The sequence below is a fragment of the Rhinichthys klamathensis genome, unplaced genomic scaffold (genome assembly GCF_029890125.1).
Source record: "Rhinichthys klamathensis goyatoka isolate OS25496 unplaced genomic scaffold, OSU_Roscu_1.1 h1tg000972l_1, whole genome shotgun sequence".
NCBI classification, from domain to species: Eukaryota; Metazoa; Chordata; class Actinopteri; order Cypriniformes; family Leuciscidae; genus Rhinichthys; species Rhinichthys klamathensis.
The window spans coordinates 22,159-166,337 of NW_026607284.1; the positions used below are offsets into that span (position 1 = coordinate 22,159).

At 38.0% G+C, this 144,179-nt stretch overlaps 3 protein-coding genes across 5 annotated transcripts; 1 reads left to right on the top strand and 2 right to left on the bottom strand.

The window, feature by feature from the left end:
- Positions 1–73,387: 73,387 nt before the first annotated feature.
- Positions 73,388–84,752, top strand: tbx1 (T-box transcription factor 1). Of its 3 annotated transcripts, none has more exons than XM_056244386.1 (8): positions 73,388–74,146; positions 75,363–75,753; positions 78,286–78,387; positions 78,604–78,775; positions 79,749–79,904; positions 81,108–81,175; positions 82,146–82,246; positions 83,712–84,752. In XM_056244386.1, the coding sequence occupies exons 1-8, from the start codon at positions 73,960–73,962 to the stop codon at positions 84,092–84,094; spliced, it is 1,560 nt and encodes a 519-aa protein (XP_056100361.1). In that variant the 5' UTR covers positions 73,388–73,959; the 3' UTR covers positions 84,095–84,752. The 3 variants fall into 3 exon arrangements, with proteins under 3 accessions (XP_056100361.1, XP_056100362.1, XP_056100363.1); XM_056244387.1 differs by having other exon boundaries at positions 73,389–74,146; positions 75,414–75,753; XM_056244388.1 differs by lacking the exon at positions 73,388–74,146 and having other exon boundaries at positions 74,750–75,753.
- A 4,893-nt stretch (positions 84,753–89,645) lies between these two features.
- gnb1l (guanine nucleotide binding protein (G protein), beta polypeptide 1-like) lies at positions 89,646–118,399 on the bottom strand. The gene is made up of 7 exons (XM_056244389.1): positions 118,309–118,399; positions 108,523–108,655; positions 108,311–108,439; positions 107,483–107,645; positions 104,209–104,301; positions 97,996–98,205; positions 89,646–90,567 (listed from the first exon to the last, which is right to left on the bottom strand). Exons 2-7 carry the CDS (start codon positions 108,639–108,641, stop codon positions 90,301–90,303), a joined length of 981 nt encoding a protein of 326 aa, XP_056100364.1. The 5' UTR covers positions 108,642–108,655; positions 118,309–118,399; the 3' UTR covers positions 89,646–90,300.
- An 18,335-nt stretch (positions 118,400–136,734) lies between these two features.
- LOC130078739 (thioredoxin reductase 2, mitochondrial-like) lies at positions 136,735–143,385 on the bottom strand (the record flags this gene model as incomplete). Its single annotated transcript, XM_056244390.1, has 7 exons — positions 136,735–138,105; positions 138,299–138,396; positions 139,056–139,127; positions 139,722–139,814; positions 140,695–140,790; positions 142,724–142,902; positions 143,323–143,385. Coding segments are annotated over 7 exons (725 nt in total), but the record flags the coding sequence as incomplete, so codon positions are not given.
- Positions 143,386–144,179: the final 794 nt, after the last annotated feature.

The following is a 144,179-nucleotide window of genomic DNA, read 5'->3' on the forward strand; positions in this document are numbered from 1 at the left end:
GACCTAATTTATGCAGCCTAACTGCATTTAACTGATTTAAATAATAATTGATTAGTCAAAATAGATAGTAATTTTAGTCTAGATTGGTCCCACAATGAAATGTTGGCTGAGTAGAGAAAAGGTTATCCTACAGAAATATAAAAAGAAATATAAAGCTTTCGTTTTAAGAGTGTAAAGTTATGTACAGAAATTAAAACTTGAGAATTTCCAAATGAAAACAGGACTCCTAGCAGTTTATTTCTTCAGAAGTATATGAGCTAGACATTTAAAAAACACACACAAACACTCACAGAAAAAGCAGTGAATGCAATGGCACAGAGCCAGCCACACAGGAATGCACTCTCTCTCTCTCTCTCTCTCTCTCTCTCTCTCTCTCTCTCTCTCTCTCTCTCTCTCTCTCTCTCTCTCTCTCTCTCTCTCATATATATATATATATATACATATATATATATACATACACATCAGGGGCATGCTTTCTTTTTGAGGATGCCCGTCTTCCTGAAACTCCCCCAGGTGTTGACTGACAGGTTGTAGGTGTGATTGAGATCATTTGTTCGTGTTGTTTTTCTGAATGACAGAGGAGTTGGCCGACGGGACAGCATAGCACTTAACTCCAGTCTGTTGGCAGTTGCAGGAAGCAAACATACCCAAACACACACACCCAAGACATGGAACTCACCTGAGGCATACTGTGAAATATTTTCAGGCCTTATGCATGGTTGTCTCGGGTAATATGCAAATGCAAAAATCTATGAATGCATAACCGATCTGCATGTGTGTGTCAGTGCCTGATAAGGTTGTTGAGGGGATAGTTTCAATGGTAATTAGCCAAAAGCGAACTGACTGGCAGGTCTTCAGTAAAAACCATGCAACTCATATGATGTTTATAACCAACTTTAGAAAAAGTTAGCCTATAGTGAGTTGCATTGACAGTTGTGAATTGTTGGCAAAGAACATTCAACTAGGGCATTCCATAGTAAACACACACTGTTTACTTGCAAAGAAGCACGATGAATTATTTAATCAACTGAACTGATACACTGCCACATCATAATCTTTAAATAAAGAAGTTTCAGATCTTAAAACGTGTTCCTCGGTCTAAAAAGAGTATTTGTTGAAACTGAAAAAAGGGGGTCGTTCTTCCACACTTCCACAATTTTATGATGTTATTCAGATACATCACAAAAACGCATGTTCATAAATCTGACCTGCATGCCCATTCACTATGAGATCATAGGGAGAAACCAAGATGATACTAGTACGAAAACTTTTGACTTGACGGCAAGAAGCTTCTTCTAGATAGGAATCACATATTTAAACGAAAACAAAAAACACAAATCTGACCAACACATAAAGAGGCGAACCACACTCCTTTTGTTTGTACATAATGTTCAGACTGATCTGATGTTGTCGATGACACAATAAAATACATCAAAATTATGGTGCAATAAACATTTGTACAGAAAAATGTGTCTCGTCATATAGGCATCTTAAAGTCATATGCATTTTATAGGACAAAGCATCCCATGGGTAACATTTATGATCCTGTCTAGCTGCATTGTTTTGGATAAAGTTCCTCATGTCAGTGATTACCAAGAATAGATACTCCGTAAGAAAATTCTTCCATCACCAATTATACTGTTACCTCATATGACTTTTTTGAGGGCGTGGCAAGATTGTTCTATTCTAGCCACAAAACTGCAATTGAATAAAGCCAAGAGCAACAGGTAGTTTTACTACTCATGGTGGAAAATTGGCATCAAGAGTTGTTTTTGAGCCTAATTTTACTACTGCACAGCGACTTATTTGATATAGTGATCGTAGACACGCTATGATGAAACACAGCTCACGTCTTTTGAAGTTCTGCGGTCTGTAAAACTGCTCTGTGGAAAACAGCAACATGAAAAAATAAACCAACTGCAAATCATTCAAGGGAGATATCTCGGACAATTGGTCTGTGTTTAAGAAGAGAGAAGCGTACAAGGACATGTGTGCCAGTCGGCCTTGTTCTTTTTGGGACGTTTCCACATGGATGTAATGTAAAACCTATGGGACAGGCCGAAAGACCAGGGCTGCCCCGAACTATAGAAACATCCCACCGCACATGTTGTCAAAGCATGAGGAATTTGTTACAAATGTTGTTCAGCTGCAGCTCGTTGGTTTTTCCAGAACAATGTGGAAATTGAAAGGGAGGAAAAGAGAAGAGAAAAGAGAAATGAGGAATCATCAGTTATCTCCAGCAGACTCTTTGATCGCCTTTATAATTTCAGACAACCTCAGCTCCCGCTCGCAAGTTCCCACAGCAAACTCAACCGCCCTTACCTACATTTATCAAATTTGTGGTTTTGGCATCTAGTCAAAATGTTCTAGCAAATCTACTTCAAAATTTAAAAGTAATCTATAGAATAAGAAACCTGAAAGCAAATCATCATACTAGTTCTTAAATGTTATTAATATTGGATGCTGATAGTCTAATAGTTAATTGCTTCCACTTTGAATGTATTATGTTTTTTATGCAAAACTTATCTACAAAATGATATCCAAATATTAACTCTTTTCCTGCCATTGACGGCATTTTCCGGCTTTCCGTGTTTTCACTGTTATATGGTAGGCTATAGTGCATCTTCTGAAAAAGTACAGAATATAGTGATCAAAACACATGCGAAGAAGAAGCAGAAACAAGCAAAAGCATATGTAAGCAGATGCATATGTAAAATAAAGCGATCATCAACATTAAACAGCATATAAATCAAAATTGCCTAACGTTACTGAATGAAATGTCGACCCAGGACGAGTTATAGGACTGTGAAGCTTTGGGGGTGTTGATGGACTCGATCTACTTTTGATCATCATTCTGAATATGATCCAGACGTGGCTTTTGTCAAAAACGTGATTTTCTCAGCTTTTTGCGCAAAATACTGCTTTTTTTTAAGAAACTTATGAAACTGACTTTTTTTTTTTTTTAATAGAGGGTCTGCTTTTTCTTTTGATATATATTTCATGTTCAGATATTCATACAAAAAATATTCTGAGGGCCATGAAACTTTTGTGAAAATGGTCAAAAATGTCAGCAGGCAACTTTAAAAAAAGGTGGCGGGGAAAGAGTTAATATACGAATATTGCTTCAGTTAATTTACAGATACTGAATCAAATAATAAACTTGATTTTTACCAGCAAAACTCACTGCCATGGTGTTGTGGGTGGTTACCAAGGTTTGGTTTGTAAGATGTAAGAAGTACTTTTAGCCAGTTTCTATGCAGTTGCTATGGTGTTCTGAGGGCGCCCATTTTAATGTGGTTGCTTACTGGCCCAAGTCAAAATAATCTACCCAAATGTATAGTCTAGATATGGGACTAGAAAAGTCTGATTGCTTTAAAAAGAAACAACATGCCTCTTCTCAACGAGTTACACTGTACCTAATTTGAGGTATCATTCATATCCAGAGCAATAAACGCTGCAGGGTGAGTACATGCTGAATAACAAGATGATGTTTAGGAGGAGAGTTCACAAATATGTGATTGGCTGTGGGTCAGTGGAGGAGATCAGAACTGATCATTATCAGTTTTTGAAATTGATCAGTTTTGCCTCACCATTTGAAAGATATCAGTTACTTCTCACTGATTAAGGTTTCACTAATTCCAACAGCAGAAAGAGATGAAGCCTGACAAAGCCTGCTGGGCAAAGCGGCTTCCACCATCCATCAGCTGTGTCAGCTCTCCCACAGCGGCAGAGCAGAGGCTAAGAGGATGGAATAAATCACACTTTTACCCACAAGCACTGCCACTCAGAGGGACAGTGATTTATTCTTGAAATGTATCTGAGGAATGAGAAACAACTTTTGTAAGTTTACAAAATGTCAATTTAATCCTTAAATATTATTTGAGTTTTAAATTATTAACTTAAAAAATACTTAAGTTTTATTTTAAGTTTATTTTAACTTAAGTTTTATTAAGTTAATATAACATTTAGCATAAATCGAAATAAATAACATTGACCATTTCATTTTATCTCACCTCAACTCAGAACAGGAAGCCAGTGAAGAGAGGCCAATATTGGTGTAATATGTTCTCACTTGCACATTCCTATTAGCAGATGAACAGCAGTATTCTGTACCATCTGCAAACGTGTTAGGGAGGCTTGGCTAATACATATGTTTTGTACATGAAGGCCATTGCAGTAGTCAAGGTGGGTCAAGAAAAAACATATAATCCTTTCAAAATCATTAAAAGAGAGAAAAGATTTTGACTTTGGCTAATTGCCTTTTTATTTAATTACTGAATTAAAGTCACTATCCATAACAACAACAAGGGTTTTTTTTTTTTTTTTTTTTTTTACAGTGGGCTTCACATATGGTTTTATAGCACCCAGATCCAGATAAGGGGACCCAAGGGCACCGCCGGGTCCAAATACCACGACTTCTGTTTTCCCTTCATTGAAGGCCATCCAGGCTTTAATATCCTCAAGACAGTCCAACTATGGTGCTAGGGAGTTTGCATCTTTCCTTTCTTTTCAAAGGCAGGTAGAGTTGTGTATCTTCTACATAACAATGAAACCAGATGCCATACTTCCTAAAAATTGACCCTAAGGGAAGCATGTATAAGACGAACAGGATAGGCCCAAGAATGGAGCCCTGAGGGATTCCACATGAGAGAGATTCCGAGGAGGACACAAAATCCCCAAGGCCGGACAGAAAAAAATCTGTCAGACTGATAAGATCTGAACCACTCCAATGCAGTACCTTTAATGCCAATACAATGCTCCGAACGAGAAATTAAGATATTATGGTCTACAATGTCAAATGCAGCCGTAAGATCTAGGAGCATGAGAACAGCAGAATCACCAGTCAGTGGCTAGTAACAGGTCATTAAAAAATATGTCACAAATCATAAACTGAATCACAAACTGAAATGATCAAGATTTATATATTCATAAATCGTATTGTCTATTAACTATCTGATGAAATATAATAATTATTATTGGAAAAAATTATATGTCATTCAAATAAAGGTGAAGTACTCAATTTGACTTTAGGAATATGAACATTTAAAATTGTAAAAACATGGTTCATTAAAAGACATTTAAATGATAAAGCAAGAGTATTTTCTTTGAAAACATTAACTTAATTTTAATACTTTGAAAAAGGCAGTAATTACATTTAAATTAATATAGTTTAAGCTATGTATTTAAATTCTTATAATATTGTATTATAAATTCAAATAACTTCAAGGGGCATTAATCAATGCAAAACTCATATAAAAGGAAGTGCTAAAGTATTATGCACCAACAAAATACTGTATGATGTGAACTTTGGAATACCAAGTAGCCCAAAATGTGCCAGAAAAGTAAAGACAAAACAACGGCAACAAATCAAATCTAAACCTCAATTTTTAAAAATGCGCATGGTCAAAATACGAATACGTACTGTCTGGAAATCTGCAACAATAAAGTGTGCATGACTTATATTTAAATGAACTAAACCAGCGTCCAGCATGTCAACCCAAACTGATACATATCAGTCAATCCCTCTGACCTGTCCTGTGTGTTGGAGCGACGTTGCATTACATATCAAATGTTCTGCAAACATGGACTGAACTAAAGAAAAATAAAAACTCTGCTGACTTCACTCTTAACTCATAGATTATATTCCCCCGACTGCACCCTGGAGAGCCAGTCTCCTTGCGGAAGAGCTGCGATGTGTAATGTGTTTTAATTGGCATGCAAGGGAAATTCTGATGGGGCTTCTTGAACTGCAGCTATTGGATGACCTACATACTGTTCAACAATTTCACAAACGTGCTTCAGCAGTGATAAGGATCAGCTTACTTTACCAAAAGGTGTCACAAGAAAAAGGCAGAGCTCCTTTCTGTCAGGGTACAGGCCCTTTTTAAAGCAATTAGCAGACAATAGACTGACAGCAGCCAAAAAATATCACTGAACAGTAACAGTCTTTTGATGTGTGTATGTACTTGTGTGAGTGCTGTAATATGATACAGTATATTCAAGACCTACCTAAGCCTAACAAGTTTTTTTTTTTTTTCCTGAACAAAATGAGTGTGTTTGTCCATGCAATCACAAGTATATTATGGTGGTTGGCAGTTTTTGCTATGCATTTGCTAGTGTTTTTTGGTTGTTTTCGTATTAGTAAAAAAAAAACAAATGAGTACAACCTCAAGTGATATTGTAGACCCTAAATATAGTCCTCCAATGCAAACCCCCCATTTTATCACCCGCTGGGCAAAAAAATCGAACCCCAAAAGCTTAAAAAAGTAAAAGCACATCTCTCTTCAACAAGTCAGACATTTTAAATGCACAAACAATGCAAGATAAGTTATGTTCCAAAGTTTAATACTTAGGGTAAAGTGTTTGTTCGCATCCTTAGCAAGAATAAAAAGTCCAGAAACATAACAAAACAAAAAGTGTTGCCTGATTTCTGCATGGAATCTATGTAGCTCCGCCTCTATGCCGTGCAATAGTAGCCCCTCTAAAATAACCAGATTTCTGTCCAAACACACTCTGTCACTAATGTTTCCTGGCCCACAAATTAATGGCTATGTAAGTGTTTCACTGAGATGACTGCCTGAGGCTGAAATGAAACCTCACTTTGATATTCTGTGTCTCTGTTGACCAATGTTACTGTTGGGGCCTCCAGAGGAGGTGTGTAAGACCACCTCCGTGTTATCGAAAAGAGCTTGGTTTTTACTTGCCCGCCTCCTGCGAACGCTTTCCCTGTGTACCGCGTGCCAAGATTCTAGATCGTATGAACACTCTGAAGAATTAACAAGCAGTCTTTCCAGATCTTTATCACAAAGAAAATGACCTTCCATGCCCACAATCTTCCTGTATGCCAAAATAAAAGCCTTATTAACAACAACAACACAAAACGAAGCATTATCTTGACTTATCTTGACTGTTGTGAGACCAAATTCACATAGGCACTAAAAAAGTTGGTTTGCAGGGATAATATTACATACATTTTCCTGCTTGAATCTGTGGCAGAACGGTAACGTAAAGCTCTTTCCAGCTCAGCTAACGTGGTATTAACAGCTCATTTAGCTTCTGATGGGCTCCATGTGCAAAAACGCTTCGCCACAAGAGCGAGAGTCAGATCACATGGATTTTTCAAGCCTTTCCTCATCGCTCCAACCAGAACAAACGCAGAGAACCAGCAGGAAAACAAATAGCTTGTCCTGGTATGAGAGAGTGTTTGTGTGTATTGCTCTCTTTGGAATCAAAAGAGTAAGCGGAGAGATGGAAGGCCCATGTCAGGCTGCTATGGGGTTTTTGCTGTATTTATTTGCTCTTATTGGGGCATTACATCTTCTCCAACAGGAAGTCACTGGTCTGCACTATGGTGGTGCTTTGAAACGGAGACGACTGGGGGTTGGAAAATTTCACCACAAATTTGTGAAAGAGTTATGCAACACAGTCTCTATCGTTATATGACAGCATTATTGGAGAATGTTTTTGGTGCTGTTTAGGGTGTGTGTATAGATTATAAAATTCTAAATGAGTAGAATGATTTCTAAAGGATCATGAAAACTGAAGTAAATAAATAATAATTATATATATAGGCTATATATATATACACACATACACATACACACTACACATATACATAAATATATATAATATTATTAATTATTCCAAATTATATATATACTTATTCCAAACCTATATATATATAAATATATATGTGTGTGTGTATGTATGTACTAATGAACCTTGTGTTACCAATTACATAATATACAAAAGTATATAGACCTATATATATATATATATATATATATATGTGTATGTATGTATGTATGTATATATATATATATAGGTCTACTATATACTTTTGTATATTATGTAATTGGTAACACAAGGTTCATTAGTTAAAATTAGTTAATGTATAAACTAACATGAACTAACAATGAGCAATACATTTGTTACAGTATTTATTAATCTTTGTTAATGTTAGTTAATACAAATACAGCTGTTCATTGTTTGTTCATGTTAGTTCACAGTGCATTAACTAATGTTAACAAATACAAGCTTTGATTTTAATAACTTATTAGTAAATATTTGAATTAATATTAACTAAGATTAATAAATGCTGAAGAAGTATTGTTAATTCTTAGTTCATGTTAACTAAAGTTAACATCTTTAACTTTCAGGATCTTATTGTAAAGTGTTACCATGTAATTTCATAAATCAATCAATTTGCACCCTATATATTTTTTCCTATATGGGTCGCTGGCAGTCGGTTAAAAGATAACAGTAAAGACTGTTGGTTATACAGCTCCCATACATTCTTAATTTTTTTTTTTTTAAACAGGACAAACTAGATTTAGCAAGAGGCCTTGACTCAAAATGGGGAGGAGTTTTGTCAAGTGTCATACACCTGAACTAATCTATACACAAACACACAGACGCGCTCCCTCGCCTGCATGGAAAGAGAGATGTCAGCATGCCTTTCACATCAGAGCGACGTGTATAATGGTGCTCTGTGGAAATCGGAATGACAGCAGAAAGAGTGGGAGAGTCGTTTATGGGAAGCCCCCCACTGTCCCTGCTTTCATCATGGAGTGCAGTTGTTGGTTTTTCTGTCTTGGCTCAGCATGATCTGGCAGAGGGGGAAGTTCATGGAGAAAGAGACTGCAGGGTAGAAGAGAGAGTTTCATTGCCTGAGGGAGCCACAGGTCTGCCAGCAGCAATCCGAAAGGCATACTTGCTCATGAGGGCCAGATATATCCAGATCTTTATTACGTTTTACGGCTTTAGCCTGTGCACTGACTCTGACAGAATGACTTATTGCATCATCTTAAAGAAACCCTCCAATCACATGCTTTCTTCATCCATTTGTTCCAGCAAAACACATCTGCATCCACTAAATATCTACAGAAATATTAGATGATTCACAGATACACAACATAAACTTAATACATGCATTTCTTCTTTACTTCAGTTGTAAATATAAACCGAGTTAAAGGTCTTACCCCTGGTTTCACAGACAAGGCTTAAGCTAGTGACTAAAATGCATGTTTGCGCTGTTTTAACTGAAAGCAACTTGCACTGAGATATCTTAAAATATGTCAGTGCCATTTTTTGTCTCACAGTACAATGCACACCAGTAATGTTTTTTTCTAAGGCATGTTTTAAAAGCTACTTATATGTCCTAATTGAACTAAGGCTTAATCCTGGCTTAATCTAAACCCTGTCTGTGAAACTAGGCCTATATGTTTAAATTATGTCGTTTTGTCAGCTACTGGAAAAGTCCCATCCCAAAACCTTTTTAAAAAAAAGTATTTTTAAAGGTACATTATGTTTTCCGTAAAAAAAAAAAGTTCAGTAAAAGAGATTTGTAAGATTTTTTGAAAGAAATTAATACTTTTATTCAGCAGGGATGCATCAAACGTGACAGTGAAGACTTATCTTTTCTTTTTCTATTTATTTTTTCTAATTACATTTTTTTATTCTATTTCAAATAAATGCTGAAATAGAAAATGCTGAAATAGCTTTCTATTATAAAAAAAAAGAATCTTAAAACAAATTATCAGTTTCCACAAAAATATTAAGCTTTAAGCAGCACAACTGTTCTCAACATTGATAATATGAATTTTATCAGAAATTTCCTACTTCCTTACTTCTAACTTGTTCATGTCCAATTTCCGACAAGGAAACTCGTATTTACGATAATTCCGATAGCACGTGAAGGCAGCATAAAAAACAACATTCCTTCTTATGTTAATTCATGTTTATTTGATGCTATAAATAACTAGAAGGAAGAGATGATCGGTTCACGAGCAGCTTTAACTGAGGCGCTACAGCGATCTGTCAGACACATTAAAGAGCCACAAAATGAAATTTATTGTTTAAATTTCTTTAAAAAAATGACCAAATTTGAAAGGTGAGACTGTTTCATATCAAAAGTAACCTGGTCTGTCCTGTCTGTCAGCGCATTGTCAGTGTCCTCTCTGCTCCGCGATGTATTTTTCACTGCGAGAGAACATGGTGTGGCGTGAGAGCTGCGTGGCTGAGAACATGGTGTGGCGTGAGAGCGGCGTGGCTTATCGGACATAGCAACACTAAAGGGGGCGGGTCTTTGCAAACGGTCAATTATAAACTACTGAACAAACAGAAGTCTTTAAGGTGCAGGCCTATAGATTGACTTCACAGAAAAAAAGTGATGAATTTAGAAAGAAATATACAATTTAGACCCTTTACACTTTAGACCCTTTAGACCCTTTGGAAGTTACCTCTCTAATGTGTACTAAAGTTCTATAGTGTCAGTATAGTGTCACGGTGTGTACTTCACAGTTGTAACTGCCAAAACCAGATTCAGCCTCAAACAATGGGCAAGCATTCTTCCCAGTGCTAATCTACACATGCAAATTTTAAATATCTTACAAATATGACAAGAATTGCATACATCAATGTTTGTCAATGCGGGCTGTCAAGATTGCAACAATCTAGACGCATGTACCATCAGCATTTTCTTCCAGATAAACTACGGAGACCAAACTCAATGCATAGGTGTGGTTAGTGTCTGCTAAAAAAAAAAAAAAAAAAAAAACCTACTGACATGCCTGAGTTGCAAAAATCAACTCATTCATCAGTGCATGAGCTATTCTAGTCTTATATTTAATGTCAGATTTCAGTTGTACATTCTCAGGGTGTGTGGTAGGCGAGAGTGGGGGCTGACAGACCGGACATGTAAAAGTGAGTGTCACGCTACACAATGTGTATGTGTGTGTTTGTGTTTTTTCAGATGTAGTCGGGCGAATTCAGACCCAACCGCAGACTTTGGCAGCATGCCCTATCTGAGCCTAGTAAACGCCAAAAGAAGATACCTGCAATTTGTCATCCATATAAAATAACAGCGCCGAGCGGTGGAGTCATTCTAGAAGGCGCGCCTGCGTTACTCTGGGGATAATATTCAGCTTGGCATCCGTGCCCTTTCTGCTCTTTTTTTTACGATTACAATCTTTTTTTTTTCTCTTGCTTTATATTTTTACAACAGTTGGCAAGCCACGGTAACATGTTTAAGACTGAAGAATCTGTTCTGACTGCAGTGCTTTTGTATTCCGCTTCCAGAGGAGGAGAGAGGCCAGAGGGCAATGCATTAATTCTTTCTCTGACAAGATTTTCGGAAGAATGCCAAGGTTAGGTTTCTTACATGATGTGTAAGGCTTCTGCCCATCCACATTTGGGCCAGCCAAATTACATGCTAGCTGTTAGAGATTTCACCCTGTCATTTACCATCAAAAGCTACAAGCCAATCTGGCACGAGCAGGAATTGAATCTCCCACTTTATGGCCCACAATATAGGGTTTGCAACGAACATTGTAATAAAATGCACTCTTAAATTCTTCTGTTGTACGAGGCCTCTGGGGGAAAAAAACTGAATGACAGTATCAAGGATTTACTTTATAGTTTACTCATAATGTTTTATTTGTATGTATGTATATATGTATGTATATTCAAATATATTGTATAATTTATATATTCAACCCTAAATTTGGGACGTTTTGTAAAATGCAATAAAGAATCTGTGATTTGTTAATTCTCTTTAACCATTTTAACAGACAAAAGTACACAGAAAAGTCTTCACTGACCAACTTAACCCTTGTGTTCTGTTCGAATTCTGTGTACTCCCCTTATGGACCGGGTCAAATTGACCCTAATTGGATTCAATACAATTCCTCAAAAATCACACTATGAAAAACGACAAAGATTTAGATACAAACTGTAAACTTTTAATATCAACATTTGTCAAACATTACAAAAACATTATATCTGAAAATATGATTTATGAAAATGTTTTTAAAACATTTTTTAAAACAGTTTTGGTTTGACAAAATTGGAAAATAAACAGTTTACTGATTTTTTTTGCATATATATTTTTTTCCCTTTTTTTCTTTCTTTTTTTTTACATTTTATGCTTTGAACATCGTAACTGAACAAAAAAATTTGCTGTATAATGAAAATTTTTCATTTTCCTAAGTTAACTTTCCCTAGTTTCCTAAGACCTATTTTCCTAGTTTCATTATTCACTCACTGGGAAGTGAGAAACCAAACATAACAAAATCATACATCAAATAAATGTTTTTTATTTATTTTTTGGCTCTGTAAAGCTGCCTTTGAAAATCCTACATAAAAGTTTTGGTTAAAAGCTAGGTATTTTAGATATTTTGAATATTGAAATGAGAGCTTATTTTACTATCTGTGTCTGACAAAGATTTTCATCTGTAATTTGCAAATAATTCTGAACACTGTAATTTTAGCTTTTTCAAGTGTGTTTGGTTAGGGTTACAGCACTTTTAGATGCACTTGCACGTTAGAACTGGAGTTGAAGTGCCCTTACATACAGAAAATAAATGTTTTTATTTTGTGTCTGTACAGTTGCTTTTGAATGGCTGTCTATGAGGGTCAAATTGACCCGCGAACATCACAAACGTAACAGTAATTTTGTTTGTATATGTCAAAACACAGTTTGATGTGCATGTTTGCATTGTGCATTGTCTCCAGCATGTTGAAACTTTGCATGCATGTTCATCATGATAAATGAGAAAAAGTCACAAAATATCAAGAAAAAAAACAAAGGTTAACCAGTATTTCCAACAACTTGAAAATCGAAACCGGTCAAATTGACCCGCAACATAACAAGTGTATTTTATAAATATAATTTATTTTTATTTTTTTGCAACACACTCCAAAAAAGATGGGACAGGGGCATGTTTACCACTGTGTCACACCCCCTTTCCTTTTAATTACACTTCTTAAATGTTTGGAAATTGAGGATATTAACTGTTGAAGTTTTGCAAAGTATTTACAAAATACAACTAATTTGGCCAGTGAAAACATTGGACATTTTATCTTTGTACTTTTCTCAGTTAAATAAATGTTCAAATTAATAATTAATAAATCGAATTTTACAAAATGTCCCAATGTTTCTGGATTTGGGGTTGTAAAATGTTTTATGATAATGTTTTTATATTTTAATTATTTACATTTTCATTATTCAATAAAACATGTTTTTCTTTTTTTACATTACTTTATTACATTTTTTATTATATACACAGTATATAAAAATATATGTGATATGCACAGCATGGGATGGTTGTGCTGTGCATGCGTGTTAGCTCTGGTTAGTTAACTTTGTGGAATTAACTAGCACTCTCCGTTCCTTTCATTAATGTCATTAGAGTCTGGATTGTTCAAACCCGTTTATAAGAATGAGAGTTGTTTTGCTTTACATTCATGTTGCTCAGAATAGATGGGCACAGTTAATCTTGTGTTTTGCGTACAAGTGTGCTCAGGTGTAGCACCTTTGAAAGTAAATTCCAGCTGGATTTCAAGCGTCTGCTGGGCCAAAGGTGACAAATCTTGGTACAGTGTACTCAGCTAATCTTTAGATCTAGAGTCATCGATCTTTTTCACACATGACAAATACGACAGAATGCGAGCACATTCCTGTCTAAGCAAGGCCTTAGATCCTACTACAAATTATAGCAAGCATTTAAGAGACTGATCAAACAAATATGGTACTGGTGTGTTTGTATATCTATTGTAAAGACACAAACATAAGTGGATGAGTAATCCCCACTACAAAGGTGAGTGCACACCAGTATATTGTCAGTAGACAGAATATGGAGTCATTTATCATTTAGCTCTCTTTTATCCAGCACAACTACAGGAATTAAAGGATGAAGCAGTTTACAGTGTAGCTGGAGTTTAAGGAAGTTTTCACACTTGTGTCCTCTTTGAAAGAACCAAACTCAGATGCCTTTAAATAAACCAAAAAGAGAACCAAGATTACATTATGTTCACATCATGTCTTAAAATTGAATATTAAATATTTAAATTGATCAGCGAACATAAACAGAAGCTCAACCGTACTTGCTTGACGCACGAGAACAAACCTCATTGGTTCTTGCGGAAGCTCAAACGTGCTGCGTAACATGAGAATGAACCTCATTGGTTCTTGCTGAAGCTCAAACGTGCTGCGTAACATGAGAATGAGCCTCATTGGTTCTTGCTGAAGCTCAAACGTGCTGCGTAACATGAGAATGAACCTCATTGGTTCTTGCTGAAGCTCAAACGTGCTGCGTAACATGAGAATGAGCCTCATTGGTTCTTGCTGAAGCTCAAACGTGCTGCGTAACATGAGAATGAACCTCATTGGTTCTTGCTGAAGCTCAAACGTGCTGCGTAACATGAGAATGAGCCTCATTGGTTCTCGCACGTCAAGTGAACATGCTTGAGCTTCTGTTTACACAACTGATGTGTGAGTTGATGAATATTTATATGTGAATAAAAGACTAAATTCAATCTGTTCATCATATAGCCTAGGGCCCTATTTTAACGATCTGAAATGCAAGTTTCAAAGCGCAAAGCGCAAGTAACTGTGTGGGCGGATCCCGGCGCTGTTGATATTTTCCCGGCGAGATATATGCCTCTTGCGCCAGGCGCAAATCTAAAAGGGGTTGGTCTGAAGTAGCTTTATTATTCATAGGTGTGGTTTGGGCGTAACGTGAAATAAACCAATCAGAGCGTCATCTCACATTCACTTTAAGAGCAGGCACGCTTGTTCTAAAGCGGATTCCTATTATAACGGCGGATTTGCCAGGCGCGCGCCAGGAGCGGTTCACAGCAGAGGAGAGCAACGTTCTCGTCAGGGCCGTAAAACACAGAGAAGTGACATTCGGGGAGGGAGAAACCCACCCAAATTAACTTCTGTTAAACAGGCGTATGATAATTTGGGTAAATGTGTAAGCTACATGTATGCTTTTATAATAAATTGTCTATCTATCTATCTATCTAACTATCGTAATAATGTATGATTTGCAAAAATGAAAACTGCTGCTTAGATGAGAGAATCAAAGTGTATGCGCGTTGTGCACACGCTACATTGATTATGGCCAAGCATGCGCGCTTAAAATAGCATAATGAACAACACGCCACTGACTTTAGACTAGGTTTTTTCTGGTCAGTGGCGCAATTGTTTTATAGAACAGCAAAATAGCATGAGGGAAAGTTTGCGCCGGAACACGCCTCCTCTTTGCGCTGAACCGCCCCAGGGAGCGCAAGTGTATTTCTTAGTTAACCGGCGTGTGTCTGTGGAGGGAAAAGTCCGCTCTGCGCGGGTGCAAAATAGGAATGATACATGCGTCAGTGTACAAAGTAATTTGTGCCGGGTGCAAGATAGGGCCCTTAAAGTGATTGTGTCTCTTTAGAAAATTTGGACTAAACCGCTCAATTCACATGGATTAGCTTTACGATCTCTTTATGAACTTTTTGAAGCATCAAAGTGTCAGTTGCGTAATAAATAATTATCACAATAATGGTAAAATACTACAGTGTGAATGGAAAGTGGACTGAGACCCAGTTATAGATATTAGTATTATTACTATAAGTAGTAGTAGTAGAAGAAGAACTAGAAGAAGAAATCACAAACCACTGCATCTGAAATCAAATACTTCCCTACTCTAGTATGCGGAAAAAACAATACTCCTAAAGAGTAGCATGTCTGAATTAGGGATGGGCATTTTTCAAAAATATTGCATTCGAATATTCGGGCTCATAAAAATCGAATATTCGAATATTCGTTTATTTAAATGACGTTTAACGAAAAAGACGTTATTTTTTAAGTTTAATTTTTTTTTCACGTTTTTGTCACCACTTCTGAACAAGCTTACAATTAGGCAATATACACAACAAGCTTACAATATATGTTAAAGTTTTCTTTTAGTTGAAAACATTAAACAGTAGGCCTATGTGTAAGCAAAAAATATTAAAAACAAAAGCATTAATAAAAGCATGCTTAAGCAGCGCGAACGGGAAAAAAACGCCTAATAAAGCAGATTGCGCCGGATATCGTACAGAACGTACACACACACACACACGAGTTAGCATATGATTATCGTGTTTATATTGTTTCACGTTTTTATTGAGAAAAACAATATCCACATGCAGGGGCGCCGCCAGCAATTTATGCTCGAGGGAGAAAAGGCGCTTCGCTGACAGACGCTTCAGAGACACAAAGATAACGGTGTTCTAAGTTTCTAACAGCACTTTGCGTTTTCTGTTCTTAAACCTGTCTCCCTCAACGAAACTTAAAGGAAGTATATGTCTCAAAATCATTTTGCTATAAGATAAGTTATCATTTCGGATCACGCGGGGTCCAGCTGCGCTTACCCAAAGTCATTTTAGGCAGTCTGGCTTAGGGGTGCGCCGATCCGATATTCGGTATCGGTATTAGTCCGATACTGGCCAAAATCACTGGATCGGATATTGTATGAATCGCGGGAGTATATTCCGATCCGATACGACCACGGACCTAGTCCTAAACTGTCAAACAAATGCTTAACAACACCTGAGAGACATGCCGTAAAGAGAGATGAGCAACATGCGTCACGCTGCAGCTGCACGCAGGGTCGCCAGATTTTCACAACAAAACCCGCCCAATTGCATTTTAAAAAGTAGCCAATCGCGTTTCGGGGTGTGAGAGGGAGCGCGGACTTGGCAACACTGGCGTCACATGAACAGTAGCTAGAACGAGTAAGGTGAGACCTGTCAGCAATTATCATGTCAGCTGTGTGGAGTTATTTTAAAAAAGTGTGCATTTTGTTTTGTGAGTCTCCGCAACGGCGATAGATTGGAGGGCGTCCGAGTGAAGATTGTGCGCGCGCCACAAGAGAACACTGTATCCGTGCAACTGATAGCAGCGGCAACGAGCGCTCAGCTTGATTTAAAAAAACAAACACATTTTAGCGCTAGGTCTAACTATGTTAATTAATGCTCTGTTAAATGGAGATGTTTTATTTATTTGTATTACATCTGTGCCTCATAATGTTTCAAAAGTGGTGGGGGGCAATATCGATCCTGAGAAAAAGTGGCTGGGACATGTCGCACCCTCAAATTACACCTATGATCCCCAGATGTTACATGTGAAAAACTTTAGAGCTTGGACTGTCTACCCAAAATGTTTTTCCCCTTTATTAGGTGTAATGGCCTAGTAGAGTTTAATTTGTGAGTGGCTTATTGTACTATTCTGTTCTATTGTACATTTTATAATGGAGATACCATTATTTTTATGGTAGGTTATACTTATTTAAGTTATGACTAGAGTTTTGTGTTACATCCAGTATTTGGCCCTGGAATTATATATTTTTTTTATTTGCACAGTTGGACTTTAAATTTAATTAATTGAATGGTGCTGAATAATTAAAAATGCTGCTACAAGTTCTGTTTAAAAATTATTTTAATAAAAATTAAGCAGCAGTAGATGTTGTGGGCTACGTATTTCTTCCTTTAGGGGAGTAGAACATTTATTGCACTATTTGAGCATGATGCTTTTTAGATGGCTAGGTTAATCACAGTGCATCCTCCTGACAAACGTGTTATTAACAGCTTAATTAAGAGGGAGAAAAATATGGTATGGTATTGTATCAGTATCGGTATCGGCAGATACTCAAGTTTGTGGTATCGGTATCGGTATCGGACATGAAAAAGTGGTATCGAGCCACCCCTAGTCTGGCTTACCTGCAGTCGTGAATGTCTGCAGTGATGGACAGCTGTCTTTCCTCATTCGACTGTTTGGATTTCATGTGATTTCTCATTGTGTTGATATTATAACTCAGATTAATTAATTAATTCGATCAAAAGTAATTCCATTTAGTGATCATTTTCAAGTAATTCCAAACTTCGCGAGGCAGACGACAACATTATGTGATCAAATACACACAACTTGTTAACACACTCCACAGCGCCACCCAGTGCATTTAATTATAACTGCGAGTTAGTGCTTGGGATTTATCATGGATTCACTGCATTTACGGCCAGCAAAGCAATGTAGTAAAATTCGAATAGTATTTTATTTTTCGAATAATAATTACAGATCGAATATTCGAAAATTCGAATATTCGTGCACATCCCTAGTCTGAATACATAGTATTCAAAAAACAGTTGGCGAAATGTACCCAGATGACCAACTACTTCCACTGCGATTCTGAATTCTATGCATTTGATGGACACTTTACAATCCCATGAGGCCACAGGAGAGGATTCATGAAGCGATGCAGCTGACGATGGTTGGTCACGTGACAGTAACAACATGCTGGATGTAGTACATCCGAATTTCATTCATACTACGCATATGGAACATACTTTTTTAAACAGTTGCAAAGAAAATTCAAATGTAGTACTTATTCAGACAGTATAAGATTTGGGACGCAGCAAACTTATTGAGATGGTCTTATGCCGGGTTCAGACTATCAGCACGATTTTGGCATGATCCGCTTGACAGAGGGTGTCGTGGTGATTCGTAATGTAAGGGGATGCAAGAATCAATCGTTTCATCTTGTATAGTGTGTCATAGTTGGACAACAACTGACGCTGCAGCTGCGCCACTTCACAATGTCACGACAGAAAGACTGGTATGCTTATTTTTTTCCAGTCATTCACAACAGGTTCCATCACATCTGTGATGTAAACACCAATAGGATCACAGAAGTGCCCCGTACACCGCTTTCAAATATGGCAAAACGAGAGAGAGACGATGGTACTGGTGCTGCTAGGTGGAATTATGCCAGGTTCGGGGAGCTATGGCAACAATACTCCTGCCTTTAAAGGGATACTCCACTTTTTTTGGAAATAGGCTCATTTTACAACTCCCCCAGAGTTAAACTGTTGAGTTTTACCGTTTTTGAATCCATTCAACCGATGTCCAGTTCTGGCGGTACCACTTTTAGCATAGCTTAGCATACATCATTGAAGTGGACAAGACCATTAGTATTTCTCAAAAAAAAATGATCAAAGAGTTTCGATATTTTTCCTATTTAAAAATTGACTCTTCTGTAGTTACATCGTGCACTAAGAACGACGGAAAATGTAAAGTTGTGATTTTCTAGGCTGATATGGCTAGGAACTATACTCTCATTCCTGCGTAGTAAACAAGAAACTTTACTGCCGTACCATGATATGACGCAATGATATGACGCAGCGCCTGAAAATAGTCCCCAGCTCGGTAACTTCCAACGTGACCGGGACTAAGTGCCTGCGCTTGCTGCACTCATGGTACGGCAGTAAAGTTTCTTGATTACTACGCAGGAATGAGAGTATAGTTTCTAGCCATATCAGCCTAGAAAATCGCAACTTTACATTTTCCGTCGGTCTTAGTGCACGATGTAACTACAGAAGAGTCAAGTTTTAAATAGGAAAAATATCGAAACTCTTTGGTCATTTTTTTTTTTGAAATGCTAATGGTCTTGTCCACTTCAATGATGTATGCTAAGCTATCCTAAAAGTGGTACCGCCAGAACCGGAGATCGGCTGAATGGATTCAAAAACGGTAAAACTCAACAGTTTACCTCTGGTGGAGTTGTAAAATGAGCCTATTTCCAAAAAAAAGTGGAGTATCCCTTTAAGATGTTTTCTTGAGTAACTACCATGACAGAGTGAAAAAAAGATAAATGGTGACGAATGATAGCGGAGGCGCTTCATCAACCCAGTGAGTATTGGAATTAGCATTAAGCTAACACGCCACTTCGGTAGTTTGTTTGTGCTCTTGTTTCCGGAAGTCAGTTGCTTGTTCCGCCATCTCGTTATAAACGGCAAGCAATAATTGGTCAGGAATGTTTCTTGTCCATGACATCACAAGAATATAGGAGTCAAAATCACGACAGTGACTATCATAACAGACAAAATTATTGTGCAGTCTAAACCCAACTTTACTTTGGTTTACTGCATGGGCGTAGGTTTGGTCTCAGCTTTGGTGGGGACAAACCCCCCCCCCCCCCCCCCCCCCAGGAATTATTTTGTTGTAAGATAAGTAACAGTGCTTTAATGGCGATGTCCTTTGTCATTTCAGACTGCTGGCAATACAGAATATCACATAAGTGAATCTACTTCATCTCATTATATTGTATCCTGACCCCGATACACCATCCTGTATACTGTCAATAAAGAGCTAATATAACTGTATAATCTCAAAAATACACTCTCAAACAATAAAAACCTGAGACTGTGTAATGCTGAACAACCAAACATTTTATTTAACATAAATTATTATGTACATTAGTATTTACACTAACAAAAAATACTGTCACAAGGAAGTACTTTCAGAACTTGTGGAGCAAAACAAATCTAAATAAATAAATATAATAACCTTTTTCTATTATAAACACTTTTTACCCTCCAGTACCTCTAACAAATACTCATACTCACACTCACGTTAATACCTGGGTGATACACATGTGTGATACACACATGTCATAGCATTCAACACATCATGTTTATATTTCAAAGCAATTTAAATATGAAGGGGACATGGTTTTGTGGATTAACAAATCCATTATTATTATTATCCATTATTACAGTATTCTATTAATACTAAAATTGTATCTTCTATTCTATATCAAATTCTATTGATATATTCTATTCTTAAAAAAAAGTACATTAGATTAAACTGGGAAGGGTCATAAAACTTGCATATTGTTATCCTAGGTTTACTGCTTCTATTGTTCTCAATTGTAAGTCGCTTTGGATAAAAAGTGTCTGCTAAATTAATGTAAATCTGTTGTGGTTTGATGCTGTCTTCCCTGCATACAAAATGGTTAATTAATTTTGTAGTCTATCCTGGCTAGCAAGTTTAACCCTCCTACCAGATATTGTTATTTGGATATTATCAATCAAATAATGATTCATTATATTTGAATAACCAACAGTGTTAACTTTTGCCTTTTTTAACATTGCCAACATGTTTTTCCAGCACATGTGTCTAGCAAGTAACTTAGGCTACACTCACAAATACATTACATAAACAGAATGTAGAAACGAAAAATGTCTCAGATGATCCACTGTTTATGACTGCAAGATTCTAAGTTAAGGTAGGCTTATTAACATTCAGTGACTTGCTAACGTAGCATTCTATCATGATAGCGCGACTTCTATGAGTCTATCCGTGCTGCACACCCCTAATTAATGCTCCTAACCTTGAAAGATTGCAGAAGCTAGGTTTAACTGTAACAATATCCTGGGTAACCAGGATCACCAGTTAATTCTATTTTCCACAGTAGAATCTGCATTTGAAAGCTTGGTCAGTCACTATTTGTGTGGCTAGTTATTTGTGCCTATTATACTCTGCTTTATGAAAAAGCTTCGTATGTCCCTTTTCTTATTCTTGGGTGACATAGCTGGTCTACAAAATACAAAAAGGGACAAAAAAACGGAATATTAAAATGCTTTACTCTGGCCTTTGTATATGGCAGGCAGAGAGCCCTGGTAACTTACCGTCGGCGTCGTCACGCGCACACACACGCACACACCACCCGCTCGCTGCCAGTGAGTGCAAGCATAAAAAGTAGTCCCGGCCCGCGCGTGTAGCCTGCCTGTCAGATACCCCGCCGCCAATCAAATTACAGCGTATCTTGTACTGTCGTCGTCCTGGCCGTTGGAATCGATCCAAATAGCAGCGCAAAGATCCAAATGCAGCGCATATATCAAAATAGCAGTTCAAAGGAGCTTGCTAAATATTGGTGGGGACAAATTTGTCATCTCAAAATATTGATTGGGACTAGTACCTAGCGTCCCCCCCTAAACCTACGCCCTTGGTTTACTGGAGTGTTCACATTAATTCATGTATGACTGTGAGCTCAGTGGTCGGTTGCAGGTTCGCACTCGTTTCACTCTGGGATTAACAAACCGATATCTAAAAAATCTAAAACTCCCACGCTGCCACCATTCCATTAGCTTATCTGCTGGGGACGCCAACGTTGTCTAATTTTTGTCTTTACATTAAGGCTGAAAATTACACTGACTTTTAACTCCCACTTTTCAAGAGAACCTGAGTCACAACCTGAAGAATTCAAAAGAATCCATTTGTCAAACACGAAGATGTGCAAACTATGAGACACACAAAAAATCAAGATAAACCGGAAGATAGAGTTAATACAATGCAGACAGGATGCATGTTAAAAGGTAACTGGTCATGAAATCAGGTTGTGTAGTGTGTTATTAGCGGCAGTACAGAAAGCAGCGTGATTGGCAGGGCCCTCTGTGAGTCGTGAGGAGCACAGCTGTAGACAGACACAGAGGGGCCGTAGCGTCAGATATGGAGGGGAGAGGGGGCAAACGCTGTTGAGCCGTGGGCCAGCGATTCGCTTTGCTGGGCCTCTGTGGGCTTTAATAAACACATCTACTGCCTGCAGAGCAAGAGCGAAGACAGAGAGAGAGAGAAAGAGCGAAGGAAAGGACAATGAATTCCTGACATTCGGGACTCTGCTAACACAGGATGACCGAAATTCCCAAAAGGAATTATTAACCGAAAAATAAAATTATGCCATTATTTACCCACCCTCCTGTTGTTCAAAAACTGTAAGACTTTCTTTCTTATCTATAACACAAAATTTCTGTGTGTTTTTCGGATTCGTCTGATTTGTGAACAAGTCATTCATGTGGAATGTTCATGTTGAATGTTTTCAAACTTGTGTTCACTTTAAAAGTGAACCAAAAAAGTCAAAATTGTCCATTAAAATGTAATAATACATTTGTTATTTGTAATAATATGTAATATAATACGTTCAAAAATCACTACTTCTCTTTTCAGAGACCAATGACTTAAATTTCAGTCTTTTCATCATCAGAAAACTTGAAATATATCACAGGAGTCAAATGAATTACTTTTATGATGCTTTTGTGTTCTATTTGAAGCTTGAAAGCTTTAGTCCTCATTCATTGTTATTGCATGGAAAACCATTACACTCTTACGAATTTACCAATTTTCATTTCTGTGACCGCAATTTTAACTCTTAAAAACCTGTAAGTTGGTTAAAGTTTGTTCACATATAAACATATTTGAGTAATATTAGCATTATTTCAGTTACTAAATATGTTTTAGTACTGTAAATTTAAAGGTCAATCTGTTAAGCTTAAAATATTGCTACTGTATTTTTTTACGGTAAAGTTCTGGCAACTACAGCTGCCATTTTTCCGCCTGTAAATTTTACAGAATCTTAGTGTATCCCTAAGGGTTGTGTGCATTCCTTTTGTAATCAACATACTCAGACTCTTCATCATGGCTGTTCCCATATAGCCAGACACTGGTATGAAAAGCTTTGAGACAAACATAATAAAGTTAATCTCTCATATTCTGACTTCCTCCAAACTACTACCATGTGGACACCAGCACTCAAACACATCAAAGTTCAAATTCAATTTGCAACCTTTTAATTACAGGGGTTTGCTTTCGTCTTAATCTTACACTGATCCTCATATCATCTCCTCCCCGCACCCGTCGGCCCATCGTGACACGCACAATGCACGAGGCAGTGCTTAATGCTCACATTAGAGGAATAGAAAGACGACCCAATAAAGCAGGCTTAGGTGAACGGGCCTGACCGATATTAGATCTGACTCAGACACTGCAGCGCACATGTGCACCCGCCACCCTCAAAGGCCCATAATCCTCCTTGCTTCTCAGGTGTTGTCTGTTTAGACAGCTTTGAGAGCACAAAGACACGTAAAACCCCCGGGCAGAAAAAAAGATTCGACCATGCATCGCATCTGAAATGAACAATCTTGATAATGGAAACCACTTAAGAGGAGAGAGTGGGAGAGAGAGAGGAAATGTGTGATACTATAGAGAGGTGCCCAGCTGTACGAGTCTCTGCCAGGGCGTGTGGTTTTGCGGTGAGGTTTGTGTGCCGTGAGATTTAGCTGTACCGTTTCTTCAAAGACGGATGGGGGTGTTGGCTTGTTTTACACTTCCATCCATGGGGCGAACAGCCAACTGGTTTTTGAGGATAAGCCGTGTCTTTGTCCACAAACGACCTTTAACATGTCCAAACAGTGCGGGACAGACAGTCTAAAGCCAGTATTTTTGTATCATAAAAGAAGTATAGCCATGTTTGTGTTTTACCAGGAGACCGAGCAGTGTGTCGCTCTGGAAAACAGTGAATCATCTGATTTTTGTAATACACCTACTTGAACTGAAATGGAACTGTAAAATATGTTTATGGATTTCAGAGTTTGGTCTCTTTCTCTTCTATTTCCATCTTCTTCTCACCATTTCTCTCTCTCGGATTCATATGCAAGTAGCTATACTGTCATGGTAAAAAAAAAGACGAGAAGAGAGAAGCTTTACGCCGCAATAATGTAATGTAATATAATTAGTGCTGGGCAACTATTGCTGGGCAACTATGCACTGGGCATCCAAAATAAAAGTTTACATTATATATGTGTGTGTGTGCTGTGTAATTATTTTGTATATATAAATACACACATATGCATGTATTTATTTAAGAAACAATTGCATGTAAATACTGTATATATACTTATAATTTATATTATATATACATATTTTATATATAAATAACTCATTTTTCATGAGCTGAACTCAAAGATCTAAGACTTTTTCAAAAGGCCTATTTCTCTCAAATATTTTTCACAAATCTGTCTAAATCTGTGTTAGTGAGCACTTCTCCTTTGCCGAGATAATCCATCCACCTCACAGGTGTGGCATATCAAGATGCTGATTAGACAGCATGATTATTGCACAGGTGTGCCTTAGGCTGGCCACAATAAAAGGCCACTCTAAAATGTGCAGTTTTATCACACAGCACAATGCCACAGATCTCGCATGTTTTGAGGGAGTGTGCAATTGGCATGCTGACTGCAGGAATGTCCACCAGAGCTGTTGCCCGTGAATTGAATGTTCATTTCTCTACCATAAGCCGTCTCCAAAGGCGTTTCAGAGAATTTGGCAGTACATCCAACCGGCCTCACAACCGCAGACCACGTGTAACCACACCAGCCCAGGACCTCCACATCCAGCATCTTCACCTCCAAGATTGTCTGAAACCAGCCACCCGGACAGCTGCTGCATCAATCGGTTTGCATAACCATAACAAACTGTCAGAAACCGTCTCAGGGAAGCTCATCTGCATGCTCGTCGTCCTCATCGGGGTATCGACCCGACTGCAGTTCGTCGTCGTAACTGACTTAAATGGGCAAATGCTCACATTTGGCATCTGGCACTTTGGAGAGGTGTTCTCTTCACGGATGAATCTCGGTTTTCACTGTACGTTTTTTGTCATGTGGGTGAGCGGTTTGCTGATGTCAACGTTGTGGATCGAGTGGCCTATGGTGGCGGTGGGGTTATGGTATGGGCAGGCGTATGGACAACGAACACAGACCTGTGCATTTTATCGATGCCATTTTGAATGCACAGAGATACCGTGACGAGATCCTGAGGCTAAGGGTGGGCGCTATACCGGTATGAACGTGACAACCGGTATTATGTTGTACCTTGATATGGATTTTGCGATACCGAGAATACCGTTAGATATTCATAAATTCAAATTTTGCAGTTATATTGTTTTGTTCAATTTGGTACTCTTTACAACTTTTAACACTACTAATGTAATGACGATACAAAAAATTGAGGCTGAACAGAACGTTTAACCTTTTCCTCTATTGTGTCCAACTCGCGTGATGCACAGGCATTAATAATCAAACACAGAGAGCATGGTAACAGCCAGCCACGCGGCTGGCTGTTAGTTGTAGTTTTTTTGGCTTGCTCTGGTCTGATCGCTGATCGATTGCTACTGTCTGCCTCGCTGCCTGCTGTGTGTTTGTTTGCTTCGAGGCTGTAAGCTCCGCCTGAGCCTCGTATTTCTTTATGTTTTGAGCCATCATTTACTATCTAGTTGTTTATACTACTAAATACAGCTTACCCAACATCTCAGATTAACCTTACATCTCTAGCTTCCGTTATTGTTAACACAGCACGCTAGTAACTCGCTAACGTTAGCCTGCTAACGCGCCACCCGTGCGCTCATTTATATATTTATTTTCTCTCGCGCGCCCGCACCTTTGAGTTCATAAAGTCCAGGTAAGTAAGAAATCAGTTAACAAACACGGTGAGTAATGTCTTCTTGTCCTGTTATTGTCACCTGTGACACATGTCATATGTTTAGTATAGCCTTCTCCGATGGCAATATAGGATTTATATGTGATAAATGCAAGGAGACAGTCAGGCTGACGGAGAAGATTTCAGAACTAGAGACACGCATCCAAACTTTAATTGAGGATGGTAAGAATGCTAGAGCTTTAGATAGTGTTTTGGATGCGCCTAGCATAGTGAACTCTTTACATGATTCGGTTCCGGCTGAAGTAGAGCCCGTGCAGCAGGGCAGATGGGTGACCGTGAGAGATCACCGCTCTAGTCGCGGATCAAAGAACCACTCTTCCGTTCCGATTCCCATAACAAATCGATTTGCCCCACTCAGTGAAACACCCACTGAGAATTCTGTTGATTGTGCCCTGGTAATTGGTGATTCGATCACACGGAACGTGAAAATAGAGACACCAGCCACCATAGTCACATGTTTGCCGGGAGCCAGAGCGCCTGACATCAAAGCAAATTTAAAAGTGCTGGCTAATGCTAATCGTAAATTCTCTAAGATCATTATTCATGTCGGCACTAATGATGTTCGACTCCGCCAGTCGGAGATCACCAAAATTAATATTAAAGAGGTGTGTGAACTCGCAAGTACGATGTCAGGCACTGTAATTTGCTCTGGCCCCCTTCCTGTACGCAGGAGTGATGAGATAGTTTTAATAGCCGATTGGCCCTTACTGAATGGTTGGCTGTCGAAGTGGTGTCCGCTGAATAATATAAAATTCATAGACAATTGGAAAAGTTTTTGGGGCAAGCCTGATCTGTTGAAAAGAGATGGTATCCATCCCTCCTGGGCTGGTGCTGCTCTTCTCTCTAGTAATTTGGCTCATAGTCTTAGAGATAAAACATGACAATCTGGGGCTCAGGTCAGGAAGCAGACAGACTGGCTAAACCGACCGTCTGCTAGCGGCCTCACGTCACCAAGGTCAGATAAATCCCATCACATAGAGCCTCTTTCACCTAGATATCATCATATAGAGACTGTGTCTGTTCCCCGAATTTGGAAATCCAAAAAACGTCAGGTTAAAAATTTAATTGATGTTCAACAAATAAAAAACAGATATAATACAGATGAGCAAATGATAAAGCTTGGGTTGCTGAATATTCGATCCCTTACTTCAAAATCTCTCATAGTTAATTATATGATTTCAGATTATAATCTTGATATGCTGTGTTTGACAGAAACCTGGCTAAAACCAAACGATTACATTATTTTAAATGAGTCAACCCCACAAGATTACAGTTATAAAAATGAACCTCGTCTGAAAGGCAAAGGGAGGGGTGTTGCAGTAATTTATAGTAATATTTTCAAAACCACTAAGAAATGTAGCTTTAAATATACTTCTTTTGAAGTATTGGTGCTTAATGTAAAAATATATAGTGTAAACGATAAATCACATTTGAGAATTATGCTGGCTACTGTATACAGGCCACCAGGGCACCATAAAGATTTTATCAAAGAATTTGCGGACTTTCTATCAGATTTAGTATTGGCTGCAGATAAAGTACTAATTGTTGGTGATTTTAATATACATGTAGATAATGAAAAAGATGCTTTGGGATTGGCATTTAAAGACATTGTAAACTCAATTGGAGTTAGACAACACGTGTCAGGACCTACTCATTGTCGTAATCATACTCTAGATCTAATATTATCACATGGAATAGATATTGATGCCGTTGAAATTCTGCAGCAGAGCGATGACATCTCAGATCATTATCTAGTCTCATGTAAATTACATTTAGCCAAGGCTGCAAAGCCGACTCCGTGTTATAAATACGTTAGACCTATAACTTCTGCCACTAAAGATTGCTTTATCAATAATCTTCCTAATCAGTTTCATCATCTCAGCATCCCGGATAGCTTAGAAGAACTTGATATTGCAACAGAAACGTTTAACTCTCTCTTTTCCAGCACTTTAGACGCAGTTGCTCCGTTGCGCTTAAAGAAGATTAAAGAAAATAGTCCAATGCCGTGGTACAGCGAGCACACTCAGGCCCTTAAGAGAGCAGCCAGAAAAATGGAGCGCAACTGGAAGAAAACTAAACTAGAGGTATTTCGGATTTCGTGGAAAGAGAGCTCGATTGCTTACAGAGAGGCTTTAAAAGCTGCTAGATCTGCTTATTTTTCAAACCTATTAGAAGAAAATAAACATAATCCTAGGTATTTATTTGAAACAGTGGCTAAACTAACGAAAAAGAAAGCTTCAAGCTCAGAAGTGTCAAAGCAACACAGCAGTGATGACTTTATGAACTTCTTCACTTATAAGATTGATAATATCAGGGACAAAATTATAACTATGCAACCGTCTACCACAGTATCGCATCAGGAAGTGCATTGTAGTCTCACTGAGGAAAAATTTGATTTATTTGTTGCTATAGGAGAGGAAGAATTCTGCAAACTCGTTAATTCATCTAAATCGACAACTTGTATGTTAGATCCTATACCGACTAAGCTACTGAAAGAGATGTTTCCAGAGGTCATATATCCTCTTCTTAATATCATTAATTCATCTTTGTCTCTAGGATACGTACCAAAAACCTTTAAACTGGCTATGATAAAACCGCTTGTTAAAAAACCACAACTTGATCCTACAGAATTAGTCAATTACAGGCCGATCTCGAATCTGCCTTTTCTGTCAAAGATATTAGAAAAAGCAGTATCTTCACAACTATGTTCCTTTCTAGAAAGAAATGATATCTGCGAGGATTTTCAGTCCGGATTTAGACCGTACCATAGCACTGAGACAGCTCTCATTAGAGTCACAAATGATTTGCTCTTATCATCCGATCGTGGTTTTATCTCTCTATTAGTGTTACTCGATCTTAGTGCTGCATTTGACACCATTGACCACAACATTCTTTTAAATAGACTAGAAAACTATGTTGGCATTAGTGGAATTGCATTAGCATGGTTTAAATCATACTTAACTGACCGTTATCAGTTTGTAGCAGTAAATGAAGAGATGTCTTATCGATCACAAGTTCAGTATGGCGTACCACAAGGCTCAGTACTAGGACCGCTGCTGTTCACTCTGTACATGCTACCATTAGGAGATATCATTAGGAAACATGGAGTTAGCTTTCACTGTTATGCCGATGATACTCAGCTGTATATTTCTTCAAAACCCAACGAAACTTACCAATTCACAAAATGAACGGAATGCATAGCTAATATAAAAAATTGGATGACTAGTAATTTCCTACTACTAAATTCTGAAAAGACAGAGATTCTAATTATTGGACAAAAAACTTCCACACGTAACAACCCAGAATACTGTCTAACACTTAATGGCTGCTCTGTCAAGTCTTCGTCGTCGGTTAGGAACCTGGGTGTGCTATTTGATACCAACCTTTCTTTTGAAAGCCACGTGTCTAGTATCTGTAAAACTGCATTTTTCCATCTTAAAAATATATCTAAAATACGCCATATGCTCTCATTGGGAAATGCGGAACAATTAGTCCATGCGTTCATGACCTCAAGGCTAGATTATTGTAATGCTCTACTGGGTGGTTGCCCTGCACGCTTAATAAACAAACTACAGCTAGTTCAAAACGCCGCAGCTCGAGTTCTTACCAGAACCAGGAAATATGACCATATTAGCCCGGTTCTGTCAACACTGCATTGGCTCCCTATTAAACATCGTATAAATTTTAAAATATTGTTGATTACCTACAAAGCACTAAATGGTTTAGCTCCGCAGTACTTGAGCGAGCTCTTAACGCATTATAGTCCTTCACGTCTATTGCGATCTCAAAATTCCAGCCAGTTGATAATACCTAGAATATCTAAATCGACTGCAGGCGGTAGATCCTTTTCCTATTTATCACCAAAACTTTGGAACAGTCTTCCTACCATTGTCCGGGAAGCAGACACACTCTGTCAATTCAAAGCTAGACTAAAAACACATCTCTTTGACCTAGCATACACATAATACATTATAGACTTCTATAAATTCAATGTTAGGCTGCATAGATTAGGTCAGCCGGAACTGGGAACACTTCCCTTAAATCTTGATGTACTCGCTACATCATAAGAAGAATGGCATCTATGCTAATATTAGTGTCTTTGTTTATCCCGAGGTTTTCCCACAGCCTGCCGGATCCAGGCCGTGTCCAGATCTGACGAGGGAGCTTTGCCTGGACCCGATGACAATGCAGTGCTGAAGTATCCACTATCCTCTCCCTATGGAGGATCCCTTTCCCACTCTACAGATAAAGCGTTGTGAATTCCGGCTCGCGTACCCCGAAGTGATAAAATAAAACAAAATTCTGTATCAAAATTTTTAGGCAAGAAAAGTAGTTTGTTTAGGCTGGGTTGTATGAATTACAAACCTGCGCACATATTTTAAAAAGCACATAACTATAGAATTCTGAATGAGCATGTGAACGCCGTCTGCGTTAATCACAGGTTCGCGTTTAAAGTCTGATCATTTCGACGGAGGTGAATCAATCAAAGTTAACTTTAGCTGGAAGTAACATTATTCAAGAACCGCTATAACGCCAAAACAATCTGTTACCTTAAATGATATGTTTATCTCTGTAAAGCTGCTTTGAAACAATCCATTGTTAAAAGCGCTATATAAATGAAGATGACTTGACTTGACAGCAGTGTTTCCCACACATAGACTAATTCGTGGCGGTGCGCCACAGAATCAACACCGGCCGCCACATAATGCGTTTCGTTATTCTTTTTTTTTTTTTACGCTATTTAAAACACGCAGTGTATTCGTTCTCTGTCACTGTAACAGAGTGTCACTCCGTCTCTGTCACTCACTCGTCTCTTGCACAAACACACGCACACACACCGTCTGTCTATGAGGCGCCAGACTGGACAAAAGCGAAGCGAACTCCGCGAGCGAATGCGAGAGGGACCGCGTGTGTCCGAGCATTAGTAAATTGATACATAGTAATATATAATTACTATATAAGAGGTATGGAAGTTCGATAAATGGACAACAATATAAATAAAAACAACAATTAAATTCTCACCACTGAATTAGCAGGATGTAACCTACTTCTCTCTTTTGGTCAGTATACAAAAACTTCTAGGATCCTTAACATAATGTTGTCTTCAATTAGGCCTAAGTGTCAAACCTCTCTGAAATCACACTATTTCATATTTATTGATTATAGCATATTCAATAAACCAAACTCCAGTGTTACTAATCTTACGAATTATTAACGAAGGAATTATTTTGACCCCCGCACAATAAAAAGTGGAAAGAGATAACAAGTGAATTCAGGCCTACCTCATGTTGCACATTTGCACATTTTGAGAAAAACAATGGGACAATAAAAAATATTTTTCAGGTATATGTCCAATTAAATGCCTCACCTTTTTCTAGTTATAAGGGTTAAAATACATATTTGTATTGGCCTGTAATTTAACTAAGGTGTACTAAAATGTGATTCCAATTTTTTTTCTCATTTCGCAATATAATATCGATATCGTCCAGACAGTGAAAAATATCGTGATATGAATTTTTGCTCATATCGTCCACCCCTACCTGAGGCCCATTGTTGTGCCATTCATCCACAACCATCACCTCATGTTGCAGCATGATAATGCACGGCCCCATGTTGCAAGGATCTGTACACAATTACTGGAAGCTGAAAACATCACAGTTCTTGCATGGCCAGCATACTCACCGAACATGTCACCCATTGAGCATGTTTGGGATGCTCTGGACCGGCGTATACAACAGCGTTTTACAGGTCCTGCCAATATCCAGCAACTTCGCACAGCCATTGAAGAGGAGTGGACCACAGTCACACATATTATATAACCACAAACTTTCATTAATCGATTTGACAGCCCTACTTTTTATGTTTACTGTATATTTTTACATTGCTAAGGTGATCAGAGTCGTTTCTTAGAGCATATGTGATCGCTGGGGTGTTCTGGGTTAGGTTGGTGGTTCAAGTTTAACAAAAAGTCGGTTCAGCAAATGGTGCCGGACAAGTTGCATGCCAAATTTTAATACCAAAGGAAAATCCCTAGTGTTAATGGATGAAAGAGATACAGAGGCACTCACACATAATGATAATCTCTTTCTATTTATGTTTCTTTCATTCCCTCATTCATTCTGTCTCTCTGTCTGTCTGTGAGAAATGCTAGGGTTTTACATCAGCAAATTGTAATGGGCTTTGGAAGAATGTGCTGGTAATGTGATACTGCAATTAGAGAGTATTGTCTTTGCATAAATTTCAGAACAGGAGGGAGGGGAAGCTCCCCCAGGATAAGTGAGAAAAAGGCTGTCTTTGAGAGGCAGCCAGACCAGCCTCCATCCCTGGGGAAGAGTTTCGGAGAGACACACTGTAACCTACACACATTTGCTCAGAATTTAACCCTGCCTCTAAAGGGTACCACAAGTGCCGGCCCGGAACTGATAAACATATAGAAACATACACACACACACACACACACATACTATATGTGGCCCACCACAAAAATGGGACCACCTACCAGAGAGGAGCTGCCAATATCAGTTTACAATGAACTTCATGTAGACAGAACTCTCATACATGTGACACACACACACACATTCCAGGGTGTGTGGAGGAAACGCACATGCACTCACGCCGCAAGTAAACACCTGAGGAGCACACAGCATATCTGTGGGCTGTCTCCAGGAAACAAGATTTTAATTGTCTCAGTCTTTTATTGGGCCGTGCAAGTCCGAACAGGAACTTTCTTTCCCATTCATAAGAAAAGGATGAAATTTTCTTCCTTAACGTTTTCTTTCTATATCGAAGGGACAGAACACATGCTTTGAGAAAACAAGAAATGTTTGTATCATACGTAAGTGAAGTGTGTACATTTTTATGTACATTTTTTAATGTAAACAAAAGTCATTTGTATGTTGTTTTAGCTAAAAATGAGTACTGAGTACAAAAATGAAGTAATGTTGCTCTAAGGTGCTTTGCTGCTTTCAAAACTTTATTCTATTTGTTTACACACAGCAACATTGGCTCAACCAATCTGCTCAGAGTTTGGGGCGGGGCTATCTGTTTGTTCTGACCAATAACAGATGCACTGTTTAAGGAAAAAATCTAAATCTGCGAAAACTTGAGGCAACCAGCTCAACTTATGGAACAAATGTTATATCAACTTAAATTAAAGTTCATTAAACATAAGCTCTATAAACTCAAAAATATTGACTTTTTATTTGTGTAAGTTCAATAAGCTTACATTTTAGATTAAACTGAAGATAAAAATGTCAAAAAAGTGAAAAAAGCTTCTGTAAAGCTGCTATGAAACAATCTATATTGTATAAAGCGCTACATACAAGGCGACTTGACTGTAAAAAATATTTTTTCAAAATTTTAAATGCACCAAGATCATTGAATTACATTTTCCAAGAAAATATTATTTCAGTCTTTCTACTTCAGAATTTCATGTTTAATTCAATGTGTTACTTGCCATTTCTAGATTTCTCAGTGAAAAAATTGCAAAATATTATTTTAGTCTGTGTATCAGTTTGTTGAGCAAACTAAAAAGGTTATATAGAGTTATTTCTAGTATATGTCAAAATAGGTTGTTTATACTTACTAAAATGGAAGAAACTTCACCGAAGTGAACACTAATCACTGTAATGGTGACATGAAACATTCTTGAAACTTTTACAAAAATACTTGGTCACTATGATAGAGCAAAAACATCTAATAATTTTGAATAACAAATTTTTTTTCTTCAAAAGTCTCCAAAATGCTTTGACCAAAAACAAAATATTCAAGTGCATTATCAATGTTCAAACTGACCAGGCTCAGCATCCTTTTAGTTGGACTCTCACCACCAAACTGATTCTCTATTGTAAAATCTTGCCGTTTAATATTTATTTGGCTAAAAATAGACATTATTTAATGTAATGTAAACTTTTTCTACAACAAATAGCCCAATCAACCTTTAAAACAGTTTCACAAAACTTTTAAATAAAGGTTTCAGTTTGCTGTGCCATATGCTGCCTACACACTTCACTTTTGTCTTGTCTTCGCATCCACGAGGGAAGTGAAGCGTTTGATTTAGAGTCAATCGTTTTGCTGTAAAAACATGGAAGATTCATAGGGTATTAGCTAGCCGTTCGCTAAACGGTAAAATTAAGTTCTATGGCCCCGTCGTAAATCAATTGTTTGCTCTCCATTTTCCCTCGTTCTCTCTCCACACACACACACACACACAAACACAAATGTATATACACATCATAACAAAAAGCCACATGCACACGCTCTCCAATCCGCACACGCACGTTTTTGCTTTGTTGTTTTAAATGATCAATAATTTATGGCATTGTGTAGTGTGAGCTGACAAGGGCAAGCCATACACTAAACACTGCAGTCAGAGAGAATCCCAGCCTCATAAATCACAGCTGCTGGACCCCTCTGAATTTCACACACACACACACACACACACACACACACACACAAATACACATTAACTTATAGCTTGTACCATATCACTTACCATCTAAGTAGTAGTTGGTCTCACTAAACACCAACTAAACTTTTTTCTTTTTTTCTTGTCCTAGCATATGTAAAACTAATTTTACGACAGCACAAATCTCAAACGGTCTGATCCAGTACACTTTAAACAAACAAAATGTAATTATTAAACCACCAAACGGTTTTGAGGGGAGGTGTTATTACTTTTTTTTCTAAGTGCTCTGGCATATGGTTTTCACCTGCCGTTTGATAAAAGAAAACAAGCACAAAAATTTGATTTATTTTTTTTCAAATACTTTTATTCAGCTTTTGTTTTTTTTCAAATACTTTTATTCAGCAAGCATGCATTAAAATGTTAGCACAAAACTATTAAGCAGCAAAACTGTTTTCAACATTGATAATACGAAATCTTGAGTATCAAATAAGTATATTAGAATGATTTCAGAAGGGTGTAATGGCTGCTGAAAATGTAGTTCTGCCATCACAGTAATGAATCAATAAATGACATTAAAATAGAAAGTTATTTTAAATATCTATAATATTTTACAGTATTACTATTTTACTGCATTTTTGATCAAATAAATGCAGCCTTGGTGAGAATAAGAGTCTACTTTCAAAAAACAAATTTAAAAATCTTACTGCCTCCAAACTTCTGAAACGTGTAAATACTTGATGGAAACTTTTCACTTGGACTGACCTATAAAACATCCTAGCAACTACCTAGAACACGCTGTACTACCTAGAACACGCTGCATTGCAACATTTTAAGAATTACTCAGAACACCTTAGCAATCACATAGCAACGCCCTAGCAACCGATCATAACACTCCAAATTGTGGCAGCAACTGACATGCCATTTGTTCAGAAAACCTAATTGTTCAGAAAATCTCATTTCTGAGAGCCCATGCCATGAAGTGTTCAATGTCCTAATGATGTCCCCAGAACAGAGGGATCGTGGGATAGGCCCAACAGACTGAAGGTGGGTTTGATGCCAAATGCTTCATCAGTGACTAATGAAACAGCCACAGTCGGACTAATGATCACTCAGGGAAAGTAAATAGATGGATCCACATCTCTAACTCCTAATTACGGCGTTTTCCTGTGGAGCCCTCAACGGACAAAAGCATCATCAATCCACAAGCTTCATCCAGGAAACCTCAGTATAAACTGTCATTAGCCAAGCAGTCATTTCATAATGTTGAATATAATTCATTATTTAAAGTAAAAGTTCATCCAATAATGACTTTTCTGTCATTATTTACTCACACTCATGTTGTTCTGTTTTTTTTTTTTTTTTTTTTGAACTTTGAAGAATATCAAATTTTGCCCTAATTCGAATAAAGCTGAAATAGAATAAAATATAAACACTGTATGAAACACTTAATTCAAAAACGTAAATGAAAATTAGAAATGTTGCCTTGATAATTAACTGAAATAAAATTAGTTAAAATGCTGTAATTACTAAAACTAAAGCTGAAATAAAAAAATAAAGCTAAACAGAAATATAAAAAAAAACTAATAAAAATGACAGAATCACATTACATAATTACTAAAAATGTTAAATGTATTGACATATATGAATAAAACTATAATACAAAAATAACACTCCTTGGCATATTCAGTTCTTCTGAGTCACTATTTTAATAGTCCACTTTAGACATTGCATTGCATGGCAACTAGCTCATTCATTTGCAACTACATGTCAACTAACTAATTAGAGTAGGCCTATTAGTAGACTGTTAGGGTTAGAGGTTAGGGTTAGTAGAATAAGTTGCCATGTACTTGAAAAGTTACTTACATAGTCCAGTCTGTTGAGGGACCATCAAAATGGCCTCTGCAGGTCTTGATGCCCAATTCTGATTTGTTGCTTACCGTCCGTTTACACGTTCTTTAAATGGTGACCCATATCCGAGTCATGTGTTTACACTTGACTGAAACATTGCGCATGTTTACAGGGGTCTTCTTGCTCAGATGGACGAACGCGCAGCGAGATCTCAGGACAGGTGGGAACATACAACACGATCTCATAAAAGTGAGTATCTATAGCACACATTTTATTTCTCATGCCATTTATACGGCAAAAATAGTTTTTGCTTGCATATATGATACGCACTGTAAACGTGCGTATTAAACGCCATAAAGTGCGTATCATGCACGCAGAAACTATTTTTGGCGTAAATGGCACGTGAAAAAAAAATGGTGCAATAAACGCACTTTCATGAGATCGTGGCGGGCTTGAACGAGGAGCAGTGGGTCCGAAATTTTAGAATGAGCAAGCCAACCTTTGATATGCTGTCAACGTGTGTCCACATTCCTCTCTTAGACGACACAATGTTTCGTCGGGCCATCCGTCCATCCGCAGATGCGCGTCGGGGTTTCTCTCGTCATTAAACCGCGGAGACGCAGCCTAATGCCTCGGAAAATCCGATCTGCCTGTTTACATGACAGTCGCATTGGCACATATCCGATTTACATCTGATTTATTTCCACATATGAACGAGGCCTGAAACCGATCTCGAAATATCCGAATGCATACGTTTTTTTCCTGTTTACACTGTCATAGAACACATCCGATCTGTGTCGCATACGAGTAAAAAATCGGAATTGGGTCACATTTCACTGACAGTGTAAACGAGGCCTAAGACATCAAAAGGGGCTTGAGCACCTGCCCTTTTTATTCCTGGAGAGAAAGTGCCCTTTTTTCTGGGTTGCTTTTTTTTATTTTTGAAAAATATATATTCCTGTTTGCGCACAGCTTCCCAGTCAAACAAATATATTTATTGAATAGTGTATCTAAATATCATGTCAGGAGTTCTGAAGCGCCGATCAGAGTAAACGCGTCTGCTCTAGTGAGCTCGCGCTGCGCTGCAGTTTGGACTTTGAGCCGAGCGGGATAAACAGGCGCGTGCGGTTCAAATGAGTTTCGTTCCGCTTTTGGCACATAAACATTATCGAACTCGATATTGATATCGAGTATTGACTCGATATGGACGATATTGACTCGAACTTGATATCGTTTTATCGAGAAAAATTATATATTGCGATAATGAATGAGCATCAATTTAAGACGTGGCTAAATGTCATTTATGACCTTGTATGGAAAATCCGGACGTTTTTATGACTTTTTATGGCCTAAAATTCTTATTAAAGTTAATGACTTACATGCATCAAGAGTCTTTCCCCCTGAAATTTAGAAATCTAAAATGGTGAATTTAGAAGAAATCTACAGATGGAGGATAGTAGGTTTAAAACAAACGCCATCTAAATGTGGATTTTGAAGGTTTTATTTGATGATGATGAAGTCCTCCCTCAAATGTGAAACTTATGCCGCGTTCCAGGCAACCTGTAACCCGTGTTTTTCCAACCTTATACCCGTGAAAGTGCACTGGAACGGCAGTCAAACCCGTGACTTCCCACCGTGAACTCGTACTAGATCGATGTACTCCCAGTTACGAGTTCTGACGTCACATAGCCCGCAAAACCATACAAAACAACAATGGCAGCCCCTACGGATGCAGTGTTTCTGCAGGCGGTACACAGTGAGAATACACTTTAGGACAATATAACGTTGCAGTCAAATTAATAATAATATAATAATAATGATAACAATACACACAAGATTATGTATTACAATGTTATGTGTCTGAAACAATAAGTATGTATATACACACACGATTATGTATTACAATGTTATGTGTCTGAAAAAATAAGTATGTATATTGCGCTCAGGTAGTTTGGCGTGACTGGCCTGGAATGCTACAAAGTCGTGAGTCGTGGTTTGAAGTCGTGATTTACGTGCTCAAAAACCTGCCTGGAACGCAGCATAATGCCGCGTTCCAGGCAACCTGTAACCCGTGTTTTTCCAACCTTATACCCGTGAAAGTGCACTGGAACGGCAGTCAAACCCGTGACTTCCCACCCGTGAACTCGTACTAGATCGATGTACTCCCAGTTACGAGTTCTGACGTCACATAGCCCGCGGAACCATACAAAACAACAATGGCAGCCCCCCCCACACCACACCACACCACACCACACACACACACACAGACACACACACACGGTGAGAATACACTTTAGGCCAATATAACGTTTCAGTCAAATTAATAATTATATAATAATGATAAAAAATACACACACGATTATGTATTACAATTTTAAGTGTCTCTGAAACAATAAGTATATATTGCGCACAGGTAGTTTGGCGTGACTGGATGGAACGCTACAAAGTCGTGAGTCGTGGTTTGAAGTCGTGATTTACCTGCTCAAAAACCTGCCTGGAACGCAGCATAAGTCCATGTCACCATCAGGTGTATCAAATATATACTTGATTGAAACTAGTAGGCCTAGCATAGAAAACATGCGCATTGTGGCATGGTTTCCTTTGCTGCTCTATGAATACTAAGGAGCCCATGGTTTCTGTGTGAACTGATTATTTTGTAGACAGCTTTTGAAAATGAAACAATTGCGTGAGTTTGAGGAAGATAAAATTAATACATTTAAAAAGTCAGAGTTGTTTTAATATATACTTTGTTTTTAAAAAAAAACGTAATTATGAGAAGTGCCCTTTTTTTCACTTGAGCCCCTGCCCCTCAAAATGTCTGTGCACGTCCCTGTTAAGCACACAGTCTACTAATACTCCAAGTAAGGGTTAATGCCCGACGAGGTGTCCATTGTCAGGTATTAATGGACGACGTGCCTCCACCGAAGTCCATTAATACCTAGACAATGGACACCTCGAAGGGCATTAACCCGCTTATACCATGGTCACTTGCCAAATAACACATTTTTAAAACATTAGTTTATATTTTAATTAGTTTTACAATCGAAAACTAAAGTTTTTACAAACAATAACTTGGTTTCCCTGGTTACACCTGACGGGTAATTTAGCAACCGGAGATATTTATAGTCCGCTCAGCTTGTAGATGAATAAACGGATACTTTGACTGCCTGTTGCTATGGTTACTCACAGCTGATGTAGCCAGCGCATTTATTTATTAATTTCGAATGGTAAACAGTCAGTTTCACCAGAACTCCTTTACTAGGTGTCTTCTATCACTTGGACACCCTGCAGCCAATCAGAATCGAGTATTCACCCAGACTATGGTATAATGAGAGTAAGTTGACATGTAGTTGCAAAGTTACTTGTAGTTAGAAGAAGTCTAAAGTGGACTATTGAAATAAAGTGTTACCCTTTTCAAACAATCTGCTAAAACCCAGTTCAAAAACCAGTTTGAATGATTCATTCATGAATCAGACTAATCTCCATTGCTCACAGGAGGGGACAATTAACAGTGAATAACAACTTTCCATTTGTCCGTCTCACGTTAAGTCAAGTTATCATGCAGCTTCAGAAGTATGGACCACTTTTATGATGTGTTTGCAACCTTTTTGAATCTTGACAGCTCCAGTCCCCATTCACTGTAAATTGTCTTAGAAAAAAAGAAAAATCAATAGATTCTTCCACATTTTCCATGTTGTGTTGCAAGGATGAATAAGTCATACAGCTTTGGAAAGACATGAGTGTTTAAAATTCGAAATAACTAAGATTATAACATCAACATACTTTTATGTGTTTCAGCAAATGTGTATATGTAGGGCGAGTGAAAGTGAGCCTCTGTAATCCCTGCTGCTATGCATGTAAAGGCTGGAGAATGTGTTTATGGAGGTGATGGAGTTGCACTGTGCCGTCATTGGTGGTAGAGCACAAACACACACATGCACACACATAAACACAGGATCTGCTTTCATAAAAGCCCTGTAATCCCACTTCTACGAACGCCTGAGAAAGTCAGGCAGCTGCCACCAATAAGTAAACGTCTAAAAAAATGTATTAGTGAATGAGTATGTGCATGTGCGTGTTTGTGTGCAGACAGCTGTCTGGAAAGACGCTGCACACCTGCAGTTTGTGTGGTTCCTCATTCCCCATGTCTTTCTCAAAATGAGTGATTTTACCAAATCCTTCATTCACCCCCCTCTCAAAAAAGGGCCCTGTCTACCTGCACAGGTCTGCGTGTATTGTTAGCTTGTCTCAGACTAGTGCACGGCACTTTGATGCACTTCAGGCAGCTGGAGGAACATGTCTGGACCGACACCTGTACACTCAACCAACCTGGACCTACTGTGTTTGCAGTGAGTGTGATTAGTCCTCACCCAGTAACCTACAAAGAGCCTATAATTGTCTATTGCTTTTTAAGGGTCTCTTAAAGCAATTTATAAGTTACACGCAAAGAAAACAATTTACTTTAAAGCTGCTCTAAGTGATGTCACGCGTTTTTTAGGCCAAAACATTTTTTGTCACATACAGCAAACATCTCCTCACTATCCGCTAGCTGCCTGTCCCCTGAACACACTGTCAAAAAACGTGGTCTCTGCAGACACCCCAAGCTCCACAAACGGCAACAAAAACAAACTGGGCTAACCCGCACCACGAAACATAACAAACTGTTCCAGCCAATAACCGACAAGAAGGATTTGGGGGTGGGGTTTGGGGGGGTTAGTGCGCGGATGAGGAGGAGGGAGGGTCTAGCTAGCCTCCGTTTTGTTTGACAATACTTTAAACGTCAACAAGAAGTGACGTCATCCGACATCGCTTAGAGCACCTTTAAGTACTTGTCCTGAATGAAGAACTGTTACCCAGGGGGCTTGAAACATGAATGTTTCTAGACACAAGTTTGACTTCATGCAGTCCCCAAATGCAATTCATTATCCAAATGCAAAATAAATTGTCTAATATTTTTCTTAAAATGAAAGACATACACAGAGACACAAAGAAACATATATTAACAGGTCTTGACATTAACGGTATTGCTCACTAGTAGGGCTGTCACTTTACGTTCGAAAATCGATTGCACAATCGATCGGACCAACCAACACAAGTATCGAAAACGAAAATAGGGAATCGATTTTAACGGCCTTTTTTTTTTCTTTTTTTTACCAAAAATGTGTTTTAGGTGGACAGACCAACACAGCACACAGAACATGTAGGATGGCGGAAAATAACAATGTCTTTTCTGTTAACCAAATGCTTTTTAATATTCGCTATTACTTCAATGCAAGTGAACAAGCGCGCCGCTATTTGTTGCGTAGTGACGTGTGTGTTCAAGTAAGCCAGAAATGCACAGATTCTGCTCAATACGCTGTATTTAATATGAGGACTCACGAGTTGCGTATTTGCGCAGATTTGGCTTACACGAACTTCCACAGCAAAGAAAGTGAGTAAACATAGAAATACGCCAGATTGGCTCGTGATTTGACAGCGTTACCCGCCAAAGTTAATTTTTACCCGCATTTGGTGGGTTGGAGGGTGTTAATTTCAATCCCTGAATGTTGCGCTCCTGTTTGTCATTGTGCACGAAACTTCACGCCAATAAATCATCAGAAATATTGCTGACTTGTGCGTCTCAAGCGCCCTCTTTACACTCGTCCTAATGCCTGTTAGTTGTCCGTGGATTTGCCTATATTTAGTGTTGAAAATGGAAACGTCTTTAGACATGGAAAATCGATTTTACAATCGATTCAATGAACACTTATGTCTCAAAAATCGAACAGGATTTTTTCACAAAAGTGACAGCCCTACTCACCAGCCACTGTGGCTAGTGGTTTTCCAAAATTAGCCACTCAGCATTTTCACTGGCCACAATTTTGACATTGATACCATGGGGGAAAACTGCCATATAGATCTTTTTAATAGGCTATTATCTCATAATTTAGCAGCAGGTATATGCTGTCACTTTAAGACCTGACACACAGATCCATTATAAAGTTACACATGCATTTTCTTTCTAAATTTTTACATTCACTTAAAACATAACTGACTGTGTTTACGTGAATACTCGCCAAGACCGGCATATTGACATTATTTTATGTGTATTTGAATGTTTAAGCACAATAAGCAGCAAAAAATAACTCAATTTAGTACTGATAGGCGGCTTTATGTGAGCATGCTTTGGGTGTGAGCAAAAAATCTGCGGGAATGAGTAAAATTATGTGCAATCCAATGCCGAACAGCAAGCCCTGTAACACCAACAATATTCATCCGGTGCAAAAGAAACGAGCAAGTAAGTGGGGTAGGCGGGTTTGTGTGTCAACTAGCTGTCGGAGTACTTTTAAAAGACTACTATCAAAAAATGTATAGGCTATGTTATATCTAAAATTCAACCCGCCAAAGTGGCTAGTAGGAGTGACTGTATTACACCCCACTGCTGGGTGGGTGTCAATGTCAAGCCCTGTATATAAACACAGTGGTTTTTTACTTTCTATTCATTACGGAATCTGAGAAAAAAGATGTAATCACAATTTACAGAAAAATATTAAGCAGGATAACTGTTATCAACATTAATAATAATAATAATAAAGCAGCAAATCAGCATATTAGAATGATTTCTCAAGGATCATGTGACACTGAAGACTGGAGTAATGATGCTGAAAATTCAGCTTTGCATCACAGGAATAAATTACATTTTTAATATATATTTAAATAGAAAAAATTAAAACTCCTTTTTAAAAACCCTTAATGGTTGTGTATAGTGTATAGTGGGGGGTTAAGTTACAAGCAGCTCAAAATAAGATTGCACCCGTCACGAATCAGCAGGGCTGTCTACATTGAAAGCCCTTAGCATTTAAGACTCTTGAGTTAAAGTGACTGTGCTCATTAGCTATTTTGGTTTTGAAATGACTTTGGAAGTAGTTTAACAGAGGCAGAATCTGGTAACAGAAACCAAAGGCGTTAGCATCTTGAATTTAAATTCTTGAAAACTAATTACCGTTGGTGTGCATCCAAAACAGCATGAGTCAGTTATTTATGAGTCTCAGTTTTCGCTTCGTCTCTCTCTCTCTCTGTTTGGCTGCGTCCGAAATCGCGTACTATGTGAGTAGGTACTACATTTAAATAAGAACGTACTTCGCGACCGTTAAAAAAGTACGTTCTATATAGTATGAATACGGGTAGTATGAATGGAGTCCGGACGTACTACATGCGCCATGTTGGAATTGTCACGTGACATCCGCTGTCATAACAGCGCGGAAATTTAAAGAGCCCATTCCACTGACTGCACCAACTTCGCGCTGTTTTTAGTTCTGCTTTCTGTTTTCATCGGCGTCTGTCAGCTGCTCGCAGATCACGCCTTCATCGAGAGCTTTTGCGGAGTTTCTCAAATAACGTAAGTAACATTTATTTACCTAATAAATTTTACTTCAGAAAACACACACACAAACCTATGAACAATGACAGATGTTGATTTTTGGCAAGGAAAAAACAATTTATTTGCTTGTGATATTACCATCGATGAATAAACATGAATGAATCAATAGATACATGCATGTGTGTCTGTGTGTACCTGTTACCTCTATTGATTCATTCATTGATGGTAGGCTAATAGCACAAGCGGTGTGCCTGTTTGCTTGTGTATGTACGTGTGTGTGTATATATATATATATATATATATATATATATATATATATATACATATACATGTATGTTAGATTTTATGGCAATAGGTTCTTTTCATTGCCATTACAGTGAAATTACTGAACACAAATATACAAGCTTGTTAAAAATTATAATTCATTTAAACTACTACATCTGAAGTCAAATATATAATGTTATATATATATACACATTTGACTTCAGATGTAAAGTGACATCTTAAAATTTCTTCTAGAATTATAGTTTTTATCAAGCTTGTATATTATGATATATATATACACACACAGACATATATTCAAATACATCATGCATAAGAAATGGATCATATACATATAAATACATACATATTATATTTATAAATAAGCCAACACAGGAAACAAGTGTCTTGTTGATTCAAATTGTATTTTATATTAAAACTATATAAATGTTTACAGATTGTGAGCCCTACTGCCACCTGAATGCTGCTGTGCCAATTCTTTGGCTGTATTTTGAAGATGGAGCTGACCGGGGCGGAGGTCAGCTCCATCTTCAAAATACAGCCAAAGAATTGGCACAGCAGCCTCCGACTTTCACGGCAGTCCATCCAGTCCCTGATTGCTGCAGTGAAACCAGATTGCGACCATGGGTGGGAAAAGGACGTTGAGGTGCTGGTGTTCCCGACCTTTACTGGCTGGCCCATGCAGCATCGTACCGGGTCGTGCCACTCGCCTTTGACATCCCGAAGTCTACTGTGCACAGAATGAGTAAGGCAGTCATCAGCATTTTGAGACAGGTTATCGCTTTCCCCAGCGTAGATGACCTGGAGGCAGTGGGAGCAGGTTTTACCCAGCTGGCAGGGTCTCCAGCTTTCAGTGTAGTAGCTGGTGTATCACATCCGCATCAAACCACTAGCAAGTGACGTCCAGTGCTACTTCAACCGGAAAGCTTAATTCTATCCAGCTGCAGGCCATCACTGACCACCAGGGGAAGTTCCTCGACATTTTTGTTGGGTATCCTGGGTCGGTGCACGATGCCAGGGTGCTGAAGAACAGCCCTGTGTACACTGGCCGGCTGTTTCCTCCTGCAGGAAAGTGCATCCTTGGAGATGGTGGGTATCCTTGCCTCGTCTTGTACACATGCGTTGAAAAAAAAACATATTGAATCATTTTAAAGTGATGCCCTACAAATGAGATTGCTATTATCAAAGTCCCTTTAGATCTTTTTAGAAACCTGTGAAAGTTACCTTACTGAAGCTGCTAAAGTTAATTGTCTTTCCTCATGATGACACCATAATATATTTTTTTTAATACTTTTCCTTTTGGTGGTGCTTTAAGCTGTATTATACTAACTTATGCCTAAGTTATGTGATTTTGTTTTAAGCTTTGTATTCTGTATCCATTTAAAAGTTAATACACAAGTGATTTGGTGCCTAAAGTGGAAGAATGGGTAGATGTAATGCTAAGCATTTATTAGATGGAAAAGCTAACTGCGTCATTAAGATTGGAAGTCGATAAATTTAACAATATCTGGAAAGGATGGATTAAATATATTAGGCAACATAGAACGGATTTTGTTTAGAGACTTGTGGTAAGGTCTGAATGTTTTATGAATACCTCTTTAATGTACTATGTAGAAGGATGAAGAAAGCAAATTTACTATGCAAGGATTGTCACGGAGAGTAACACATACCACACCCCAGTTCTAAGCTACAATTTTATTTTAGTTTTATGTTTATGTTTGGTTTATGTTTCAAAAAACGAATGTCTTATCATTAAGGGAATTCAAGGAAAAACAAGTTTTGACTATTTAAATATTGTCAATGTTTGCCTTCCTTGTTGTTCTGTAAAATTCATATTGTGAAAAGACAATAAAATATAAATGAAAAAATAAATAAAAGTTAATACACAACAATAAAGCAAATACATTTTAAAGGTGTCTGAAGTGTGTGGGTATTTCTCTACAGTGCGGCATTCATAGTCAGACAATATATTTTTCAGATATACCTGGAATTTGCTTGTTTGCTTGTAAAACATATAATTCGTTAAAAGATTGCATTACAGGGCCAAACATGAGCATGATTCAACCATGACAGAATTCTTATTTTGGGGTGAACTATAAAAAGAATAAAAAATAACGGTAACACTTTACTTGAAGGGGGGCGGCATAAGACTAACATGACACCTTCATAATAATGACATGACACATGTTTGTTTATGACAACTCATTAAGTGTCATTTGCTCAATTATTACTTTTTTAATGCAAATATGACATTTTTTTAGACAAACTTGACACTGACAGGTTATGATGTAGGCCTATTGGTTTATGTCAAGTTGTCATGACAAAGACATCTCAAACTGTCATATTTGCATTAAAAATGTCAAAATTGAGCGAATGACACTTAGTGACAGTTGTCATAAACATGCATAAAACCACCTTAATATTAATGACATGTGTCATGTCATGATTATAAAGGTGTCATGTCAGTCTTATGCACACCCCTTCAAGTCAAGTGTTACCAAAATAACTTACTTTATATTTTTGTTTAAGGTTTTGCCCTCTAGGCTCTGCTCTGTGATAAAAACTGCAATAAATGCACAGAAATCAAGCATAAAAGAAATGCAGTAAGAGATTGAGTCGAAATGTTTACATCTAAGCTACAAATAACTTACCATTGAATCTACATATTATTAATCTTACCATTTTGCCCCTGCAAAATCAACACAGGATTTAACATGTGATGAACTATGGTCAATCTATTAATGTTACATTGACAAGTTGAGGTTAGTTACACTTGTTAACAGTAGTTTGCTATGTAGCCAACACATATTTCATAATAACAACACCGGTAAAGGAGAAATAAAATCGTTTTAAAATAAATAAAATAAAAGTTGTGTAACTATCTCATTAAACTGCGAAACAACGAACGTCTTTGTTTAAAGAAAACAGAGTTAGCTAGCTGACAGGCATTAGCTCGTTCTGTTCGGTAATAATGATAATGATAAAAAGTGTCATTTTGCAGCCAATTCAGAAAATTGTACCCGCGATTTACATTATTTACATTATTTAAACGTTTAACACGTCAATGGTTTACTTATATGATGTTAAACAAACACAATTTAACCACAAATAAACAAAAAGTGTTTTATATAGTACTTACACTTGAAAACTCCCGCGTCTCCGGTTTCCGGCATTTTCAAATATAACGGCGTCAACTCCTCTCCCGTGGCATCATGGGATAGCAAAGTGTCCATCGTATGCGCACTTCAGAATCTCGCCGGAAGTAGTAGGTCATCCGGGTACTTTTCGCATACTGTTTTTCGAATTCTATGATTTCGGACATACTACTCTGCTCGCGTACTGTTTTTCGCATACTATATAGTATGGAAGTACGCGATTTCGGACGCAGCCTTTGTCTCTTTCATTTTGAGACGGTCTGTACCTTTCTTTGAAAATAAACACACTGCTTATTAGTTGCACATAAATCAACTCCTTCCGTACTGACACTACACGTTAGACTTCATAACCTTAACCACACAAGAAGCGGATATAGCCAAAGGTGTTTTACCACAAAATTACTACAATAATAGTGTAGACTACACCTCCCTCAGAGTTACAGGTAAAACCTCAAAATACAAGTTACCGCCATTTGGCTTTAGCATTTAGGCTAACGATACCCATCATCAACTTAGAACAAACAGCTAAAGCTCTACACTAGCGATTTTCAGGTGGGTCGCCTGAACATCTAGCTGAATAATTACCTAGTGGAGGCTCAAAAAAACAGGGCATGAAGCAAGCAGTCAGATCATGACTTTAAAAGGTGTTAGGGATTCACTCACAAATTTAAATTTTGTCATTAATTACTCACCCTCATGTCGTTCCAAACCTGTAAGAATTTTGTTCATCTTCGGAACACAAATAAAGATATTTTTGATGAAATCTGAGAGCTTTCTCTCCCTTTGTTGACAGGTAAGCAACTACCACTTTCACGCTATAAAAAGTTCATAAAAGAGAACTTTTCGTCGCCCCCAGATCGCAGATCCTAACAATTGGGTTCTTGTCGGATGCCTTCTCCTTGTCGCGTGGCTGTCGTCAGGGTTGCCCTTCTTCTCCCGCGCTCTTTTCAATTGCAATTGAACCACTGGCTATTGCCTTGCGATCAGATATATCCATCACCGGCATAAAAATTGGAATGGAAGAGCATAAGCTTGCACTCTATGCAGACGACTTATTAGTATTTATCTCTCAACCTATTACATCATTTCCCTCGTTATTGATTAATCTTAAAAAATACAGTGCTGTATCGGGATATAAAATTAATTACTCAAAAAGTGAAGCTTTCCCAATCAATATGACAAATCATCACATAAGTCAACTTCCAGTTCAATTTAAATGGTGCTCTGAGGGCTTCAAATACTTAGGAATTAATATCTGTGGCACTTGTGACAAAATATATGAAGAAAATTACTCCTCATTGCTTAATAAATCTAAAAAAGAGTTACTTAGATGGATGGCCCTCCCCCTATCCCTGATTGGCAGGATTAACACAATAAAAATGAATCTATTACCCAAATTTATTTACCTATTCCAGTGTTTACCACTGAAGGTCCCTATGCCATTTTTCAAGGAATTAGATAAATCACTTACTTCCTTCCTGTGGCACAACAAAACACCGAGAGTCAAACTCCTTACCTTACAGGCACCTTATTCTAAAGGCGGCTTGAATCTCCCAAATTTTAAAATGTATTATTTGACTGCACAACTTCGTGCCTTGTGGAATGTGGTTTCATTGCAGAGTAGATGAAGTAAAATGGATGTCAATAGAACAATTTGAATTACAGGATAATACATTAACTATTATACCATTTTTGGAATCTAAAAAGAAACTAAAAACAATCACACAAAATTCAATAATTTCTGTTACATTTGACGCCTGGCAGCAATAACATGCATTAGTCGGACAAAACATAAAATTATCGGTTTATTCACCTCTTACAAATAATCCCAGCATTCCAGCAGCTCTAGCTGATGGAATTTTACAAAACTGGGAGAGAAAAGGAGTAAAAATTGTCAGTGATCTTTATATTAATAATGTCTTTTTAAGTTTCAGTCAAATGTCAGAAATTTATGATATAGATAAACATAACTTCTTCAAATATTTTCAAATTAGAAGCTGGATCAAGAGTCAAACTAAAGATATTTTTCCACACAGACCCGAGGAATCTTTGCTTGAAAAATGCATCTTTAATCCCAAGCACAACAGAATTAAAGGGTTAATATCTACAGTGTATAAAACTACAATTGAAAACTTATCGATTTATGATAGACACACAAATAAAGTAAGGTGGGAATCTGATCTTGGGTGTACCTATACAGACGAGAATTGGAACAGATTATTGGAATTGGCACAAACAAAATTGGTGTCTACTAAACACAGACAAATTCAATTCAATATTTTTCATAGAACTTATTTTACACCATACAGGTTAAGTAAATTTGGAAATGACATCTCCGATCAATGTCAAAGATGCACCATTTCTGTCGGAACTCTTGTCCAATGTCCATATGCTATGGAGTTGTTCCCGTTTGAAACCATACTGGGCTTACATCATATCAGTAATTTCTCGGGTTTGTGGACAGCCTCTGGATGCTGATCCCAGGATTTGGTTACTGGGGGACATAACCCTATTGAAGCTGAACTCAAATATGAAGCATTTTGTGTTGTTGGCAGCAACGGCTGCCAAAAAGTGTATACTGAAGGATTGGAAGAGTGTCACCCCCCCCAGCCAAAAACACTGGGCCAATGAACTCCTGTCGTATTGCACACCAGAAAAAATTCTTCACTCTATCCGAGGAAAACTAGATGTATTTGAACTGACTTGGACTCCTTTTCTGAACATCCTGACCCAACTTGATATGACCACAGACTAATTGTAAATCTATGTTTATTACTGCTTATTTATTTTTTTATTTTTTTGAATAGTCAATACCTTGCTTGTGGAGAGAGGGCTGTTTTTTTTTTTTTTTTTTTTTTTTTTTTTTTTTAATGTAAAAAAAATTATAAATAAAATGTATAAAAAAAAAAAAAAAAAAAATAAAAAGTTCATAAAAGAGATCGTACAACGAATCCTAATTTCCCGATGAGACACAATCACTTTATATGATGAACAGATTTAATTTGGTCTTTTATATTCATCAACTCACACATGATTTGTGGTAAACGGAAGCTCAAGCAATGAGGTTCATTCTTGTGTTACACACCACATTTGAGCTTCAGCAAGAACCAATGAGGTTTGTTCTCGTGCGTCAAGCAGGTTCGGTTGAGCTTCTGTTTATGTTCGCTGATCATTGTTTAAAGTCGGCATGAAATCAAATTTGACAAATCTTCTTTTTATATGTAATATTGTAGTGTTTATTATAAATGATTTATCTGTGCACTTCATTATTTTTTTTTTAAATTCATGTACCCTTATAATCTTTAATCAAATAAAGATTATAAGGGTATTACCCTTCATTACCCTTCCCTCCCCCCTCGAAACGACCTCTCTTCTCTTTCGGTCACGTGCAATGGCGAAAGGGTGCGGCCAGAGCCGATGAGGGTGCGGCTATCGGTGCACCGCCTCTCAGAGAAGATACATTAAAATCTCCCTCCATTTTGTTTGCAACGCCCAACCTCCAACGATCCAATCAATTCCCGAAGGACGAAATCAAGCCCCGCCCTAAATTTTTTTATAATTTCAGAAGCCGTTTCACTCGGATATACGTCACAACAAGGAAAAAATGACTATCTCAACTTCCGTTACATGCCGACTTTAAATGTGAATAAATTAAATCTGTTCATCCTATAAAGCAATCGAGTCTCTTCAGACAAATTGGACTAAACCGTTCAATTCATATGGATTGGTTTACCATCTCTTTATGAACTTTTTGAAGTGTCAAAGTGGCAGTTAAGTAGCTGTCAATGGAAGGACAGAAAGCTCACAGATTTCATCAAAAGGATCTTCATTTGTGTACCAAAGATGAACCAACATCTTGCGAGTAGCCTAAATTATGACAAAATTAAACATTTTGGGTGAAATATCGCTTTAACTTAAAAAAAAAAACCAGAACATTTCTGAGAAGGTTTAACCATGAAAACTAACTGTCTAAACACACGCTCTCAACATGCATGCATACGTACTGTACATAAACACATACATACTGTATAGGTAAATGAGTAGATTTGCCCCACTAATTGGCCATTGTGACACATTCCAACGCTTTATAAGTGTTTATGCTTATAGTTTGCTAAACGAGAAAAACATGGGAAAAGAACATGGCTGTAATTTCCTGTATCAGTTCATCTGAGGCCAGAAACCAGACTGGTTGAATGGCCTTCTTTGTTGATACTAAGATACAAAATCGGTCATTTGCATGCAATGATAAATGTTGTTTACTTTCGACTTACACATGACTGAAACGACAGGTAAGCAGAATGAAAATGATATATGAATGTGCTCCGCTGATTACAAGCCACACGCATTCAAATACACACACATAGACGAGAGGATATTTTACACTGAGGAGGGAATTGTAGTTACATAATGCATTCTGATGTTTAATGATGATGATTCTGCTGTTAAATATTGAGTTACTGGTTTACATTTGTAGGCCATATAAACTGGGTAATATCCATCAACTTACGGCTCGTCAGTAGTGGTTAATTTGGGCCATTTCAACCAGCAGCAGAAAACTAGACCCAGCCCTCTGGGGAGACAAAAAGTCCACCAACATATTAGCTACAGCCATACGAAAGAAGAAGAGCGGCTCATTTTAAACCCAACCACCCCATTTAAAAGTATCTCACCCATTTTTCTCTTTAAGTAGACCTGGAAAGGCAGTTATGGGATTTGGGTCACTGAAATCACACAGTACCTCAGTCAGCACACTCCCCGGGAAGCACAGCACCCTCTTTACTCCCTCCTCTCGCTCTAAGTTTGGGGTACGAGGGTTCAATGGCCTCCTCATTTCACACAGTGTTGGATGGCAGGGTCTGTATATTTGTGTCTCTATTAATGCAGCAGAAAACAGCAATGTTTGAACAGAATACTTGCAAACTTAATACGTATTGCACAATATATATTGCATACTGCTATAATATTTTAATAAATAGTATGCTATGTGGAAACAGTACATGACACACCTTGCAAATATTAATTTTTATGCACAAATGTCTTAATGTTTAGCAGTCCAATCAAATAAGCAAAATAATTGGCTGAATAAATACATTTAAAAAGATCGCATGCAGTGTTTTGCTTTGCACATTTTGTAGTTTCCTTATGCATAATATTCACTTTGCATACTTTTCACAGTAAACAAACAGCATGCTACTTTCATTAGAAAAAACAGTAGACGAGTAAGCCCTATTTCTGCTAAAGAGCCTGTAATGCGTACACTAAATCACCCTTACTTTAAGGCTGTCTTGAAGTCTACCCTTTACTTTGGGTCCCGTCTTGCTTGCACACTCCATCTCTCTCGACCTCTCTAACTTTAGCGCATCTCTGAGCTGTGAGCAGGAATAATATTGAGATTTCCTGTTTCTCACAGTGCAGCAGTGGCTACAGAAACCAACAACGAGTTGTGGAAGCCTTCGTAAATTTCACATCAGCCCAACACACATATTCGCAAACACTTGACCTGACAAAGCCCTTCATCTCTTCACAAGAGAGAGATCCATCCCAGCTCAGATTTGTACCTGACATGTCAGTGCCTTCAGACCACACTACAACGGCAGTAGGATTTGTGAGGTAAAAATCCATTAAGTGCTGCATTTACGTTGTGTCAGAATCACAGTAATTATGTAATTATGAGATGTCAACAGAGAAGTTCACATCCTTGGAGTTTCTACTGCAATGCTTACAACCCCAAATGAATCTGTGTATTGTTGTCAACAGCAACATACTAACTATATTAATTCAGCTCTATTTGCTCTTGCTAAATCTTGAAGAACAAATAAAGCACACAAGGAAACATTAGGCTACAAACAAGGGGGATTTTTTTTTTTTTTTTTGGCAATTTCCAATTAGCCTGAAGTTGTTATGCAAAGGTACAGTAGTTTCTGTAGTCAGTGTTATTTCAGCCAAATTTCTCATATAAAAAAAAAACGTTTTAAGGGGCTATAAGAATTGTGTTGTATAAAAAATATGAATCATTTTTATTGCCAATGTGTGAACAGCTTAACAAAACTGTCTATGAAAAGCCTTAGAAAACCAGTAGACTTTTTGCCAGGGAAATCAAAAGGATGTGACATTTACGCGCGCTCCCGAGAGGCTGTCTTAAATTCTATGACACATGAATCAAATGCTTACCTAAGCAATATTCAGGATAATGCAGAAAGAACTATTCTGTACTGCAATGCCAAAGTGTCATGCAAAAAAAAATGCATTATTTCAGCCTACTTTATAATCAAAATATAATAACAGTGTTTAATTACCTCATCTGTCGACATGATACCTGATGATCAGATGTTTTCTTGACTGCTGCTTTCTCTTCTCACCGCCGTAATTTTTGTTGTGTGGAAAGCGCACAGCACATATTAAGCTACACTAAACGTCGCTTTCTGCAGCGTGGGTGCCGTCGGGGTGTTCGTTAAAAGTATATTGCTGCAATTTACAACTTTTTATTAATGAGCAAAGAACGAAAAAGGACTTCGCCATGAGTAGCCGTGAGGAGCAGTGAATCACGCTTGTACGTTAGTGACGTGTGCACGAGAGAGTGCGAGCGCGAGCAATAAGTTGCTGTCTTGCAGTTCACTTAACGGCCACAGGCGTCGCTAATAACAAGAGATTCTTTTTTCTTTTTTATATTTTTTCTTTTTTATTAATGCCATGCACCAGAACAATACGATGAGACATAATCATTCAAAGTAAAAAAAAAAAAATACAAAGTAAATAAAGTAAAATAAAATAAAACAGTGCCAGAGGACAAGAAAAAATGTATAACAAACAACTATTTTATACAACATCATACCTGCTTACAATGCTATAAGCTCTAATTGCCTTTTTACTTGTGCAATTACACAAAACAGAACAATAAAGCTTGAAATCCTTTTTAAAGCAAGAAAAGTTAGGTTTGGAGTCAGACCATTTCATTTTATGATTGTGAAACATTCCCATTAACATTAACAATTGGATGAAATAGCCTATGCCTTATCTTTATCAGTCCCATGATCATTGAAGTGTATCATTATGTCAAATCACTCAGCTGCAAATCAATGTTTTTTCTTAATTAAACGCTACACATCAATCCAAAATATTTTTGTATGCATGCAATGGAAAAATAAATGAAAAATTGGTTCCTTTTCACCTTTACAGAAATTACAAGAGTAATCAATATTAATTTAAAACGTTCCAGCACATGTTTTACTGGATATATTCTATGCATTATTTTAAAAGAGACTTCTTTTACTTTATAACAAGGGTTTCTGAATTTGTCTCATTTCAACTGAAGAACGTCACTGTCCATGAACCTAAAGCATAGTTGTTGTCTTGGGATTGAAAAAGTGGCCATTTTTATTCTGTTAAGTCTACAAGGTAATACTAACTACAGTAAATATGGCTATTTACATAGCTGGCTACATTCCGTTCAATATTTTGGAGTCTATAGTTTTGTTATTGTTGTTGGAAAAAAATAATACTACTTATTCGGCATGTATAATATTGACAAAAAAAGTATCAGTAAAGACATTTATAATTTTACAAAAATGATCTATTTTAAAAAAAACAATCATTTTGAATCCTGAACAAAACTATGTCATGGGTTTGCACGATATTGAGCAGCACGACTTTTTTCAACTTTGATAACAACAACTAATGTTTTTAGAGCATAATAGAATGAATTCTGAAGGATCACGTCGCACTGACGACTGGAGTAAAATTCAGCTTTGCCATCACAGAATTTTTTTTACAAAATAGAAATAGAAAATAGAAAACAGTCATTTTAAATTGTAAAAATATTTCAGAATATTACTGTTTTTACTATATTTTTTATCAATTAAATGAGACCTTGTAGCCTGGGAAAACCCAGACAACTTCCGGCCCATTTAGATTTGTTCTGAAAGTTAGTCTGGCAAAGAGCTCATTCAAGCTCATTTCCAATCCGCCGAAATCGCGGCACCAATCAGAAACGTTGGGGCGGCCTTTACACGATGACGACAGCGCTGGGATTTTGAACATGATTTTGAAGCAGATTTTGTAGCCTAGCCTACATTACAAAGATGGATGCCGCCGTCGAACATCACTCGTTCGAATCAGCTATCACGTCTGTTTTAAGCGATTTGAACGTTTCATTTTAATTAAAAACCAAGCAAAGAACAACACTTGGAGATGTTTTTTTCCGCCGCTCTGCATACGTCATCTCCTTTATCGCTCTGATTGGGTTTAGGTCTATCCGCGACGTCCGTTGGAGACGCTCCTCTGGAAATGATATGACGCTTTGCCAGACCATATCTCAGTTAGTGCTAGCCTACAACTGAGAATGGTCTGGTTTTAACCAGGCTAGAGACCTTGGTGAGCATAAGAGACTTCTTTCAAAAACATTAGATACCAACCAAAACTTTTAAATGTTTATCATGGGATGGAGCATTGCAGTATAAAGGACACGTACGTGTGTTGTTTTCTGAAACAAATTATTTCAATTAAATTATAAAGATGAATTAAATGCCAAGCACCAAAGGCCACTGAAAATGTAGGTGATGTGGTTTGTTGGGTTAATCAGCCTGCCTAAGATAAAGACACCTGGGGCACGTTCAAGTTCAAAACGGTGCGCAACGTTTTGCTTCGGTTTCCGGGTTGAACTTCATGTTTCCTGGAAACGGCGTGCAACGGTGTGCAACGGGGTTTGAGATGCGTTTTCTCTTGTTTGGTGGGTGTGTCAGAACTGCAGTCCAATCAGCAGCAACATGTATAATGTATATAAAGCAAGCGGTATTAAAGTGAACTGAACAATGGGTTCAAGGAAAGTAATTTAGTGTGTTCGATGCAGCTCGGTATACGCAACAACTGAGGATATTAGAAGACATGTTTGTCGTAAGTTTTATTGTAAAAATATAGGATATCAACATAATGATGTAGTTGTTTATATTTTTAGCTTCATTGCAAGTGTATGACATTTGGTATAGAAATAAACAATGGTAATTAAGTGCTTTTCCTAAAAATGAGAAAGAAAATACAGGGTATTAAAACAGTATGAACTACAAATAAAGTCAGTGAGGCTGAATAGATGTGTTTTAGTCTGAATTAGGTAAGATGTGTGCTTAGTTTCCACAAATCCCTCCACTCGATTGGGATATTCTCTTGTGTTCTGGGCGGCAAGTGCAGTAACTGTAACATTGGGCATATTTTGTAGTATTAAACACATATTTATACAGACTTCATGAAGCTCCGAAAATTCTTCACAAAGAACACAAAGGATGGCCTTCTCAGCTGCCATAGATGCAACTCTTGCGTCATCAGAACAGTGCGTTAACGCATCACCGTTTCTGTTTAAAAAACGTTGTGCAACGTTTTGTCGGGGCTGAACGCAGCCCTGATAGTGTGAAGGGGGCGGAGTCTCAAAAGTAGCATGAAAAAGAGGCTGGATGAAATGTGGATGTAGAAAAGAAGAAGAACGTTTGAGAAAAAAGTGGAAAGCACACGTCTGTTTCTTTCTCATGAATGCATAGGTTTAGTGGCCTCCAGTGAATCCAGACCCTGGGTGGGCTTTCTTACCCTCTTCCCTGAGGTCCTATTCTCAGGGAACAGCCTCGGAGAGAGACAGAGAGAGAGAGAGAGAGAGAGAGAGAGAGAGAGAGAGAGAGAGAGAGAGAGAGAGAGAGAGAGAGAGAGAGAGAGAGAGAGAGAGAGAGAGAGAGAGAGAGAGAGAGAGAGATGGCAGATTCTTTAAGCAGAACACAGTGGCCAGACGCTGGTTCTCCATCTCACCTCCTGGCATTCCTCTCAGCTGTCCCGCTTATTATTGGAGAAAATTTATGGGGTCATTCATTTAACTGGATTTAAATGACATCGGTTCTGGTTGAGGAAGCTTCATGCAAACTCCAGGATCATGTGGGCTAGAGAAAACAGTCGACCAAATAAATCAGCATGAGGGAGGGAGAGAGAAAAAACTGAGAGCAAGAGAGAGAGTGAGAAGGAGGAAGAAAAGGAAGAAAAATAAGGACAGTAGTACCCAGCTATTTCATCACAGGTTTCATTATCACTTTTGATATGAGGATGTCTCTGCTCACGTGTGTCTGCACAACATACATCAAATGAGAGTCAAATTGGCTTTCGTAAGTTGGATGGTATTGGAAAATATTATTAAGTCAAGTTTTTCAGTTAACATCTAAACATCCTTAAAACAATACATTTACTTAACTATAGATAAGACTTATTTTCAAATATATTTTGAATAAGATTTTTTTTTCTTAGCCCACTGGCAAATTCATTATAAATCTAATTAAATAGCAGTGGGATAGAAAAAGGAGAAAATTCCAGTACATTATCATTTAAAAGTTTTTGAAAGAAATCTCATATGTTCACCAACTGCATTTATTTGATCAAAAATACAGAAAAAAAACAATTGTATAATATTTAAAATATCTGTTTTCTTTTTTAATATATTTTAAATGTAATTTATTCCTGTAAAGCCGAAGCTGCATTTTCAGCATCATTACTCTTCAGTGTCACATGATCCTTCAGATATCATAATATGCTGATTTGCTGCTAAAAATAAAATAAGGTGTTTAAATACCATGTATTAAGATTTAAATTAATAATTTGATACAATGCACTTATTGTGTACATACATGTTTTCACATACTTATTTTCAAATACCTGCATGTAATTACAGCTGTAATCAATTTTTATAACTGCATCTATAATTACACTATTATTAACCCTTCCCTTACACCTTAACCGTTCCTTAAACTTACCACCAAACCTATCCCTATAACTTTACCTACATCTCACCTCAATAGCAACAAAAGTGTTTCGCAATACAACATAACACAATAAGTACACTGAACTTATTTATTGATGAAACTACATACTAGTTAAAGACAATTAATATAAAGAGTGACCAAAATTCATAATAAAAATGTAATTCCACTGTCACAGGGTTTCAAAAAACATTGTTAGATGAGTAAAGAGAAGTACATGAGACATATTACACAACAGGCAAATCACTTCTGGCACTTTAAACGCCACAACCTATTATACAGACACACAAACTTCTGAAGAAATATAACTCACAACAAAGACCAGTACAGCTGCAGGGCTGGGAAATAGACAGAGAAAGAAAGAGAGAGCAAGAGCGAGAGAGAGAGAGAGAGAGAGAGAGAGAGAGAGAGAGAGAGAGAGAGAGAGAGAGAGAGAGAGAGAGAGAGAGAGAGAGAGAGAGAGAGAGAGAGAGAGAGAGAGAGAGAGGGTGTGGGAGCAAAGACAAACCACCTGATCTGAGGAATTTTAAAATGTCTCAAACCGCACAGGTGTCAGTAAACGATAATCACAGAGTTTCACCATTCCAGTTCCAGACACACTGTATGTGTGTGTGTGTGTGTGTGTGTGTGTGTGTGTGTGTGTGTGTTTGGTTTTAATGGCTGTGTAGGCAAAGAGGCCTGCATTTGCTTCATGTTTGTTGCATTAAAAAATAGGAGGAAAGAAAGAAAGAGAGACTGAGAGAGACGCAGAAAGAGAGAGAGAGAGAGAGAGAGAGAGAGAGAGAGAGAGAGAGAGAGAGAGAGAGAGAGAGAGAGAGAGAGAGAGAGAGAGAGAGAGAGAGAGAGAGAGAGAGAGAATGGACCACCCACTGACTCATTGACTGTTGGAGGAGTGATGAGACCCTGAGGAGATCCGAGAGCTCCATCTACAAACAGCCACCAAGAGGGAGAGAGCTGCCGTATATCCCTCACACACTCTCGCATGCACGTTACACACCTACACGCCATTGAAAAATGCCAGCAAGATTCCATGTCTTTTGAAACGGCAGATGCATTACCTCACATCATTGTTTGTTTTCCCAAATGTTTGACTTAACTTGAAATCAGAGCCGGACAGTAACGGAGTACATTTACTTGAGTACAGTACTTAAGTACAATTTTGAGGGATCTGTACTTTACTCGAGTATCATTTTTGGGGAGTACTCATGACTTTACTCAAGTACATTTGAGAGGCAAATATTGTACTCTTTACTCCAATACATTTCTATCCATAACCGTGAGTACCCGAGTAAAAAAAAAAAAAAGAAAAATCTCGGAAACCCTCAATTTGTTGTTTCCCTCTCAAACGTGATTGGATTGTGCAGGCGCCACTGATTGGGACAGCCTATCAGCAATCACTTTCAGCTTTCCGCCAAAGTCAACTCCATGGTCAGATTTTATATTACACATTAATGTAAGCCAAGCATTTAGTTTGATGTTCTTGAGTATGTGGTGTGTTTAACACTGTCATGTTCAAATGTGGCAGTGGCGTAGCCACGAGGGATTTCTGATTTCTTAAAAAAAAACTTTAGGAGGCAAAATATATTTTTACTGATTATGTGAATTACACTGCGCAAACCAAAGTAGGCTACTACCCAGCGAATGAAGAAGGGTTGGCGCTCAGTCTCCACAGATATTAATTTTGTTTTATTTTATTTTTCGGGTTTGCATTTATGAGGAAAAAACAATGTTATGGACGTGTTCTCCGTTACGGACTTGAGCGCTCTGAAAGCGGCATAAAAAATGCTTTAAAACTTTCACAGAGACATCAAACAGAAAACACAAAACCTTTCTTTAACCTGAATTTCGTTTTGCATTAATTGTATCTTAATTTTAATCAATGTTTCATCAACCAATTGCCTGGGTTTAATAAATAAGAAGTAACTAGCAGACGATAGATAAGAAACGGAGGCGCCGGCACGTGAACTGGATCTCGTCTCATAAATGAACCGAAACTCAGTGTATAAGGTAGCCTACTTGCCTCTCACAGACATGTCTACTTTTAAACAGAAAAATTCAAAACGAAAGAAAACAGACTACAGATTGCTCTCTGCTTATGTAATCCGTATGAAATGTGCATTTCTCTCTGGCGCGTTCACTACTGAAGATCGCGAGTCAGCATCGCCAACTTCATCTAGCCGACACTGACAAAGAAAACACTTGTTTATTAACAAGTGTTTATTAATAAACAATTAAAATATCTCCTTGCTATATTTTACATATTCATAATCATTCCTTTTGCCGGTTCTTTGTGACAGCTTTTAGGTGCTTTATTGGCAGCGCCACCCTTACATGTGGTGTGTGTGTGTGTGTGTGTTGTCCCCGCATTTAAAGATGGGACCCCCAAAAAATGTAATTAAATTAAATAAAGCAACATGGTAAAAAGATGAAAATGACTTGATTTTACTTTCAATTCCTTTTACATTCTCCAAGGTATTGACATTAACATTTTTCATAACTCCATGTAGGACGTTTCTGTGCATAAATGTAAGCACTGTGGCAGTAGATTAGTAATGCAATATTTAGAAAATCTACTCGTGTACTCTTGATACTCAAGTACTTTTAAAAACAAGTACTTTAGTACTTTTACTTAAGTAGACATCTGAATGTAGTACTTTTACTTGTACTTGAGTATAATTTAGCAAGGGGTATCTGTACTTTTACTCAAGTAACAAAGCTCTGTACTCTTTCCGCCTCTGCTTGAAATGCAATTAAAGGCTAATAGCTCCAGTTTAACTCGCATCTTTCCAGGTTAAAACATATTAGGCGTGGCGGTAAACAGTCACACCTTCAGATCTCTGCCAATCCCAGAGAAAACTTTTAGCAAAACAGCTGTTCCTCCTACAGTTCCTTACGAGAAAATAAGAAAGAAATTAGACAATTGTTGACACACTGGATTTGGTGTAGAATTGGTGTGAAACAAATTGCTAGTAATTTGCACAATTAAATTAAAAGCAAAATTTTGAAATAAAAGTAGCAAGATAGAGATTTAGAGATAGTATTTTCTTGTTTAATTTATTTCTTTTGATTGATTGGCTGACACTATCACTGTCAGAAAAAAAGGTATAAAAGCTTTCACTGGGGCGGTACCCTTTCAAAAGAGTGCATATTAGTACATAAATGGCACATTTTGAAAGGGTACCGTCCCAGTGACAGCTTTTGTAGCCTACCTTTTTTTTCTGAGAGTGTACATTATTTTTTGTTCATGTTTAATATATGTATCATTAATATTCCCATTAAGGAAAAAAGTAGTTTTCATTGACAGTCCTTTTGCCTGATGTTGTTAGGCAGAAAAAAAAGAATAAACACAAAGAAAAGAAAGTAAAATAACAGATAAAAAGCATAAAGCTCAGTTTAAAAAGCACACATATAATACACTTGCATAATAAAAGCATAATATAAATACATTCTTGTTACAGATGAAGGGGAAAAAACAACATAAAAGGAACTTTTTTCTCTCAGGAGAAAACTCTGAGAAGCAGAAGACTGTTGCTGTCTAGGAGAAAGTAACATCTGAGATCTCCTCCATGACATTTCTCCTCCCCGTTTCATAGACTCGTTTGGCATCTCTATTACAAGCTCGTACCTCTGCAACTCCTCTTCCCCACAGAACGCTCCTCTTCTCTGGGCAGGGGTTGACCCCTGCCGCTCGGGGTCGTGCAGTCAGCCTCTGTGGTCTGGCTTCCTCTCTCCGCGGAGAAACCAACACACGGCCGCTAAAAGAAAAACACCCGCTGCTGGTTTAAGCCATAGGAGCTCATCTGCATCAGCAATAATGAGCTTGCTGTGCAGAGCCAGGATAAACACACTTAAAACCACAGCAGAAAATCCAGCCCTGATTCAGCGAGGCTTCTGAAGCTATCACAGACCCATTCATCACTGGACGTTTATTTATAGGGGCTAAATTTGGGTGTTTTACAAGCCATAAACATTCTTTACATACAGGAGGATTGACTTGGGATGCCGATTCCACCATTGAATCACACTGAAGCGAACGGTTTTAAATGCAGTTCGTAAACAGATCTTCATATTTATTATAGAATAGGGTGCCAATCATGCCATCCGTTTGTGAATCGCTACAGTTCATCTCTCTGGGGTCAAGTGAGGTCATGTATTAGTAACTGTACCAACCACTGAGAACTCTCTCTGCCAAACGTATAGCTCACATTAAACATATTCATAAATTCATAAACCTAACAGAGAACTGCATTTAAATAAATAAATAAACACCTATTAGCATTTCTTTGTATAATAACAAATAATACAGTAGACTTGACATGATATTTAAAACTAGTTTAATTTGTTAATTGTTTTCAATTGAATTATTTTATAATTAGAATGATTTTAATTATTATGCATTTAAATTGAATTGATTACAATTGAGTACCTACATTGAATAGTACGTATAAACTCTCATTTGTCTGAAAAAGAAAGAAAGACAAAAGAAGAAAAAAAGACCAGTGCACAGCACTTAAAATACAGTACGAAAATATGTTTTTTTCTCAGTATTTTTGCCTTGTTTTCCAGTAAAAATATGTTCATCTAGTAAATATATAACTAAAACATTATTAAATCAAGATACATATAGCCTACTTAATGAGCAATGGTTCATGTTTTTTTTCTTATTTTTAAAATTAAGTGAGTTTATGTTTAAAAAAAAAAAAAAAAAATCTTTTTACTTATTAAATTTACTTTAATTTAAAGAGGAAAACGGTTTATTTTTCTTACTCTACTGGCTGTTTTCAACAAAAACTAAAACATAACATGTAATTTAGCATCTGAAGTAAATGTATCTTGATTTAAAGATGTTTAGATATTTTTAGCCAAACAAGACCAAAATACTGAACATTTTATTTTTAGGGTATCACTTTCCCTTATATATTTCTATAGAAACTTAAACAATTTAAGATTTGGAACGTTCTAATAATCAGCAATAATCCCTCTGAGATTCTAAATTCAGACTCAAATGTAATCTTGGGGGGTAAAGCGATTAAAGCCTGTTTAAAGTTAAACAATGGATGCATATTTGTTGATCTAAAAAGAAAATGATAGGTGTCGTCATTTCTTTCTCTATCTGCTCTTTCAGTAGTGAGAAGAGCTGTAGAAACGAGAGGAAAAGGCAGGAACCAGAGGCCTCGCTCCACATTCCATTAACACACACTGAAAATCTACAGGCTCTGCCTCTGAAGCCTAATTTGCATCAGTAAACATTCATGCAGCTCCTTCAAAGCACAGCGGGCAATGAGCCATGATGCTGGAATGTGCGTGTGTGTGTGTGTGTGCGTGTGTTCATTTATTGATTCTTTCTCCAGTGTAAATCACCATTGAACTTCATGTTAACAATTCTGCATAAGTTTCCAGTATGTATTTTTGCATAAGGGCCTGTACTTGTCCAATACGCACGATCAAAAGAAAGAAAGCATAATCGTGTGCTCCAAGTGTGTTTGCACATATGCGCCTTCATTGCCACCCAGGTTGCATCGACAGGTGTGTGAAAGGTGAAGTGGTCCATCACGAGAGAGAGTGAGCCATCTCAGGCCCGCGACCCGAAAACATGTGTGTGTCCAAACACGCTTTATATAGATGAGTCACCTGATACAACATTAGAGAAGCAGGACTCCTCTGATGATCACCGCACCACAAACACAAACTTGAACTAAAGTGCCACGGGCAAACAACTGAAAGTGTATCGGTTGTGCGTGTGAGTGGTCTCAATGAGGATGGCAGATTTAGCAGTAAATCTTGCATAGGATCCCATCAGAAATTCTTCATCCATCTGCAAATTTAAATATGCATAAACAAGAAACATCAGGAAGCAATTCAATGATCTATTGTAAAAAAACAAAACAAAAATATCCCATGTGAAAAGAAACAAGATTATAACAATTTAGAATTTCGGTGTGCTTAAAAGCATTCTTTGGAGTGGAAAAATTACATAAAATGACAAAAGCAATTATTTTGATCTTTGATGGACAATCATTCCTGGCTCTACATAGGCTGACACAAAACAGGGTTTCCGTTCCCTTTCCATCTGTCCACGTCCATCGCATTGCACTGCAGAGCACTGCTGGACCACAAAGGGGAGCTGCAGCTTTTTGGGAAAACTGCAGGCCCACACCCGTGTTTTATGGGAACTTTTTGATTTTTCAGACTGAACAAACTCTATATGCTATACCCTAACCCTAACCCTAAACCTACCCAGCACAGAAAGCTTTCTGCATTTTCACATAAAAAAAAAACAACGTAGAATTTAGTATGATTTGTAGGGTGTTTTCCTTATGGGGACCAAAAAACATCCCACAATGTAAGGAATACCTGAACCACACACTCTCTCACACACACAAATTTGCTCCATGTCTAGAAACCCTTACAATTCAACAAACTAACAACTTTAAGAAACTCTAAATAAGACCTCGAGAAGTCTTTAGCACAACACCACTGCGAGGCGGTCCAAGGGCGTAAACACGCTTCAGTAAATATCATCACACATGGGCTGTGCCAAATATCCCAAACAAACCCAGGGCTGTGAAGATGAATGGAGGGAGAAATTAGACCCAAACACACACGCTGTCTTTTTTTTTCTTTTTTTTACCCTCGTCTCATTACTGTGTTTTCGCTCCTCTCGTTTTAACCACATGGGAGGTTACTACAACACGCTGCAGCAAGAGGCTTCACTCTGTTGTCTGTTTTTCTTTTCTCCGCTCGCCCAAGATTCGCTCCGTATTTCAATCTGGGTGAGGGTGTAAAAAAGAGGTCTGTTGTGAATTTTGTGTGGCTGAGAGTAGAAAAGGAGACCAAAAAAACAAATAATACGCTCACACAAATCACAATTCTTTTGACTAGTAAAAATAGAAGAAAATCCTGAGAAAATCCCAACGTTTTGTGTTGATGTACTGGATACGGGAAGAAGGATTTTAGGGATGCATTTAAAGTGAAGGGATTTAGGGTGGTGTGTGATTGCATTTCTAAGGTGCTGAGAGGCAGGTGATTCAGAAACTGTGAAATATGCAGCAGGGGACAAAAAATAATAAATTGTATACATGTTTGAAAGTGTTTTTTTAATGTTTTTGTTTATTAAAACACAACACAGACCTTAAATTAAACATTTACAAAATCTTATGGTTAGTACATGCAAAATCCCCAAGAATGCAGTATGCTATACGTTTGAGAAGGAATGTGCAAATTGTTTGATTTTTTTGGTTGTTCATTAAAGTTCATTTAGAATCTGTTGTTCTATCTAAATCTAAAAGAATCTAAAAGTTCAATTAAAATAGGCCTATACACACACAACATAAATACACTAATATTTAGTAGAAAAACATAAAATATGATGAATATTGTACTTATAATTAAAATATATTAGTATATTCTGAAAAAGATTTTGCATTGAATTCAGCTCTACTATATGCAACATTAGATCAAAGTTTGTAAAAAAAAAATCTTATCATTTAGTGCTTATTGCATTTTGTAATAAAGTTATTAAGTTATTCACTTATTATATAGTAAGATATTCACTCGTTTTATTTGTAGGCATGAATTATAATACAAACTGACAATTTTTGAAGAGGTAAAAAAATATCAAAACAGAGAAGGATACCTACTGTATATTTGTCTTCCTTTCTTTTGCCTTATTAGGAACAAATATGTTTTGACGAAGATCTTAGGAATTCAGAAAATGTAAATGCCAGAACAGAATGAACCCTTACATTATATACAGGAAACGTAATCTGCTGTACTATTTTTCTCAGTCTCAAATGTTCGTGCCACCTACTAAACATGCCTTAATGGGTGCAAATGGAGGAAGTGCGTGACAAACATAACACATGGCTTGTACGTGCTTTGCGAGACACTGCGGTCAATCTCCACCTCTCCCATGACACTCGGGCCACCATAAACAGCCGTAGCACTGGTTCTCCTGCAGTGCCAGGGGTTTCCAGAACTGTCCCTTCATGGTGAGGGGGTGTTGGTCCCAGTGAGCAAACGTCAACATGCCGTGGTCTTCACACAAAACTGCACGCATACACATGTTTTCAGACACATGCACCTGCATATATGCAGTTCTATCAATGATATCAACAGAACAAACACATGCAAACATGCACTTTCACATTCCACAGACATTTAGTGCACAGCACCGTCCGCAGCTACCCAACCGGGCCACATGCTACCTCATCTCTCAGTGTTAGAAAAAGATCCAAACAAACGTGTGGAGGCAGCCAGCGTCAAGATGATGAATCACTCTAACCGAATCGTCTGACCTGCCCTGCCATCTGATTGGCTGAGAGGCTGTTTTCTTTCTCATAAGGCTGTGCCACGTTATGACAGTCAGCACGTCCACTGAAAAACACCAAAATGGATTTGGTCACAACTTTGAACACTTTAATTTGCCGTGGTTATGCTTACGGCATTGATTTAGAGTTTATTAATTGAGATTAGACTCTCATATTCCTGTAGCTCAAACAGTGGAGCATGGCGTGAGCAATGCCAAGGTCAAGGCTTCGATTCTCAGAGAATACAGGACAAAATGTATATCCCTTAAATGCAAGTCGCTTTAGATAAAAGCATCTGCCAAATGCATGAAATTTGGTATGATTTACTAAATTGCTATAGTAAATTTCACAAATAATTAAAGAAGTGACAAGTAAAACATTGATTTTTTTTTTTAAGTAGAATGACTGACCTTGAATTTTCTTGTAAAACGTACTCATTTTTCACAGTGAACGTTCTATCAATTTACATTTGGCGAAGGACCAGAGTTCTTCCCAATTTAGCATTTCACTCAAACCCCATATTGTTCACAAGCCCATGTGACTTCCTGCTCTTCATCTGGATGGCAGAGATGAGGAGCACAGGAAAGAGCCATGGCGATTTCCTCTAGGTGTTGCCCTCTGTGGACCAAACTTTATTTTAGTTGGTTTTCCAACCACATCATTTGGTTATTGTGACTAGGGTATAAATTCAACATGCAGAGATTTGAAAGCATCTTATGCTAAATGTGACTAAATGAACAAGTGCCCATGTGCGAAGATCATCACCCTCCTTAAAATGGCGAAAACTCTAATCCTGTGCATAATGGAGCAGTTTCATCGAATTACAGTCCACCAATGAATGAAAGGCAGAAGAAAACAGACAGAAAAGTGGGAGCTATAGGGAGAAGTATTAAAAAACAGCAAGACATGGAGTCCTTATGCTGTCGATCAGTTTGTCTTTACTGTATAGTCCAAGGACACGAGCAGCTGAAAACAGGCTCCGGTTCTCAGAAATGGAGTGAAGGTAATAGAGAGAGGACAGCAGTAGCAGAAGGGGGGAGGAAGAGAGAAAGAAAGAGATGAGCTTGCAATCTCTCCGGAATAACAACATGAGACCTTCGCATATTAAAATAAACACTGGCTGAAGAGGTCAACTGGAGGAAAATGGTGAGATACGGACTCTAATAGTAACAGTGATCATTTCAAACAGATATTATCCTTATATTTTATTCAGAGCTTGAAACAAATTAGAGATGCGACTGCACCAGATCCATCTGAGACGGAGAAAAAGGTCTTAATTAATTTGGAAGATCACTGCGGCCTGAGTCCATATCATGGTTTTTTTTTTTGTAAGAGGAATGCCAGCTATTTATCAGCTGGCCAATGAGAGAGCTGGAGAGGGCTTAGGTGATGATGGGCTTGCCGCCTCTGCTCAGATAGGAAAAGGATACTTTTCAAAAGCTAAAAGCTTTCCCATTTTAAAACAAAGGAGGGGGGTGATTTTTTTTCTGAAAAACCTCATTCGTGGGACATTCCAGGGTCTCTCTGTGTTCTGTGAGAAATCTGCTCGACAAAATATGTTTTCGTGACCCTTTCAAGACTGCCTGGATTTATATGCAGCGTGAACCTGTGGAAGACCACATTTATCATTAGATACACAGTGGAAAAAAATACACGCCAAGTTTCAAATGAAAAAAGGATAAGAAATCTGTCAGAAATTGTCAATTGTCTGCACATTTAACATTAAAAGCAGGCACCTATACAATCATTACCACCCTCCCTAACATTCCCATACTTAAGGAAACGTACAGTTGGTGATGTCACAAATATTACATTTATATTTTTCATTTGGATTATACAAAGAGAAAATTAATGCAGGGTTCATCACAAGGCAGTGGAACTGAAATGTGGATCTCCTAATAATGAAAATAATGACATTAGATGCAATTTTTTTAATACATTTAAATTTCCTTTATAAATTAATAGCTATAGATCAAGTGTCATCTGGTTTAGTGAGTGAGTACTACTGGTTAGTTCAGTGGTTTATGACATTTCTTAACATTAAGCAAAACTCTAAGAGAGGTGGACAAATTTGTATTAATAATAATAAATGCATGATATAAAATTGAACAATTAACTGAATTACTGCTAATAAAAAACAAATAATACAAGTGATAATTGCTAAACAAAATAAAAAAAATGCATTTATACTGTCATCTACTAACGGACAAATTCAAGGGTCAACTTGATATTTGAACTCTCTCTTGCCTAAAGCGTAAAATGTGCGTGACAAACAATTCCTATATTTGTTGGGACACATGTGAGGATAACTGTTTCATTGTATCCATGACCATTGTGTTTTTATGTCCCTATACTCAAATGACCAAAATAAAAAAAAAACGAACAGTTTAACAGGAAACATGAATTTTTGAGCCAAAAAGGAAGCGTGTTTACAGTAAATGTTCTTTAACCATGCCCAGTTCATGTCCTCAGTTATTGTCACATTTCCCGTTTCTGACAGACAGATCCCATGACAGGGATGCTGAACAAAACTCTAAAGACACGATAAACACCATGTGTGACGATGAATTTGTTTCAAAACATACTGATAAAACATACTGATAATAACCCTAAAACATTTAGATATATTGATCGATTTTTAAACACCCTAACAACAACTGCTAAATATTATTAATAATTGATTGTAATCAATTTTACTGTTATAACATGTTAAGATTATCACCAGGAATTACGAACAAAATACAATGCAAAATACGAACATAAAATGTATTCGGTCTCTTCAATCAACGAAAAAAAAAAACATCAATATTTTTTTGAAAATTATGTTTTATTAACTTTGTTTAGGACTTTCACAATAGCCTATTTTAGTAACAAAAAAGTATGCTTAGTTATAATCTAATGCACCAAGACACCATCCCAAAAATAAAGGTTCTTTCATGAAGAACCTTTAACATCCATGGAACATTTTCAATGCACAAACGCGGTTCTTTATATTATACAATGTTATTCACGCTTTTAAGAACTGTTCACTGAAAGGTTCTCTGTGGAAACAAAAATGGTTCTTATATGGCATCGCTGCGAAAAGCCCCTGTTGGAACCCACTATAACAACAAGTTATTAATAGTATTATTATAATTATAACATTCCTATCACCGGGAATAGAAAATATTTTACATCCACGATAATACTAATTCTGCGTACTGCCTTCGAATGGCTTGTGTGATACAAATCACTATTATGTGATCACAAAAATTACAATACCTCTGAAACAGATTTCATGAATCATGTGTGACATGATGAATGAAAACATTCCGCCCAACTTTATGCACTATTTGCAAAAAGACAATTACTTTTTCAATTAGAATCTATTTGGGGGGGTACTTGCACACGACTGCTATGTGAAACCGGTCTGGGAATCAAGGGACATCTACTCAGCAACCCAACTGTCAGCGGTCAACTGCTCACTTCCTGCGGGTCTTATTCAGGGATTTGGGCTAATATTTATATAGGATAGGATTTTATATAGGCTACGGTCCCCATGAATGCTCGAAAATCAGCGCCGCGCGCTCCTCTGACACGCCATGATTTATTATCTGCTAATTGATATCGGGTTCTAATTAACATCTGACCGTTTTCTCTCTCCAGGGTTTTGTAAAAATTGGAGAGATAGCTAAAAAAAACGCCTGAAGGCACTGGGAGGAATATGCAGTGTGGAAGGATCCCATTCATGAACATTGGATGTTGATAGACGCAAATATTACAAACAGATCCCAGTGTAAAACATGAAAACGGTGACGGAAATTATAGGGGGCTATTGTTGTTTAGGTGTTTGCAATGCCTTTCCCTGCAGGTTAATCATCTTCACACCTTTGAAAGGATACAGAACATGTCTTAACATATGAAAGTTTCTAATGAGGCATCGAGTCTCGTGTTACCATAGCAGAACCCAAATCCCGCGCGCAGGACCACACAGTTCACCAAACACTGAGAGAGTTATGCCCATTCATAAATATTCATCAACATCCTCCAGAAAAACTCGTTTTCTTTACTGTGATTAGGAAACTCACTATTAATATCGCTGGAACAACAAAAATAACCACCACGAAAAATATAGCCTATCACAACGAGAAGACAATAGCCTATATATTTCAATAACTATTAAATAGTTTTCCACCCCAGACTGGTCGATTCACAAACCTTGGTGAATCTACCGAAATAAAACATAAAAACTATGAATTCTTAGGCTAATATATGTAGCATATACGGGAATCATTTTAGGTTACGACACATTTTATTTATATATTTTTATTTCAAGAACTGCTTCCGTAAATAATAACAAGATAATTAAAAAAAACATTAAAAAAAAGATTTCGATAATATGAAGTTGTATTCTTTGAGCAATCTTGTTCATTTAATAATAAATCAAATTAAAGGCTATCATTATGGGGGATGTTCTTTTACGGCTTGTCGGGGGTAAAAAATGAAGGCTTATAAATACATTTTCTCATGTTCCACAAGCAGCATCCAGCATTTAAAGAACATCCCCATGCTCCTCGAGTCAATTAATGCTAATAATATCTTCTGTATATTTGCATAAATTAGTCGTTTGTTAATTCTTAAACAATATAAGCGTTTTGTAAGAAAGTATTACCAAAGAGCCGTAAAATAAATTATGAAAAATTATCTATATTCATTAAAAACGTTGATTAGGCTATTTGATCATCCGAACTAAATGAATTGTAAGCAGTGATTTTTCAACATTACTTTCATTATTTCAGGTGAAAATAACGTCTAATAATTGATCTCCAAATGGTGCTCTGATATTAAAACAGAGAAATTAGTTTAACAATATTTGCTCTCAATTTGCAGATGGAGAACAATAACGGCCATCATTACAAAAGGATAATTTTTTTAAGAAAATAAATAAATGTATCAACCTGTGTAAATGTCCTCTACTCGTGACAATAGTAGGCTAGACGTGAACTTGCAAAAAAAGAGTTTGCTCAAATAAATTCAAAATCGCTCAAAACAAACAAACAAAACAATGAATACTTTAAAGACTTGACATTTTATCTCGTATTATCCGTGTCTTGAGGAAAAATGGCTTCTACTTTAGATGTAATACGGTAGCCTATATCCAGAAATAAATCACACACACACATATACACACCTGGTGGATTCTGAAAGGCGCCGCTGAGACAAAACAGGAAGTGTGTCTCCATTGAAAACATCATCCAAACTCCATTAATGATGCATACTAATTCCACTAAAGCATAACTTATGCTATCGTATCACTGTGATTAAACTGTAAAGGTCCGGTTTAATCCAACGGAAGTTTCAGAAAAACAGACTATTTTTTGCACCACTGCCAAATTTTCTATATTGTAGGCTAATCATTATTTTCCCTATTTGTAATGATGTTAGCTAACTGCAAGATTTGTATTATCTTACAACTGTACATCCGTAGCCTACATCTCATAACAAATCACTCTAAATTGTATAGACGCGTCACGCATGCATTTTCTGTTAAGCTGCTTCGAAACGATATGTATTGTGTCTGTATGTTTAACAATCTATGCGCCACTTGATTATTATCTGAATATAATGAATATAACCTATTGTGCATTTTTCCTTGCGCAAAATCTAAGATCTATTTTCCGTTACGCAACATTACGGTCTGTCCAGTTTTATTTTGTATCAAGCTCTGAATTGTGTCTGTTATCACCTGAGTATTTACAAAGGACGCTTCCGACTTGACAGTGATGAAGTGATCTGGAATCAAAAGAAGCATCTGATAAAAGAAGGAAATACTTACGCACGCCTGCCTCTTGATCTGGCACAAAATCACAATCACTGCAACCATTCCTACAAATAAAGAAAGAAAAACAAAGTCAAATTGAGGAATGCGACACCAATGCAACAATTTGGTGTTGTCTGTTTTAATGCTACTGCAAAAGCACTTTAAAATGCAATACAAAATAATGATGAAACAATAGTAAGGATTTGTATGTCAAAACTAATAAATCAAATCATGTAAATAGTCCAAATCTGTAGAAAATAATCAGAAGAATATAATATAATGATAGGCCTATTTAGAATATAAATTGAGATGTTAATAATATGATTGTAAAGAATTATTTGAATGAACTGCCCACACACCTCAAATCTTTCCTTATAGAAGAAAAGAACATTTGTTTATTTACGAACGATAGCATGCTAGGCGTAAGATAAACATCCAAAAACAAATAGTGTTAAGCTGCAGTGAAAACAGTGGTGTCGTTAACTAGGTTATCTCATTAGAGCCCTGCTGCTTTTGCCTGTTATTCAATCGCCCGAGTGTAAATTAGATTCAATCCGGTTGCTATCGCTGCAGGTCAACAAAACATAACTTTTGTTTCTATTCATTAATTATGAACCTTGATAAGCCGATAACCAGTTAGATATTGTATAGCAGAGAGAAGGGTCAAGTGCCTGAGCCACGCGATACACTGCTTACGTTTCACGTGCACTTGGGTTGCAAGGCTGGCTGCGTACGTGCATGTTTGGCGACAGACTTACTTGCAACAACAAAAAAGCAAACATTTCAGCAACACGATGTCTTGCTCGCAGTTATTGTCCATTGAGAACGGTAAATAATTTTTTTCAGAAAAAAACAAAATGGCATGACACAAACCAGCGTTTTGAATAAATGAAAAATTAAATAAAATATTAAAGTATGGCTAGCTCTCAGCAGTGTATAAGGACATTGTATTAATGGAAAGAAGAAAAGCTTGACTAAATGCTTATAAAATGCGTGGAAAAGGCCAATGGGTTAGTTTATAGCCTATATGTTTTTAAAGGAATAATAAAAAAAGAGGTAAATTTCTTTACAAAAACAAAACAAAAAAAGTTGTGATAAATCATGAAAATAATTTTTACACTGTGACATTTTTTATTTTATTTCAGAAAGTTTTTGTTGATTAAATCAATCTCCATAAACTCAAATTTTTATTTCAATGAAATACAAATAAATGGCAATCAGGGAATTTACTTTTTTAAGTTAAACCAACAATAATGTTTACAGTGTAGGCTAATCGCTTTTAAAAATCCATAAGCATGACGATCTGAAGAGCCTATACTGTAACACCCAGAATCTAAAGGACCATATATCAGCCTGCAGCTCAAGAACAATATACAGCGAGCCTCAGATGTTGCAAAGAACCACAGAAGAACCTTCGTTGAATGTACTGATAGGTCAACCGCTTTAAACTGGATTCATTTAGCAAGCAGTTCAGAGTGTCTGCAAGCAGTTCGCCGGTGTACAGTTCAGAGTGTCTGTGCTTGTAATGCTTTCCACTACCAGTGGGAAAAGTCAAAACATATAATTTGCTGTAAAAGTACAGCGGGACATTCGTGACGTTTTCTTTTTCTTTTTTTTTTCTTTTTTTCTTGCCAGTGAATTCAAATTTGGTACAATGATTGACAAGGTCCTATTCAAATAAAACATCCCGTGGAGAGCGTGCACACTTTTTTTTCAACCGTGCACGGGAGGCGTGGAGCTCGCGCTTCTGACACTCTCTCCCGCAGTAGCTCTTCTCCAGCGAGCCCTAATGACATCACCCAGACACCGCGGCTAAAGAAAACTGTTTTTCTCAAGTGTGTGTGTGAGTGTGTGTGAAAAGAGCTATGTTTTAATACAGCCGGACGTGTTCGAGCAGATCTTTTAATTGGAGCGTATAAAGCGGAGCAAATTCCGTGGGAATAGTTTGTTTTGAAAACAGTGGAGAGCACCAACATCGCCAATAGGTCCTTTTCTCAAAGAATGAAACTTCGTGTACTTCGACTTATTGTTTGTACTGCCTGTGTTCTCGACATGGAGTAGCTCGAAGGGGTGGAAGCGCTGTTCCTTGACTCGGTTTCTCGCTTATGGACGACAGTAGTCCCCTTTCTCCAAAGGCAAATGCTTTCAGTATTGCCTGTCTGATTTCAGCGAGGGATCAAGCAGGAAACACAACATTTGACAAACACGCCACTAGCCTGGACAAGCAAGTGGTGCAAAACTGCTCCAGATCCATTAAAATGCACTACAGCACTGTCACGCGGGAGATGGAAGGTACGGACACGATCTTGACAATAACCTTGTGATTTGTAGGGCTCGCACAGTTTGTTTAACACTTTCGCGTCGCCTAGAGCGCGCGAAAAACTTTCAGTTATCGCCAAAAACACGTTTGTTTCAATATTGTAATGGAAAATTCAACACAGCATGTTCTGACTGTTTACGCCCAACGCACTGAGTAAATAAACCGCCGCTCTCCTCCGCGCGCTAATTTGTAGGCTACAATAGCCAGAAATGCAAATAGGCTAATATGTCCTAAATTGCACATTAGCTGCAACTTGTAAAACAGGACAGTCATTGCATGGTCCTCCAATAACCTAAACCGGCCAAGTAAACATTAAGTCGATTACAAGCGCGCGCAATGCAAAAGCTTGCAAAGTGCCTCAGAAATCTAGGAAACTCAGATTCCACCTTCAACCCAAGGATGAGCCTGTCAGACGAGCAGTGGCCAACAGCAAAATTGGGAACAAAAGGAAATAGCATTCAAGAAATAGACGGGTAGACTTGGAAAATTTCCTTTGCAAAATTAGTTGTTTGTCCGTTTGTTTGCTTTGCGAAAAAAAAAATACTCTCCGTCGTGCCAGCTAACCAGTCTATTGTTAGAGGAGGGTGGTGTGGGCGATACACTTATCCAAAAGTAAATGGGTGCCGGAAAGCCCATTATAAGGGGCGCACTTCTCTGTCAATCAGTCTCGTCCCAAGGCGAGGAAAGGCACATTACCTGCAGTTCCTTATCTAAATAGAAATAAGAACCGGTTTTATCGCAAAGGGGAGGCCCTATGTGAGAGATAAGAGAGAAGTCTGGATTTCAGTTTAGCAGAGGGGCAGGACAGAGGCCGATTGGAACAGTTCACAGCGCGCAAGCCTTTGAAAACAACGGACCGCGCATATACGCACAACTTTAGACCATCGGTAATCATTACGAAGCTACTTAGGAAGGCGTTTTACAGGTTCAGCGAAAAAGAAGGAATTTCCAAGGCGGCCTTTCTAAGCACTTCATCTAGGCAATATGCGTTAACCTAGAAGGAGACCATCGTTCGTAACGTTCTTGGATACATTCATTAAAACGGGAAACTTTCCCATACGCGACACACTCGAGGACATCACTGTATATTTGATCATCATAGGCGAACTCCTGTATTCACTTGCATATTGTTGCTTTTACACTCCAGTCCTGCGCAAATTGTAAACCCAATTTTTGGAATGATTTCAGCAATATCAAGCCCGTGGCTGACGCAGCTGTCCCATTTTTGCGATGTTGCAGCCTTCACGACCAGCAGCCTGAGCAGTCTCAATACGCCCGGGAGTTACCATCTCTCTCCGTCGCCTGGGGATCCCTACAGCCATCATGAAACCCAGTTTGAGCCGTGTCCGGCTGCCCAGCACGCCTACAACTATTCCGGATCCAACCCAGCACAGGCCCCGGCACAGGGAGACAGCGGGACGTCCAACTGCTCCTCGTCGTCTTCAAGCTCAACTCCGAACAAAACGCTGGTCAAAAAGAACCCTAAAGTAGCCAATATTAATGTACAGTTGGAAATGAAGGCGCTCTGGGATGAATTTAATCAACTTGGAACTGAAATGATTGTCACAAAAGCTGGGAGGTGAGTTGACAGGTTTCTATACTAAACTTTGAGATCATTTTTGACATGAAGTAGTTGTTGTTTTAATACCATTTATCGACTTTTACGCGCAGGAAATTATAAAAGACTTGTAGCGATTTTTAATTTAACACTAAAAAACGTATAATTTAAACAATGGTTTAAACTTCATAATCAATGCACTTGAACTACTGATGGATTAAGCATTACATATCGTTTGTTAATGTATTAATAAGCTATTGGTCATTTTTAGGAGCAACTAAAGAAATCTTAAAATCTACTTCTTGCACGGGAAAGATCTCATTCATTGTCAGAAAGTTCAACAGGTCTGATTCTGAATAAATACCTGTAACAGTGCATTAGCTTAGCACAATACTCATGGCCATTTAAAATGAAGTGTAAACAGTCTATTGTGTGTATTTACACAGTGATAAGACAGATAGCATGAGATACAGTACATTTTGTAGCTCACCTGTGTGCTAAAGGGCTCCTCACTGGCTTTCACGATTCATATACATAGCTATAGTGTCTTATTTGTACAGCCCAGTCTGTTTATTCAGGTGAATGTCGAGTTTTAGCTTGCAAAACAGACCGTGATTAAATGAACGCAAAATAGCCTAAATGAATACACTAAATGACTAAGATAAATGCGCGCAAGCGTATAGCGTTGAATTCACACATGTATTTGGATATAACAAGGCCTCAGCCAGGAAGTGTTTTTCTTCTACGTTTCTATCAGCAAATTAGCCTATCTTTTAAATAAAAACCACATATGGGAGAAGGCAAAGGGAAGCTAAATGACACATACCATCATTTTAGAAGCGTCGCATCTTCGTAAATGAGGTCACTAGACCACTACATGGACTGTTCATCTAGTTTAGTGTTAATTTCTTGCAGCTGCTGTGGCCTACTTCAACTCGAAGCAGTTCAGAGGCGAAGAAAACATAGCAGGCGTCGGAATCAAATTTGGCTTTTATTCTGATAGGTAGCAGAACATCGCGATAACACTAATCTCACTGTTAATATTTGCTATAGGCTACAGACCCCAGACATATGTTACACCTAAAAAAAAAAAAAATCCAAGGCCTGTATTATTCTCCTTATAGCTATTTCAGTCCAATTTGCCTTATGGCTAAACATTTGCACAGAATTTTTTTTTCTTTCACGGAGCTATAGCGTCACTATCCGTTCCGATGAAAACTATACACATTACAAATGTTTTGAAATGGAATTTGCGATTTAAAGTCATGTGTTTTAAAGCGAAATAGCACTTTTGTTACCATTCATTTAGCTTGTCAAAATTTCTGCTATATTCATAGGCTGTACTCATTCTTTTTAAAAATTGATTTTTTTTTATTAAAAGTGGTCGAAAGGGCAATTAATTTACCACTTCAGCTAACTTATCACTTTAACTTTATAAATGAATAAAAAAAAATCAGCTTTAAGCTTTTTACGTGTATATATTGAATGTCAGCAAAACAAACAAGAAAATCTAATTAGGAAGAAAAGAAAAGAAATCTGGAAGTTTTTGTGAAATAATAAATTAAGTTTAATATCCAAATATCGCAAATGCAATAGCAACCATGCTAAGTAGCTATACATTTAAAAACATACATTTATTTAACCAATAATTCATAAAAAAAAAGAATCAACTAAAAGCAAGTACTGATTCAAACTGCAGAAACAGTGTGCTTTCCTTTATCGCCCAAAGACGCGTATTAAGATTGATCTTAATTTATCTGCAAAATGACATAGGGTTATCAATGACCCTTATGAAGTCACAGCTTTGATTCATATTGATTGGCGTAATGCTCGATGGTAAACGGTGAAAGATGCGGCTAAAAGAGAAAGATTACATTAAAAGGGACATTAAAAAAAAACAGGCTACTAATAGTGCGACATTTTACCTGGTCGTCTGTTCGCTTATGTGTGTGTGCGCGCGCAAGGTCATCTGTCATTCCAAAGGTGCTCACTACACTGAATCTAAGGGAAGGCACTTTAAAAGCTACTTTAGCTTCACCTATCCACAACTAGCGCCCTGAAAAGACACTCACGTTCACTGAACAATGATTCCAGTATCACTTTCACTGGTATGCAGCATGTGGTGTGCCTATGCTTCAGAAGGTTGCATGCAGAAGGGCTTATACGTTTTCAGAATAATGTATGCGTCCTTATGTGTTTGTTCTGCATAATCGACGAATGCATCCTTGTGCGCAGGGTTATGTGTGTGTTTGTGAGTGAGTGAGAGAGAGAGATAAAATTGCGATGTTTCATAGAAGGTCCGAGGTTTGCTGGAGATAATTCTTGCGCGTGACACGGGCCTAATATTCTATAACCTATCAGTTAAACACATATTTGCAGTCTGTATAAGAATGCATGTAAAATTCCAAATTGTCAGCAACATTTTGCAAAAATACTGTGGCATCACAATGAAAAGAGTCCAATTATAGAGAAATATGCATATGCAATTATTTAATTAATAGAAAATAAGTAGATTGTTTATTCATAACCAACGGGTTGCATTCTCCTCTACAGACGAATGTTTCCTACATTTCAAGTCAAAATATTTGGAATGGACCCAATGGCAGATTACATGCTCCTGATGGATTTCCTACCAGTGGATGATAAACGATACAGGTATGCAATAAGCCTATGCATGGCACATACGTTTACGCATCAAAACGAATAAACATATTTCGACGTTACATCAAAGTTCCGTTACTATTTGAATGCGCATAATGTCGTGAATCATATTTATAGTGAATATTATTATAAAGTGTTACCCAAAGAGCACAACATAACTGTCTGACGTTGCAAACGGAGTACTCATTCTCTCTCTTGTCTGTTCTGAAGGTATGCCTTCCACAGTTCATCGTGGCTGGTGGCGGGGAAGGCTGATCCAGCGACTCCAGGAAGAGTGCACTATCACCCCGACTCACCTGCCAAAGGCGCGCAGTGGATGAAACAGATCGTTTCCTTCGATAAACTAAAACTAACCAACAATCTGCTGGACGACAACGGACATGTAGGTGTTACCTTTTTTTCTTTTTTTTTACCAGAGTCCTACAAAATAAATGTTTATAAATGTAAATTGCCTTTAATTATGAGATCTTCGGCTTTTGTCATTTTTTATTTGAGAACAGCACAGACCAGTGGAAGAATGAGAGGAGTAAATATCCTTAAATTACGCGTGTGACAAATCTGCACATTTAAAGGCAATATTAAATAACACTATTATTGTATAATGATGTGGCAGTGGAACCAATTAGTGTAGAGCTATTTATGTATATTCTGCAAATTTCGGACGTTATTAATATTGTAGGCTATCAATAATTAACGGCGTAAACACAAATGAGCAAGGAAAAAATGATATCCACATGAAAGCTACATTAATTGCCAATAATTTAGACTTTTGATTGCTTCTTAGTTTTCACATTTAAAATGTATTTTTATTTTACAAATGTATTAATGTGAAGTACCTCACACTTTCCAAATATGTTTATATCTAGGCCTGATTAATGTATGCTGTTCGGTCATGACTTTTACCTTATTGTACCTCGTTTTGTCTTTCATCAATGGGTGGTAGATTATTCAGTGCAGTGGTTCCAAAACTCTTTCACTAACTCTTCGTGACACTTTTAATTAACTTTTAAAAAACAGAAAAAAAAAACAGAAAAAAACCCACTAAATCGTATCTTTCCTTACAGTATTTCCAGCCCTCTGTAGTGTTTTGTTGTTTAGTTACTGTGCAGGCTATAGGCGGTATGTGTATGTACTGTAGGGCCTGCATGTATTTATGTTTGATGCGGTGTTTATGTATAATCTCCTTGACTTGTACAGCGACCTTGAGCTTGGGAAAAGCGCTTTTAAAATAAAACGTATTATTTTATTAGTAGCCTACTGGTAAAGCGCGACACGTAATTCGCCTCAAAAGAAGCGATGACAACCTGATTTCTAATTTTTAAAATCATGTTAAATTATATTTATTGCTCTTGCAGATCATACTGAACTCAATGCACAGATACCAGCCCAGATTCCATGTGGTCTACGTGGATCCTAGGAAAGACAGTGAGAAATACGCCGAGGAAAATTACAAGACATTTGTGTTCGAGGAGACCAGATTTACCGCCGTCACAGCGTATCAAAACCACAGAGTAAGTGCTCATCTCTGACACTAATTACCGCTTTTTAGGAAGGACGTCCTGTTGGCAGAGTTAAACCCACTAGTAGGCTAGTTTACGGAGAAGTGCTAATGTAGGCCTACTTATTTTGCTGTATGTATAGCTATTTAATGTTTGTCAATCATGGCGGTTTCCTAAAGCACGAACCTAATAGAAATAAATCCGAGTATCGTGAAAGTAGGCTATTTTTTAGAATCGACTTGATGGCTTCTTTAAAATGCAAAAGAAAGAAAATTTCATGTTATGTTTATTTACTTTTAAAAGCAACAAGTAGGCTATTTAAATGTATTATAATTAACACACTGTTCACTGTAAGCTGCCTTAAATTTTTAAGCACAATCAACTTGGATGTTTAAATCATTTCAACTTAAGTTACATTAAACTGACTTAAAAAACAGAGTTGAATCTGGTATAACTTAAGTAGAAAATAGCTTAACGAGTTAGAGCAATGTAAAAACACATGTTGTCATAAAATACTGATTATATCATATTTTTTTTACAGTGTTATAACTTTCAATAACACATCATCTTAATGAAAGGCAAAATTAAAATGAAATTTAAAACGATACACTTTTAAATACGATACATTTCAAACGAGCTCTAAATAAAGACCGTCGTGTCACCGATGCTCTCGCGCAGCTGTCCAGTGTTTTTCTTCTCTTTTTTCATCTGTCTTTCCTGCTCTGTCTTCTATCAGTTTGACCTCTTGATCTCCAACTCTCACCGCGGGCTTTACATTTGTTTTTCGACTCATTCCGGAAAATCACGCACATCTTCATCCAGCGCTTTTCCACAGGCATGGGGCATTAGCCTACCTCGCCTCGAGTGTTCATATTTAACATAAATAGTTTCCAGTCGGTGTCCAAATAAATGTTGAAATGTGTTATTGTTAATATAAATACAATCGTCGAGTGTCTACGCCCTTTCAGGAATACTGCACATACATTAACAGTGCGGTACGCGATTAATTGGAGCGTGACATTGCAGAAAAATGAGTTTACAATTTTAAAAAACGCATTATAATAACACAAGCTCTGGGGTGGACTTTGATAAATTATTAAATGTATAAACAATCTCATTGCCTTAAAAATAAATGAACAATATTGGAGGTCAATACCCGAATTTGTTCATTTGGCAAACGCCACGTTTTTCACGTTTTCACTCTCTTCCTCTCAGATAACACAACTGAAAATCGCCAGCAATCCGTTTGCCAAGGGATTCAGAGACTGTGATCCGGAGGACTGGTGAGAACTTTTCTTTTTTTCTTTTTGGCTACTGCTCAACTAAGATAAATGTATTGGAAATATTACAAGGACATTTGATTTTTATATTGAACAATAATGCAATTATAACTAACAAATTAGATAAGGAATTAAAATTTGTAGCATAACCGTTGCTACACAATTTTTTTTTGTTGCTAACTTAACCGCTAAAATAGTAATGAACATGAGCACTCTTAAAAATAAAGCTTCCAAAAGGGAGTTTGAAAAGCAATGCCATATAAGAGCTTTTTTTTTTTCTTAGTGTGAGAAACATTTTAATCTTAAGATCTTTTTTTCCACTATAAAAAACCTTTTGTGCCTATAATAAAGATTCCATGAATGTTAAAGGTTCTTTATGGAACTATTGATGTCAATAAAGAACCTTTATTTTAAGAGTGTAATAAACATTTTTTATACAGTAAAAAATATACAGGACACTGTAAAAAAAAGTTGCTGCCTTAATTAAATTAAGTACAATCAACTTAAGTAATTCCAACTTAAATTACATTAAACTATTAAACTGACTTTAAAAAATGAGTTGAATAACTTATAAAAAAAAGTTTGAAACTGCTTAACTTATGTTTATAAATTGCTTTAACTCATCAAAATATGTTGTCATAACTTATTGATCATATCATTTTTTACAGTGTAACATATTTCTAAAAAATTTTTACAATATGAAAAAAATGCTGTCTTAATATATAAATATTTTTTTTATTAAAGTAACTTCCGGTTAACCAATTTTGATGTTCTTTTTTTAATTAAAATTCCTAACATTTATATTTATGGCATATATATGACAAAATAAATAAGTTGAAAGACTATGATTTATTGCTCTGAATAAAAATTATATTTCTGCTAGAATACCATTCATTCATACCACTCATTCATACAGACTACAAAACAATGCATTCCAGAACATGTCACTGATTCTATCTTGCGTGCTTTTCAGGCCCCGGAATCACAGGCCGGGCTCTCTGCAAATCATGAGTGCGTTTGCTCGAACCAGGAACCCCATGTCCTCTCCCCCACAGCAGAACGGCACAGAGAAAGGTCTGTATATAAAACACAGCTAACAAAATCTCATTTAGCACGGGAAAAAAAATGTTTTAAAACAATATTCCTGAGTTTACAAATGAACATTTCTACAATATGACAAGACGAATGGTCACGTTTGCTGTATGGATAATATTGTGTGCCTATTGCACATTTAAATCCATTACTGATCACAGGAATGTACACTCACACGCATAAACATTAAACCGTATTCAGCTGTGATTACTGTGTAAAAGCCAATTCGCTAGAAATGAGCAACAGGCCCAAATAAAGGCAGTTAGGATTTTCAGTCGAGTAATGGCTCCAGTCTGTTTGGTCTCTCAGCATCTACGTTCCACTTGCGCAAAACAGTTACATTCGTCTAGTTGAGCGCCGCAAATTTCAATACACAAAGGTTTGAACAGCTGCATGCCCAGAGGACATGCTCAGACTGAGATTTTTTCAGTCCTTCGCTCAGTGTAAAATGATTTCCTGTGAGAATTTACCTCTTTGGCTGAAGGACACTTATGACTTATCCTACCAATCAACCACAGCACATCACATTCACAAACAAACTAAATTACACCACTTTTTCATTCCAGTTCAGGTCCCTTGAAAAGCCATTCAGGTCCCTGAAAAAGCCATTCAAAACTGCATCTATACACAAACACACTCTTGAAAATAAATATTCATTATTGGTATCGATGGTTCCATGAAGAACCCTTTAAAGGGATAGTTCACCCAAAAATGAAAATGTTGTCATCACTCATTCACCCTTATGTTGTTCCAAACCAGTTTGAGTTTCTTTCTTCTGTTGACCACAAAAGAAGATATTTTAAAGAATGTTGGTAATCAAACAGTTGACGGCACCCATTGAATTCCATAGTAGAAAAAAAATACTATGGAAGTCAATGGGTGCCGTCAACTGTCTGATTCTTTAAAATAACTTCTTTTGTGTCTAACAGAAGAAAGAAACTCATACATGTTTGGAACAACATAAGGGTGAGTAAGTGATGACAACATTTGCATTTATAGGTGAACTATCCCTTTAATGTCCAAGGAACTTTGCTATTGCACAAAAGGTTCTTTATTTAAAAAAATATATATATTCCTGACGAATATATATATATGACGAAATGACGAATTACACATTTAAATCCAGCATCCACAAACAAACTAAATTACATCGCTTTCTGTGCTTCCTACATTTGTAATAGTGTGGAGATTAATTTAATCATCTGAAGAACCTTTTTTTCCACAAAGAAAAAGAACTGTTTATAGAAAGGTTTACCCAAAATTGTTTTTCTATTGTATTGCTGGAAAAGCCTCCTTTTAAAACCTTTATTTTTAAGAATGCAGGCCTCTAATCAACAGTGTGATGGTGCAACTAATCCTAAAAATATGACTCACACCTGGTTATATCTTCCACCATATCATATTTCGAAATCTTACACTTTTTTCTTTTTTTTTGTCCCGAACACAGAGGACAGCAGGCGAGAATATGACCGTGACCCCAGTGGCACTCCCCTCCACTCCGACCCCACTCACCAGCTGATGTCCCGAGTCCTCAGCCCTGCCCTTCCAGTCCTCGGCGGCCTCCACGCCGTACCCCTCACAGCCGGACACCGCAGCCCACCCCACGAACTACGCCTCGACGGACACCCCCAACCCCCCGACACCCTGCACCATCATCCGTACAAGTATCCAACCAGTTATGAACACTATCTGGGAGCCAAAACCAGGCCGTCCCCGTATCCCTCACCGGGCATTAGAGGCCACGGTTACCACCCCCACATGAACCCGGCCACAGCCAACATGTACTCTGCAACAAGCGCACCCACTAATTACGACTACGGACCCAGATAATGACTCAAACGGCACCAAATCGAGAGCCACACGGGACAAAACAGAATGAAAAAAAAACGTTTTTCGTGTGTCCCAGACTCACGAAACATGTTGAGTTTTGGGTTGGGCACATCTTTTGCAGTGGCTTCTAACAGATGGAAAGAGAAGCTGCCATATTTATTGAAGGGAGACATGTCACAAATGTCCTTGCGGATCATAAGGATGAGCCCAACATTAGCTCTGGACGGCCTGTGAACTCAGATTCAGAACAATGGCAGAGCACATGGAAACTGCAGTGTTTGGAGTAATGAGGAGGACAAAGACTTCTAATGCATTATCACGGACTGGAACTGAACTTTTGTGTTGGATGCACTTTTTGTTTTTGCTTTTAAAAAGCCATAAATTATATATTACCCTTGAGCCATCGAGCTTCTAGATAGATGGAATATTTGCATGTTGCGCTGTTCTGAAGGTGCTGAAATGCCCTAATTACTTTTTTTTTTTTCCTGGTTGAGAATGAATCGGTTTTTTTGTTGTTGTTGAAAACGTTAGACCACCTTTAGCAGGTCCATGAAGCTTGTAACGTGGCACTGACGTACAGCAATTCAAATAAATAAATGAACAGAATGACTGTGCTGAACTTGTAAAATAAACATTAAATATTTTACCTTTAAACATGTTCCATTAGCATTTGCAAATCTAATTCTTTCCTTACTTAGAGGGAAGCAACTCATTGTGTTGGTTCTCCTTAAACATGTTTAATTTGGAAAGAAATTATTGATGCATTACCACATAGAGAATTGCGATATTGTCAGTTTGGGCCTATTTCAACCTCAGAACACAATTATTTTTAATGTGATAGTAAAAAAATATTTCATTAAAAGTAAAATATTTATCAGTTTAAAAATATCAGATGAAATGGTTGAATACAGCTAAATTTTAATATGTAGCCTATTACTTAAAACGTTTATACTTTTTTTTTAAAAGAGGTTTTAAAGAGGTGCTCAGTCAAACTATATGAAAATTCACTTAGACTCATAACGAAAACAAGAACTAGAGAGAAAAACCATGTCAATGAACAAGACGACTTACTAACAGTGGATTTACAAAAATAAAAGAAATGCACAATATAAGAAGGATATTATAGCCTAGATGATATTGCTCAGTATTTATGTAATTCCACTGTAAATAAAAGTGAACCGTTATTGAAATAGCCTATTCGCCTATATAGCGCGTAGCCTATATCTCTGTGATTTAGGTAATCCCATGGTAGAGGAAAGAAACGCTTGCACACCATTTGACCTCTGACAGCTAACGACTTTCTGAAGTATCAAAGGTTAAACAATGTTTCCAGCCATTTGAGCGACGACTAATTGGTCGTATAATTTTTTGTTTGTGGTAACAACTCGATGCACTGGGACCAGTGATATAATGGGGACCGTTAAAACGGGAAAAAATGAATACATGAAAAACAATGAACAATGAAAAACTTTCAACACGAACGCGAATTTCATTAGGCTATTATTACGCATTTTATTCATGCTAAATATGTTTCCAAATAGCATTCTTAATGACATTATAAATGTATTTCTATTTCTGGTCGAATTCCATTAGGCTATAGACAACTAAATTAAACATTTAAAAAAATGTTTTTTTTCTAAATCTTTCCCTAAACCCCCTCCCAAAATAATGTTTTATTTTGAACATTAAAAAAATGCTCAAAATAAAATATTTGATAGGCGTATTAGGCTATGTAATATTTAATTTGACAAAAAACACGTAGGCCTAATGACAAAGAGAGTTCTTCATAAAGCTATTAAAATTGATAACCTACTAATTTGTAAATAAATCTTTTTAACAATTCGTTCATTGTGAAGTGAAGCGCACATGTTGTTTCCCTAGTCTAGCTACATTTGGGGCCGGAAGAGCACGTTTGGAGGATTGTGTCCCTTCGCGTGAGCCTGTTCCCGGCTAGAGGTAATGACTTTGGCCCATCAGGAAGACCGGGACACCCGGACCCATAGCTCTTCCGTCAGAGGTCTACCCATCTGTGTTTTCTCTGGTAGCGCTTCGCCTTGATGAGAGGGGCCGACTGGGGCCCTCGGTCGCGCAGTCTGTGTACCTGCATCCATGAATGACGACTGACGGCTGTTTCCAACAATGACCTCTTCTAAAAATGCTCATTATTTATGGTCCGAATGCACCGAAAATTGTATCCGTCTTTGAAGTTTAAACATGATGCGTGCGAAGTTCAGCATGGAAATATTGTTTGAGAGGAAATACATGCGCTTCAAACGCACACGCACACACACACACACACACACACACACACAGAGTGACATGAGTAATTATGTGTGCACACGCGTTCGGCATCGTAATGCTACAAAGTCAACATTGCTATTTAAAAAAAAGAAGAAGTAAAATAGCTAAATATTGCGTATAGGCCAAGGTAAATCAGGTCTATTCGGATTATTAGATCATAATATAATTCATTTTAAAACTAACGTGTTAACGTAGGCTAATAAACAAATAACAGTGCGTTTATACAAATGGACCATTTAAAATGATTTAAATTCGATCAAAAAATCGTCAAAAAGGTGGTTTACAATTTATATATATATATTTTTTTTTTACTTAAATCCAGTAGGCCTATCTTAAATAATTGAAGATATATATTTTTTTCATTATTTTTTTTCAATCTAGGATAATAGTATTTACAATCAAAGACACAAATAAAATGAAGTAGGCCTAAAAGCCAACGTAAAAATTGCAGGAAGGCCTATTGGTCTTTCATGCTCTTAACTTCGAAAGCATTATTGAATTATATTATCCACCTCACGACGCGCGGAGATAAAAATGACATAGGCCACGGTGTACATTGTACAACACTGAATATTAAACAATAATACAGAAGTGACGCCTGATTAAAAAGGCATATATAAATCAATATAAAAAAATCCTAAAGCGCGAGAGCCTATCATCCACCTTTGCAAGGACTCTTAGCATCTAGCCTAAAATAAAACATGCTTACATTTCCCATTGAACATTATTGCATTATGCCAAATTAATGTTGACCCAGTTTCTCATTTAACTGTACCTTTGTCTTCTGCCATGTTCTGGATTCATCATGCAGTTGTAACGCTTGTCCAAATCTATCTTTTGTGTACGGAGAGTCGCAATGAATCAACTGATTAGAAACATTAGTAGAAAAAATGAAAATATATTTTATTGTATAAATGTTGTTTTATATATTAGTCCATGCTGAAAGCCTGCAAGGGTGTAACTCACCGCACATGGACATTTCTTATCAGGCGGCCTACTAAAAACTCAGTAAAACAGCACTCTATATGGGCTTAAAAAAAAAAGAACTGGTAATCATCTGACACAGGGTCGCATCTGGAACATCTGTTGTGACAAGCATATCTTTTGTGTACATTTCTCTGGCTTGGCACGTCCAAAGACAGCTCTAAAAAAAAAAAAAAAAAAAAAAAAATTAAGGTGGACCAACCCTGCAAAGATGTTTACCTACAGCCATACTGCACGTGTTTCACATTTTCCCGCGTTTTTCCCTCAGTAAATTTGTGTTCCATTTATCAACGCTGCATATAAAAACAAATCACCCCGTGCTTATCTCAGACAATAGAAATCGTTTCATTCCGACCGAGCCTGCCAACTTATAAATAATTTACTAGAACACAACCAAGTGTTGAGTTTCTCTCATTCAAAGGGCCATTTCCTCAGACTGTGATTACCTGGGATTATTATTTGTTTCCAAAAGCTAACATCCATTCATCCAGTCTCACCTATAAGAACCCAGAGTATCTTTACACCAGCAAAACATGCCATGTAGAGTCTGTTATGGGGGTCTATGAGTTTGTTTAAGCTGGCGTAGAATGGTCAGGTGACCTCTGACCCCTCATGCTATAGACAGGCGTGTGTCTGTTGTTCAGTGAGCCGCAGGTTTTTGTCAGTGGCCCATGTCGAGGTTCTGCTTATACTGACTGCTTAAGTGATCTATTATTGACTTGGGAGGTATAAGCTGAAATCTCCAGCAATAGACGCTCATGTGCTTATTCACAGAACGGATGGAAGGCACCCCTGGCATGGCTTTGTTGTGCCCCCCCCACCAAGTCTACAAAAGTAGGAAGTGATTACCAATCGGACAAGCTCTACAGAGGTCATGGACAAAGGTGCGTGAGGGTCCACAGATGACAAGGAGAAGGCTAATGACCAGGCGGACTGTGAAATGAACTGTTTTGTCTTCCTCTCCGACCGGCGACTCGCCCGCTGTTGTTTTTCCTTTAAAAGGATGGCCTCCAAGTTCCCCGAGCTTCCTGTACCGTCTGATGAGATATTCCAGTCTGGGTACGTCCCTAGAGACACGTGCTTTATGGGGCAGAACGGCTGTGGGCCGTTTGAAGTTTCACCGCCATCGCTCTGAGACGCATGAAATCCCACTTATCTTAGTACCATGGATGGCTATTATTACCGCATATACGCTGACAAGAATATTCACCTTCAAACTAATATTCACGTCTGCTTTAAATAATCAGTTGAGTTTCCAAATACCATGTTTATCGCCTAAATATGAAAACCAACAGTTTTTGTTTGAATCTTTATTAAATTTTTTCACTGAAGAACACGTAAGAATAGAGATGGTAATCATAAGGATTGCATTGATTCTGGTTCCGAGTGATAATTCAAGTTGTTTAACTGTTCTATTAATGATTCTTTTCCTATTTTTTTTTTCCAGGAAGAAACATTTGGAAGAAAGAAATGTAATATTTATCGCATTTACTGTCTTCAGTATAGCCAGAGTTAACAAATAATTACTTTAGATTTCAACAAAAACATGAATAACAAATAAGAAATCAAATCAATTAGATATCTTAAAAAAAGAACTTTTAATGACTTTTCACAGCAAATCATTAAAAAGTCATTCATTAGGGAATCAAACTACACTGGTCATGTTTGATTCACCTAAAAAGAATCAGTTCAGAAGAGTCATTCATTTGAAAATTGGTAACAGAATCAAAAGTGATTAAAATATTTTTTTTTAATGGAACTGGATCTGAATAAGAATTGGCTATCAGTTTGGTTGGTTGGAATTGGTTATGCCTACTTCAAATTTATTTAAAAAATGAAAATCAAACAGTTGATGGACCTCATTGACGTCCATAGTATGGGGGAAAATACTATGGAAGTCAATGGGGCCCCATCAACTGTTTGGCTACTGACATTCTTCAAAATATCTTCTTTTGGGTTCAGAAGAAATCCATACAGGTTTGGAACAATATGAGGGTAAATAAATGGTGACAATTTTCATTTTTGGGTTAGCTATCCCTTTAAGAACCTCATTTACAAATAGTGTAAACAATACTAGATATCAGTTTTCTTAATGTGTTACCTCAAGTCTTCTCTCTCTCACACACACACACACACACAAAAGAAAAACAAAAACAAAAAGTGCAAACTACTTTGCTGAGTGAGCCGTCCAGTTTTCGCAGAGAAATAGCAATAAATACAAAAACAGTTTGTCTTTTAGCCACATCCGAACACAGAGGTCAGCCTAGTCTTTAGCCTGAAAATAGAGCCGCCTTCATCAGCTCATGAGCTTAAAGGAAGAACGAAACGAAACTTGCTCAATGAATCTTTCTAACAAACAGGCCTGTCTGCGAAGCCTGAGCCCTTGTGATTAACCCTGTGTGATGTATGCAGGTCAGTCCAGAGGGCAATCTTAAACTCAGAGGCAGATTTAGAAAAACAGCGCTGGATTACTTTGCCGCTCAGGTGCGACTTCAAGAGCAAATACGCCTACTGAAGCACATCAACCTGGGGTAAAGCAAACATATCGGAGAGGACGGTTTAAGCTCTGCCTTTGACAAAAAAAAAAAAAAAAACGCGTTTAAATAACTATTTACCATTGTGGCAAACTGCAACAAAACACGGTGATGGAGTGTGTTTATATTAGCAGCTTTTGCTTGAGCATTTCACCAAAAGGAACTCGTTCACGTGGACGCGTCAATGGCGGCAAACACTGCTGAACGTCTTGCTAAATGTGATTGTGTTGAAGCTCCGCCTCAGAATGGCAGTCAGCCACTAATTTAGGCATTTCACCATTCAAAGAAAAATATATTAGCACCACGTTCAAGTATGTAAATAAAGTCAGAGTAATTGGCAACAATCAGTTTGAAGGAAATGGTAAAGTGGGCCTCTGTCTTTTAAACTCAACTTTCGCTATATATAGACCACACACTGATCCGCTGGTCCTTGGACCCTGCGGCCAAAAGTCTCTGTGGGGGGTCCTGATGGTCTGAGAAGGCCACACTATTCACCATGTCAGTATGATGTTGCAGAACAGCCAGTGGCTTCAGTTTCTTCAAGCCAAACACTCTGATGTTGTTGTCCCAGCCCGTCGTTGCTAGGATCTTGCCGTCGGAACGGATACGCAGCTGGGAGACCCCAGGATTGGTCATCTGAACGGAGTCGTGCATCTGTAAGGGAACACAAGTCAGACATTAATCCAAATGAGCCGCAATAGACAAATGCAGGACTTTAATGAACAAACGGCCCATGATGGCAAGAAAGGGAATTGAATATCAGACGCGAAATGAATCTCGCTAATTGTCACCATTCACGCTTTTCCGTCTCAGGCGGGTAGAAAGGATTAGAGTTGAAATGCACGACGCATAAACTATTTACCAGAAACAAATGAGCTTGTTGTTTAATGACCTGAACGAGAGCAAATTTAGATCCGTAAAAAGAATGGGGCAGAGTGCGAGAGCAATTCCCCACCAGCCACCTTTGGCTGATCTGATGATTGAGCCGCAAATGAACGGCTAAATAGCTGTTGAACCTGGCAGAGGAAATCCGTGCGCGACTCCAGCGCCTCAATCATCGGCCGTAAAACATTCAAGCACGAGCAAAACGCTACGCGCATTACTATTTGGTTTGGAGCATGAGGCGTTGGAGGTGGGGTGAGTTACCTTTGTCACCGTGCAAGGACTGTTTTCGCTGAAATCTTTGTTTGGGAAGGCCTTGTTGTTTTAACAGTCTCTGGTGAATTACATTTGCATTGAAAGGTCTGGTCAACAGTGCAAGGGAAGCAAACTCTGGCTAAAGATTACCTTCCCTTGCTCTCTGTGATCTACAGTGGCCAGGAGACCAGATAAATCTCGGTAATGGGCAACAATGTGACGTATTATAAAGTATTACCGAGAGCTCATTATCTGCGGCCCCTCTCCTTTGAGGACGTTCAAGGTATTTCCTGGAGAAAAGCGCACGTGTGTGCGTCAGCGTACGAGCCGTCTCTCCACGGGAGGCATCTGGTCCCGAAGCTGGAATCGAACTGGACAGCGTAAAATTGACTTCATAAGCGGTGTCCAGAGAGACTAATGGCTCTCATGCGAGAGAAGACAGTGAAGAATTTGTCGGCGTGCTCCTGTTTCTGCCTGGAAAATCAGAGCCAGTCACTCCTGCATGTGGAAGATATAAGCCAGTCAGGTATTCCTGACCCAAGCGGATAGAAGAATGCACGGGTAAAACCGTCCCTAACATTATTCTTTAACAGAGAAGCAAAAACAAGACTCTAGCATTACTTTTGTTCATATCTGAAATCAACTCACATTATAGTCCAAATCAAAATTTTGGAGAATGGTAATGATGTCACCTGCGAGCAGAAACTTTCCCACAAAGGGAAAAGGAGAAAGACGGGTTTGCGTGCTGCGGCCGAGAGGGACGGGGGAGAAAGATGAATCGCTCCGAGCCGAGGTTGGTATGCCTGAACTAAACGCCCATCTGGTCCATATTACAGAGTTGATAATGATGGGTTAATGTGTCTATCTGTGTTTGTTATGCTTCCCATAGTTTGTGTCAGGAAAATACATTAATTTAATTAAGAGGTCACAGCAAAGCGATAAAAAAGGTAAATGGGTGTTTATAAAGTGAGCTGCGAGGCCTGTATCATGAAATAACCATTAGAAAACCATGATTTACAGATAGCCACACTTTCGTTTTTGAATGATAATCGTATGAACTGAATTTTCCTACAACTTTCACTATTCCAGGGAGTTTAAAAACTGTTTACTCCAAAAGTCTTGCTAAATTAGCACTGCTGGCTATCGCTTTTTCACACAAATGCAGGATTTAAATGGTGTGTCTACCCCATACTCAATCTCGTTCAAATGCAATATGGAAGCATTCATACCAAACACAACCTTTAGAGTCTGAGAAATGTCATATCATTAGCTTTCATTTATGGAATCCATTCTCCATGGGTTTAGATCCTCTACAATGAACTTACAGACATCAAAGAGGTCAGTCTTTATGAACTATCCTTCATTTCTCTGTAGGACTATTGATTCCTGATGGGGTATACATAGCAAACGGTCATCTATGCACGCAAAGTACACACATATGCTTGTCCTGTTGACGATTAACCAAAAACAAACCTCAAAACCTTGCCTTAGGCCCAATGGTGGACTGGAGGACAACACATTTACTTGGTTATACTACATCAAGACCAATAGAGCGTCACAGGAATGAGTCCTAAAACCCAGAAATCAAATAGAATTTTTGCACTTCTAGTTCAATCGTCCCAAAGTCAATGGTTTACAATGTTTTATGCGTCTTGAAAAGGACAGTTGCTAACAAGTGGCTAAATGGGACTTCATCTACTGACTAGTCTGCTTCCACAGCCCCGTTGTGATTATCCTCAGGCTCTTACACACTATTCTAACTCAAACTTTCCAACTTGTAGATTTTAAATAAAGACAGAAAGTTGTCAGAAGCTTAGTGTTGGTGGCGTTGAAGATATGCAAACATGGTGTAGTTTTAAAGCCTAAATTTAGGCTTCATTAAAGTTGGGTTTGTTTATGAATATTATTTTGACAAACAAAACATGTAAGGATCTTAAAATTCATTGGTCATCTTGTTTTATTATAGAAAATTCAAAGAAATCCTATTGGCTTTTTGTCGAGGGAACCATGGTGATGCTAACTTCCGGCTTGGCCTATAAAAACACGTAATTCCTGTAGCACTTTATTTTAAAGAAAGTTAACCTTGATCATTTTTGGAAGCAATGCAACGGGACACGAGTGCGCGATGAGTGCACACTTGGTTGCACTGCATGGCAGCCAATTAAAAAGCTAAGTGCGATTGATTTTTGGCAGCAACGGAACGGGATGTTCAAAGCGCAGTATGTTGCTTTCTCCGGCATGGACTTGGCAGACTCAACTGACTTCACACTGATCCCCTGAAACCAGTTATCATCACTTGTCCACTTGAGCCCGACAATCCAGTACAGATGAGGGGTGTGTTTGCATTTTCTGGCGACAGTGTTTTACAACACACCCCTTTCGCCTTTAATCGCGGTTTTTTTTTTTACATGCACCTCTCAATTGGGCATTACACCTAGTGGACACCTGAACAAAAAACATGTTGGCACAAGAGCATGAAAAAAGAGAAACCAATACCTAATATTATTGACGAAAGCAAAGGAATTTACAAAGCATCCTGCTTCCTCATTCCAAAACACCCCTTGATAGGGCCGTTGAGTGCTGACAGATGCTGGATACCTGAAGCACGGAGCCTGGTGTGGTGCAGGATGGGTAGTAGGAGGGAGGGCTGTTTAATTGAGAGGAGCGGTAGGAATGTAGGGATTGAACGTGAAGAGATGTGGAGATCCACCTGTGAGTGCTGTCAGCACGTCTCCAACAGCATGCACAGACATCCATGCTTGATTTACAGTAATCTTTACACACATACAACAACCATCTCTGCCTCACCCTCCAAAATCTTGTCCGTCTACATCTGTCAATAGTCAGGAGCGCAGCCAACCACCCATAGCCAAATCTTGATCAACAAACGTCTTGCCTTTGCCATCACACACACTGTTGCGATCACACATGCAAAGCGATACGCGAGCGTAATCACTCTTAGTCAAGCCTGTGACAGATGCGGCTGCTGAATTCCACCACCACGGCTATCATATCCATGAGCTAGTGTGGAACGGCGGGCCACCCCAGGCGAACCACTGTTTATCTGTGCTTGATAAAAACCGCAACCCTTTCTTCAGCTCACATACACCATCTTACAGAATACTTCTGTGCAAAATGACGAAGCTGAAAGGCTTCTTATCTACACATTTACTAATCAATTTATTTTTTTAAAACTTATTTTTCTATTTCACAACGATAACGATAGTGAGACGGAAAATGCGCTTCATGACTATATATATATTTTTTTACTGTTGCAAGAAATGGGATGATAAAAAAACAACACTATATTAACACTGTTTGTTTTTTGAAGAAAATCCGAAGGAATATATGACTGTCTAAAACAATCCAATAGTAGAAAATATTTTCAGGAATTGACCCGCTTGACACCGAATAAACTCCTGCGCTTTGCTATCAAGTTAATTAATTCACCCAAATGCATCCTATACAGATATGAGATTAATCAGAGACACACTACCTTTCAAAAGTTTGGGTTCGGTTCGATATTTTAATGTTTTTAAAAGAAGTCTCTTGTTATGCCCACTAAGACTGAATTTACTTGATACTGATCGCAAACTTTAAAGGTATACACACCATAAATGTAACTTCACTTGCATCTGCACAAAATGACGCAAATACACAAGTAAACTTGAAATAAGTTACATGCTAATGATCAAGTTGCATGGCGAATATGCTCTTTTTGTAACAACACACTAAAGCACTATTTATCAATAACTAAAGCATTGTATTACAAAAGTGTACTCATGTTATTTCAGGAGATACTTCACCCAAACATTTACTCGTGCTCATGTCATTCCAAACCTGTATGACTTACTTTCTTCTCAAAATATAATAAAAATATGCGGATATGTTGGTGTCCAACAAAAAAATTTGAAAATTGAAATTGAAAAAACAATTTTTTTGGTTAAATTATACTTTAAGCTTTAAACATTAATAACATGCAAATAATTAATAAAATAGTTGAATATTTGGTATAATTTTGCACTCTCTCAAACTAAAATTCTATTTTTATCAACTAAAATTAGATACCATTTTAGCATCTAAGTCAAAGTAAAACGGTCTAAAATACTGTACATGACAAAATTGACAAAATTAGAATTTTCTTCAAAATTCAAACTTTGACAGAAACAAATGAAAGAAAGAAAGGAAAATGAATGATGCTGATAGAGTGGTGTCAGCGTTTTCCGCAGCGTGCGCATTTCAGCAGCGTGTTAAGGTCGGACGGTGTCAGACCCTGTTGCTTCATCTCTTCTCAGCCTTTCGTAGAGCTTCCCACTGTGAACTACTGTTCCTTTTATTGCAGATGTGTTTTTTGTTTGGTTAGCAGCCTGCGAGGTTCTGATGTTTTTATTACCTCTCGCGGGTCGTTCGTCAAGAGGGGCGAGCGAGAGGAGCAGCCACCCGGCAGATACCCCCAGCTCTACCGCCACACAAAAATACGTCTGTGGGAAGAGCTCGCAGCGGCTGTCTGGACGTCACACTGCGCTGCACTTCGGGGTAATTTAAAAGCCCCGGCAGACTCCTTTTCCGAGCTCCTCTTTTTTTAGGCCCTCTTCGCCAAGAATTACATTTTAAATCAAATTTTTTTCGACGTGCAAAATCAACTGAACCGTCGATACAGATCCTATTTTGTGAATAAATGCTTCTTATTACTGCAAATACATTTTGCGTGCTAGACAAAATAGGCAGGAAGGTTTGGGAATATTTCTAATTCACCCATTCATGTGTAAAAGGCGCTGGAAAGAATAACAATCCATGCACAGGACCGGAGTGTTGTATATCAGAGCTTTTTCACACAGATTTTCTAGCCGAATATGAAATATTGAATCTGTAAGACCCTGAAATCAGCCGAGAATATGGCCGCTAATGAGGCATTACCTTTCAGATGAGTAAAGTGTTATGCAAGATAAAACACGGCTCTGGTGTGTGCTCATTTTTTAAGAATGCTGTGTAAATATAAATATAAAAGCGGTTGTGTGCGCACAGTATTGTGGGAGAAGAGATGTTTTTGTCATGGGGAAAATCTGGCCTAGAACTACAGTATGACATCAGAGTGTAGCAGAGAGTTGCCAATCTAAAGTAAAAGAGACTGATTTATTATACAACAGACATGAGGAAACTTCAAATTCTAGCCAAATACTTTCCAAGTGTATCAGGAGGTGTGTGTCTACATGGCCACGTACACACCCCTGCTAAATACACTCCTCAATACTGTTCACTTGTCCACTACACAACATTTGTTCAGATTTTTGCTGCGATTTGAAGTCTGGACGAGTTGGCAAGGCCGAGAACGGTTTGTAATCGTGCCGTGCTGAACCAAGCTCAAGTGGAAATATAACTGGAACCGTTCCTTACAGTTTTTGTGCAAAAAGCAACTTATGAGCCTGGGTTGTTTAGTGTATGACGTCCTGTTTTTCTCTGTAACCAAACCTGGCAAGTGCATGATGCCCAGTGTTTTAAAATCTGTGCAGATTTTAAAACTCATGTAGTGTATTTCAGCCTTAAATCGTTCTGCACACACCTTGTTTGATTATTTACAGGAGCGACAACTGAATTTGGATTAAATCTTTGCAGAGAACCGAACTGAACAACCAGTTACAAATTGGATAGATGGCAGTTTACTATTAACTGACGGACAATAATAAAAACATCTCTAGTCGCTAATATTACTTTGGCCAAAAACAGCCAACACTAAATGGGTTAAACTGTTGGCATCCTTGTTTCTTATCTACAAAAGACAAAGAAACGACAACATGTTGCTATGATTATCATTTTGCAACTGAAAAGGCATTCCCAACCCATTTTACTTAATGTAACTTTTTAAAGTGAGGACTAAAATATCCTGTTCAAATATTGATGCTATCAAATTTTGAGAAGGCTTTTTGACCGAACTTTGAGGCTGAAGGTCAAGTTCACTTTTGAGAGCATCTAGACGTATCCCAATGCTAACGCTTCTTTTCAAAATGTAAAATAATTTGTGATTATTGCTGTCCTTTATAAAAAATAACTAACTAAATAACTGCATTAACCATTGGAAAGTTTGGCTTTAGAAAGGCTATATTACTTACAACAGTATCCTAAAAAAAATGCATAAATAGCCATTTCCATATTGGTTAACATTAATGCTATTTAACCATTAACCAATAGTCCACAAGACCATGGTGAAATCAGACAAAAGAAAAAGTCAGACAAATCACAAGTGGATGACGCTAAATACAGGTGTACACGGGGTCTAAAAGTTTTAAGCTTGTCATGTTTCGACCACTTCCAGAGGTATTCGAAAACGCATTAGACCGGATTGCTTTTGTGGTGTAGACGCTCATGTGTTTGAATGCGTTCGAACAGCCACAAAAGACCACCAACTCTCTGCCTGCTGACAATGCGTAAACATTATGGGAAGCGCAGTAGCCAGACATGATTTAAACTTTGTCGACTAAAGACGACCTAAGTTTGGTTTGAAGATGAAAAACGTACCAAGCACAAAGTTCTCTCACCATTCCTGATTTCTAACACACACTCACCTTGTTCGGCGTGGTCTTGCAGCTATCAGAACATAAACAAAAGCTGATGCTCGCTGTATGTTTTTCCGTGAGCTTATTGATCCATTATTTATTTGATCTTATTTGATCCATTAGATCAAAAGATCTAAAAAAAAGTCCATACATTTACACTCCCACAGACCCTCGCCTTTAAGTGGTTGAAAGTGGACAAAAGAGACCGATTAAAAAACAGGTGTAAACGGGAATCGGTCTCCCTCATCTACATGTGATCTGATCGACCAAAACGCATCTTAATACCAGGTGTAAACAGGGCCTTTGATAATTTCACTGAAAAAACATTCACTGATGAAAAGTTCTCAATAAGAAAAGTTTGTGAGGCTCAGTTATGAGTTCACGTTAAATTAACCTGAAGGTTTTGCTGGTTGTCAAATGTCCAGGATTGGAGAATCTTCTCTGAAGATCCAGAAATGCCTTTCTGCCTGCATACATCAACGTCTAGACACATGACTGGCTCAGGATGCGCCTTCAGACAGCTGAACGGACGGCGATGGGAAACATCCCATAACACCAGAGAGCCGTCCTCATACCCGGCACACAGAACCGGACCAGAATCAGCCTACATGGAGAGAAACAAACAGAAGATGTGAGGACATGTGAGAATAATGGAGATCCAAGAAAAGGAGTGTAGAAATACTGAAGGGGGAGGTAGAGAGAGGAACAGAGACAAACAGAAGCTCATGGCAGCAGTGTTTATCAGAGGTTATCAGACTGCTCATGCTCTGATGAACCACAGCATTAATCATCTGATGCTGCCTTTAGCCAATCACAGGACACGTCACTGTACACTTCATTAGAGCTTCATTATTTATATATATATATATATATACACACACACACACACACACATATATACATACACATATACTGTACATATATAGCATTCATCGCCAATAAAATAACCTTTAAAGTATTTTAGTAAATATATGTAGGTGAATATCACTGTAATAGCACAGTTTCTGCATTAAAAATGATTAAATATTCATCCTTGTGTTAATTTAGTTAAAACAGTGTGGATAATCAACATTATATAAAATAAAATTAAAATAATTAAAATATAATATATAAATAAAAAAATACTCAACATTTTAGAGCAAATACGGAGATATGAAATGTCATCAAATAGTTGGGGAAAAAAAGAGAGAGAATCTTTGGCTATATCACCCATCCCCAATTTTTTTTTAGATATACAATACATAAATGAAATAAAATAAAATAAGAATTGCTCAACATTTCAGAGCAAATACATAAACAGAGAGATATTAAATATTTTGTTTTTGTGGCCAATAACACCCAGCCCTACTCTACAGCTCTAGTGAGTGAATGAACAGACAAGTAGCCAGACATATTTGCAAACCATAAACAGAAAAGTATCTGAAAAATATTTGCATTAACACCTATAACTGCTTGAACGCGTCACTACAAATCTTCGCTCTGAGCCCTTTTTTATTTTTTATTTTTTTGGCCATTTTATACCGCCACAATCAACGTGACCTAACTTCCTGCAACACTCTCGGACCTTTTTTCACTTAACCTCAAAAAAGCGACAGCTCAGGTGCATGTGCTTGTTTGTTTACTCAGATTTACAGCACCTCCGAGGTGCTCATTATCTGCAAGGAGAAGCGTTCGAGCTACACGGCTACACGCAGTATGTTGTCTCATAAATCAGTTTAGCGGATAAAAGCAGAATGAAGGAGCTGATAAAAGCCTACAGTCTCATAACTCAGAACAGAGCTGCAGGCGTGCTGTCTACACAGCAAGATTTACAACGGAGGTGTCCTTCCCCTCCTTTCTCACCCCTCTCCTTCTCAGATACACAACGAATACACACACACACCCCTCCTTCACAAGATCATTCATCTCCTTGTGCAAGTGACAACACAGCAGTGCCATTTACCACACTTGGTTTACACTACGTTGTGTATGCATCAATCACAATAAAAACACTTGTTATTGGGTTATCTTATTTTTTTTTTTTAGAAACAAGAAACACTGTAATACATACTTAAACTACAGTTCAAATGTTTGGAGTCAGTATGATTTTGAAAGAAATTAATACTTCAATTAACTGAAAAGTGACAAAAGACATTCACAATGCTACAATAAATGCTGTTCTTATATTCAAAGAATCCTGAAAAAAGTACCAGTTTCCACAAAAATATTAAGCAGCACAACCGTTTTCAACGGTGTTAATAATAAGAAATGTTTCTTGAGCATCAAATCAGCATATTAGAATGATTTCTGAAGGATCACGTGACACTGAAGACTGGAGTAATGATGCTGAAAATTCAGCTTCGCATCACAGGAACAAAATACATTTTTAAATTCAAATAGAAAACACTAATTTTAAATTGTAATAATCTTTCACAACATTTAATTTTTTCCTGAATTTTGGATAAAATAAGGAGACCTTGTTCAAAAATCTCACTGACCCAAAAATTTGTAACAGTAGTGTATGTTCAATGATATAAAAAAAGAATCAAAGCCAAAGACAAACAAACAACAAAATTTCATAAATTAATCAAATAAATAAAAGGTGGCAGACTGTTTTCGCTTTGGCTTTTACCTACAGAAGGATGAGGAATCTTTACAAATCAATGTGTAGTGTACTTGGTACAGGCAAAGCTGGCAAGGGAAAAATTATTTCCATATGTGTAAGGGCCCGAAAGTCGGGACTCATTTTTCCCCCTTCTCCGCCACGTCTTTTTTCGCAAAGACCGTCCTCTCTTTGCACAGTATATTTCTTTTTCCTGCTACGCTTAAACAAAATTCCCCCTCGAATCACGAATGCCATGTAAACACATCACCGGCAAAGTGTATTAGGATGAAATAAAAAATAAAACAACTGGAAATCAATCCCCAAGCCTCATAGACAGTTGTTAAGCATTACCGTCTGTTGCCCTCTGGCCCCTGCACTTCAGTTAAGTGTAGGTGCTCCCTGATTGATGATGTCACAGGTCAAGGGTCATGGAACCCTGGGTAGACACCTAATTCATTATATCCTCCATGGCTGGTCTACAAGAGGGCGCTTTAGCCGGATTAGGACTCGAGCTTCAGGGAAAGATTCATCATCCCAACAGCTGCATCAGATGGATGCTCCAGACTGAAGCCACAACAGAACGGAGGGGAGGAGAGGAGAGCGGTGGCGTTCCACTGGATGGCAACAAGTCGCCATGCACCAGCGAAGCCCCCGCTGAGTGGGAAACCACAGAGTTGATCCCGGCACAGACCCTCCTCGCATCTCTGGGGGCTTTCAAAGGAAGACCGGGAGAGAGGAGCTCCTCTAGGTCAAGTCGTGTGAAAGACCGTGGGTGGCGTGCGTGTAAGCCACACCTGAACAAGGGCGAACAGATGTGCGACAGGGTTACTAGAATATGCAACACGCTGATGAAAGCGAAAGCGGTTTACGGGGCTATAATGAGGAGTCCAAAGAAACGAGGACATATGGAGCAGAGCTGGTGGAGGGTGATGTCAGGGGGATCTTGATGGATATCTGTAAAGGACCATTTCCTTCTCACCAACATCACTGCATCTCTGCCACCAGGCCTTGTCCAATCTCACCCAGTAGGCTTGCATGTGCAGTTATAATTAAGCTACACCAGAGGGGCTCTTTTTTTCTTAGTCGATCTATATTCTATCTGTCTGTCCAAGTAATCCAAGTAACAGCTATATGTAGATAAGCTGGATGAAGCTGAGCTACAATTACATTATCTGCCTATTCAACTTCACAATGGACTGGTACAATTTTAGTATGATTAAAGCGTTAAAGCAAATTTAATATGTAAAGTGCAAGTAAAATAAGGAAGTGATGATACTAAAACTGACCATAATAATCAAATAATTATGAATTGGTCAATTACTGGTAAATTCTAAATTATGTTGTGCAAAAAACCCCACTAAAAATACATAGTTTTAAAAGCTATAAATGAATGTTCCCATTAGAAAATTACAAAGCATAATTTGAGTGCTAAAAAAAGAACTACTGTAAACAATTAAATATCCAAAATTGACTGCAGTTTATATTTTCAGCTTACATTTTGTGTGATTTTGTCATTATATTAGCTATTTTTAAATATTTCTCTCTAGCTTTAATTTATTTTTATTTCAGTCATTTTAGTACTTAAACTTATTTTATTTCAGTTAGTGGCCAAGGCAACATTTTTCATTTTCGTTTAAGTTTTCATCTAATATTTATACTTTATTTCAATGAACAAAAATGAATTAAAATTTGTTTTTAATAGTTTTAGTTAACGACAACACTGAATTGATCAACAGGGAAATAAATTAAAAATCACGGTTGCACTTTAGTTTACAGTACGTGCACTTAGTTTACTTACCTAAGAAAGTACTGGGTAATATAAGGTAACTACATGGGTAACGGTTAGGTTTAGGGGAAGGTTCAGGGTGAGTACCTAGTTAATACCCAGATATTGCAATAATAAGTACAAAGTATGTACATAGGGAACAGGACAGTAAAATAAAGAGTAACACTTTATTTTAGTGTCCTTTTTACATATGTTACATGTACTTACCATAGTAATAATGGTGAATTATGCATAATTTAAAGCAACTAACCCTCAACCAAACCCTAATCCTACCCTAAACCTATAGTCAGTACATGTAGGTCATTATTATTACTATATGATTATACTGTAACAATGACACCTTAAAATAAAGTGTAACCAAATAAAGTGCCAACAAAATCCCCAATATCAGCCACCGATATCAGTACAATATATCATGCATCTCTAATCTTACAGCACTGACTAACGCTGAGACGCTAACCAACCAATCATAAGCCACGGGGATCTATAAGAACAAGAAGAGGGAGACAGTCATAAAGTGCCAAGTGAGTCTCAAGCCAAACCCCAAAAAAGCATTACTTAATATGGCATTTAATCCGTTCCAATAGTCAGAAAGAAAGACAATAAATCTGTTGTCAGTTCTATTGGCAGCATGATGGAGGAGATGTGTTCAAAGAGAAGAGAGTGAGGAGGACAGCGATCATCTGTGTGTGTGTGTGTGTGTGAGGTTGAGGAAACGGCAGTCTGCACCAGCAGGGATCATGAGGATAACAAGACAACCGCTTCATGATTGATTGACACCGGGAGCGAGCAATGTGTTACAGCCGCTGGGGAAGTGACCGGGCCAAGTGTGCCCACACTGAGAGAGGACTGCTTAACACGTTCACGCTGGGTTCCTCATCTGGGTAGACGGGTACCTCTGAACTGAGCATGACAGTAACAGATCTCCCTGTCTGAGCAAATGAAAGACGACAGCTTGGAGCGATTCACTGCCGCCCAGGGTCCTGCTGTTAGATGTCAGCACCTACCTGTGGGGCGCCCCATTAATACTTCATAATTATCAATTCTAATCGAGGCAGGCGGCACTAAGAGCCCCACTGTCTACACAAGACAGGCAGAAAGGATGAGGGAATGCTGGTGAAAAACAAACAGAATTACAACACAGATACAACCACCGAAAGCGCTCGAGGCCAGAGCCGTCTTCATCAAGCGCTTTGATTAGCGCTGCCAATTAACTGCGAGGAAACTCCTCCTTGCTGTCAACTGACCTGAGATTAACTGAGGGCACAGACGGAAAACTCGTAAATACTAGAAAAGAGATATTAATTATCAGTGGAAAATAATTATAGGTCTCTTTATTGGAAGCAAAATAAAAATTTCAGCTGTGTTTACAAAACACACAAGGGCAGTTGATATATGGCACTGAAGCAAAGTTGTTCCAAACACTATGATTACGGTGCAGCGGGGGGTAGAGGCGGGAGGAACAGCCCGGACAGGTCGCATCCATAAATCAGATAAGTCCTGTTGCTTTATACACTTTCCAACTGCTCAGTTGCCCTGTGAGCTCTTGGTTTACTTGTCAGTACCTCAAAAGGCAACTCTTGGCAATGCCGAAATTAAAAACAACAACTATTACAAACCTGGGAAAATCTGACGCTGCTTTTAAAGTGGGGGATGGGGATTACTTTATTAAGCCACTAAACTTTATCATCACACATTATATTGTTGAAATGCTATAATATTTTGTGCAGGCATTTAGCTTTATTTGTTGTAAATAAAAAAGCCTGACAAAGTCACTGCTAAATGCCTATACCTATACATACCTATTGTGGTATATATACTGACACCCCAACTCGTAAACTCGGGAAAAGCAAGAGCTTCCCACTTGTATTTACGACATTGTGGTGCTGCTCATGAGTGTTCAACCCGTGAAAACAATCTTTTCTACATGACTTGAATGCACTATAACTACTGTAATTTTTTTTTAACATTAGAATGGTGCAAGTAATCCAGTAAACCTCAACAGTGCAAAAAAAAAAGTAAGTAAACTTTTAAGTATACTCCCAGTTAAAAAAACCTAATTTATTTATAGATTTATAATCTAAAGTTAATGAAAATTTTAATAGACTAATAATGCCAGCATTACATAAAACAAATCACTTTCATTCTCCATAATTTATAAAGTGGTGGCTGATTTAAGTAATTTTTTTCCCCAAGCATACTTCCGGACATATGTAGCGGAGTGTGGTGACTCTTACCTGCCACATCTTCATACACATGAGCATCCCCAGCTTTGAATCTGGTTTGAGAGTGCACACTGGAGTCCAGCTCCTCATCTCCACCACGCTCACCTAAAAAATATGATACAGATTAAAAGCTTCAAATCTTTTTCAGTGTTGTATTTTTCCCAAGAAAAAATTCTTCTAGGTTTACGGGAGTCACCACTATTAATGTAATGTTGAAATACTGGAAGTTGAATGCACATCCAGACTAAAATTAGTGATACCCTCCAAATAATCTATATTCAAAAGAATGCACCGCACAGATGTGTATGAGACAACTGTCCTGTTAGTTTGCCATGATGCATGTTCACAGGTGGTAAGCGAGTGCAGACAACATTGGGCTGGTTGCCAGCAGCTTCCCACTTTCCTGCGCTCTGCCTGTCTCGACTCGTTGGACTCCAAACAGAGGCAATTGATTTAAAACACAACAGTTTCCAACACAGAAGGGCCACGATCATTATTAATAATAATAATAATAATAATAATAATAATAAGTAACTGACCCACTAATGTTTCTGACTAACAACCTAAAAATGGTGTGATGAGCATTGGTGAACATGCATACAGATAGTCTCAAAATGCCCAAAATGTCAGAATGCCATTGCATTTAACAACAAAATATCAAAACATGAGGCATTTGCGAATGAATGATGATATACAATTGGCCTCAAGGTGATTTTTAGTGGATGTATGAAGTCAGTTCTCCTCAAGTTCACACAGGACTAGCCACAGGTGGAGTTCATCACATTATCCATGAACATGATCTAGTAATGTTTGACACCCAGAAAGTTGCCTTTATCCACTTTATCTCAATTTTGAACACTTTTTGGTGACAAACAAGTGTGCTTGGTTTAATATATTATCTAATGGAATGACTTTAAAATGTTTTTAATGGTGTTTAAGTGTCCAAATGCTTCTGGGGTTGTCACTGTATATGACATGCACTCAATGTAATAACCCCTGAGTAACTGGTCCAGGCCCATATGTCTTAGGCTGATTGCAGAGGCAGCCATGATTAAGAATCATTCTAATCAAGTTCAATTTAACATCTCTGACTTCAGACCAATTCATATTTTAACACTAAGACACATCTGCACGTTCTACATGTGTTTACGCCTGTAACTATAAACAGTAGAGAAGGGCAGCTCTCATCCCCCCAGGTTAAAGAGAGAGAGAGAGAGAGTCGATAAATAACCGCGAGTCTATTAATTAAAGCCCTGCACTGTCAGCCTCACTGGAACGCTAAACATGAAAGCCTCCAAAAACACCGGAAGACACAGATGAGGTCGAGTTCCGGACTCCCAGCATGCCTTGCAGCATTGTTATTTGTTTTAAGAGACGTATAGTGGTGTAGTTTGCCTGCAGTTATCTTGTGACGGTTATTACCTTGACAGGCTTTTGACAAGGCCTTCATTAGTTAGTACAAGGTGGGAGGGGGATGTAAGAGTGCTGTAAATGCCAGACCTAATGTTTCCATATGCTTGAGCACTATGGGGAAAAGAGTACATTGGGTAGTGCACACTACATTGCATATCAAGTTATATATATGCTCCTATACCCCTTTTTCACCAAAATGGTAGATATTTAAACTATGGGAGTTTGTTTCCGCCACAGAATAAAGAAAAAATTGCGACTTTATATCTCGCAACTCTGACTTTATATCTTTCAATACAGAAAAAAAGATGTCAATTGCGAGATATAAACTCACAATTGTGTGTTATAAAGTCAGAATTGCGAGACATAAACTTGCAATAGTGAGAAAAAAAGTCAGAATTGTGAGATAAAAAGTCACAGTTCCCTTTTTAATGTTTTATTGTGTGACGGAACCAAGCTTCCGTAATAAACACTTAATATCAAAAATTACTTTATCCATTTTATAACTTTATTAATTTCATATTATTAATTTCATATTTTTATTATTATGTATTTAAATTATATAAATATCATGTAAATATATATATATATATATATATATATACACATACATATATGTATATATATATATATATATATATATATATATACATATATGTATATATATATATATATATATACACACACACACAGTATATATAAAATAAAAAGGGAAGCAGTAAAAACATTTGATTTTTATTTCTCAGCTGGATGAGGGAAAAAATGTTGCAATGTGACAAAAATGGAAAATGTGGGTTGGAGCATCGACCGCTTACACTGACGTCAGCTTTGTTGATTGTAATGTAAGCGATCTAGTTCGGTTTTGTTTCAATATAACAGTCAATATAACAGTAGCAGGGGGCATGGAGTGATGAAATAAAGAGGAAGGGGGATGCATTTGGAGCATTGTAGGGAAAAGGACGAGGATAACAGCAATATTGAAGCTCTGTGTTAGGTCTGGCTGCAGGGATGCTGGTAGCTGAAGCATGGTAAATGTGGATCGAGTGACAGCTCAAGCTCTCTCAAGTGAGTAACTGGCAGACTGAACAGTGAAACATGAATCTGGATGCATTAAAAGCCAGGACAGAGCAGAACTCACACTCTCTGCTCTCCGTCTTCTGCTTGACTGCACAAATCACACCTACGGTCAGACTGAATCTTACCTAAAATGACCACTACCAACTAGAATCAACATGATTTGAAAAATAATTAAAGTCATAACACTTGCCAAAATTACAGTAGTACCAGATTAAAATAATTCTAACTAGTGGTGGTTTGACATACAGTACCTGCAATGCTTGGTTATTGGTCGATATTTAGCTATTTAGAAAACTGATATTAAATTATATATGAAACTGCTTGGTTAATTAATTAAACATACACTACCATTCAAAAGTCTGGGTTTGGTAAGATTTGTGGGCAGTGGGCAGCCATTTTCGCTGCGGCACCAAGGGAGTGATTGGGGTTTAGGTGCCATGCTCAAGGGCACCTCAGTCATTTCCTGCCGGTATTGAGAATCGAACCCAAAACCTTTGGGTTACCAGTCTGACTCTCTAACCATTAGGCCATGACTGTTTGTTGTGCAGTTTTAGGGATTTATTTATTAACATCGATTTGTAATAATTAAAAAATATACAGAAATATGTACAGAAGGTGTGGTTTGCCCAGGGCAAGCTAGAACTGCCACTGCCATTGAATTATAGAATCTTTTTATTGGTCACTGGCTAAAATCCAACTATTGATGACAGTTCCTTAAGCAACTAAATTTATTCCGAAGTGTTTGTGGGCACTGTCCTGAGATGTGTGTGATGAAGCTATTATCTCTGCAGTCACTCACCTCCTCCATATGTTCTGTGGGGTGGGCCAGTAGAGCGGATCCGGGCCGGGACTCCAGCAGAGAGCACTGACTGAACCCCACACTGCCCGTGAGGAGAGAATCCGTAACTGTGCTGCGGTCTTCGGACAGATCCCACACACACACCCGCATGTCTCGACCCTGACTGACAGCCACAGACACAAACACACGCACAGCAGAACAAAAACACAAACCTATCATTTTAGCAATCACACTGAATATCACAAATGAACTGAACCAGTTTGGCCAGATATTGGTCTAGACTAAGACAGTAGAGAGAGGGGACTGAAAATAGAAAACAGAGAAGGGGGAAGTGATCCACACACAGTCCAGATTTGAAGTGGAGGCCACAGTCCAAGTCTCTTCTGCATGAGCATCACAGCTTAACATATTTGATGCATGCGCTTTAGATGGTCACATGACAATAATGATGCAGTTTGATAGGCTACAGGGTGACACACATCTTAGGCCCTGTTTATACCTAGTATTAAGATGCATTTTGGTCGATCGGATCACAAGTGGATGGCTCTAAATTCCAGAGGTAGTCGAAAACGCATTAGACCGGATTGCTTTCATAGTGTAAACGCTCATGTGGTCGAAAGTGTTCGAACAGCAAAAAAATCCACCAACTCTCTGCCTACTAACAATACGTAAACATTATGGGAAGTGCGCTAGCCAGACGGGATTTAAACTTTGTCAGCTTGAGACCCAAGTTCTCTCACCATTCCGGATTTCTAAAAGGCGATCCGATCTACCAAAAACACATCTTAATACCAGGTGTAAACAGGGCCTTAACCCCCTCTCCTCTACCTGATGAGTCTGCTGCTGCTGTCTTTGAAGGTGTGGAGCCAGATAACAGAGTTCCCAGCATGGCTCTCTAAAACATGTTCTGCTCTCCTAGTGGTCAGGTTCCAGACATGGATTGCACCTTTACCTGACCTAAAGCACACAAGCATCAAGATTACTATAAACATGACAGTTTTAAGGCACCCAAAAGGTTGAAGGTTGAAGTTGGCACCAACCCAGAGTAGAGAAATGGTGGTCCATCTCCACCACAGCAGAAGTGAAGGGTGTTCACTGCGGCCCCTGAACCCCTCAGGATGAACAGCGGGTCTGGAGGAGGGCGGGACATCAGTAACATCAGTGATCTTTATCCTAGGATAGATGCATACATAACATAGATGCCAATACTGACAAGGTCACTGATTTATTGTGCATACCTGGTAAAAAATCATTTTCATGGTTAAATATATGTACACTCACCTAAAGGATTATTAGGAATACCTGTTCAATTTCTCATTAATGCAATTATCTAATCAACCAATCACATGGCAGTTTATTCAATGCATTTAGGGGTGTGGTCCTGGTCAAGACAATCTCCTGAACTCCAAACTGAATGTCAGAATGGGAAAGAAAGGTGATTTAAGCAATTTTGAGCGTGGCATGGTTGTTGGTGCCAGACGGGCCGGTCTGAGTATTTCACAATCTGCTCAGTTACTGGGATTTTCACGCACAACCATTTCTAGGGTTTACAAAGGGAAAAACATCCAGTATGCGGCAGTCCTGTGGGCGAAAATGCCTTGTTTGATGCTAGAGGTCAGAGGAGAATGGGCCGACTGATTCAAGCTGACAGAAGAGCAACTTTGACTGAAATAACCACTCGTTACAACCGAGGTATGCAGCAAAGCATTTGTGAAGCCACAACACGCACAACCTTGAGGCGGATGGGCTACAACAGCAGAAGACTCCACCGGGTACCACTCATCTCCACTACAAATAGGAAAAAGAGGCTACAATTTGCAAGAGCTCACCAAAATTGGACAGTTGAAGACTGGAAAAATGTTGCCTGGTCTGATGAGTCTCGATTTCTGTTGAGACATTCAGATGGTAGAGTCAGAATTGTAATGGTGTGGGGGATGTTTTCTTGGCACACTTTAGGACCCTTAGTGCCAATTGGGCATCGTTTAAATACCACGGCCTACCTGAGCATTGTTTTTGACCATGTCCATCCCTTAATGGCCACTATGTACCCATCCTCTGATGGCTACTTCCAGCAGGATAATGCACCATGTCACAAAGCTCAAATCATTTCAAATTTGTTTCTTGAACATGACTGAGTTCACTGTACTAAAATGGCCCCCACAGTCACCAGATCTCAACCCAATAGAGCATCTTTGGGATGTGGTGGAACGGGAGCTTCGTGCCCTGGATGTGCATCCCACAAATCTCCATCAACTGCAAGATGCTATCCTATCAATATGGGCCAACATTTCTAAAGAATGCTTTCAGCACCTTGTTGAATCATTGCCACATAGAATTAAGGCAGTTCTGAAGGCGAAAGGGGGTCAAACACAGTATTGGTATGGTGTTCCTAATAATCCTTTAGGTGAGTGTATACACCACAAACACACAGACCACAAACCAAAAGTGTAGGGGATTTAAAAAATAAATAAATACCTTTTCTTCAGAAAGGATGCATTACATTGAATGAAAGTGGTTTCCACAAAAATATTAAGCAGCTCAACTGTTTTCAACATTGATAATAAGAAATGTTTCTTAAGCATCAAATCAGCATATTAGAATGATTTCTTATTAAGCAGCTCAACTGTTTTCAACATTGATAATAAGAAATGTTTCTTAAGCATCAAATCAGCATATTAGAATGATTTCTGAAGAATCACTGAAGACTGAGTAGCAGCTCTAACTTGTAGCAGTTTGCCTAAAAAAAAAATCAAATCCTGACATTCAAAAAGAATAGAGAAACGTATCGACCACATGACCAGCACAGGTGGAATTTGTTTACACAACTTACTCATAATTATTAGCACCAGCCCTTATGAACACACCGATATATCTTGGTTAACACTGTAAACAATAAAAGCCTTTGGGCAAAAGGAAGATGTGATCATGTTTTTTTTTCCCTTGTCTTCCTTCTTTGTAAACCCTATTGCTCAATACGTCATAAATCATAAGTGAGACAACTTAATCACTGTAAACAGACTGGAAACTGTCTTTTTAATTTTTATTTTCATCAACAGCTAACAAAAAAAAAGGGTTTCAAAGCACATGCGAGTGCAAATGGCGCTGATGGCTGCAGGGAGGGCCACAGTGGAGATGCAACAGACCACAAAAATCCAGACGGAAATTAGATGATTAGATGTCAGCGACAAATCCCTTTCAAACGACCGCAAAAAGCTAAATCAGTTGATGTCTTCATAAAAGAAAACATTAAAAATGTTACACATTGATGTGGTTTTGAACCTGCAAGACGTCATAAGTTGTCAGTTTCAAGTTTCGACTCACCTTAGAAATGCTTCAGGTGCTTGACACTGAGAAAAGTTTCATAACCATAATATTAGTAATTAAACCATTTAAAAGGGAAGCGAAAAATTTCACCAATTAAACTGAAACACAATTAAACAAAAATAACTACATAACCACAGACTGAGCCAGGTTTGTCCTTTGAGTGGTGACTGATATTGCTGATTTAAGATATGGAGCCGCTCGGTTAATGAAGACCCTTCTGCTCAGTGTCATCTCTGGTCACCTCTGCCCTTGCGCTGAAACCAGACCCACAGGTATTTTGGGGTAGCTCATTTCGGAAGGTTAGTGGTTAAATTGTGCATGTTAATCTGTCAAGCGGAGATTCTTCACTGCCCTACCTTCCTAATTAAGAGTCGAGCCCCCAGCTGCCCCATATGAACCCCTCACAAAGGGGACAGTCACTAAACGCCCCTCTAGTTTCTTAGAGGAGAGCTGGTAGGGAGGCAGTGGGATTAGAACCCGTGACTATCAGTCGCCATCAGGCCTGTATAGGAGCCAGACCCTGTCTACTGCACATATAGGGGTTGAAATTAAAACTCTGTTTTGGGGAACTGTCTATCCAGCTGAATTAGATCTTAAACTAAAGCCATTTACCTTTCTAGTGCAGTTAGAAATGATTGAAATAGGGCCTTTAACTTGCTAACTGTGACCCCCTTTTCTGAGCATAGATCTGAACTTAAATATATACAGGTTGGTCTCTTTTTAAAGAAGACACTTGGAAGATTATTGCATACACAATACTGAAACAATGTAAATTGAAATAATGTATATTGTAAAAAGTGCTTTACAAATAAATATGACTTTATACAGATATAATTATACAAACATGACAATTTGGTTTAATGAGCAGTGACAGTCTCCAGCCACAAGGGGATCCACTCTAAACAAAAATGGTGCTAAATAGCACTAAAAGTGGTTCATTGGCTTGTAATCATAGGGGAACCACATTAAGTGCCATATAGCACTTATCTTTGTCAAATGGTGCTATGTAGAACCTTAAGAGGTGCCATAGAGCACCTTAACCACCCCAGAGAACCACTGAAGAACCGCTGAAGAACCAAATTGGGCTTAATAGGTTCTTTAAATGGTAGTGGTGCTATATAGCACCATGACCACCGCAAAGAACCCCTGAAGAACCTTTTTTTTTTAGAGTGTGGGTAAGTGAGGAATACTAATACATCTTAAACTAGCTTCTAGCAATAGCAGTTTGCCTTAAAAAAAATCCTGACATTCAAAAAGATTAGAGAGTAAAAGAAAACAAGTAGTACGGTTTTCCTTTTCTTTACGCTTTTTTGAATATTACCTTTTGAATATCATGCAGTGTGTAATATAGCTGTATGTGAAAATGTCTGCAAAGTTAGATCAATTTGTACGACAAATGATTGTATTGTCTCCTAAAAGAAAGAACCAATTCTAAACTGTTGAAACTGTTGTTGTCTTGTCAGCAATTCCAGTCTAGCTTCCTGTTACATACCTACACAAAAATGTAACAAATTTGCATAATGGTCTTCATTGGCTGCCTGCCAACGTCGTAAACTTTGACCCACTCTCAAACACTGTAGTAGTTTGGAAAAGTTTGATTTGTGTTGTCGACATGCACTTTGCAGGCATTTCAAAACCAATGAGGATTCTCGCTGGAATTGAAACGGAAAAAACGACGTGCATGTGTATACGAGGAAGCCTAAAATTCAGATATGGTAATACTAGTTTCCTTTCCAACACATGCTGTGAGCTGTAGACCAATCACAATAGACTGGGCTGTCTGACCAATCAGAGCAGAGTAGCCTCGCCGAAAGGAGGGGTTTAGAGAGACTGAATTTTCAAACAAACCATTTTAAGACTCTTTGAGAAATGAGGTTATGTAGACTATATTATGAGAAAATTAAAGTGTTTTTTGACCTTGCATGGGATGCATGGAAATCGATTGTAGAAGGCCTCCAAAATAAAATTAAGAATTTAAAATAGGATAATATGGCCACCTTAAACTTTAATAACACCCCTCCCCCAACCAAAAAAACACAAAAAAAAAAACTGGAGGAATGCACTATCGGACGATCGTCCATATGACAGTGAGGTTTTCATAGGTTTAAAGAGGATTAACATGCCCGTATTGTGAAGTTCACTGACACACGGGTCTGGAAACGCATATTTTCGTTGTGAAAACACGACGCATCAAAACATACCTCTGCCATACGGTGCTGTCAGTCAGAGATAGAGAGAAAAAGATATGGATGGAGTGGAAAAAACAGGCTGAGGAACTAGGCCAAAGAGTCAAGAAAGACCATTATTTCATAGATAGAGGATAGAGACAGAGGAGAGCAGAATGCATAATTATTAGGGGGGGGGTATCTATCTATCTATGCTCTCTAGATATCTGAATCGGCCAATAAAAACCCCATATTGGTCAACCACAGCACTTACCAGTAGACTATTAAGAGAAGACTACTTCATTGAACACTTATTTAGCAAGTATACATTAAATTGATCAAATGTGACAGTAAAGACATTCACAAAAAGATCTGCATTTCAAATAGATGCTGTTCCTTTGAATGTTCAATTGGAAAATATTAGATACCACTACTGTTTTCAACATTAATAATAACAACAGGAAATGTTTTTTGAGCGCCAAATCAGCATAATATAATGATATCTGAAGCACTTTTTACTGCATTTTTGATATCCATCCAAAATAAAATAAAAATTACCTCACGCCAGATATTTCCCTCAACAGTGATATAATCTTATGATCACATCTGACAGCAAAGCCATGATTATGAGTCACGACGATCATTGAATCATAACTATGAATGTCAATATTGTGCATAATTATTAGGATCTGTAATTAAATGTACAAGCAAAAGCAGATATGAAATGAGAAGGCCTGTTTCTGATGGGAGGAAAGAAGAGAGCGTTTTTCAGCTCTCTTGGTGTAACAGATAAGACAGCTCCAGTAATCTGACTCTAAGACTCTGGATAAAGGCAGTTTGTCTCTTCGTGGGCCGTCTGTCAACACCTGCTTGGTAATTAGGCCTAATTATGAGAGAGAGTTCGCTTCCCCTTCATGTTATTAAATAAGAAGCAGCCACGTCAGCCAGGTATCTCTCAACACAGGCAAAGGGCTGGCGACCTTCAGATCAAACACAGGCTCTATCTGCGCCCCCTGCGCTGCGACTTATACCGGAGGAGGGGGAGCAGCAGTCATTTTAATGTGGGCTTCAAAGATCGAGGATAGGCGGTCCGCATTCCTCTCTCTGTGGAATCAGTGGATTCAGTGATGGGCAGCCACACACCTCTGCCCAAACCACTGTCATATGCTGCCATTCATAAATAAGCCCAACTAAGATCCTGCAGATTGTGGGAATACAGAACGTGATTACTGCTGCCCTCGTGGAGAAGGTGGATGCCATCTTTAAAGCGCTGCTGTGACAAAGCATTATGGGAAACTTAAAAAAAAAAAAAAGTCTGAAAAGGCTTATAACCTTGCGTTTGATTTTCAGGAGCTGTGTCCTTGTGGTTGGTGCATTGAGGTGTGCAGTGCACACACACAGGAGGTGCACAAGTTCAGTTCTAGCATTATTATTTCTTGTTCTCTTTTTTCTTCCCTGTAAATAAAAACGTGGCAAAAGGCCAAAAAGATTGTGCTATTACTCATCTAAACAGACTTAGGGCTTTTTCATTTGTTTTACTGTCCACCAGGCAAAATTCATGTAGGCTTAAGGAGTGTTCACACTTTGCAGATCTGATTTAATTAAAACGAAAGGTGCAATTGCAGTTCGTTTGAATTGGTGTGAATGCTGCCATCTGAACCTTGGTGCACACCTAACTCTAAAAAGGCTGCAAGGAAAGAAAAAGAGGACGGAGGAATCGAAGTTAAGCTTATTTGTAAATTGGAATATTCTTGATCACTCGAGCGTCACTTCACAGCATCATCAGCTGCGCTCAAAGGATGCCCTTATGTTGTTAAAGTATGGTTATTTAAGAAATTAATAAATAATAAAGTTAAAGCAAGATACCCTGTTGATATATGATTTATTTAAACTGCAAAGGTAAAGCATAAAATAAAATTATTGAGACAGATGCGTGCGTCATGTTCCTCGACAAGAAAGACTTCTATATAGGATACAGCTGTGCTTCCTCGCTCATAGCTCCTCGGGAAGCTTCCTCACTCCTCGTTCCTCGCCTCCGAGTCGTGGTGCAAAATAGAGAATTGAGATGTCCTTAAGATGGCTGTCCTTAAGATCGGTTTCCTGGTCAAGTGCTGGAGGACGGAGGAGCGAGGAAACATCTATTTGAGTATTGAGAAGCACCCAGTGCCGGAGTCCCCATCTTTTGGATGTGCATGCAAATTGGATTTGCTTTCGCAGTGCAGAAAACCGCGTCTTCTTGACATGTCGACAATAGGAACCAAACCGTTCCAAGCCTCAGCTACAACTAGTGCATGTCAAAGTAGAGGTTGTTTGCAGGCAGCCAATGAAGACCCTAGATTGGCATTATGCACACTTGTTACAAACCTACGTAGGGTTGTGCAGGAAGTAAGGCTGGAATTACTGACGACTCATTTCAGGCCGTTTTTCTTTCTTTTTTTCTTTTGGGAGACAATAACTCCATTTATTGTGCACTTTGACTTTGTAGAGCTTCTACATTCACAAACTGCTATATTACTCATGGCATGACAGGTAATGTCTGAAAAAGCATAAAAGGGGCACTTTAAAAATGTCAGTGTGAACGCTAAGTGAAGTAAATATATCATTTTCTTTTTTGATCCAAGAGAACTGAACAGATCATTTTAAGACGCTAAACTCCGGGAAAGTTTTCAGTCCAATGATCCAGTAAGAGAATTCATTCAAACAATCAGTCCAAAACAGCACTAATGTAAAGAAAAACAGGCTGACTACATCAAAGATGGCAGAGAGAACAGAGACTCACGTTTTAAGTGAATTATTCATTCCAGTGAGTGTTTCGCTTTAAAACATGACCTCAAGAGCGCAAGCCCTCACACATCACGCTACAGACTGAACGAAACATCAAGACATTCCACCGTATGGCTAGATGATACGCAAACCGCGTTTCTCTGCTAAAGCAAACCAGCGTCTCGCTAGTAAAGTTTTGATTAGGGTTACAATCCAAGTAAATACGAGTTGTTCAGTAAGCATATTATAATTTTAAAATTCGTTGTGCAATGCATAGGGTTCATTTATCCTAAAAAAAAAAGTTCCAGTCAGTAAGCAAACACATAGCAACATGCTAACAACCACTCAGAGAACTTTAGCAAATGAATACCAATACCCTGGAAACCACCAACAACCATTTCACAGACAGGCACCAGTCACAATTTAAAAATCTAGTTTGGGAATGTTATCAAATGTTTGAATGTAATCCAATTTGTGTGTGTGAGAGAGATAAAACCTCAATGAATCATAATAAAAAGAACATAAAGGGAGTCGAATGACTTTGATGGCTGTGTGCTGGAGCTGTGGCCTCTACTCCCTGGTTTTAATGATATCATACCTCGGATATTAGTCATTCTTTTCTTCATTCTTATTTTGGACTTCATTGACATTTCCACTTCACCGAGCCCAACACCCACATACTCATTAGTCAGCATTTCTTTCGACCCCCCTTGTGCCAAAAAAAGTCAAATTCTCCAGCGGAGGAAACAAATGTGGCAAACGGGCCGGCAGGTCCATTCTAAAGCTCAGTTAAACAAACAGAGGAGGAAGTGCGGGGTACACACACACACACCCTTTATTGTGCTGCCGTGCATCGGTAAAGGAAAGCGGAGGGAAGGGGGGAGTATCTGGACTGGAAAAACAGCTCTGTGGAAGATAGAGAGCTGAAGTCAGACACAAGTGCTTCCACACCCACTGTCACTCATGCTGACGGAGGCGAGCGACAGGCCTCATTGTTCCTGCCCATGGCGTGAATGCCACGCGGAGGCTGACACAGATAAGGGCTGAATGCATAGCTGCGTGTGAGGGAAGTGATGGTGGCCACTTTGTCTTTGCACCCGGACTTAAGGGGCTTTAGAGCTGATTACCAAAGAGACCTGCAGGTAACATGTTTATCTGTGGACATTATCACCTGCTTCCTTGCAATGATGTATTGAGTGATACTGAGGTTTACTAGACAGACAGGTTCATGTGCACTTGCTTAAGTCACACTTAAACTGTATTGCATTGGATACAAAATCTTAAACCACATGGAATCTGCAAACAAATTATGCATTTCTTATAACTAACAACATGCATCACACACACCCTAGTCAATGTTTACTGCCTATCACAATAGTGTGTTTGGTTTTGCAGTGGACAGAATAAAAATTGTGCCTTTTGTAGTGGTTTAAAGGAGCATATCTATATATACCATTTTAGTGACTACATTAGTCGAGCTCACTGAAATCTGTTTTAGAGCACCATAGTACATAGACTGTATATATTATATATAAGTCGCTATGATTTCTTGGTTTTTGAAAGAAGTCTCTTATATCCCCAAGGCTACATTTATTTGATCAAGAACAATAACATAGTAAATATCATTACAATTTAAAATAACAGTTTTCTATTTGAATAGCCTACATCTTAAAATGTAATTAGAATTTTTGCTGAATTTTCAGCATCACAAGGATCAGTCACATGATCCTTCAGAAATCATTCTAATATGCTGATTTAGTGCTCAAGAAACATTATTATCATCGAAGTTGTGATGTTTAATATTTTTTTCAGGATTCACTGATGCATTGAAAACTCAAAAGAACAGTATTTATTTTACAAATATTTTTGTAACATTATACCTTTTTTTACTGTCACATTTGATCTTATAACGTTAGTCACTCACTAGTCAGTTTCCATCAAGTTCACACGATTGTCCTAGCGGCGTAATCACAGGTGTGTTTATTACAATAACTACTAGAAATCTAAGAATAGACAGGTTCTATTTACATTAGACAAACAGAAAGGGTCGAAAAATGTAAGCATACAAAGTGTTTTTGTAAAGCAAAAAAAAAAAAAAAAGCAAATATTGAAATGCCAGTTTGATATTTCAGTAACGTTAGATTGAATGCAATATGAATGCAATATAAATGCAATGACTTTCATGCGTTAAGCCAAGTTTACCACGAATCAGACATAAATAGTAACTTAATCCCATATTAGTGTAATTTAGATGCAGTTATAGCTTGTAACTGTCCGAACCCTACAGTCCAGACAAAAGATCGCTGCTGAGTCTGACAGCATGACTGTAGTGGATGAGTGAAGCATTCAGTGTTGACAGCTGTGAGTGATAAACGACTGACAGCTTCTTTACACGCAGAAACATGCTCTCACTGCACACATTATCGCATAAACACATCCGAATAAAGCATTGATAAGCACAAAACAGCGCGCGAAGTAACAACATATATCCGCGTGCGATTATTTTACACGGAATCACCAGTAAAAGCTCAAACAAATATTGCGCAATCCGTTATAGGAATGTAAACACGGTACCTGTATAAACGGCGGACTCCCACGTGCGACGAATGGAATCAGAACATGCGACAGCGAACATGAAAAGCCCCGTAGCGGAGGAGAGCTGTCTTCAGCATTGCCTGAAGAAAAAAAAAGTTTAATCTTATTTATTAACCTTACAAACCAACAAGTAAAAGGAGGAGTCTCTCTTTCTCATTTGCTTTCTTTCGCAAAAGCATGAAAAACAGTAGGCCCATTACATAACAATTACTAATTACTCTGGTATTTAAAATAAAAATTAACATCCACCAAAATGTTCATTATCAATTGTTTATTGACTGGAAAATGACAATTAGACAAGTTTGTTTATTTATTTCGGATATTTATTTGACAGTGGTGGCTGATAACAAATTAGCAATTTCCTGGTTGGAAGATCATCTAACAGTGTGAGAATATTTTAAAAATCTTTCTGACGTTTCGATTATTTATTTATTTTAAAAATATTTTTGGGGTAACACTTTACTTGAAGGGGTGTGTATAAGACTGACATGACACCTTCATAATCATGACATTTTAATGCAAATATTACATTGTTTGAGATGTCTTGGTAACACCTTGACATAAACCAATTAGTGCTGGGCAAGTTAACGCGTTATTATCGCGTTAACGCATTTATTAATTAATGCCGACAATTTTTTTATCGCGCGTTAACGCAGTTTTTTTATTTTTTTTATTTTGAAAGTCCGTTGCTCACTGGCTCTGAATACACATAGGCCTACAGTCAAACCATGATCACAGGAGGGGTGGGATGTTGGTCAGCCAGCAAATAACCCACCCAAACAAGCAGTGGAGAGGCTTTGGCAGGTTCTCTCAGGTGAACAGAAAGGGAGACAGCGCTCCGCGAGTGAATGACAGGCGCTCTATGGATAGTAACCATGGCACCGGCTTCTGTGCGCTACGCAGCTGTAGCCTTTTTAACTTAAATTAAAATTATACATAACTTTACCTGATAGGCCTGCGTTTAGTTTAGCGGGGATGCTCTGCAATGTGAATTCCCTCCTGTTGATGTCCTGATAACTATTTAGATTCTGGAAACTCACAAACAGCGAGCCGAGGATCAGTCTCTCTTCCAATGATTTGTGCTGCGCGTCGTGTACAAAAAGTTAGACAATTCAACTTCGGCAACGCGCGGGCGCGAGCGTGAGGCGAGCATGACCGCAACAGTTACAGGAACGCACCCGCTTGTCGCTGCACCTGTGCTCGACCACTTCACCTCACTCTAGGCTGCTTTATACTTCTGCGTCGGACCTACGCCGGAGCCTCTACGCTATAGACCACGCGTTGGTTTTCATTTATATATCTGCGTCGTTGTCCGCGTTGACGCGCAATTACACATGCAGAGGGAGAGTGTGAAACCCGGGGAGCGGTTCTAGCAATCACAGCGCTTGCGGTATGCGTAGAATTGACGTTACATTTTTGGAGAGATGCACGTCAGGGTACGCGCGCTACACAGCTACGGCGTGAGTTCGACGCAGAAGTATAAATTGGCTTTACCTCTGTTTAATGTAATCTTACATGGGAAACCATGGCATGCCATGACCAAACCTAAGCTGCTATCAGAGAAGTAACGTTGGTCGACTTATTTCTGTAGTAGTGATCATGACCCTTTGACTACATAGACTGTTTCTGCTGCTCCCTGATACAAGATACCTGTTCAGAAAAAACAACAACAAGAAAACTGGACTCTTTTAACAAGCTAGATAAAAGGTAATGCCCTGGCAGTGGCAAATAGCTTTGTTTAAATATTTGATTTGATTACATTAATGTTTAAGGTGAGATTTACAAGAAATATTTTATTGATACTGTGTAAAGGGAATACTGCTGGTATAAAAGCACCTTATTTGTTTAAAGTTTTTGCAAACCACATGTTATTGCACTTTTGTAGCAGTACATTTAAATCAAAAGTGCGCAATACACTACTTTAGAATTCATTATTCAATTGTGCGCGTAACAATGCGATTAATCTCGATTAATCGCAAGAAAATCATGCGATTAATCGCGATTACATTTTTTAATCGTTGCCCAGCACTAAAACCAATACATCATAACCCATGTCTTTATCATAACAACTTGACACTATCAGACAACACAACCTGTCATAAATATGTCATAAACATGACATAGCAGACTAATTATCAAACTTAAGAAACCACTTAGCTTTATGGGTTAACATTACATTAAACTATCAGGAAGTTGGTTTTGACATTGGCTGTCATGAGGCCATTATAACATTTTAATGACAAATTCAATTTGTACCACTGTAGTTGAGGTCAAGAAAAATATTCATGAAACAGTTATAATGGCCTCATGACAGCCAATGTCAAAACCAACCACATGACAGTTTAATGTAATGGTAACCCATAAAGCTAAGTGGTTTCTTAAGTTTAATTAATCTGCTACGTCATGTTTATGACATATTTATGACAATTTATGTTGTCTTGGTAATGTCAAGTTGTCATTACCAAGACACTGACAGGTTATGATGTATTGGTTTATGTCAAGTTGTCATAACAAAGACATCTCAAACAATGTCATATTTGCATTCAAAATGTCATAATTGAGCAAATGACACTTAATGACAGTTGTCATAAACATGCATAAAACCTTCTTCATATTCATGACATGTGTCATGTTATGATTATGAAGGTGTCATGTCAGTCTTATGCACACCGCTTCAAGTAAAGTGTTACCATTTTTCTTTGTTTCATTGCTTTCCATGACAGTGATCAACAATACTGATGATTCATTCACCCAAACAAATGATAATTTACTCACCCTCAAATTTTCCAAACCTGTATGAATTTCCTCTGCTGAACACAAAAGAAGATATTCTGAAGAATGTCGGTAACCAAACAGTTGATGGGCCTGATTGACTTCCATTGTAGACCTATGGAAAAATGTGGAAGTCAATGGGGTCCATCAACTGTCTGGTTACCGACATTCTTCAGAATATCTTCTTTTGTGTTAAGCAGAAGAAAGATATTCATACAGGTTTGGAACAACTTGAGTAAATGATGACAGAATTTTTATTTTTGGGTGAACTATCCCTTTAAGGATGTGAAAATCATAATAAATAAATGAGCGCTCTCCTCCAAACAATTTGAGAAGCTTTAAGAATCTTTCTGATTTTACTATTATGGCATCATGGTCATGTTTTTCTTTGGAGTACCAAGTGAAAATGACTATGATGATACTGCCTAAAAATGACACAAACCCTCTGAAAAGTCCCCCTGCTCGGTATAGAGCAGCTACTCGGCAAACAGTTCAGGTCTTTTTTGTTTCCCTCCTCTATTTCATCCTTTCTCTAATTGAGAAACCGGGAGGGGGAAAGTCCACTCTAATCCACAGAGCACATAGCCGCCTTTCATACTTGCACCGGGTGAGAGAGAGACCTTTATTTGTACGTTTCGATCATGGAGAAGAGGTTTCAGGCTCAGCTGGGTCTGAGCAAAAAGATTAGATGTAACCAGAGCAGTTTAAACCTCTTTAGAGGCCCTGGATTAGCTCAACTGAGGGTTACTCCATCTCTCCATGCATCTCTTCATCTCTCTTAAATGAGACAATAAGATCCACAAGGACACAGGTGCTGCGCAGAATGTTGAAGGAATGTGAGGCGATCTATAGATGAGGAAATTTAAAGCATTAATACACTTTTTTCAAGGTGGTTCTGAAAACCCATCACGGTGAGAGTCTCATACAGCGTGGGAACAACCTACTAACTCACACTTCTCCACTTGATCTTTAATAACATATAACTCTTTCTATTTCTGTCCACAGAATCATAATGCAATGCACTTGACTTTATGTTCAGTGTGACAAATGAACTGAATTAAGAAAATTGAACTATTTAAAAATTATATTAAACATGATATTAAAATGAATACACTGTATTTTAATCATATATAAATGATTAAGGATATATTAAAATATGTACAATTAAAATAAATGTAGCCCAAATAGAAAAGAACACACGAAATAACCATATTTATTGACAATGATGTAGAATAGTATTGTTTAAATAGTTTATTGTTGTTTGTGATATAATCTCCATTTGCAATGCACAAAATCTGCATTAATACAAAATATATCACAAGCTAATTTGATCATAGAAAGGCTCGGCCAACCAACAGACAGACAGACAGACAGACAGACAGACAGACAGACAGACAGAGAGATAGTGCGAAAGATAGATAGATAGATAGATAGATAGATAGATAGATAGATAGATAGATAGATAGATAGAGAAAAACAGACAGATAGATAGATAGATAGATAGAGAGAGATAGATAGATAGAAAGATAGATAGACAGACAGACAGACAGACAGACAGACAGACAGAAAGAAAGATAGATAGATATAGACAGATAGAAAGACAGACGATAGATAGATAGATAGATAGATAGATAGATAGATAGATAGATAGATAGATAGATAGATAGATAGATAGATAGAAAAACACAGACAGAAAGACAGATAGAGATAGATAGAAAGATAGATAGACAGACAGACAGACAGAAAGAAAGATAGATAGATAGACAGACAGATAGACATAGATACTCATACACACAAACTCTAGCTATTAAATATATAATTGAACCAGAAATTAAAATGCATAATGCATAATGTTCCACTTACACTGATCAGTATTCAGTAAGCTATATTCTCTTCGGGCCGTCATGGAGTGATGAGATGCAATTAACGTAAATGGAAGGCGGCAGGCCGGTGACCCTGCAGAGGGGGCCCTTAAAAACGGCATCTTCTGCTCAGACTGGTCAGATGCCATGCCCCACGTAACCATTAATTATTGGTGCCATCTCAGATTACCCACAATATACCACAATGCCAGTGAGGGAGCGCTGCGGTCTCCCTGGGCCTGAAGAGGGGGCCGAACATTGTCCATCTTGATGGTGGAAAAGGAAAGGAAATCCCTTGGCTCTCTCTCGTCACAGGGGCGTGTAGGTCAGCTTACAGCTCATCACTAAATTAGATAAGCTTTTAGTCAAACAAGCCTCTCTTTTAGACCAGTCAGGCATGAACTTGATATTACAGATCCTTTTGAAAAATAACTACAGTAAATACTGCACATTATGCACTTCTAATAGTAATACATTACTTAAATTTTACATAGCATCTGTGCCTCTGTTTTGTATTTGTACATTATTAGCCGTTCAGTGGTACATTGTTTACAGTGATGTAAAAATAAGCATTGCAGCCCAGACAGCAACATAGTGTCGGCCCAAATCCGGCCCACATTTGGTACGTGTGGATTCCATACAATTGAAGCAAGTAATAAGAGTTCAAAATTTTAAATGTACAATTTACATTTTTTTCACATATTTTAAGCTTAACGTGATCACTTTTGTGTCACACTAAAGAAGCTATATTATAACGAAATCTGCTATATTCAACATATACCTTCATCGGTTATTGAATGCACATCTCATTCAGAAGCATTTATTTATTTATTAGGGGCCAATCGCCGAAGGTCTGTATAGGCACCTATTGTAAACGTTAGTGTTCTTCTTATAATTCTTCCACTCTTGAGTCTGTGGTCTCTGGTCTCTTTTGACTCAGTGCATCATGCTGAGTCGAACAATACCCAATTTTCCCATATTGGCCATTTTGAATTTTGTCGTAAAATGCTATATTTATGCTATATGCTATACATTGGCGTATCATTACGAACGACCCCATGCCCAGGGTTTTGAGAGAATGCCACCTTGGTCAAAAGTTAATCAAATTTCCAAAAATGCTAATATTTGCATTACTATTTGTTTAAATTAGCCTATAGTAATGAATCTGGTCTAAATAGATTCCTTGGGTCATACCGAGAACATGGATTCCAATTTTGCCTTTGTCCGCCATTTTGATTTTCTTAAAAAAACCTACTTTTTCAAACTCCTCCTAGACTGTTAGTCCGATTTTCCCCAAAACGGAATCGTATCATCTTAAGACCATGCCAACAAAAAAGTTATGGATTTTGTGTCGATAAACAAAACTGTTTTCGTATACCGCATCAACAAACTTGATGGCATGATGCCAAAACGACTCTGACTAAGGATGTATCTCTGCAATGCTTTGGCATATTGACACCAAACTTTGTAGCCTAAGTGTCATTGTCACCTTACTCTGACCACACCACATCAATTTTGTAACAGCGCCACCTATTGGTCAAAAGTGATAAACCATTCAATCATATTCTAGTCACTATTTATGATTTTTCAGCCATTGTGCCTAAAATCATCTTAATGTCTTTAATTGCTCATTGAGGCAGTTGGTCTGATGTTCCCAGCCATGTAGTCGTGACTGATCGTGCCTTCGTTGTGCTTGACCCCATTATTGCTGCTTGCAGCTATATTTATATTTGAGTTTATTTGTAGGGACAGAACAAAAATATAATCGTAGCTGAAAATACGGGAAAAAGATGCAAATAGAAAATGCAAATAGAGTGCCTCTCCACTAACTTCACTTTCTCACACACCCCTCGCCTGACCGGAAGGGGTGGAGGTACTGGTCTGCTCATTTCAAACGACTGGAAATTTGATCCTTTACCACCTCTGTGTGACAATGGCTCATTTGAATCACATTCAATTACCATCACCAGTCCTATTAAAATCCATTTTGTAGTTGTATATCGTCCCCCAGGTCAGCTTGGCAGTTTCTTGGAGGAGCTTAATGTGCTACTCTCATCCTTCCCTGAAGATGGTACTCCTCTCATAGTTCTTCCACCTAGAAAAACCTCAGGCTGCTGATTTCCACACTCTGCTTGCCTCATTCGACCTCAAAGTATCTACTGCAGCTACTCACAAATCAGGTAACCAATTGGACCTTATTTACACACGTTACTGCTTCTCTGACCATACACTGCTCACTCCGCTGCACACCTCAGATCACTTCCTGCTCACTCTCAACCTCAACCTGCCTCAGAACACAACACACACTCCTCCACAGGTCACCTTTCGGCGGAACCTACGCTCACTTTCACCCTCTCGCCTTTCCTCTTTGGTCTCATCCACATTTCCTCCACCTGATCAGCTCTCAACACTAGATACTAACAGTGCAACTGATACTCTTTTCTCCACTTTAACATCCTGCTTGGATAACTTCTGCCCCCTTTCCTCCAGGCCAGCCCGCGCCACACCCTCTGCCCCCTTGTTATCCGATGTTCTCCGCGAACATCGTTCTAAACTCAGGGGTGCAGAGAGGAAGAGGCGCAAATTGAAAGATCCTACTGACCTTGGTCTTTCTCAATCCCTCCTCTTTTCCTTCTCTGCTAAAATATCTACTGCTAAAATGACTTACTATCACAACAAAATTAACAATTCTTCTGACTCTCGCATGCTTTTCAAAACCTTCTCCTCTCTTCTCAACCCTCCTCTTCCTTCTTCATCAACCCTAACAGCTGACGATTTTGCCACATTCTTCATAGATAAAACAACCACCATCAGCGGCCAATTTACCAATCCACAAACTGGCACACATTTTACCAGCTAACGCACACATTCTACCCTCCTTCTCTCTACTTTCAAAAGCAGAAGTCTCCAAACTCCTCTTTTCCAATCACCCTACCACCTGTCCGCTTGATCCTATTCCCACTAATCTACTTCAAGCCATTTCTTTCTCAGTTGTACCTGCACTCATGCACATTATAAACACCTCTCTTCACACTGGTACCTTTCCCACAGCTTTTAAGCAGGCTCGGGTAACCCCACTGCTTAAGAAACCCACAATAAATCCAGCACACCTCAAAAATTACAGACCGGTGTCCCTTCTTCCATTCGTCGCGAAAACACTTGAACGAGTTGTTTTCAACCAGATCTCTTTCCTTTCTTACACATAACAACCTCTTGGACAACAATCAGTCTGGTTTCAAAAGCGGACACTCAACTGAGACTGCCCTGCTCTCAGTAATTGAAGCTCTGAGACTGGCAAGAGCAGCTTCCAAATCCTCAGTTCTCATCCTGCCTTTGACACAGTTAACCACCAGATCCTCCGGTCAATCCTAAAGATGAAGGGCATCTCGGGAATCGCACTCCAATGGTTCAAGTCTTACCTCTCAGGTAGGTCCTTTAGGGTGTCGTGGAGGGGTGTGATTTCTAAGACCCAACATCTAGCTACTGGGATGCCTCAGGGCTCAGTGCTCTGACCACTTCTCTTCTCCATCTACAAGACATCACTAGGATCTGTGGTTCAGAAACATGGCTTTTCCTATCATTGATACGCTGATGACACAACTCTACCTCTCATTCCAGCCTGATGATCCGAAGGTAGCTGCTCGTATCTCAGCCTGCCTGACAGACATTTCTGGCTGGATGAAGAACCACCACCTCCAACTAAACCTTGCGAAGACAGAGCTACTTGTGATCCCGGTTCCCGGCCAACCCAACACTTCATCACAGCTTCACCATTCAGCTAGGCTCGTCATACATAACTCCATCAAGGTCAGCCATGAATCTTGGAGTTGTAATTGATGATCAATTGAACTTCACAGACCACATTGCTAGAACTGCCTGGTCATGTAGATTTGCCTTGCACAACATTAGGAGGATCAGGCCCATCCTGTCAAAGCATGCTACACAACTCCTTGTCCAAGCGCTTGTTCTATCCCGATTGGACTATTGTAATACTCTCCTGGCTGGTCTTCCAGCTTGCGCTGTCAAACCTCTGCAACTGATCCAGAATGCTGCAGAGAGTGATCTTCAACGAGCCGAAGAGATCACACGTCACTCCTCTCCTCACAAAATTGCACTGGTTGCCAGTTGTCGCTCGCATTAAATTCAAATCACTGACGTTAGCCTACAGAACAACCACTGGCTCTGCTCCCTTTTACCTAAACTCATTACTTCTGACTTATGTGCCATCCAGAAACTTGCGCTCTGCAAGCGAATGTCGTCTTGTGGTGCCATCTCAAAGAGGCACAAAATCTCTTTCTCGGACCTTTACCATGACTGTTCCCTGCTGGTGGAATGATCTGCCTAACTCAACCAGAGCTGCTTCTGAGTCCGTGGCCACTTTCAAGAAACGGCTGAAGACGCATCTTTTTCGGCAGCACTTGATCCAGTAATACTAACAATTTCTCTTCTATTCTATTTTTTTTATTACATTTTTTTAAATATTTTTTTTTACATGTACTGCGTTAGATCAAACTGAGAGGGGTCATAGCACTTGCATATTGTTGTCCTACTGTTAGTTTCACTGCTTCTATTGTTCTCATTTGTAAGCCGCTTTGTCTGCTAAATGAATACATATAAATGTAAATGTAAATGAATTCTCTGAATTATTACTCCAGTCTTCAGTGCAGGATCATTCAAAAATCATTCTAATATGATTAAAAGAACAACATTTATTTGAAATAATCTTTTGCAACATTATAAATGCATACAGAACTAAGCCAAATTAAATGGGGAGAGGTATGTTTATTTTAGACATGTTTGCACGGTTTTGGATAACACAACCTCAGTTGAGATGTTTTGGACTTCTGCATCATCTCCCAGCCGTCTGTGTCTGTGTGTGGGTGGGAGGGTGAGGACGGACTGCTGGTGTCTGTGAAAAGCAGAATCTAATAACACTCCTCCGTTGAGGGCATGGCAGAGACCCAAGCCAGGCAGATATCCTGCTCCTCTCAGCACAAGGTTAAGATCCTCCCTGGAGCTGGTGAAGGGGATGAGAGAGAGAGGATCGTACATTAGAGGCTCACGGCCTTATCTCAGAGGTTTGAACCTCCCTACAGCTCTGGCTGATGCCCTCACCCTGAATGGTTTCTCATAATACTGCACAGCTGTGAAACACACAAAGAATGAACGGCATTGCATTTGCAAAATAATCGTTCTGAAAAAAGGAGCAGCATTTGTTTGCAGATGCCACTCGGTTTGATATTTTGTTATCTAATGCAATGAGGTTTACTATAAATGTGTCTGTTTGATTAAAAATACAGTAAAATTCAATACAGTAAAATTTAAAATATATTTTTTTATTTGAATATACTTTAAAATAAAATAAAATGTTATTTCAGTGTTGAAAATGTTTAATTATTCAGTAAAGCTGAATTTTCAGCATCATTACTCCAGTCTTCAGTGTCACATGATCCTTCAGAAATCATTCTAATATGCTGATTTGATGCTCAAGAAACCTTTCTTAATATTTTCAATGTTGAAAATAATATTTTATTTTATACAGTATTTTCTGGAAACTATGATAAATGTTTTTTTTAAAGTATTCTTTGATGAAACAAACAGCATTTATTGGAAATAGAAATCTAACATTACACCTGTCTTTACTGTCAATTATCAATTTAATGCATCCTTGATGAATAAAAATATTCTTTCTTAAAAACAAAACGTTTAAATGGTAGTATATATATATATATATATATATATATATATATATATATATATATATATATATATATATATATATATATATATATATATATATATATATGATGGATGAGTTGCCAAAACCTGTCAGACAGACATAAAAATTCCCTGGAAAATAGTCCTTACAAAGAATGAGTAGGTGTCTCGAGACTTTTGACAGGTAATGTATGTCCCTGATCCACAGTGAGTGAGTGAGTGTGTGAGTGAGTGAGAGAGAGAGAGAGAAAGAGAGAGGGAGAGAATGTGGCATGTTCATTGAAAGTCATCCAGCCCAGGGTTAATGTTGTGGCTGTAAAGTGGGAAGTATTGTCACAGCCAGTAAAGATAAGGTGATTTATGACAGAGAGTGTGAGGATAATAATCACAGTGCCACAGGGCAGGGAGAGAGGACAGAGAGTAGGAGTGAAGAAGAAATGTTTTGGCAGGGATTTCTCACCACTGCAGACCTGAAGACTTGAGTGAAAGAACACAGAAGCAGAATCAATGAGCATTTAATCACCTGAATGAAGATTGAACAGTGAGTAAGAGACACGCTGTGTGGAAGAGCTGGAGAGATGAATCTGCATCTATTGAAAGGTGGAATTCAACCAATAGAGAATTTATTGTCATTTACTCAACCTCCTGTCGTCCGAAGTTCTATTTTATATGGGAACACAAGAGGAGATGTTTAGCCAAAAATTATTGTTGCTGTTTACATAAAACGAAAGTAAAACCGGGGATGTCAAGCTCAAAAAGGACAAAACAACAACAACAACTTTCATACATCCCAATTGTTTCAAATGTCAATCAAATCTGTCATTTGAAGATTTTCTGGCACTTTCGTGTTTCCGTGTTTTTTTATAGCTTGAAACATCCTCTGAATACTATAAGCAGAAGAAAGTATATCATAGGAGTTCAAATTTAGATTTTTGAGCAAACTATTCCTTTAATGGCAAAGATATAAGCATTGGACCCCAACTATCACAGATGGAAAAGTAGGATTGCTTAAAAACACAATTAACCCTAAGTTTTCTGTTAAAATAAGTGCTGGGCATACACAAACAAAACACTTAAAAAATGATTTTCCTGTGAAGTAAAAGTACTGCATTCTGCATAACGGCGAGTGTTTACTGTAAACAGCACAGGGGAGGTTTTGGAGATGGTGCAGGTGATGGAGCCCGTGAGGCATGTCTCATACCGTCCCACAGGAACGAAAGCAGACAACAACAGAACAAACCCTCTCGGGTATGATGTAGCAAATCAAATGCCTCATTATCTCAGTGGCATATTTATTGATATATTGTATTATACAAAATAAAGTCTGAGAGCAGACTGTCATTATTTAATTACTGAAAAACAAATAAAGAAGATATCTGAGATAATGACAGGTGATTCACCACTTCCCATTTTGTTTGGTTTCATCTAAGCAAATCACAAACTAAATATCTATAATCTATACAACAATAGTGGGTGTTCAGAGTACATTCAGAAATAATGTTTTAATAACTTAATGGGACTGTTAGCAAAACGATCTTAGAACACAATTTGGTTGCAGTTTATTTGACAGTACATGTAGTAATTACAGCGTACCTAAGAAAATACTGGGTAATATAAGGTAAATAAAGGGGTTAAGGTTAGGTTTAGGAGTAGATACCTAGTTATTACTCGGTTATTGTAGCTAATTACTGTAATAAGTACATTGTATGTACATGAGGAACATGCTTTGTAAAATAAAGTGCTACCCATATTTTTTGTTAGCTGGGAAGTAGAATTATTGAAAGTGTTTATCTAAATATGATTTTCATTTGTCTTTCTGTCTTACATTAACCTTATATACGTACCTGGATGAAAAGATTTCAGGCTGAGTAAATCTGAATTACTCTCAGAAAGGAGGGAGTAGCCAAGAAATGCTGTTCTGTTGCTGTGTGGCCGAATGGGATTTCAAGCTCAGTGTGACATATGAATGTGAGGGAAACGAGTCAAACGACCTATTGGGATCAACAGACAAAGTATCACCATTAAATTTGGGACACCATTTTAAATAAATCCATATCTGATTAAATTGAATGTGTACTATTACATTTAAAAAGACTACAAACCACACAAATAAATGAGGCTTGATAGTGGCTTATATTGTCCAAGTGAATTAAACGACTTCTCGAACAAGAAAAAACGAAGGGCGGGAATTAAAGGGAGAGTTCACCCAAAAATGAATTTATACCATGATTTACTCACCCTCAAGCCATCCAAGGTTTGTACGAACACAATTTACAAAACGAGTTATATTTAAAAATATCCCGGCTCTTCCAAGCTTTATAATGGTAGTGAATGGGGGGCAAGATTTTGATGCTCAAAAAAATGCATCTATCCAACATAAACAAATAATCCATAGGCTTTGGCTCCAGGGGGTTAATGAAGGCCTTCCAAACTGAAACCATGGGTTTTTGTTAGAAACATATCTATATTTAAAACATGATTAGCTTTAATAACTAACTAAAGTAACCATTGACCTGACGCATGACGCAATGACGAACGCGAAAGCGCAGAGGATAGAGCTGTGTTCGTCCGAAAGAATATAGTATAATTTTTGGGTCAACTATCCCTTTAATTGGATGGTTGTGGTTTGCTATTGCTGTGATGTCATTTGAGTGACAGGTTGTCCTGCCCTCGCGCCAGATAAAACGTCATCAGAGAAGAGATGTCGCTGCAAAAAGGGAGGCAAAGTTATTTTAATTAAAGATAATGAGGCCACATGAATACAAAACATAAATAAAAAAAAATCTGCACGGATATATAATCTATAAATACTGAAATATTTCATTAAAAATAAGAACTGACAAATGACAATTGATTTCATGTTGAGTTTAAAGAGCTAGCTGGTTACCAAAAGGTTGTGAGGTTCAAACTTTGCAAGGGACGATTCTTGAAATGAAGACAAAATCAAATCAGGTAGAAACATGCTCTTCATGTATAATGGAGTAAAACATTTAAAAAACTGCTGAACAGATCTATGTGGCCGTGTAGCAGTACATAAATCTGTGCCACACATCTGGCCTGTAATGAGAGAGGAGAATCTGTGCTCTAACCACATCTTGCATCATCAAGAGTCACATACTCTTCATGTTTCACTGTGTGTGGGACTGTCTCCATTATTCAAACGGAAATATTGGGTTTTATACTTAATTTATCATGTTGGAAATAAAAAGTTAATTTAGGTTTTATTCTAACTTTATATATATATATATATATATATATATATATATATATATATATATATATATATATATATATATATATATATATATATAAATATACAAATTACTTTAATATCAACCACATTGCATTGAGTGATAGAACAGCATGGTGCATATTTAACAAGGTTGAATACTGAAAATAATAAAATGAAATTAAATACATAAATAAATAAAATAGCATACTAAACTATACCATTGAAATCTTTAGGTCATTTTTTCAAATGTTTATCATGCACCTTTTTCAAAAATGTAGTTTTGCCCAATGTGATTAAACCAGTAGTTTTTCTCTAACTGTCAAACAAGTGAAAGAATAGTATTGACAATGTATTTAATTTAGTAAGTAGCCTATGGTTTTTTCTTTCTATTAATCAAAGATTTCTGACAAAATCTATGACCGTTTCCACAACAATATTAAGCAGCACAAATGTTTTCAACATTGATAATAATAAAAAAACAATTATTGAGCAGCAAATCAGCATATTAGAATGATTTCTGAATGATCGTGTGACACTGAAGAGTGAAAATTCACCTTTGCCATCACATGAATAAATGACTTTTTAAAATATATTTAAATGGTTCATTTAAATTGAAATAATATTTCAGTTTTTACAGTATTTTTAATCAAATAAATGGATAAACAAATAAAAAAAAGCATGATCACACACGTTCAATCCGATACACATAAGAAAAAAAAATGGACTATAATTGCATGGCCCCTATTCATTTTACCAATAATCCCCCTTTTCTATGCCAAAGTTTTTGCGCATGTTTACACAAGGTAGATATTTGTTTCTCCTCCCAGGGCTTTGGACACAAGCGCAGCGCTGTATAACCAGCATGAGTGTAAACCCCCAGCAGGGTGATGAGGGCCGCCTGACTCGCATCCACAATAGACTCCCAGCTCAAACACACTGATTCCGACTGTCAACCCACAATAGCAGAGGATTAAGACGCTAAATATCCACCCAACCCACCTTGACATGTTGACATGTTCTGCTAAGTGTGTTTCAAGGTGGATTTACGTACATTTGTTCCATTTCGAAAGAGAAAGAAATGCTGAAAGCGTGTCGCTTTTCTCTCAGTGAACGACGGGGATGGCTTTTCCCTTAATGGCTGTGGAGAGAGCTCGGAGTTAGGAACGTTTTAGGGGTGACAACGTTAAGAGTTTCAGGGTTTGTGAGAGCCCCGTCCTTAAGCAAACAAACAGAGAGGAATTTCTGCCATTGTTGTTGTGCAGCTTTGACTGACAGGTCGGCATTGCCGAGGAGCCTGTCAGCGAAGACAGCGAGAGGTCATACCGTGACCACCCCTGCTGAGAGAGAACTCCTCAGAGGAGCTGACCTTACACACATACACACACACACACACATTTAAAAATTTAGGGTCTGCAAGGTTTTTACTTTTTTTTTTAAAGAAGTCTCTTATGCTCACCAAGGCTGCATTTATTTGAGTAAAAATAGTTAAAAAAAAATAATATTGTGAAACTATTCTTTTTTAAATGTCATTTATTCCTGTGAAGTAAAAGCTGAATTTTCAGCATCATTACTCCAGTCTTCAGTGTCACATGATCCTTCAGAAATCATTCTAATATGCTGATTTGCTGCTCAAGAAACATTTCTAATTATTATAGTGTTGAAAACAGTTGTGCTGCCTAATATCTTAGTAGACACTGCGATATATTTCAGGATTCTTTGATGAATAGAAAGTAAAAACAGCATTTATTTGAAACTGAAATCTTTTGTAACATTATAAATCTTTTGCCGTCACTTTTGATCAATTTAATGCATCCTTGCTGAAAAAATATTTCTTTCAAAAAATAAAACTCATACTGACACCAAACTTTTGAACCATATTAGCTCTGTCTCAAATCCTAGTGAGCGTAACCTTAATAGCATTTTAAGAACACATAGGCACTACAGTCACAAAGGTAGAAAGCAACATTAAGCTTTCTCAGATATCTAATTTTGACCAAATGCTATTCTTGTTGCAATCCCAGAATGCATTGCAACAAGTTCCACATGGAGTTGAGTCAAGAAGAGCGAAACGCTAACGAAAAATAAAACATTTCTTTAAATACTGAAAAGTATTGGTGAAATAAAAGGTACAATAATATAAAATTTGACTATTTTAGCTATACAATTTGTGTTATGCAGTTTTGTTTATTATATCCTTATTGTGTTGTTAATATGCCAAAGCCACATTATATTAAAATCAATTGCGAGTTCTGTCCTCCATGTGGTTCACGTGAATTTAGTGTACACTTGAAGTTGCTGCCTATTTAGTGTGCTCTAAATCAATCACTTAAGAATCCATGACAGTTAGGATGCCGCTTTTGAGCTAATTTTTGCACTGATTTTTCATTGTTTTTCTATGTAAACATCCTAAAACGCTTAGTATGTCTTGCAACGTGGCGCTCAAGTTAAAAGAAGTTAAACTTTTAAAAAACGCGCCTCTAGACCGTCCATTTTCATTCCACTTATCTGTGTCTCACATTTTACATGCAAAAAAATTCTGTGTGAACAGCCAACCAACTGAAAATCTCTGGGTTTTTAAAAATAAAGTTGAACTACTTTTAACTTGACATGCCTTAAAAGTGCAACACTCTGTAAGACGCTGCAAAAAAAATAAAAACACGACACAATGGCTGAAAAACACGATTATATAGGAAGTAGTCAGTGAGGTTGCTCACAAAGTAAATACACACCATCTGAAAAAGAAACAGAAGACAGAACAGAATCTATCATTATTTTAATGGTGCAACTGTACACTTGTATATTTTATTACACACATATAAATGATCCAGTGCAAAACTTAAGCCAAATCAGGCTTTTCTATTTACAGAAATAAATGTGACGCCAGGTGACATCAGACTCGCCCTCTCCAGTTTTGGCTTTTAGTGCAAGTCATCATTAGCTGGGCCCTTGAAAGTTGAACCCTGACCCTTCACAGTGTGTGTGTGTGTGGGGATCGGAGCTGCTGTCTCAAGCTGGCCTGCGGGTAATGTGTCTAAAGCACATTTTATCAACATTTGAGTGAGACAATCAATGCCGATAACGGTTTTATTTTCAATTTCATATGTAACATTTAGATTTCACATTTACAAATGTGAAAATGTCAAAGTTTGACCGGTAACATGACAATTACGCTGGTGTATCTGTACACTTTGGAGAAATAAGCGGCCGCATATTTCTGTGTTGTGGCGCAGCTCCGCCCACCGCCTGTGAGTGTGTTGTGTGTGTGTGTGTGTGTGGGTTGATAGAGCCAAGCTGTTGGTGGTAGTGTGTTGGGGTCAGGGTTCTTCAGTCAGCACCCCGTCCCTGAGTCGAGCACACGGTACCCCCCTCTTCCCATCAGTCCTGGGTACAAATAAACCTGGTAGCGCAGTGCTCCTCTCCACAGCAGGCTGTCACTCCTCTCTCAGGCTCATTAATCAGAGCCAGGGCAGATTAGACTTCAAACAAAAACAAACTCCAGATATACCGTTCTTCCAACACGGACCCTCACTCCCAAGTCTATGGCATTCTCATGAAACCAAGTGAAATTTTACACAATGCAAAGTATTCGTGTGAAACCGTAGACATATCGGCATTATTAAAGAAACAGAAGGTTTAGCAAATGTTAAACCCAAAAATAAAATTTCTGTCATCATTTACTCATCTTTATCTAGTTCTAAACTTGTATGAATGACTTCAGTAGAACATAAAACTAAAAGAAAACATTTTGAGAGAAGTCTCCAAACCAAAACTGTTTGGCAACCAACGTTCTTCAAAATATCTTCTTTTGTGTTCCGTCGAAGAAAGTAAGTCATACAGGTTTGGAACAACATGAGTAAATGATGACAATTTTCAATTTTAGGTGAAATATCCCTTTAAGGATGGGGCATGAGGCATTGAAATCTTGACTAGGGTTTCTTACGCTGATTTCATATTCATTTAGCATACAGCAGGTATAACTACAGAACTAATAGAACAACTTGAGCGACTATGACTTGTCCAGGTGTTTTATATGTTTTGAATATCTGTTTTTTTAACTGCATTACAAATGCAAATGCCCAGATTAACTTTATTACCCATTTTACTAAACAATTGAAGTGATATTTTGTCCAAAAATGTAAATTGTGCCATTATTTACTTCCCCTCATGCTTTTCCAAACCTGTATTTCTTCTTTTGTGTTACACAAAGAAATAAAGGCTTCCATGGAACAATTATTCTGGTGGCTCATTTCCATGCTACAATGAATGAGCCTGAAACGTTTTAAAGCTGTAAATATAGAACATAAAATAACCATTATAGAATCATAAAAGTTGTTAATATGTCTCATGAGCTATATTCCAAGTCTTCTGGAGTCATATGATAGCTTTGTGCGAGGAACAGAGGAAACTGTTACACTTTTAGGTTGAGTTTGAACTTGAGAATCGTATCAGTGCAATTCGTGAATTAATTATTCAGGCCGGTTTTGTGACCTGGACCAATCAAATTATTGAAAAAAGAAAAAAAGATTTGTTCGTAAATCCAGCACCGCTACTTATCTCATGAATGCAGCAAAGAGACAGTCAATAACAACTTAAATTTCATTATGTTCCATACACAAATCTATCATACGACTTCAAAACGCATGGAATACAGTCGTACGGGTCACTTTTATGATGCTATTGAATCCTTTTTAAAGTTTGAAAGCCTCCTTGTAATTTAATGGACAAAGAGCAACCAGTACAAATCTAAATTCCTTCATCAGTGTCCTGACGAATAAATCAAGTCATACGGGTTTTGATCGACATGCCAGTGAGATGAAAAATTTTAAATCTTGCATTACAATTAGATTTGCATCTGCTGACATATTATATATCAGTATGTTTCAAAATGCACATATGCTTTTCATACTATATCTGGTTTGAAAGTACACAGATTCCCAGTCACAAAATGAATTGAACTTCTGGGAATAGTTGCAGTTTAACTTCCCTCAAAGCGGGCGGCAGCACCATGGGCCAAAGCTATTAGCCAAGTACACAAACAACAGATAAGCTAAACCTATGGAGCGATAAATGCCCAGTAAGTGTTCAATTAATCTTAACATTCTGCCAGTGATTAACTGTGACTTGAATTCATAATGACTACTCAGCTCTGAGATTATTATCCCCACGTGCGAGTGAAGAACGGGGGAAAAGGAAGCAAACACTGCCACCTTTAGGTCGCCGGTGGTACTGACTTCTTTTAGGCTTTAAGCAGAGACATCAGGGGCAGGAGAGTATGTTATTGTACTGCGTACTCTCTGCTCCCGCTGTGCACTGGGGAACCTCCTGAAGTCCAGGACTAAACAAGCGCTCACTCTGTCCACGACCGGGTTCTGCGTTTGAGTGACACGCCGCTCACCGAGTGTTTGTCTACGTCCCTGGGAAAAGGGGTGGTGTCAGCGCAGCGACGGGCCTATCCCATCCATCAGTGTCAGGAGTGGCGCATGACTAATGGACAGGAAGTACAACCAGAGAAACAACAATATTTGCAGAATATATTTCAGAAACATTAGGCCACTTTCTCCAACGGTTCTTATTTCAGCAAACTGTAAAGGGGGCTTAATCCTGATTTATGGCCGTGTTTATCTGTTCGCAGCGGCGCTTGCGGTTCGTGTTGCTCTAACCTGGATCTGTGACCGTATTCTGTAGAGCAAACGTGAGGACCTTATTGGATTATCTTCACTTGTGGTGAAAAGCTAGCCGAACTCCCCTGGATTTGGTTTAAAAGTGATGACTCATAGAGGTAAAGTAAAGAAGCACGTACTTGTTAGCACTGACCTCTGGAATTATCATATGAAATATCATATTTTAAACTGAAATAGATTTGCATTCTGTGGTCATTCGAAGATCAAAGATATGGCCCTGATGTGCACACAGACGAGATCAAAACGGAAGAGGTTTTAAAGCAAAGACTGAAAGAGAGACTTGCTGAATTTTCATGAGATGCTTCCTGTAACTCCATAACTCACATGATCATAACCCTGTTTACTGGTTCCCGTGTGCTCGTGTGATCAGGGAAGGGATGCTTAACCTCAGCAGCCCGTTACCGTGGCGTCAAGACCGGAGCGTTTAGTGATGTTGAGTTTGGTGAGCTCCTCGGCGCAGGTGGGGTGTATCCCGACCGTGTTCCTGAGGTGTCCATAGGTAAGCCCACACCTGCAGATATAAACACACAGACGCTGTATTCATTCGCCCACAGGTGTTGTAACTCACACTGATTTGAATTTACACGCAAATGTGCGTGTAATGAAACAGACACCTGGGTGATATCAGAGGAAATCAAATCAAATGAATGTAATCTGACTCCAGCTCGACATCACGTGCAGGTTAACGGGGACGTGGAACTTACTGGAAGCCCAAAGAAAAGCCCTGTGTGACCTCACCGGCGTTCGGCCCAGTAAAATGCAGACCCAGCACGCGCTGCTCACCCTCCCGTAGACAAATCACCTGCAGGAAAGAGAACATTAGTTATTAGTTAATAATTGAGATATGACGACCATCCTTATTTGAACTTCCAAAGAAATTGATCCTTTTACTCTCCAAGGATGCAAGATTATCAAAGAACCCTACACAATAGTGGCTCCACAACAGCTCAACACCTTAAACTTATAGTATTAAAACTCAATTTATATTTTAAAACCCTTTTTTTAGCAGCCATTACTCCAGTCTACTAAGAAACCGATACATAATCTTTATGAAATGTGCTGATTTGCTAGTTGAGAAACCTTTTTTATTCGCATACCTAAAAGCGGCTGTAATGAATAATCAATCCGAAAAGTGCAATTCAATGTCTTTTTTGCAGTTGCTTGTGTATTATATATTATATATATATAAGGCCCAAAAATACAAAAAAATACTAGTTCTTTTGAGAAATGAAACTATTTCTTGCACTACTGACATGAAAGAGGATGGTAAAATAGTATTGTGGATGGATAAATAAATAGTTAAAAAAATATTACAATATTACTGTTGACTAGATTTAGATCAATTAAATGCTATTTCAGAGAAGTGTCAATTTCTTTAAAAAATAGTCTTAGTGTGTATATATATATATATATATATATATGTGTGTGTGTGTGTGTGTGTGTGTAACTATTTTAAAATACCTTTATATAGCATTGAGTGGCATCTCTCTCAGCCACAGTGAACTCGAGCGGTTTGTAGAAGGCATGGTACACCTGTTAAACCAGACAAAACAAAAACTATGATACACCAACAACGACATCATGTCCTGAATCATCAACCACTTGAGCTCATCATTTTACAACAAGCACTTGGAAACAAGTGCTGCTACTGTTATGTTTGTGTCTGTTACTAAACATTTTTTAGGTGCTGAAATCATCATTATTGAACAAGCTTCAGAGTGAGCGCTCTGGCGTGCCGACACATGCTGCTCACAGCTGTCAGGGCCAATTGGATACTGCATTTTTGATCATCTCTCATCAACCTCTACAAGCATCAGTCAGCCCTCCTGAACACCTGTCAATCAAACCAGAGGCACAGCCCTCTCTGAATGCTTTAGGCTTTAGAGCCATGCAGGTGTGCAAGTACCCAGTATACACATACACACAAGTATACAGTAATGTGCTTGCTTGGCAATTGTACAGAGCCCACAGTTAGGATAATGAACTATATTACTTGGTGGAAGAATTGTTCACCCTATATTGCAATATTAATTGCATGTATTGAACATGTATTGCTGCTGCTGCCATTTTATAACTGCACTTCACATTGTATCTAATAGCACCCATGGTAAAATTGCTGTATTTTACCTCAATCTGGTCTTTGCCGTGTCTCTTTTCAGCCTCTTCTTCAGACAGACCTACACAGCCGTACTCTAGTGGAGTGAACACTGTAGTGGCCACCTACACACACACACAAATAATTTAACTGGAGAACATCCATAATAAAAAATGACAAAAGCAGCACTAGAAGGTTGCATTGTGTTTTTTTGTTGCACCAAGACATTTTTGTGACAGTATTCTAAAACTTAATTCTCCTTACTGTCCAGTCATTTCAATTTTGAGTTAATACGTAATTCCTATTAAATTTTCTATGATTACATTATCATAAAAATTACTGTAATGTAGTCACACACACACACACACACACACACACACACACACACACACACACACACACACACACACACACACACACACACACACACACACACACACACACACACACACACACACACACACACACACACACACACACACACACACACACGTGTGTGTTTGTATATTTTTAAATGTGTGTGTGTGTGGATTAATCTCACAAAGCCTGTCAAAAACATATGAAAATTAAAAATATATAAAAAAATTACTGTAATATAATTACACACACACACACACACACACACATGTATATATTTTTAAATGTGTGTGTGTGGATTAATCTCACAAAGCCTGTCAAAAACATGAAAATAAAAAAAATATATATAAAAAATTACTGTAATGTAATTATACACACACACACACACACACACACACACACACACACACACACACACACACACACACACACACACACACACACACACACACACACACACAAACACACACACACACGTACACACACACGTGTGTGTTTGTATATTTTTAAATGTGTGTAATTACATTACAGTAATTTATATATATATATATATATATATATTATTTTCATATGTTTTTGACAGGCTTTGAGAGATTAATCCAGAAACAAAGAGAGAATGAGAACACATGCGTGTAACGAAAAACTCACATTCTCATAATTCATGAGCTCATCGGAATGGCCCACCAGTCTACGGGCCAGGAGCTTTCCGGCCTGAATGGCTGTCGGGGTCAACTCGGGACGACCCTGAAACAGAGTGTGAGTAGGCTGTGTCAGAGAACATTTACACACACACAAACATGTGTTGTTATTGTTAACTAAAAATACTAAAAAATTACATTAAAAACGTAAATGAAAATTTAAAATGTTGTCTTGGCAACTAACTGAAATAAATTAGGTTAATATTAATTAATATTATAATAGTATACTGTATAAATAATACTAAAATAAACACTAACCCAAGCATGGATGCGTTCAACAGCAAATCTAGTCTACAAGAATTGGGCAGGTCAATTCGCAATGCGCAACAATACAACTGAAAAGATTTAAACGCTAATTTTCTTTGCATTATGTTTTAATGATGTGTCGTGAAGTATAAATCCATGTACGATTAGCCTGATCAGACATTTCAGAGATTAGTATCATTTCAACATTACATGACTGTCAGTCAAGATGATTATTACAGTGCAGAGGTGGACGGCTGCCAATCAGCGCTGTGAAAAACATGCCTACAGTAACAACACAGGAACAAGCAGCACTGCGGGGCGAATTCTCATTCACTGACTAATGCCATCAGCAACCAGTCTGATAACTTCTGTACATCCTGCTGTCCAAGAAACTGCCTTGGGTGTTTGGCTCAGAGAGTGTGTGTGTGTGTGTGTGTGTGTGTGTGTGTGTGTACACCACCCAGGCAGCTGGATAGTAAATGCACTTCTTGGCAGTAACCAGGTGCAGCTCAACATCTAGTTTTCTTTCCTTAAAAAATGATAAGTCATGCACATTGACGTACAAAGAGCTTCTTCTGACTAGTTGTGTAGCGGTGTGTGCCCGCCAATAATCACACAGCTGCTGCAGCTGTGATATTTGATCCCGGTAGCCAGTTGTGTTGGAGATGTTACAGGGCAGCGACCTTCCAGGAGAGCGATTGAACTGACAGACAGGAATATGCTGTAGATGTGTCGATTTCCAGCTGTTCCTTCTCGGCTGAGTTTGATTAGGGCTGGGCGGTATGACGCTATGTGTTTATATCGCACTATGTGAAAATATCTAAGTCACAATGAAATAAAAACCGTAGTATTTATTGTAAACGATTTATCCGTGCACTGCGTTATTAAAAACAAAAAATGCATACACCCTCGTAACCTTTAATCAAAATAACCTCCATTCTCTTCTCTGATGATGTGATTTTTACTGACACGAGGGCGGGACAACCTGTCACTCACATGAGATCACAGCAATAGCAAACCACAATGATCCGATCACTTCCCAATGGACAAATTCAAGTCATGCCCTACATTTTTTCTTGTTTGGGAAGCTGTTCTCTCGATTATATCTCAAAATGAAAACTTCTTTTTCATGCTGACTTTAAAGTTACTGACATGTTAGAGTGATAAAGAAACGTGCATGAATACGAAAATAAAGAGCTAATGTGCTTGATGTTAATAAGAGTTATTAAGCCCAAGTCAAGAAAAAAAAGAACTCAATGTGATACTCGCTCTGATTGACACACACTCGAAGCACGCACACAAAAAGTCGCCTCTCTAAGACAGCATGCAATCCCAAATTCAGTCTCTTTGCGCTTAAATGGTCAAATAGACGTAATTATGTTGATCCATGCATTAGGTCTTAAAGTGACAGCAGCCTAATAAACCTGCTGGTGTCTGTATCTAGTGTTATGGGTAACACATTATGTAATCATTAACAACAGTGATGTAATCAGAGTAAGACATTCCTCTTGACTGAATCATTTTTGTATCTTTAATAAGAATAGATTACAATACAATGTTTTTTTTGTTTTTTTGTTTTACATTTGATTATTCAGTTTCTGCAGTATTTCTTACTACATGTTAAATAAACCTACTGTAACTGAAAAACTCGTATCATGAAATAGGATTTCGGTCATATCGTCCACCCCTTCCCTACTAGTGCATTATTGATGACATTCATTCATAGCGCCTACCTCACCGATGTCTCCGATTGCAAAAATATTTGGCACAGATGTGGCTTCATCAGCGGCCAAAATTATCTTCCCAGTTTCTTTGTTGATCTCCACGCCAACCTTCTCCAAATTGAGGGTCTTGGTTTCAGGGGCTCTGCCTAAACTCAAAGAGAAGAAAGCAATGACAGTTAGCGCTGACAGTTATCGGACAGCTTTTGGATGCTTTAGGCTGGAGTTTATCGCTCAGCCTGCTGGGAGAATTTAAGGGTGGCTTTACACTCTGAGATTAGAGGGCAAAATCTTATCCAGTGATTAGAAACGAAAACACAAGCACAGCTGAGGTGGTGGTCTGACGGAGGGCGTAATGAAGAGACCTGGATGCATATCCCATCAGCCACCTGGGGCTTGTGGTGTCATTTCTGTCACTTCCTATCCGAGGGCTGAGAGAGGCTGTCGACACTTGTCCATCTCTGGCCCCCTTCCCCCATTCACGGCGTCTCAGACACGCACACACACAAGACTCGAGTCCCAATGCCTTCACAGGTATCACAATAAACAATGTTTGCAGCAGAAGCCAGAGGTACCCATGTAGATGCTATCAGACAGCAAGAAAAACAAACCGTAAGCCCCTTTTCCTGCCTCAAGCACAGAAACAACTTCCTTCTGCTCGACTACAGTGAGACCTGAGACACAGATATGAGTATGCATGTACACATCGATTACCCAGAGAAAGAGTGAGAGATGGTGAAACAAAAATAAAACACATTTTTCTTCAAATTGAAGTCTGAAGCTGGAGTTATATTGGCTAAGTAAAACTACTTACGACTAATTTGTTTTATACATTAAGTAAATTAAAAACACTAAATAGCATTTGGAAAACATTGAATGCTGATACACAGTTTCTGTGTGTGCCAATAATAGCAGCAAACGGAACTGAAAAAACGGTTTCTTAACAGGTGTCCCAAACTAATTTAGAATTACATTTCTACTTTTTATAAATTTTTTTGTGATTGGTCATAATTTAAATTCAGAGTGAAACTGTACTGTAGGAAAATTTGTTACACTAGCAGAAAAAATTATTTCAGAGGCGTTATTCATTTGTATGTACATAATATATACGTCTTTGAATTAAAGAACATGACATTTTAATGACTTTAGAGTAAATTGAATCATTCACAGTAAACATGGAACTGTAAAGAGAGTATTCTTAATACTTTTGAATTTTGTTTTCTCTCTCTCTCTCTCTCTCTCTATATATATATATATATATTTTTTTTTTGTATATATTTTATTATTAAATTATTAGCAGATAAAACCACTGCACAGTCTTTAGGGCACTTAAATCAAATAAAGAGTGCTGTAAAAATTACACAAAATAATGTTTTTGTACTGAAATTATAAATACTCAATGTAATGGCTAGTTTCCACTAACACCACACAGATTGTCATCAGAAGCAGAACTGTAATGAAAAAAATT

Excerpts from the sequence above, each read along its gene's own strand:
- tbx1 (XM_056244386.1), top strand. The coding sequence starts at position 73,960 with ATGGACGACAGTAGTCCCCTTTCTCCAAAGGCAAATGCTTTCAGTATT. Across the intron at positions 74,147-75,362 it reads TGTCACGCGGGAGATGGAAG|CAATATCAAGCCCGTGGCTG; the intron begins GTACGGACACGA and ends GAATGATTTCAG. Across the intron at positions 82,247-83,711 it reads GCAGAACGGCACAGAGAAAG|AGGACAGCAGGCGAGAATAT; the intron begins GTCTGTATATAA and ends TCCCGAACACAG.
- gnb1l (XM_056244389.1), bottom strand. The coding sequence starts at position 108,641 with ATGTTACTGATGTCCCGCCCTCCTCCAGACCCGCTGTTCATCCTGAGG. Across the intron at positions 108,440-108,522 it reads CCACCATTTCTCTACTCTGG|GTCAGGTAAAGGTGCAATCC; the intron begins GTTGGTGCCAAC and ends TGTGTGCTTTAG. Across the intron at positions 98,206-104,208 it reads TGTGTATGAAGATGTGGCAG|GCTGATTCTGGTCCGGTTCT; the intron begins GTAAGAGTCACC and ends CTCTCCATGTAG.